Raw genomic sequence first — 144,179 nt, 5'->3', positions numbered from 1 at the left:
CAAATTGTCACGCTTCGTGAACATTTAAGCTTCAGCATTTTTTATAAGAAATTTATGAGTAAAATTTTCACGTTATACCGTTAGTTGTATCTCGATATTTTTTATATTAAAAATAGCAGTTTAATTTTTTTTTAATCGCGCAAATGGGCTAAATAGGAATTGCTTTTTTCTAGTTAATATAAGAGTGTACTATTTTTATTTGTTGATCACGTCCGAAATTTCCTATTCATTTTCATCAAGGCCACCGCCAAAAAAGTCCTAATCAATATTTATTTACGTTATATGTCCGTTTTTAAAGATATCAACTAATCAAAAATGTTACAAAAATAATCAAAATAACAACAACGGTTATTTTAAAAAACTAATGGAACGTTTTTTATCATTAAGTAAAAAAAATGATTCCTTGGTTTCTATTCAATTTGATTGCTACATTGCTACAAAACATATTTTTAATATATAATATTAAAAATATGTTTTGTTTGGAATAATCTATGTCCGAAATAATCAGTGTCCGTAAATATCTGTCCAGAAAATTCGTGTCCGGAAAAATTCGAGCACCATAATTTTTTACAAAAATAGTAGAAAAATATTGATTTTATTATAATTTTTAGTATATGAATATGAATAAAATAATTAAAAACTAAATCATAAAAAAATATATATATTAGTATTTACTTTCCGGAAATATGATTTAAAAAAATAAATAAAATTACCACTGAACGACTACTTAATATTAATATTTTATTACTATATCTAAATATAAAATTAACTGAAATAGAAAATATCTTACCACTGCCTACTAAATTTTTATCGTATAAAAATCATTTTTCTTGTTATTTTAATGGCTACTTTAAATATTACCAATTTGATATTATTTCTTCATGTTTTACAAGAAGCATATTAATTATTTTTTTCGGGATTTATTATAAATCATTGTCCTGATTAATAGTTTCTCCGATTTATTCATCATGATAGTCTGTTTTCATACAAGAATTTGAATACATTTTAAGCAATATTTTCCTGATTTTGAAGCTAGATTTATTTGCTGATTTTACAAATATAGCAAATTGGTTAACATACTTGTCTCATCACTTTAAATTTTATGTGTTGAACGTATTACTTAAATTGGTGAACTTCAACTGTAATATAATAAATTAGCTTATATCTGAGGCGATTTCAAAATATGTTGTATTAAAAGAATACCAATAATACCTGACAAACGCTTATGGTTTTATATATCGGGTAAACCAAAAATAAATAAAAAATAAATGATATTCGATTCTCCACAGAAAAGGTTTTCAATTCTTCTCTAAAACTCGATAATGTATCAAAGTGAATTCAGACATGTTCGATTGATGTATTTTTTATTTCAAATTCTTTAATGATTGATTAAGATGATAATCTGAAAGTGCAATATCGGGTGAAAATTGCGGATGTTTTTAAACTTATAATCCTAATTAAATCAAATAAACTTTACGTTGCAAAGGATCCTACATAATTAGAACACAGTAGAAAGCGACAATCGAAAAAAAATTAGACTCAGAGAAACACTTTCTTAGATTTTTTATAGGATACTAGGATCTAGTTAGTATACAACTTTGCATTCAAGCAATCGTCATTTTATACAAATTGTATAAAATGGCAATGGCAATGACCAGCACGATAAACGAGTGGTATAAGTCTCCTTACTATTGACCTAAAAGACCTGGGTTCGAATCCCATACGAATCTTAGTGTTTATAAATTTCTTTCGTGTCTGGGAGATTGAAAGTAGTGATTATTATATAATTATAATTCTGATCGATCGTCACAGATTAGGTTTACCTAGATTTCCTAATCTCACGGATCAATATTGTGGTGATTAATTAAAATCGAGTTAGGTAGTACATTTCTGGTATTGAAACTTCTCTAATAATGAGCTAATTCAGTTCATAGAGAATGGCAGCCGGTCAAAAGAGCGTGCGTCAAATAAGCGCCGTCATATAAGCGCTGCATTATAAGCGCTGCGTCATAAGAGCGTTTACCAAAGTAGCGCTATCACAAAATAGCGTACATCAAATGCGCAGAGAGTCATATGAGCGCTTAAAAAAAGAGAGCACGTCATAAGAGCGCAAAAACAACTTGATATATATCAAGTAACGAATATTTTAGGAATTATGTATACAAAATATAAGTAATTGTGAGAAATTTACTAAGAATTAAAATTCACGAGATATAGGCGGTAAACTTAGTATTTTATGTGCCAGAGCGCAATGACGATTAAAATGATTAGACAATAAAAATATTATTATTTATTAATTTTTACGTACATACGAAAGTATAGCTCCCCATCCCCATACATGCGATATATGCATATCAGTGTCGTGCGATAACTTTGAAACAGGGAATGCGGCTAGGGGGGATAGGAACAAAAACTATATTTTTAAATTTATTACAATATAGGTGAAACTCGTAAAATAGGGGGAATGGGAATAAACACTATATTTTTAAATTTATTACAATTTAAGTGAAGCTCGTAAAAAGTACGAATGCTCTCAACCTCACATATGCGCTACTATACAATTAAAAAAAATTAGTAAAGAAAATCGTATCGATGATTTCTTCAGTGCTCAATTTAAGGCAAATGTTGAATTAAATAATAAGAAAGTTACTGCAAACAGATATATTATTTCCAAATTAATTGACGTGATTTGCTTTTTATCTAAACAAGAACTTTCTTTTCGGGGACACTCTGAAAATAATAATACCGTAAATGAAGGCAACTATGTTGAATTATTGTATTTTCTAAGCGAATCAGACACATTATTAAAAAAGTGAGAATAGATTGTCAGCTCTTGCATTAATATCAATCGAAAAAAAAACACTTAGACAAATTAAAGAAAGACAATATACTGATTATATAATGCGGTTATTGCTGACTTTTGTAAGAAGGAGCGTCGAATAAAATTAATTTTCAATAAAAATAAATACATAATATGTTTTTAAAATAAAGAAAATAAGTTTCAAAATATAGTTTTGTTCAGCCCCCCCTAACCCCCATATTATCAATATGTAATAAAAGTATATATGTTTCACTATTTTCAACGATAGAACGTCATTTGAAAATGTCGTAAATTTGGCACATATAAATTAGATTTAAATAATATAAAACTTGAAATCATCGACATTATACTTTTAGAAGGTCAACAAGTCAACAACAAAGGTGACCTTCGTGTCACTCTCGCATTAAAATAAATCGAACGAGAGATACATATTTAAATATAAACAAACAACTTGCATTAAAATAATTCGAATTAGAGATAAATATTTTAAAACTAGACAAATGCAATCTGAGGTGAATGACATTTGTTATTTTTAATGAAGCATAACCTTGAATTGTCTGGATGCATCTAGAAATATTTAAAAAAAAATACCAGTAGCTATGCGACCACGGTCGTAAACGGCCGAATAAATTATTTTGCTACATTTTTCTCGAATAAGTGTTCTCGTTCATATTTTTTTATAATAATATCCGTTTCGATGTTTTTAATTATAAAGTGATAGTGTAATTTAGTGTATGTGTTAGAATTAAGCAGTGTATAATTCAAATTAGTGTAATTTGTTACTATGCAAGGCAACCGACGCGATGCGACGCGTCCCTTCCCCCGCCGGCCTCGCGGGGGAAGGGACGCCGCGCCGATTGACGCCGAAAGCGCGATATTTACAGTTCTAGGCATCATGCGGTTGACAAGGTAATGTCTTTGGAATTTTCTGTGTCATATAGTTAACCCTTTGTGCTAGTAACTCAACATCGTATTCCAAGCGTCGCACTCAACTTTCAATGCATTTATTGGCTTTGTGCTCGAGCTAATTTAGCCAATTTCAATTTATTAATGGTAAAAAAGCTTCTGGTAGACACAGTTAAGTAATATTGAATTCTAAACTCATGGAAATAAGTCAATAATCTTAAATTTACGAGTGTAAGTTTATTGTAAAATTTTTCATCGGAATATGGCCGAATCGAGCTGTGTTAAGACCGCATAACGCTTACTTGACAATTTTTAAGTTATTAATTATTCCTCTTAAACTGATTTTTTCCTTCAAAGGTATCTATATTTTTATGATATGGGATGAAACGGGATTATATGCTCTAATTGTGCATAATTGTTACTTAATATTGTGTGTCTGTTATGAAATAAAAGGATTAGAAAAAATATATTTCGCTCGCACTATTAAAATGAGTGATTGACAACTATTGATCTGGGTATCGACATTTTTAGTGGCAACTCAAATAATAATATTAGTCTTTTCGAGCTATTAAATTACTAAGTCGCGTAAAACAGAATTAGTAATCTGTGTTTTAATTATTTATAAATACATATATTGATTTATTTTTACAAATTATCCATATAATTACGAATGGCGATATAATAATGAACGTTTAAGAAAGTGACGATGAATTTGATATTAACTGTGTGATTATTACTGTGATAGTAATAGTAGTAGGAATTATATCTAACTACTGAGGGGCCGTATACCTGCGCTATTATACGCATTCATTGAAAGTCAAGTCGATAAATAATAATATTTTATTAATAATTTTAAAAAAATATTTATAATTTATTATTTAATTAATAATATTAATATTTGTCAATTTAATGAAACATTATAAAACAAACGTAATGATAAATTTTAAATCAGCGTTTCATTTTAGTACAAAATATATAAGTATATCGTACGTATGGGAATGGGGAGTCATACTTTCGTATGTACGTAATAATTCATAAATAATAATGTTTTCATTGACAAATCATTTTAATCGTTAATACGCTCTGGCACATAAAATATTAATTTTACCGCCTATGTTTCGTGAATTTTTATTCCTTGTAAATTTTTCACAATTTACCTATATTTTGTATACCTCATTCCTAAAATATATATTATTTAATTTTCTTCAAGTATTTTTGCGCTCTTATGATGTGCTTTCTTTTGTCAAACGCTCATATGACTGTCTGCGCATTTGACGCGCGCTATTTTGTTACAGCGCTACTTTGGTAAGCGCTTTTATGACGCAGCGCTTATAATGGAGCGCTCTTTTGACACACGCTCATTTGTCTGCGCTTATTTGTGACGTTGCCATGGAGAATATATTATTTGTATTAATAATAAAAATAAAATATGACCAATAATGGATATGACCAAACTAAAGGAAAATTATCAATGGAATTGCCAGAGAGAGGCATGAAATCCATTACATATATATTTAATGCAATATTAAGAGTAGCATACTACCCTGATCAATGGATGGTTGCGGAAATTATAATGATTCCAAAAGCAGGAAAAGATATCGTCAAACTAGAGTCCTATAGACTAATTCGTGTTTCGCATAAATATAACTACTAATTAGTTCAATTTAACCCTCTCCCCCTAATTTCTATAGTTCGTGTATTTATATAGCCGCACTTTTCCGACCCCTGGCTTATATGTACATATTTTTATATCACGACCTAAAATATTTTTGTAATAATTGTCGAATTAAACTAAATTAAATTTGGTATATAAAATATTTTTTATTGGCAAGAAGCAACGCACGCACCAAACGAACGCGAAACGTGCTCATGAACCTTTGCGGTGCAAACGTGCACGGAGCGCACAAAATTCGCGGGTCGAGCTTCCGCGCATGGTTAGAAGCCGCATGTTGGAGTGTGTGTTCGCGCGCGCGCACGCGCGTGCATGTGTGTGTGGTGTGTGTACGTTCGTTCAGCGAAGCTATCGCGGCGTTCGTCGTCTGCGACCTCCTCGCTTCCGTGCGTTCCTACTCCCAATAGCCGAGTGCGTCGACTCGCGACGCCGTCGCAGCCGCGCTCGCGGCTGTTCTTGCACTCGTTGGCTTTCTGTACCTCCTGAGAGACATGCGACTCGTGCGACACAAGGAAATTCATTTCGATACTTTGAATGCGAAAATGCAAATTACGTAAATTTTTCGACCGACTTTTACGACCGACACGGCTGCCGCGTGTGCCCTCTGGCGACGACCGATGCAAGCCGACAAAAACACACCATGGCGCATGCGCGAGTGCGATCATTTGTTGTGTGATAGTTGCGCGATATGCTGAATTTTATTAGTGTATGTAGCCTCAGAGACGCCCTTATGATCTTGATCGTACGTTTTTTTTCTAAAATTCTTAAATTATAATTAATTATTTAGTTGCTATGAAGATAATTGCGACACGTGACCTTCAAATTCAAATACACTTACATCAGCTAAAAATTAACTTTATTAATAGAAATGGTCACCATTAGAATCATAAATTAAGAATATTAAGAATATTTTTGTGAAGTATCTATTTACTCTGATTATGTGAAATTCTAGGGATTTGGAGTTGATAAAATTTTGAAATGAACCTTATGCAGCAACTTATCGATGTACTTTAACCCTGTAATTTGTAGATTATTCAATTTAAAGCAAAATTAATTATTAAACCGAATTCGATGTTAACAAAAAAATGCAATATTTTTCCTAGTAACTTAATATTATTCTCACTTGGACATCTCATACATTAGATTCATTAGAGTAGGTTAAAAACTTCGCGACCTGAAACAGAAGTGATTTAATCTTTTTTATATAACTATTAAATATACAGAGTTTCGAAAAGTTCATAGAAGTGACTGTAGATGTCCTTTTTACTTTAAAATCTAATCTATTACATCTATTTGAGTATTAAGTTCGTTCCACTACCGCTTTCGTGAATGGCAAAAGGTTGGTGTCTAAATCCATGTTGTTGATTAACGATAAATTAGTTACAGTAATGAAAAATCTATCTATGTAGTATGTATGTATAATAAGTTTATTCCATCTCTGTATACTTTTCACGAGCAAATGGTGGACATTTTGCAGAGATGCTTTTAGTAATAAAGGATGTATTAAATTTCTATGAAACATTTTTCTTCGAGATTTTTTTGCAATTTTAGAAAATGCGGCATTTTGGACGTATTTTGTCAGATTTTAAGATTAGAGAAGATAGAATTCTAAACATGTGTTGTTAGAGTACCCGCTCATGACCGCGGTGAACACAATGAGCTCTTTTCGAGATTGATGTAGAGGGACCCTCGCAGTATTGACGGTAAAATTGTCATAGAAAGCGGGGCTTTGTTCGCCACTCATTTTTGGTTATTATTACTTAACTTCAATAGCACTGTACAATATTTTTTTCACAAGGATAAACACCATTTATATTGAAAAGTACAGTTGTGTCGTTATTTTTTTCTTGTGAAATTTTTTTTAATTGATTTTTTCAACTTCTTTACATTGACAAAATAAAATCTAGCTCTGGGATCTAATATATAATTATTGACTGTTCAAATAAAACATTTAATATTTCATTTTGAAAGTTTTAATACCCAAAACTCATAAACGCCATTAGTAATGGTTTTGAATAATTTATCAATATTTCATAAAATTAAAAAAAAATTTACTAAATTTAATCAGTGTTTAATTATATATGTATAAATCGATATCTTGTGTTTTAAGCGAACACGTTGGTAAAATCTTAGTTTTATTTCAGAATTTAAGCAAGTACAATATGTATTTCATTAGATATTCACAATAATTACAAATTTCAATTTTGTATATTATTTAAATATGTAAATGTATGTATTATATATACGATATGATATTGCACAGTCGTATACAAATAGATGCTTAGCTATAACTTCGTCATAAAATATTCCAAAATAGTAAAAAAACAAAATTCGTTCGGTCATTTTATGAAGTGGGTGGATTAGTAATTAACGATTTATAAAGATAGTGTTACAAAATTAGCGGAACGATTAACCATGTCGTCTTCCCACATAATGAGGTGTTGTGCAACGTCATTATTTTATGGACAGTCGATTCTGAAATTTCTCATTTCATACACGTCCTATTACAGAGAATTGGTTGTATGACCTTAACAAGGCCATGTTATTTTTTGTTTCACTTTTTTATTCTATCGTATATTACATCTTATATGGGAGAAACGCTAGCATCCAACCGGTCGCAAAATCGACCAGTATTTTTATAGCATAGAGTCGATAGAGAGTCGCAACTGGTAAAAACACAATGCCAGAGGATCACGTGCAGCCTCCATTGTGTACATCGATACGGAAAAACTGTTATTCCAGAACAATCGCTTGGGACACGATGTCGTGATCTATGACGGCATCCGAGCCTAGGTGACTCCTCTTGTGAAGATATCTGATGAAACCGGTGACCAAAATCGAATCAACGGGCTCGCTTTGAAGAAGTAATGAGGTAGAGGCGCTCTCTTTTAACATACAATGTCTATCGACGGTTGCAGCTCGATTTAAAAGTCAATGTGACAAGTCGGCGACTTCTTTCGCATGCCGCTGAAACTGCTAGTCTTTTTTTACGTATTTTCTTTTTGCTTCCAATAGATATAGATCTTCATTTCTATCACGTCTGACGCTATGACAAAATTTGCGTTAAAAGACGGCAACCATTATGGAAAGCTGGTAAACATATGTTCTAGTCTAGATACTTTGCAATCTAATAGAAGCTGAGTAGAAAGAACGATATTCTTCAAAATATACAGCTTCACATTATTAAATTACCCTAATGTTATAACTTAAAATTCGTAAATATTTGAGTAACACATTTGAGTAACATTCAATATTAGTTTGGACAATATGTGATAGGAAAAATTGCGTAGAATTTACTTCATTAAAAAAATAAAGTTTGAGCTTAAATTTTAATTTTAATTTGAGCTTAATTTTAAAATAAAAATTGAGCCATTGTTCCGCCACAGGCTTTAGAACCAAAGCGATACATGAAAATGACATTCCTTTCCGGTACACCTATTACTCTGTCTTACCCATGCCTATTTAGGACTCTAGTGTGTGTGACAATGCAGCAAAGTCGTGCAGATTTGATACATGAGTACATATCTTATAATTTTAATAATTGACCCTTGAGGTCAGGTTCGACAACGCCGTGGGTCGGTTTGTGGGGGAAAAAGGTCGCCCGGAGGTCTCCCAGGGCGGTTTGTTACACTATTGAACTTCTCATAATCGTGAAGATCGTTCACGAGATAGAGCGCAATATGGATAGATGGATGCTGTAATAAAAAACTGTGGAATCGTATCAGATCTCCGGCTTACATAATGGCCGTTTCTTCATTATGTAATTACGACCGGTGTATCCGGAAGGTATGTATAAGATAGAAAATGTGTATTGAAGCGCGCGCCTACTACAGTCCGTACCGAAATTTAGTACGTGTAATAAATTTTATAAAAAACAATAATTACACACCATTTGATAGTGGAATCTAAATGTACCGATTTAGAGATTCGAATGAAGAAATCGAAAAATATTTCTATAATAAAGAGTTTATTATGTTATATTGAACTCATTGAGATAAATTTGCAACATCATTGAGGTATTCTCAACGTTGTCTCGATTTTAATCTTGAGGATATGTTACCTGTATGTCTTGTTTCTTGTTATCAAATTAAAGCAGTTTACATTTTTTATATATCCTGTATATTACCAACAAGTCTGTATGTTTTTAACATATTCTTTTAAGTAGGTATATATTATATAATATTATAATTGATTATGACTTTTTTTCGTACGATTAACGTACATTTTTAATTATAATATCATATGAAGATATTCCTTACTGCATCAATTCAGTGTTTTTTTGTAAGTTATAAATTGATTTTAAATCCTAATTAAAGGATTGGGTAAATTTTTAAAGCTTATGATAATAAATCAATTATATATATATATATATACTATATGTATATGGCGATGGTTTTTTAGATACACAGTTTTGGTTCCCATTAATTGCATTTAATAGATATAATTTTTAAGTGTGTTTTTTAGTGTAAGATAAAAATATAAACACTTTTTGCATTGATTGGTGTCTGGCGATGAAACGTTAGTAGTCTTCGGGAAATTAAAAAAACGTTTCAAAATCAAAATCTACTAAAAAAGGTAATGATTTGTGGTCGTATATTATGAACTTCTGTAATCCGAGTAAACAATTTTAGGGGAACATTTTTGTTAAAAATTCAAAAAAATAACTCCTATCTTGTAGTGATAATATTACATTTTTTTAAATGTCTGGGATTTAATATATCATCCACAATAACCTACAGGCATTACTACCTCAAACTTTCCATTATTCAGATAATTACACAATTTTATAAATCAAAAATAAATAACGAAAATTAACACTTTACTTAAATATATTTTGCATCACAGCATCCAAAATTTTAAAGATAAAAAATATAAACTCGCAGGTCGATGGGGCACTAGCATATCAACTGTTGTAAAATATATAATTACTTTAAAATTAAACAAATCGTCAAATCTTTTGCAGCATTCTAATCTAATTATCTAATTGTTTAAATATTTTTTTATTGTGAATCTTTTAATTCTTTGTATATACTATATATTTACAATGATTTATTTCACTATACAAAATGTATTGTATTTAATTCGCTTTAAAACAATGCTATACTATTAATTCATAACCATTTAAAACTAAGCGGATATTGTGGAAGAGCATTATTTCCGCGAGGGCGAAATCCACGCAAACTACGATTTACACAAATCACTCCAACTATAAGTTATTTATAAGCGTTTCAGTTTTAATTTGACATTTTTCGTACCATACAATACAATACGAGTATATGTTCATGGTTATCGTTTCACAATCACATCTTCGTATACATCCAAAGTGTCAAATGGCTTCGATCATATCTTTGATTTCTCAATAGGTGTCTTTTATCCGTCCTACAAGAAATTCGCAACAATGACACCGAAGCTATATGAGATTGGTATATAACCTCTTTCGTTCTTATGAAATATCGACGATTGTTATCGACCTGTGTGCCTCAAATGGACTCAATAAAACCGACACATGTTTAAGAGCTTCACTATGCGTGGATTTAATCATAAGGTGTGAGTTCTTATTAATTCTGAAACTATTTTATTGCTAATCTCTGCCTCAATAAATGTATAATGTCTTTTCTTATCTGAATAAAATCAAATCATGCATTGTCGTTATGATAATAGCCTTTCAAGTATTGTGAACAGAATAGACATTTTCCAATATGATTTCCTCGCAGATTCTATAACAACGACGACAACGTAGGTTGGTCAACCGACGATTTGGCCGACAATAAATCTCGTTCAGAATTCATTCTGGTTTGTCACAATGCAAGGATCATAAGGAACGGCCATGTGATTTATATGCCATTGACAGGGCTAGAGAGCACCGATAGGCCGCATTGGAAATCGCATTAGCGATTGTTGCATTGAAATGCAATTTGCATCGTTGACGGCTTGCTGCGCCCATCGACGGTTCAACTCATGATGATGTAGAGATCACCATTGTTGGCTATTTGCATAGTTGAATGGGAAATTTATATGGAAAGAAAACGCTTTATAAAAATGCTTAACCCCATTAATGACCATATTAAATTTACGAGGGATATTTGGAAACTAAAGATACAGCGTCTAGAAAATATTTTTAAATCATTTTCAACAGTTCTGTATACTTTTTCACATTATTTATATATTATAATTAATGATGAATCGGTAAACGTTTTTCACAGCTAATGCAGTTCCCTCCTTTTTTATAATGAAAGTTTTAAATTTACAAACTAATTTTAACATTTGTCTGTTTATAACGCCATTGATTTGAACATTAAGAAATTGTTAATAAATTTAGCAGCAGTTTTTCAACATCAAAAATGGTTCACTGAACGAACTTTCCTCAAGGTAGAATTAGGTATTGTCTACCTAGGCCTGGTAAACTCCGCCACGTCACGCGGACTCTATCGAAAAACTTTTTTAATTGATTAAAAAATCGTTTCCATTTTCACTAGCCTTGTATCTTTACTTTACGAATATACGCTGACTTTCTGTGAGGTCTCAAATTTTAAATTAAATTAAAATGTGATCCGCAAAAGTTACGATTCTTCAGATTAAAAATTGTGGTTTGACTAAGGTGGTTCACACTGGTGAGATTGTCTCGTCACGGTATCACTACGCCATTCTAGTAAATTAATTTACTTACCTTCTAAAATATTGTCCCATTGAATGACTATATTCTTGTCTCTGTCAGTGCGGGAATGTTCATGCCAAAATCCTAGTGCGTGCAAAAGTTCATGTTGTACAGTCCCACGTCTGGCCAAACAGTTTCTTCCTCCGAGAGAAACGTCAACACGGCCTCGTTTTGGTTTCCATCCCACTGGTGCTGAACACCTGTAATAAAATAATTGTGCATTTAAAACAAAAGTTATTTATGATAATCATAGGTAATTTTTTTATATTTAGAGTCGATGAAGTGATTTTCTTTTATGAATTGAATAAAAAACATTCCCTTCTTTATTTGTATTAGCATTGAAATATATCGCAGATTAAGCTGCAATGTTTTATAACTTGCTTTAAGGCATGTCTTTTCGTTTTTGATGAGTGTGAATGAGTGGTTATTGGTTTTAAGATAATATATTCTCTTTAGAAACCATAATTTTCGTATAAGCTTTCTTTAGAAAAATTCTGAAATTTAATTGATTGTGTAGTCAAAATATTTGGAATGTTTTAATAATAAACTGCCATATCATTCAAAACAGTTTTAAGATTTAATTTTATTATTTTAAATATTTTATTCATGGACTGTCATTTTCTAAAAGAAAACCGGTTAAAATGAATTAAGCGGTGCAACCAGCACGATAAATCAGTGGTATAGTCTGAAAGACTTTCTGAAAGGTTCGAATCCTATTGTTTTACTAGTTAATTTCTATTATATCTATGAGATCAGAATTAGTAAGTATTAAATAATTATTATTTGGATCGATCATAACAAATTAGATTTTATAATTTAAATGACAAATATCGTGATAAATTATTATATAAAATATAATAAATTAGTTCGTGCATAGTGCTATACATTGATTGAAATCTTTGATAATGTTTTATATTTAATAATACATATGTCACTGATTTACGGAGTTCGATTTCAATGTCTAAATTCAAATTGCATTGTACTAAACTCCATTCATTTTACAGCCGAAGAATAAACAAAGTATGTAGATTAATTTGATTAATATAAAACAATCTTAGTGATGCATAAATTGTATTTCTATTCATTAAATTAATCTGTGAAATTATTTGTCTTAATTATTTCGCATTTTGAGTAACCCTTAATTATTTTGCAATTAATCCATGCTGTCATACTATTCTTAATATGTACCTTTATTGCCACATCTCAAGTATATCTGACTCGCTGAATCTACATCACCTTTATTTATCAAATCCCGATTTGATCGATGAAGCCCATTTAGTCAAATCTATCGCCTGTTATAAATCACATTCGCTCATTACGACTTCAATTCATCACACACCATAGACATTCATCTTTCAAACCGCACAATGTGCGTGTATCAAATATGCACGATTGTAATTTTTCAATTTGATTGTGCGCGCTATAAATATAATATACCAAATCAAATATTTGATCGTCGTAAATTATCGCCTCCCTAAAAACTAAACAACTTCTCACACCTTTCCGACTGTTTGCCGAAGATAAACATCCTTTGGAGTGTTTGGTGTTTAAATTGCGTTATTGTTTAAACAAACAGCAACGCGAAAGTTAAAAGTGCAGTTCCTGTTGGCGTGGTAAATACGAACAAACCACTCTACTCACTCGGTAAAAATTGTTAAAAACAGAAAATAGAGACTCATATATTCAATTTAATAAAATGTTAGTGCACATTTTTAACTGATTTACATTTAACACCACTGCACGCCTCGTTTTCGTTTTTTAATGCACAAACCATAAAAGCGCAGTACGTCTGTTAAAATTACAGCACCAAATCGTGTTTAGGGAATTTTAATAATGTATTGAATTAAACGCATTAAACTTATTGGGTTAAACACTATATCTGATGGGGCATTCTTTGTTGAAAAGATCGTGACTGATTATTTTCGAATTTGTTTATGGTTGATCATTACATCTTTTTTTATGGACGAAGAACAACGACGCAAAGCTCAAATGATATCCAAGTAAAAAAATACGAATTAATACTAAAGAACTATTCTTTGTTCTCCTGCCTAAGCTCATAATGTATATTTACTAAATTTTCTTAGTCACTTAATCAATACCTAGTTAAGAGTGCAGTGCTATCTGCGCGGGCAGATTAATATTGAATATCGGCCTAGACATTTTTGTCAAAATTGGCTCAGTTACAAACCTTTTAGACTCGATAGTGAAAAATATTACATAGTATCATATATAATATATACATAAATATGGAAAAATCACAAAATATTTAAATAAAGTTCTCGTAGCTAATATTACATATGTATGTATATCAATGTGCAATGCCGGAATTCCTTGACAATAGTTGGATTATCAACAGCTCTCCTAAGTAGTTTTAAGAAATACTTAGCGAAATATAACTTTCTGCGAGAATTCAGCGAATAATATCCAACGCTCCTAATAAAAGGCGCTGGGACCCAAAAAGGATAATAACCGAATAGACCCATATAAAGGAATCTTAAGAACCATTTTTGAATTTTTTGATTAAGAGAAAGTATTTGGTACTCAGTGATTTAAAAAATTATAGATCCTGATTTATAAACACTTTCAACTTAAGTCTCACCGGATACAATTACTGACGGATCGTCAAAGTGAAACGCGTTTCTCATAACAAAGTTGAGCAGCTGGAAAGATTTTTCTCAGACGTCGTTTACGCATAGAGAAAACCTCAACGTGCTCTCAAAAGTTATTCCGAGATCTTTCGTGAAAGTTTCTCTAGCCAAAACGTAAGCACCGAAAACATAGGAATATTTTTATCGTGAATGAGATCGAGTAAATGACATAATATGGTATTTGCCGACACTAAAAAGCAGACGGTTGAAAATATAATTAATACCATTAACTACTATGTATTCCAACAAATATTCTGATATAACTAGTTGCATTGTGCAAAAAAAATTAAATACATGCTACTTAAATTGTAATCTTTTCGAGAAAGTGGATGGCGTTTCATAATTTTTATCATTATTCTCAAGATAAAAGTTTTTTGTTATAAATTAGAATAATACAGGTAAACTTGCAAATTTAATTTCAGTTAAGATATTTTAGTATTGTGGTCCCCACATATTATGCTATTTTTAACAGTATAATTTATTATTATTGCAAATCCAATACATAAGCAATATTTATTACATATTTATATAATGCTTGGACAAAAAGTGTAAGGTAGTTTTCAATGTATTTTAATACTATTCCTAAAATACTGCAATTTTCCACTAAAATGTACAAAGAGGAACATAAATATGATTCGATAGTTGTACGATTTTATTCGATTTGCGTTACGGTTCGCATTGTATAGCAACCAATAATCGCATTACCGATAACAGTTAGCCCATTGACAAATGTAGCGTCACGGATAACCCTGCACGCCATAATCGGTCAAAAGGTTCAACACAACTGGCGACCGTAAATGTTATGTAGCATATTCACTTTGACTGTTCTTACGCCCACTATTGCCAAGAACCACACGGATGCCTGGTTTGAGACCATAGCCTTTATTATCGACAAGAAAAATGCTCCCCTCTGTCGGCGACAGTGATAAAGCCAATGTGGGTGGAAGATCAGCCCCGAGAAGAAACGTGGGTTAAGTAAGAAGAAGAAATCTGGTGCAGTCATTATCGGCGATTTTAATGCGCCGATGATGCTGCACGACCGAGAAATCGTTAGCCTGTTATCTTTCATCGACTATGGATTTTGAGTGTATATGTCGAGGAATATTAATTATCTGTTACACCACTTCAGATACCCAAGGGCCTGGTCGTTTTTATCTCGAAATAATATCTGTCGGACAATTAGTCAAGTCGACGTCAAAAACACTCGATCTTTGAACATGGCTTTTAAAATAATCAAATAAGATGCTTTAACTACAGTGGCAGGACATCAAAATTGACTCTCTGAAATCAGACATCAAGATAAATACAATTGTAAATAGTATTGTTAAAAATAAAGATTTTTCCAATTTTCATTGATAATAAATCAGTACCATTTGTAATACACTATAATTAATATACTATTCAAGATTTATTCAAAGTTTTACAGCATCTTAATTAGATTACTAATAAATATTTTCTTTTTTCTTAAGAAAATGCAATCGATTAATGAGTCGCAAATTTTTACGAATTGGTATTGTCTTAAGTGAGTTCAAGGTATTTTTTAAATTTTAATTATAAATGAAGAATTAATGTATTGTTCGGTAAAGGTTTTAATGGATTACCCTAATTATTATTGCGATTATATATTTATAAAAGTTTGCTAATAGAATATGTGAAAATTACATTTATTTTTATTAAGCTAATGTTTGTGTAGTTGTTGAAATTCATACGGTAGTTGTCTTTACTGGTGTTAAAACAGTAATCAAATATAAACCGTAGTTCCATAATTTTACATAAACGCTATCTCAACTTTCTTCAATATACATTATATTATTTTAACATCCTTTAAATAATTTAAAACTTCTTATAAAGCTTCTAATGAAGTTATAATTTTTTTATTTATATTGTAAGATTTATGTCATATGTATTTCTGATATTTCTTTAATAAAAAACATTTATATTTAAAAAAAAAACAGAATAATTTAATGCTAATTGGATTGTTGCGTGTTGTTTTAAAGCTTTTCAGTAATATTTTGTGGGGTTAACCATCAAAAGGTACAATTTTTTTTATTGATATTCATGTATTGACTATGAGAAAAACATTGTCGCATACTATGCGTTAAAATCGCAATATACAAAAATTGCATTAGTCCTTACAACCTGCTGAGGCTTTTGTTATCCCAAAAAGTTTATACTGTACGTAACAATAATATATTTCTTGTATGTATTTAAAATTAAAAATACACGTTTCAAATAATTACAGTATAAAGTAGATATAACTCACTTAATTTTACTTAAAGAAATAAATATATAAATCGAGACTGCGTTTGCGCCTTGTATTTCCGCCAATGCTTAACTTTTAGCACAATGAACTACTCGACGCGAGCCACAAACACAAAAAATCTGCAGCACATTTCAAAAACCACCTTTCGGAATTGACTTTTTTACGATCTGACCATTACGATTTTTATGGTATATATTCGGTTGTAAAAGATTAAATTCTACAATTGCTAATATATGAATGTTACTGCAACCCATAAAACACAATAACTTTAATGGCAATAAAAAAGTGTCGGTATGTGATTCGATTTGTGAACATTTTTATTTAAAATAACTTACGATTTCTTCTTGTTTCTGAAGTATAAGTAAGTCGACTGGTCCACCCTTGGTAAGAACTTGACGCAGCTCACGTTGTGAAAGTCCTCGATAGCATCCATGACTACTTGCCTTTGAGAGTCGCTAAATTCTGAGCTGAAATTGTAATGAATCACCTTGTTTGGCCATGTGAGACTGTCCTTTAGCACTAGGTTTCTAAACTCCTCGTTTTCTTCACTGTAATTCTAAAAAATATGATAAAAAGGAGGTGCATAATTAAAAAAGCTATTTCGCAAGAACACGTTACCATATCATGTGTTGATAGACTGACCTATTGAAAACTCGTTCACGATAATAACTTAATAGGATTCGTTGTCATTATTACGAATACTAATTATGCTATACAAACATACATAATGTACCGTTACTTTAAACCTGACATTTTAAAATGCATTTTCTCACTACCAATACATATTCTTATATAAAATTCAAAACGTATATTTTAATTAGGGAAATATTATATTTTTTTCGTTTTTATAAATAATATGTGTTTTTTGTATTTTTTTTATAAATAATACGTGTATATTTAATATACATTCCTTACTATTATGATATTAATTTTTAAAAACTAAAATGTAAGACGTATATCTAAAATAATTGTTCTTAATTTTATGGAACTATATGTTAAATTGCATCAAAAACTATATGTTAAATTGCAACAACAATGATACTATTGTAGGCGTTTGTTAATATTATTAATTTTCTAAATAACACTACAAAAAAATTGCACTTATTACTTTTATTTTCATAAAGATATAATTGATTTTGCCTTTTATTATTTTTTAACACATTTGTTTACACCCGATAACAATTTTTGCTACAAAGATTTAATAATCTGATTTATATGTAAAATGATGTGCTGATTTACCACTCCTGCATTGGTAGCTATGTATCAAAAATGGATAATATTATTTACCAGCCGTATAAAATTGCCTACTGTATAGAAAACTATGCATTAAAAAAATATTTCTTTATAAATCAGAGTTTTAATTTCAGCAATGTAATGGATATAGATACACCTATAATTATAACAACTCTATATTTAATAATAATAATTTTAATTTTATTAAAACTATACTATACCAAAAAATTTCCCTTTTAAAAATAATGAATTCTATAGCTCAATTCAGCTTTATTTGTATTTATTCAATATGTAAAACATATCATAGTAATCATAAATATATTAGTATTTTCTCTGAGAAAATAAATGACGGTATCTTAATATTAAAACCCTAATATAAAAATTTATTATTATTTAACTGTGTAATACTTGTGTAAAATTGTCGTAAAAATATCATCCCAAACCCGATATTTTGTTAAAATTCTTCAATTTAATTAAAAATGTAAATAACTTAAGCATAATGCTTTATTATATGAATGCAACATATGTATATGATTGTGTATATAAAAGTAAATCTTGAAAAATATGGTAAGGGTTCTTCTATATACGTTTAATGATTATTAATTTGGTTTTTGTATCGACTACAAATACTTCAAGATAACCAGAGTATTCGAACACCTCTCCGTCCTCTCGTGTAGACAAAGGTGTCGAAGATTAATGAACGTAAATTCGTCTCACCGTCGGGCTGAGTGCGTATTCATCTCCAAGAACGATATCTCCTTCAAAGAACTCCCCCTCTTCGCCGAAGTCTTCATCCTCTAGCACGTCGTCTGCGGCGTCTTTATTAACCTCATCAATCATCGGTTTATCCTCGTCGCACTTATCACAATATTTCACAAAATTTGAGCCATTGTCCACTGGCATCGAAGGGCACTTCACGAACAGCACCGAAAAGCACAATAACAGGTACACACCCCTGACCTTACTCGGTGTCATGGCGGCGGGTTCCTCGCTCGTTACCCTCAGAGGAAGCGGTTCATCTTTTGTCCCCTCAATTGAAGGAATTTAAATGAGTTCGGTTCTGTCGCCGAGCTGCCGATGCAGGACCGCAGATAACACTGGGCAGATCCTCGTCGCTTGCTTCTAAGTGGTTGGTGCAAGCAAATAAACTGGCGGCTCCGTTGCTGGCAGTGATGTCTTTAAACGCTTATCTCACTTCTTTCCGACTGGCAGGAGGAGAAACATGCCCACACGACCTAATGGGGTCAATATCTGTGTAACCGAACACGTATGAAATCCTGTTTTTCATAAACATTTCGGTGTACGTTTAATAATACAAAAAAACCAGTCCGACAGGTTTGAAAAGAAATGCCCTCTTCAGTGTAATTGCTCGTTATTGTGGTTTTTGTCCTAGCTGTATTCTTGCAGTCGATATGTAGATCGCAAGTCTTGAAATTAATTTTTTGAATGAGCCAACAAAGAGTGGCCTGAGCGACACACATTCGGAGAGGTCAACCAACACTGACTCAATGAATTAGTGTCGTTTTCGCCATTTGTACTAGTTCGATTCCCGCTACGTACAATTTCCACTAATTGTTAAGTCAATAGGCAGACTCATTTTTGATGCGTACATACTCTACGTGTCAACCATTAACAACTATTTGTTTGGACGCGCCATTGTATTTCAAAAGCGATATTCATAAAGGTATAAGCTTCGATAATTTTAAAATTTCTATTTTTTATCCGTCATTGTTTGTTATAATTGTAATACTTTCGTTGATGTTCCATTTTGACCAAAGACTAATAATAAATCGTACAATAGCATTCTCTCAAAACAACAATATGATTTCAACTTTTTTATTTTTTCTATAAAATTGCTTTATTTTTAATTTTCACAATTAAGTTTGATATATTATTAAAAAAACGAATAACCTTTTTATTAATTTATCATTTAGAAAACATATTTTTTGCAATTAAAATTACTAAAAATTTCAGAATTTTGCAAAATTAATAAAATCTATACCGTGCACTAATATGTATTGTTATTTTTTCCACTATTGTGACGCATTGGGGTAACCCGTTAGGTAACGATGGTCTTAATTTAATTTAAATAAATAAAAAAATCTGCATGCGTTGTGTGATACGTTTTGCCACAAACTACGATAATATTTTTGCTGAAATGATAAAAGTTATCTGTATCGTTCATTTTATTTTTCAGTGGGATCTCGTTTTTTGATACTTTTACTTTAATAAAATCTCTTTAATTACATTTTAATAACAAAATAAATATCGAAAATTGAGAATTTCAATATCGCATCTATAAATGGGATAACTCATCAATGAAACATCCGATAACTAATCCAAATCTTGGAATTTTTAATTTTTGATAAAAACATGTAATTTTCATATGTATATGGTTAATAATTAAAAAATAAATTATTTCGAAAGTTATTTTAGTCCGTAAGTTTTTCTACCATACACAATATATTATTCATGTATTTTCAAAAGTGAAAACTAGATATCAATAGATAATTGGCTTCAGACTTATAATAACAGTGAAAATATGTGCCGAACCGCCTCTAGATTATCTTACTTACATTCCAGTCGCACCGGTCGATGCTTCGGTCATTAATTAACCTCGATTTTTAATTCGCTATTTCGCGAAAGTCCATTTAGAAAACACCTAGGTTAAGTAGATTCGTGGCGTCAGTGTCCTGAGCGTGATGTTTCAGTTGCTGCCCTAATCTTGATTTAATCGGGAACATCTAGACCGGATGCATCGCGTGGTTTTAGACCCCAGACCAGAATTTACACGACTCAATATCCTACCTGGGCCACTTCCCTTTTCACTGTGATGGTCCGATTAGTGAATTAGATTAAAAATGAAAGTAAAACTTAGCTCTTATCGATTTGGTAACTAATTCTATAGATTAAAAATAATATAATATACGTTATACGTTGGCGAGAGTCACATTTGTGACGAGTGATTTGCGTTTCAATTTATTGCTTAGATTTTAAATTGGAAAATTGATATCCCATAAAGAAGTGAACTCACGTACATAATGTTGGCTCTACATGGATCGCAATGCGCTATGGTATGTGCAAATAATTTAAAATCGATATTATGAAAATAAAATTTAATAAGCTATTTAAAAACCAATTAAACTCTATTACACGCATCGTGGATTAATTACAAGAACATATTTTTTAAGGAAATAACGAAAACCGAACGGTGTAATCTGTTTTCATACAAAGTCAAGCAGCTTTCGTGTCGAATGGAAAATTTAATTACGGAAATCTGCCCTATAAATCGTATCTTGTATACAACAGCTGTCCAAAAAGTAGGTTGACGCATTGTTTATAATAATTATAGAGGTAAGTGCTTATTAAAAAAAATAGTATTAATAAAAATATCATATTGAAAATTATTATTTTCTTTTCATTGTGCTCATATTTGAACGTCCTGGTACTCGTATCTTTGATCGCTCATGTTGAATGCAATATACGAAGAAGATCCTGTCATTTTCTTGATCTTTTAGAGAACCACCCTCTTGTTATTTTAGCCTTAACACGACCGGCAACAAGTAGTTTCTCAAAACTTTATTTTTTTCCTCTTGCTAGATATCCAAAATATACAAATATTATTTTACGACATAAAATTAAAAACCTTTTATTTATAGCTAATTATTAAAGAATTGAGTTGTTAGTCACAGTCTATAGAATTCATAAGATTCGATTACTTTTTGAATGGTCGAAGCGTCGTTTCTATTTATTGTTATTAATATATATGGGGTAGGTAATTCAGAGGTCACTCGCTCGATACAGATTTTTTGGGTTGCGATCAATGGTTATTTTAAGATGAAATTACGTCAAATTGTTTCAAGACATTCTAATTAGTATAACATTATAGAAAGGGTACTCTCCTTTGTTCTGTGACCATAATCATATAATATTTCGTACTGAATGATCAGTAAGATAGATCTGTAATAATATAGATCTTCAACCGAGTCGCAGTAATGATAACAAATTATTTTATATTGTGCCTATAAAGTTTATCAATAAACCTGACAGTTGGAGTTATCGAGAGTTTAATTAGAATACCAAGAAATTTTGATCCACCTAATCTAAACTGACAAAACCTGGTTGGTTGTGTAGACATTGATTAGTGCAGTGGTCGCAAACTATTTTACTCGCGTACCCCTTAAAGGACAAAAATATAGTGCGTACCCCTAAATATAAACATACCTTTGTAAATAATCGGATTTAGCTTAAAAATTTGCATCGCAGTTGTCAATTTCTCGTTTATTTGCTATTTACGATAATGTTATTGTACTCATACCCAACTGTGGAGACCGCTAGATTAGGGCAACGACTCTGATTGGCAGATTTATTCCCGCAAATATTATTATTTTCAATTAATTCTTAATATGATATCTTTTCACTTAAATACGCTTCAGTTCCCAATGAGAAGAGTATTTAAAACATAATCCTAGAAGTAGAAGAAAATAATTCAGCAAAAAACAACATTGTCATTTTGAACGGCATGATATAACTATGAATAAGAGTATTAAAATGCATGATTTTTTTTGTATCTCATATACACAAGCTAACCATCACTGCCGCGCTTTATGTGTGGTGTAACTGCATTTTCCAGATGCACGTGGTTTTTTTCTAAATCGGTATTCTATCGTAAACTCTTATAAGAAATGGTATGCATCAGCGCGCTTAAGTTGATGAGCCATAAATATTTTCACAGACCATAAACACCGACCGTTGTCCATTGGTGGGGTATCATTTCAGATGTAATCAGCTCTCGGGGGTCACCCAGAAGGTCACAGCGTTGAGAAGATCTCCAAGAGTGGATTGTATTGTATCGGTTTTACTCGGCGACTTATCTTAATTAATCAAATGATGACCAGTCCCATGCCGGGCTTTTTATAGGACGACCATGGGAATCAAACGCGACCCGTTATGGCTCTCTCCGTTTGTTTAATCTAATCAATTACAACGATTTGGTCGTAAACGTTTAGAGATTAAACTTTTTTATTATTTGCGTCGGATCGTGTATTGTACAGTTATGTTAGTTTTGAACATTTTTACAAAAAATCAACCTCATGATAATTAATCAATATACTACTAATAAATCACCAGAAACATTATATGAGGCGTTGAGAATATTAAGGACCAACTACATTTATTTCTTTAATTTCGATACATCAAGTTCAGACTATTGAGTGGCTAAAATATGAGAAATCAAAGATAGCATTATAAGGTTGCAATTTTTCTTTTTAATTTTATAAACGTATTAAAAGATTTTTGCGGAGGTACATTTTAGAATTGGCTTTTTATTGAATTATCCTTCAGAGTTCAAGTATTATCATTACGAAATTATAGCTACAAATCATAATTTATATTAAAATATTGCGGAGTTAGCCCTTAATATTTTGGATGCCTTATATTACGGGACGTAATTGTGTGAACTTTTTTTTGGTATAACCTGTATTTATATAGGAGCATATATTGTGCCAAATATATTATATGCGTATACTTTTACCGCGTGCAAAAAGTAAAGGTAATCGTGTAAACATTCAATATCATTATTTAAACTATTGTTATTACACTTTTTAGTGTATTTTCTACTTAGTCTACAATAAAACAACAAAAAGCTCACACTAAGATAGCTTTTTTGTATATTATTTTTTCAGTTTAAAGATTAATAGTTCGATCTCAAATATATGTTGCGAGCTTTTATAAAGAAAATTATTATAGTAATTTAAATATAAATATATTTTATAGTTTATTTAGTAAATACGGACGTTAATAGCTTTTATTACTAAAGTTGTTTTATAATATTTATTTATTATGTCATAATTATAGTACAGCATTTTCCTCCTAATTATTTATTTATGTATGTATTTATATAAATGATTTTTTTTAAATAATATATTATTTTAATTTTGTAGCGCACAAGTTCTGCGAAGTGGGAGTCGGAAAATTAAAATGCTATGTAGTAGTAGATTTAGATAACACCAATTCAATTAGCGTGAACCAGTGTTAAATAATTCAAGTTCATTGGTCCAATTTCATATGGGCTTACAATGTTTAATTTCTATTGTCTGGTAGATCAGATTATACTAATTATTTATCGATCTCTTGTCGATTGTGAGTTAATGAGTATAGCTCATTAAAAATAATAATATATACAGTCAACTTCCTATCCATATCTTCGTACCTAAAAACTTAAATACACAGTATGTATTTTAGTTTATAAAAATATTAATATTTTTTTAGAAATAAAAGTTTTATGAACGTTTTCCACTTGAAATTTAATCATTGATGATATTAGTCTGCACATAAACGTTGCTTTTAAACCGTAACACATGAATGAAAAAGCGTAAAAAAAAACTCAAATACATTTATGTATGACATTTATTTGTATAAAATCTTTCGAGCGGTCGCATCGTGAATTCGCAGAATTTCAACATACAACACCGTCGAGATATATGACGAGGGTCGGTCGAAAAGAGCCAATAAAAAAGAGACATCGTACACGAAGATCGGTGACGCTACCGTTCGATACCTGATTGTATGGTAATTCGAATGCAGAAACCGTCGAGATGCAGCATCTCTGAGTCACGGCCGTGGAAGGTGACGGACAAAGGTTCGCGTCTCGATGTAATGGATTTACACCTGAAATGAAGTGTACAGTAGTACTCATATGGATACTGGTGCTGTTTGTAAGGGGGCACGTGATGATTGCGCTTTGGGGCCGTGCGAACTGGTCACTATCTCGCTCTTGGAGAGTTTCCTCCGAGGCTCTCTCTCGCCGAGCTAGGAGGTTCAACATGGCCGGTTAATTGAATGTGATTGGGGTTGTTCAGCTGTCCAGATTACAATCGCGCCTGGATGGAAAGGCATCACGTACGTTTCAAAGTGCTGAGAATGGGCGGTGGGTGTGTAACCGTCCATTACGCGATGTAAATAAACCCTGGAGAGAATTGAAAAATATGCATTTTTACAATGTTGGTTTAAGATAGGATTTTTTATAATACAAAAATAATCAATAAGAAAATAATGAACATTACATAAAATGTTTATAATGCCTGCAATGTGTGGATCGCGATGACAAGATGGTCGGAGTTTCAAACCATAATATTGAATTGCCTATTTTTTTAAATCTGATTATTTGTTAAGTCTTATGCATTATACACAGTATAGTTTCATGTCTTATGTATGATACACAGTGTAATGTAAAGACTACTAAAGACCAACGAAACATTAAGTTTCTCATTTCAATTCACATACAGTTTGTATATGCTAGTTATACGTGAATTTCTGTCCGTGTCTACGTCTAAAGCATCCAGTCATCTTTGAACTCTGGATTCCGGTCGTCGAGCTGAACCGAGGGGATGTAAAGAGAAAAGCAGTTGTTTCTTTGATCCTCGATGGTCTAAAGTTGAGTCGGCATCGTGGTTGAAGTTCGTACGAACTTAGTAAGTCCAAGTTTGTAGATGTCTCAAATGTAAGTGATGAGTGTAAGTCCTAAGTCCTAAGTCGCCAAATAATATTTGGTGTTGTAGATGAATTGAGCGTGAATTCCAGTTAAATAGTAATTAGATTATGAGCTTCCAAAAATTACAAATAGAGTACGATAATTAAATTGAGTGCTTGCTCCAAAATTTTAAAAAACATATTTGACATTTTGTTGTCAGAGTATTTTCAAACCCCCTTAAGGCCCTAAACTATGTATCTATACAAGTAATGCACCTACTTAGTTTAGGCGCCGTGTATATGGATATCATAATTATTAAGTTAATAAAATAGAATACATATCGACTCTCAGATTACTTAAATCTGCATTCAGAGAAGCGAGTAAGGTTTTAAACGCATGATCGGCACGATTTTAATTTAAACCGGAATTCTATTAATGATAACGCGTGATGAAACGATTTCTTGGTGGAATAAAATAGCAAACGTTGAAGTTTCTTCGAAGCGAATGCGTGGTCTTTACAATGTTTAGAGCATGTATAGAAAATCTCCGGGTTCAATTAACATACCGCCAAAGCACAATCATACAATTCGCACTGCGTGCCTTTGTCGAAGGGCCTGCTAGTTCATCTGTGAAATTGCATTATTTGTCCATGGTTAATCGAACAGAAAGGTATGTATTAAAAATACTATAAAAAATAGCTCGAAAAATATATAATGTGCTCGAAATTATATCAAGAATGCATTACATTCGTTTCGAGCAATAAAATTAACTATGCAGCATTAATACGGCAGTTAATTAACCGTATTTTTAATTATTAAATTACCGGTCGTGTTAGTTGCTTATAAATATACGTAGATAAAGATGCCACGTTTATAATATGGTAGTTATTAATTTTATTGGGGTACATATTCAGAAAATCTAGTTAATTATCTTAAACACATTTGACGATAAAACATCAATGTTGATGTGTTCCTTTACCATCTGCTGAAATGAAGTGTCTCTTTCATCCAGTTTAAGCCAATATTGACCGTAGTGATATGTCCTTACATGGATATTAAGTTAACAAAATGGAGCTATAAAGCTCCCCAAGCAGTTTCCAGCATAGGCTAGATAATTAAACGAACCTGATCTTGGTGCGCGAGTTATAAATGTAAATAACCATGACTATTGAGTGATACACATATGTTACGTTAAATATAATACAAATAGTAAATTTATACATTTTTATATTTTGATGTCTTATGAGGCATAAATGTCACACGATACAAATAAAATATTTATTTATATTTTTTGAGATGTATAAAAAAAGACAAATTGTATATAGGCATACCCTAGATTGGATCTATATATTCATCGGGAGACACCTGTTGATCATGATTGATTTTATCTTTATCCGCATACGTTTCATAGATCATTGATCAACTCAATTTGAAAGGCGTAAAAGACATATTTATAACCATCTTCTCATTGGAATGTCGTTATTTAGATTTCTTTATTAAGCCCTTTCTAAGATGCGTATCGCTCTCGAAACGAAAAAATACAAATATCGACAAAATCGTTAGTAATATAAAATTAATTCCGGTTAATTACACGAATCAATTTAAATCTTATACTTGGCTGAAAATTGTGATTTTATCGAAAGATAATCGGCGTTTAAAGAAAAAACCTTATTTTATATATGAACATGTGTAAGTAATTAAGTTCTTTGTATACATATTTTTTTTGTTAGTCCTGTCGCGCTCGTCAGATTGATGGGTGATAGTGTTGAATAGGAAAAATCAGACGGATAGACATGGCATGTAAATCGATTTGTATCGATAAGTAATTGTTGCTATCTTGACGTTTATTTATATAATAATTGAGTACCAAATAAGATTCCAGACGAGTGTAACTCACAATGATATTTATTAACGATCAAAGGATTCCATTCAATAAATTCCGTAAGGAATACATTCTTGTCGGACGCTGCGTGTGATTATGTTTGTTGTGACTGGATTTTACAGTGGCTCTCAACGTATTATTCACAAAAATATTCTAGCTATTTGCCGCTAAAGCGTCGTGGATTGTAAGTACCAATATATGTAATGATTACCCACTCCTCTTTAATTAGATATTTTATTTATGAAATAAGTTTGCTAATATCTACAATTGCCATAACCTGATAATACTTATAAACGATCAAAAAGGAAATTTGGAATCTTTTGATATACATTATAACTTATTTAACTAAAAACTGATTCGTACTAGCAAAAAAATATGTTCATGTGTAGAATTCTTAAAAAATATGTATTGTTAAATGGATTGAATATTGAAACAAGGTCTGCAATTTATACTTTGTAAGTTGGTGATTTAAGCAAAAATTTTAGTGTTAGTCTTAAACATCACTGATCAACTTAAAAATCTATTTTAATTACATTATATTCTGCTAAAATATAAGTTAACTTTATTAGAACATATAGTTTGCTACTTTAAATTTATTTAAAAAAAATAGTATTTAATTTGTTGTTTTTTAAATTACTGTACAAAAAAGTGTTATTAATATATATTTTTTAAATACAATTTTTGAATGTAACTTGAAAAAAGCAACACACAAGTTTGTTATTATAACATCCATAATAAATAATCCAGTAGTCATATGTTATACCAACTGACTAAAATAATATGTAATAACTTAGAATGTAACATTCTCAAGTACCTTAATGTATGAAAAACATTTTTTTTAAATAAAATCAGTTACAACTGCATGCATCAATATTGGTAAATGAGAAAGGCCTTTCATTGGTATATCCCATCGTCGAAAAAAAATATAAATATTTTATATTGCTTACAAAATAAAACGTTGCAGACCCCTGCAGCATTCACACATCGACACAAAATAAGATACGTCGTATGATTGATGATGGGTAAATTTCATTTGGATATAAAAGAATACCGCGGGCGATAGAGGTCGATAGTACTAATTGATGCAAAGTCGTCGAGCAGCCCGTTTTTTGTTGTAACCGCTTCGGTTATGCGTTACATTTTGTTCATATGAATTCCTGTTACTTTAGCTTCTTTGCATTCGCTCGGTGCTTCGAGTGCGAATTCGCATTCCCCCTTATCTGCTTTGTGTTGTGCGCTCCCAATGCGAATAGGCGATATAACTCGAAATTGACCGAACTGATCCGACGGGCGACGGGCGAATTCGGCCGAATTGTCTCGAATTTGACCGACGCGCCCGTCTTCAAGCAGTAACGCAGATATTTTGCGGGTCACGCTCACTAGCTCAAACGTGGGTTCCTGGTATTGTTGCGACGAGTGCGCTCACCCAACGACCACAGCAACCGCGCATCGAAGAAACGGAAGTGTGCGCATTTAGCAAACTGAACAGTTTTGAATTAATATTTTAATACATTTTTTTAGTATGTATTTAATTAGATATAAACATGGCATCCAATTATTATAAAAAATATTGTTCTTATAATTAATAAATTGCCAGAAATAATTAAAAAATATATAGAGATAAGGTATTTTTTTATCTGTTTACGCAAAAATCAGTAAAAAAAATGTTTTAAAGAAAAAACTTTTTTTGTGAATAATCATAAAATTTCATTTTAAATGAATAAAAATTAAATAATTAGAACATTTAAACATAGTACCAAGGTAAAATTTGCAGTTTTTAAAAAAAATATATTTATTTTTGATTAACGCGTCCATAAAGTTTAAATTAAATAAGACGATCGTAAAGTAATGCTACTTTATATAATATATATTATTGTCTACACGGTTAAAATATTCTACGTATGTACATAGATATACAATTCTATTGGTATTTTTAAAAATATTATATTAAACAGATATTCAACCTGGAGAGTGATTCCATAACTGATATCATATATATATTTAAAACTTCTTACTGTTTTCTTTATAACATATATTTTTTTATTTATTACAACGAATATATTCGAATAATTAACGTTTACTATACGATATTCGAATAGTTAAAAATAACGAATATCTGGAAACATTAACCGTAATTCTTATAAATAATACACGCTTATATCTCTTTTTAAATTCGATTTATATAATATGATATTATATCTGCATCGATTTTTCATATTGCAAAATCAAGAGCTTTCTAATCAGACATTAATTGTTTTATTTTATTTATCTTTATTTAATATATGTAGTTATAAGATATTATTTTATAATATTATAAGATATTATTTTATAATTTATGTAGGACGCATTGTACTATTAGCAGTTACACAGTAACCTTAAGAAGTAGTGTTATTACAATGTAATGATTTCTCAACTTCATTCTACGAATATTAGAATAGATTTTTTTTAAATAGTGTTTTTATCGGATCTTTGCAATTACTATATTATATGCCATCTAGCGACGATGAGATGAATTTTTTTAAATATATTGTATTTTTTTAAACAAATTTAATATAAACTGACCCCATTCTGAAGACAATGATCGAAATTGTAATTATAATAATCACTAATTCTCGATAATCATGGCTAATATATAGGAAACGTACGGTCCGCCTACCAAAACTTTCAGGACCGTAGTACGCAATCGATATATTATATCATTAAATATATAATCAGTTTCACAAATAATGCTAAGCAACAGTTAATATGTAAAATATACAAAAAATTGTCACCGCATGGCTAAAAAGTCTGATATGGTTTGCGGAATACTTTAAAAATTATACCTAGTTTATATATCACAGCAACTAAATGAACCCCGACGATATTTCAAAAGAGAATTTTGGATTTTCAGAAAAGTGTCGGAATATCACTTTTATGAGGAACATTAATAAAAGTTTCGAGATCTGTGGAAAATTTATGTTTTAGTCAAATGAGGCAGTCAAATATGGCCCGCAGGCTGAAAAGTTTGCTCATCCTTGAATAATATGTTAAGGAAATTTGCTGATAACCGTTTTTAATTTTCATTATTAATATTTTTTTACTACTTGAAAGTTTTTACAAACGTAAACAAAATAGCGGTCAAATGCATCCCCTAAGACAGAGGTCGGCAAAGTGCGGCTCCGGAGCCGCATGCGGCTCTTTGGCCCCTTAAGTGTGGCTCTGGCACAAATATCCACGGGCATTCGCACCAGATTAAGGAAAAACATGGAGCGCTAAATTCGAACGTCTTAGTGTTGATTTGGAAAATTATAATAAAGGTTTGCTAAATTAATAAATAGATTTGGCTCTCAATTTTCTTTAATCTTTGTAATGTACATATTTGGCTCTTTGGCTAATAAGTTTGCCGACCACTGCCCTAAGATAACAAAATATTTGTGATAAGTTAACTACTTGCAACTGTTCTTTAAGCCCTTTGATTGTAATCAAGAGGCCTAAAAAACAGTGGCGATTGATGCATGGGCAAACTTATTGTCTCCGACGCGTGTCGTGGCCTTTTCTAAGGATTTAAAATTTTATAGCTGCGAAATAATGGCTTTTGAAAGTTTGTGGTAATTGTGCAATATTAGTTGTACAGCATGATTTGTTACGCTAACCAATGTTACGCTAACCTTTTTCTGTATGGAAAGTTCTTTCGTTGTTAAAACTATCTTATTATCAACTATTGAAGCCCTCCACATGTATCAACATATATGTAAACTAATAAAATAATGTATTTTTCTATTGCTAGTAAATCTTTTCGGAGCACTTTCAGAAAGTTTGTTTTATTTAAAGCTGACGACAAATCAGTGTTTGCTGGTGGATTCTGTTTATTTTTAAATAACTATTCTCATGTGTTATCTAGGCATTTTTTTATATTTTAGAGCAGTTTCCATGGATAAAATCATAATTTTTGGTTAATTTATACTACTTGTGTGTACCTTTATTTGTTTTAATTGTAGAAGCGTTAGGAATTTAGTATTTTTTTTTTATAAAATCACATTAATAAAAATATATAATATTTATCTTTCCCGTGCATTTTTAATCACATTCTACAATAAAAAAGCATCAGAAATCTTTCACCGCGTTAACCGATCTATGAATTATGATCACAACACCTTTGGTAACTTATGTAAAGCAGTCATCCATATATCACGCGCCTAACGTGTTATTTTAACATATTCCGGTCAATTTCTCGTTGTTCACAAGAAAGGATTGCTTTTTTTCGACTTTAGGCACCGACCGTTAAAAATCTCTGCTATGCATTTAATTTGGTCGATATGGTAGGGTTACGTAGGCAGGGGGCATTGTTATCGTAAGTAACGCAGCAGGGATCGTAGGCGATGAGCACTTGGAAACCCGAGGGCTACGAACATCATTGTGTGACTTGGTGCAATAATTCCTCAACCAACACCAGAAAAAAAATGTATCACACAAATTATAACAGCGCGATAGATATTATATTTTTGCATTAATTACTATTTTTAATACATTTTGTATATAATATATTATATACAATGTACTCTCGATTTTCCAGATGCGGATTATCCGCGCTTGAAATAAACTCAATTTTAAATAGCAAATATTTTTTTAAAGATAATTTCAATTTTCTTAAATTAATTTGACATTTTAAAATAATCTAAAGAGCGTATTTATTTTACAATCACGTGTTGCGAAAATGCATCTGGAACTAAAATTAAACTTTTGGTAATTGGATAAGCAAAAAACCTAGATCAGAGTATACTGTAGTTGCTTAGCATAACTGACAATATATGCAAAAAGAGATTAAACCTGCCCGAGAAAAATATTGAAAAACTTTTATTTATATTCTGAAGACGTAGTTATATTCTGAAGTTCTATTTAATTAGTATGTTTAAAAATAATCAAAATATTGTCAATAGGAATTCTTGCCAACTCTTTCTCCGCCTACACACCGATAGTATGCAAGCAAAACATATAAATAAGTGTACTTTTACGAAATAAATAATATAGCTTTCACTAGAGCTGATGAATTAAGGGACATAGTCTATTCTAGAAAAATGTTTAAGCTCTACGTAAAAATAATGTAGCAATACTTACAAGAACAAAAATACACATTTTCTAGTTTAAAAAACAATTATAATGTAAGACGCAAAACTCAATTCAAAGAATATAATTTAAAATTACTTCCGAGTACTTTGTCAAACCGGCAAACAAGACCTAATAAGTTAAAAATTAACGATACAGTTTTAAATCAAAGTATAAATTTACATATAAATCTAATTATCTAAACATGAGATTATTCTAGATATTTTGAGCGATGTTTCAATTGATACTCACAAAAAAATTGTGACCCAACTCCGTGTGGTCTATAACAAAAAGGTAGCAAAAATTCGCAATTCTCATTGCAATAACAAGACAAAAAAATCAATTTCCATACTTAAAAAAAATTATAAAATGACAAAATGATTTTTTGATGTTTTGTTAATGGATTCAACAAACATCGACGATGCCAAGCAGACTTTATGGTGAAAAATGAATGATACATTTCAAATCAGCGTGTAATTTTACCTTTGAGGCAATTTTATAAATCAGTGGGCAATTCTTGAGAAAAAAAATTACACTATTATTTCTCAAAATTCTCAATCATATATGTATGTAATATATTGTAAAAATAATAAAAATTAAAATTAAAAAAATATATACTGCATAATAAAATGCATATATATTTTTGATGTAAATTTCCACTTAGTTGTAAATGTCTTGATAATTACCAGTCCGTTACGAATCACTTCAAATATACATACATATGTTGAAAAAAATATACTTTAGGTGTGGTTCCATTATTACACATATGTATATATTTTGTGCTGTTATAACGTATTATCCATGATATAACGTTTTATGAACCAAATTTTTTTTAAATATGTGAATGAGCGAGAAATTCTAATTCCAATAACCGGTCTCGACGCCACCGACAAAACGTACTAGTTAGAGTCTGCAGCACGCTCGCTTGTATTAGGATAACATGAGTTCTGTCCACAGCCGCACCACGCCGCACGGTAGTTGAAAACTTACATTTAAATAAATTAAATTTATACTGTAACATAGTTCTTTTGAAGCAAGAAGTGCAAAAAAACTTTATAAATCATCAGCTGATATTTTTTTATATCTACAATGTACGCTCGATTATCCGGGAGCGGATTATCCGTATTTGAAATAAAATATTTATTTTAAGTTAATTTACTTTAAAATAATTCAATTTTTTGTAATCATTTTTATTTTTTTAAATTAATTTAAAATTTTTAATTTAGTATCCAAAGAGCATATTACAGTCCTGTGTTTGCAGAAATGCACCTGGAACTCTTGGTGATTGGAAAAGCAAAAAAATCTAAATCATTTAAGGGGACTAAAAAAAATTCTTTCTGTTGTTAATAATAACCAAAAAGAAGCATGGATGAATAGAAAGTTCTTCGAAAATTGGTTCAAATATGCGTTCCTGAAATGAGAGATTTTTTAAAAAGTAATTGGTTGCCACGGAAAGTAGTTTTGTTAATAAGTATCCTTCTCATCCGAATGAAAGTATATTGAAAACGAACGACAGCTTATTTCAAATTTTTACTTACCTTATTCCTACAGATATCTTTTTAAAATATTTAGACTTATTCGTTTAAACAAATTATTTAATTATTAAAGTGACATTTCCTTTGGTGAATTCACGGTCTCTAAAAATACAGATTTTTTATAAATAGAAGATATATTGTATGTACGTATTGCTGTATCACATTGAAAAATCATATTTTTATTAATCGCTTTTATTTCTTACTATCAAAATCGGCCACTTCATATTATGAAACATAATATTTTACGGCCCACTCTGGCATTCAATCTTTCAAAGTTCAATATCAAACCGACTGCAAACGAAGCGTAAATATTGCCTTTGACCTCGACATTACTAACGGTCTGTAGCCAAAAACGAGCAAGAAATCTCATTGTACCATTCAATGAATCGAGTAGATTTCGTGTACACGACGGTGACTTTTTAACCCTGGTCATCCGCAGATTGGCATTGCACAAGCAACATTAGTCTCGCTTATGTCCGTTGTAAATCATTGAACTTTTTCGCGTCTCGCCTCAGACAGATTTAATAAATAGTGCAACGTTTAAAGATATGTAATGCATAATGCGCACGAAAGCCAAGACATTGCTTTGCATACTAATAAATAATGTAAGTATTGTTCTCTCTCTGTAGGATTACGACCCCGCCACAATTAGTAAACATTCGCTTTCGAACAATCGTCGGGTTGTAGCGGCAAGTTTTTAAAATTGCATCACACGTGAACTCGTCTGACCTTCAGAGTGCCTTTGAGTGTCTGAAATTATTGTGAAATGTTTTGACTCTAAATTGAGTTCATTGGCGGCACTCAAGAGGTTCTATTAAAAATATTTTAAGAAGCAGTTGAGAGCACTCAATCGCGCTGGTTTAAATTTTGATCGCTGAATGATTGATGCAATTTGGAAAGTGTTAAATATTGACGTAGGAGTAATCGAACGATTGACTTGTTATTTAAAATTCAATTATAAGATTGATAAAACCCTTCAGGTAGTTGAGTATCATGGAATGATTTATTATATATGAATTGATAGTTTTAATATTTTAAACGTACAAAGTATTACATAGTAGATACTTTTTATAGAGAGTAAATGTATCTACCTTAAAATATTTCTGTTTGTATTATATTATATGTTTCACTACAAAACGAATAAAATATGGAATATTTACCGATAGTATTTCTAATCGCAAAAACGTGAATTGAAGAACAGGAATAATTGCTTACTGATTTTTATTGAAAATAAGTTATAATATCCAAAATACTACGTTGTGTGTGCTTGTTTAGATTGACACAATCATATGTTGTTTTGCACTTATTATAAATCAAAATTGCTGAAAAAGGCATTAAACAAATAATATCTAATAGAAGTATCGATCATGGTTCACACATTTTAAAGCGAGAGTGTGTTTCTTTTCGCTGCAATTTTTCAAATTACCATATTAATAAATAAGTCACAAAGACAGGAATTGACTTATGGCGTAATTTTACGAGTGACATAATACAGGAAAATAAGTAAATAACTAAACATTAAAGTACAGTATACAATATAACAATAAGTGGGCGAAAATGGGTGCGAAAACTAGATAAAAAGGTATTAAAATATAAAAGCTTTCAGATTTTATTATGTGTATAATAAAAGAGCATCAATGTATTCCTGCAGTTAAAACAACTCTTCTCTCTTTGGTTAGTTAGTTGAACTAATTTATAGCACTACCGTCCAGTTACTATTTACACATTCAAGCTTCCTCGATCCCATCCGACGACTTCCAACATCTATGGGAAACAACAAAAGAGCAACTTCCAAACCTTTTGACCCCAAACTAAATGGGATACGTATACCACCATCTCTGAACGCAAACACTAATGAACTCCCTAAGAGGTCGCAGTCGGTATCTTTATCATCGCAAATGTGGCTCTTCAGACTATTAAATAAATAATAGCAGGTAGAACAATTCACCCACGCGCCGCAATTTAACTCATCGACAGCAGCTGGCCGAAACAAAATTCCCATGGGATTCAATTAGGCAGATGTGAAGATTTCACACAGTTTTGACGTTTCACATCATCGGTCCTATCAATCATAGCATCGCCGATAATAATTCATCCCGTTGTTCCAAAGACAAGATAAGCAAATGGACTCGTGTTGTGTCTTCGCGTCCAGCCGGCGATGCTTTCGAGGAATCGTGAGAGGCTCGATCTCATCACGTGCGATGTTAACAATAAATTACATCAATTACAATGGCACAGGCGTACCGGTGTAAAGGTCCCCGTGTAATTATTTATGTAATTATTTTGAAACGGAGCCTGCCTGTGCCATGGATGTGCAGCGCGAGGTAATTTAATTCGAGCGAGCATCGATCTTGCACCTATTGCCATAATGAGCGAGTTGCCTTTAGATAGGACCTTATAATTATGAAGATAGTGTAATTTAATTTATAAATAAGAAAAATAATTAATTACTTCAATGGAAAATTCATGGACAGTTTTAGTGCAGCAAAACAGGGCTAATGCTGCATTATTTTTTTTAAATTAGAAAATTCGCTGCACACCCCTATATAGCTTAAATGGACATATTTGAAAGTATTTTTATATAAAATATATTTGGAGAGTATAGATACAAATTCTAGAAAATAATTCATTCTCTAGCATTTTATTTTATAATTGACTCATTCTATGTTACCTTTAAAAGAACACGCCTTTTTTTAAAGATAGTCCGCATATCTCCAATTTTTCGCACCCAACATGAGCAAATATTCCAAAATTTTCGGGAACTGTTTTATATATAACAGTACAGAATATTGTTAATCGATCGTTGAACGCTTAATGAAATATTTTGAATGTATTCATCGGTTAATATGGAGACTTTTCACTATTTTATTTATTATTATGCTTTACATTTACTATATGTATTTGTTTAAAACGTCATTGGCAATAAGTTAGCGATGAATTTCAGCAGCGGTCTCTTGGCCCAAATATTACTATATGAATACATTTTAGGTATTGGAATATTAGGAATTAACACAGCCATTTTAAATACACAATGTTGCAACTGAAGCCTAATAAGCTCTCCAGACACTAGCAGAAATAGCAGCGATTACAACCACTTGGTTTGTATCTTTATTTTTCTAATATTATTCATATTATAGATCCAACCCTGCTCTTACGTGTGATATTCATTGTGTTATACTCGCTACACGATACAATAAAATATCAGAATTAACAATCGCTCCAAGCCGCTGAATCAAATATATGTATATAAAATAAACGCTTGCTATGTTTACAACTTCATATGCTAACAAGTGTACGAGCGCGCAATTAACCCCCCAATGGGTTCGGCTTACGATGGACAAAAAATGAAGATGAGTACTCGTTTTTTTTTCTTCCTATCTACATATCTCGCGTCGATTTGATTTCTCAGAAAGATTTAAAGATTTCCTCTCTAGGCGGTGCCATGCACACAATAGACAAATTGTTCTGTTTAAGGTAAGTAATAATTGGTCTGTCAACAGTGTGATGTTTGCATGGCTCTGTAGCCACAATAAATTCTTTGGAACCTTCGCCTCACCTAAGCATGTATCCAGTACTGCTTGCTGAAGTCAGAACCTAGGATGCCATTAACGGCCCGCGGCCACGGTCAGCGACGTGAAAACTATGATTTAAAACATTTACACGGTATTGTTTTATTTGCTCTTTGTAACTCGAAAGCCGTAAACCGATCGTAAAATTGTTATGGTCCATCTTTCACAAAAAAAAATAATCTTGCTGCACCTATTATTATTTGCTTAAAATTATTTACAGCACCTACAAAATATTAAAATTGTTAGATTATACTAGTATTGAATGCAATAATAATTAATACATTTTATATTTTTTTCTGTTTAATGTATAATTAATTTTCGATTACAATGAATTCAATGTACAATTTATATGTATAAGTTTTGTGTTTTGTGCTTTAAAGAGCTGAACAAAAATTTGTTTGTTCAAATAGACGTGATTGTATTTTCTTATACAAGTATGCACTAACTTTAGGTCGCGGCTTCGCCAGCGTTTTGTTTCCAGTTATATCGTATCTTTCAATACTTACGCATATATGATGTTTTCTTATCTGATGATCTGCCAGCAAATATAAATATTTTCAATGATTTACCCGTAACACATGAGAAAAGTATGACGCTGTTTAAAGCGAAAATGAAAATCGCTAGGAATCAATTGGATTTTAAGTTTAATCGCATGTCTTCAGAACAAAGCATACATTACATAGTTTTGATGTATTCAAATTTATCAGCATCACAATGCTACAAATCTGGATAATTTATGTTGTGCTGTGGTAACCTTAGCTAAATAACTAATATTTTATTCGTCGTCAATTTGATAAAATGAACGCACCGCAACTCTATAAATAAAATATTGATCTCATCAATTTTTACTTTGACTGACGCAAGTATTGCTTTTTATGTACATATATATTTGTAGCTTGCACTTAGATAATTATTTAAATAACATTCCGAAATCAAATAATTGCTTAGATATACTAAATTTAAGCTATATTTCTATAATTTAAATAATGATCTAACTATATTATATGTATTATGTATTATTTTTCAAAAACTATTGCCTTGAACTATAAATTCGCACGAGCGTTTCTCAAAAAATCTTATCCTTAGTATTTCAATCGCGAGTTTTTTTGAGTTCTGAGATATAATAATACACTTTGAGAAGTATATTATAGATGTAAATTAATATGTGTGCACTTAAAAAAATATTTTTTTCTATTTCCCTATAAAATATTATTTAATTATGTACTTTTATAACCTTTGATCTTGTTTTTCAAGCCATTCGTTATATTAGGTACTTAATATAGGTATTTAGATTAAGTAAGGAGTTACTAAAAATATATCGTTTTATAAAACATGTATAAAATTGAAATATTATTAGTTATTTTATTTATTATAATTATTTACATTACAGTAATATAGTAATAACATTTAAATAATCTTATATATAATTGTTCTAAGCCGCTTCCGGACGCGCATAACTTAAAATGAAACATTCTCCGTTCAATTCTCTACTCTGAAAATCGTATCGCTTTGTATGAACGGTGTATAATAAGACACAGAAACAAAGGAAATATATTTAATTTTAATAATAAATAATAATAAAAATAAAAATTGAATTTGCATCATTGCTTTTACTATTTTCTTACCTTCATAATATTTATTTTAAAGTTGCGTTGATATAAAAATATTGAGAAAAAGTATATATAAATATTTAAAATATGATACTTGATAGTGTTTATACAATCAACGCTTTAATTCAAGAAATATATTCATATGAATATTATAACAGTACAGAATTTAGATTCTTGAGTCACACTATGTTTGTAGCAATTTTTAAACAGTGTATATTTAAAAGATTATTGAAAAAAATGTCCCCTAACAATTTGTAAAAAATCCATTATAAAAAAAACATTAACATTTAGCAAAAATATGTATTGTTAATACATGCGGTGAATAATTATGGCCGAGAAATATTGTTGACAGTTTTTTTGGGAAAACAATTGCAGGCAAATAAAATTCCGGAAACCTCTAATAAAACTAGTTAAAGTATGTTTTTCATAGATTTCGAATCATGCAATCTTAGTATATCATATATTAGTATATTTTAAATTATGGTGTAAAGCAGGGATGACCAACAAAATGATCTTGCAGGCCACTTTGGAAATGCATCATAACTCCGCGGGTCACATATAAAATTATATATCCCCATATTAGATTTAGATACACTATAGACATTTTTTGAAGTGAAAAATTGAAACATAATGAGTTATTATTATTGTGTTTACTATTAATCTTACGTGTAAACATAGATAATATAATAATAATGATACAAAACGTACATTGTAAAGAGATATATGTCTGTCATATATTCGCAATAATATTATTTTAAAATCAAAGTTAATTTTTTCTTATAATTGACGTCCGGAATCTAGAGTGAACCCACTTCGGAGACGTCTGCAGCCTATGGACGCACCCACGGACAACACGTCTCAATTGTTGTCTTATTCAAATAAACCACGGACACTAAAACCCAGTCACCAAAAATCACAACGATAGAAAATATTGCTGCAATATTAGTGAATTCGTTCTATTTATTATTTCGAGTTATTAACATGAGCAATATAAATTGTACGAACATTATTATTCGAATAACCACAATTCTAGTATCAATACCATTGATTGCGGTATACGTTTACTACTTTAAGACAACATAGTCTCCAGCTGAGATTTCCGTGATTTTCACTCACCTATAAAACGCGAATTAGCTCAGATCGAATGCCAAGGTGCGAAGGGCTAGCGGCAAAGGTTATACGAGGTCAGTTTCTGAGTCGCCAGTCTACCCGCGCATATCGCAACCGAGCTCATATTTTATTGGAGCATAATATCGTGTTAAGGGCTACGAAACGTCGTAGCGCTATTTTACGCATGATAAAATATATACCATGGGAGCGTAATGCACATTGTTTACGATCGGCCGAAGCAAAAGCTGTCTTTGACGCGTTCTGCCGTTCTTCCATTCGGACTATGTATTGCATTGGCAGAGGTGCATTGTTTCCTGCACGAAAAGGCCGCGAGCGTGTCATGCTTGAAACGCGTTGTTGTCACGTCACGTGAAATCATGGGATATTATGAGGCGTGAAAGTAGTAGGGAAAACACTCATTCTTACAGGAATTGTCTAAAATGGGATTATTAAAAAAACCACTTCACAAAACCATACTTCATGTCAAAAATGTCGACTTCGTATTAATATTCATTAACATGTGCTACGCTCTACAAGAGGCCTGCGTCACTCTAATACTTAAAAAGTATAATGCTTTTGTTACGAAAATAATACATCTCAATAAAAACAAATATTCATTGAAAATGATTTAGGAAAATTTGACAACTCAATTGAAAGGATAGCAACACTGCAAAATGTCTATAAAATGTGGAAGAACTGATGAAATTTTGGCATTTAAAAAGAACCAGATATCTAAATTATTTCTATGAAAATGAATAATAATTATGGGGTTAGCCAATTTACGTTCAAAGATCATCGATATTAAATTAGATTATCTTCGTTAACCCAATTTTTCAAATGATAGATTAGCGTGTAACAAATTTTCAACATTCGTGTCTCGTAACATTTTGTTCCATTTACTTACTGAGCGCGCTTTATTTCGCACGTTCGTACGATATTACGTGTTGTGACGTATTATACGATGTGATATGATGTTCAATCGCGCGCCAGCCGGAAAATAACTGAACACCTCCTCGCTTTCCTGGCGTCCTGGCGCGGGCAACGCGCAGTGCCGACCATAACGTCACATGCGACGGCCGTTCACGATCCGACCCGGCGAGAAAATTGTTGGACATCCGATTCGGAACCATCTCCTCGTCCGATTCGTCCGATTCGGCTATTAGGATATTAGAATTACGAAATCATAGTTTTGCCCCAGTCGGGCGGCGTAGCGCGGCGCGGCTGTTTGCTCGCGATGGGTTTTTATCCGTTCGCGAATGAATCGAATACGACACCGCTTCAGACTTATGCTGTCCGTGCGCTGCAGTTCTTCTTTTCAGCGGTCCATGAATACAAACCGTCGAATTATTTATTTATTTTATTATTAAATTATTATAATAAATATTTTTACTATAAAATGACAAAAATATTTTTTATTTTAATAAGTAAATCTGATTATGTATTAAAAATAATATTATTAATTTTCAATGATTTAATAAATAAATTGCTATGGAACCTTGTTAACATTTTACTTTATACATATGTCATTTTAAACAATTTTAACCCAGCTTTTCGGTGAAACATTTTCATTTTACAAAAACTAAGAAATATATATTTAAACATTTGAGAAACAAACGCGTCTATTGTCCAAATGTGTAATGTACATGAAACACTTTTGAAGTAATGAAAGAGGATATTCTTTAATGAATACAGAAAAATATTTTTCACACATAAAAATATTTAAAAAACATGCGCTACTCGGTGTATAGAAAGACATGACACTTTTTAATTGCAAAATATTGGAGCCTAGGATAGTGTATTTTCTACCAAATCTTCCAGTGAATAATAGTCCAATAAGAAGTGATTTTTTGAATTGTTTTGTTTGATGAATAGTTTATATAACTATGTATGTATAATAGAAACCGAAAAATTTATGTGGTGCGCTTCTATTTTAAGTGTGCGCCATACGTGTTTTTTTATTTTATTTTATTAATATTTGATGCTATAATTTACAATGACGTGTAAATTTTTAATAATATACCTGTTAAAAAGTGTGTATATGAATACATACATATATATGTCCGACTTAATGTATTTTATATGTACATATGTGAAATGTTAAATAAAACTTGTTTGTATAACGGCCATCATGACGCATTGGGGAAACCTTATCTCACACAAACGGTGTATCACTGCAATTTAAAAAAAAGCAGTAAGAAAAACATTGATATTCGATCGAACTTTACATGCTTTTTTCTCCTATTGAGATTTTGTTTCGATGTTATAACCATACACCAATTATTTGCCAGTTCTTACGACACATTAAAGCAATTATTTTTTTATATTTTTAAAGCAGGTCATCAGTGACTCTATTCAACAATTGCGCAGTATTCTATTTTTGGGACAAATTTGACTGCTACTCGTTTCATGCACAAAATGTCAGTCAAAATTGGTTTGCACAAACCGCCCGAGACACCGATTTCTTTAACAATCACCTAAATTGTAATTTGGTGGTTTCTAAGCACGACATCCATAACTTTTTCACTTTTTATCGATGGTTGCTATGCCCTGATGGAAACGTTGCAAGCATTCTTCAAAATTCGTACCACTTCACAGCACATTATTCCGTATTCAAAGCTTAATGAAAATACTTTGTTACGTTTTTTTTTCTTCAAAATATTTAATTATCTATCATGACAAAATGCGTTGTTAATATTTAGCTGTCAAACACAAATTATTACAATATAACATCAGCAATAACAGCACCAAATTTAGTAACATTTTTTCTGACTGCAAAAGTTACATCTCACATCCAAGTTAATTTTACCCCCTTCCCTCGTAATCGTAAATTTTTAGAGGGGGGGGGGGTACTGTGAGGACCATCAAATAAATTATTACACGCAAATTAGCGAAATTAAAATGACCGCTAATATCGGGTGCCGCATTAACTACATATAGACACAAGCGTAATGCTTCCTCCACACTCTCTGGAAGTAGGCCATGGTTGGGCAAGGACGGAAAACATAATGTGTTAATTCGGGGCTACTTCGGTCGAGCTCGGGTCTGCCCGCTCTAATGTCTCGGCGACCTCGACCATATTCGGTAGACCTTTGGTTCGGTAACTTCCAGAGAGTGTAGAAGAAGCATAATAAGCGCGGAAACGTGCAAACATTTTTTGACAAAGAATTGGAATCCAAAACATTAATTTTAAGAATTATAGTCACTAGTAATAAAATTACCATATTGTAAACTCGCTTCAAATATATACCTATTTATAAATTTTACTGTACATAAACTCATTATTTGCCAAATCAAAGATCTTCTGTATTACATTAAAATTTATCTATAGAATTTTAAATAATGCAAATTGCATTGCGTTTATAGGTATTTAATTATTAGGAAACTACATTTTTTCTTTAAGTTTTTTAAAAAGTTATTCTAAAATTCTTAATTAAAAATTATTGCTTATTTTATAACAGCAACGTGTGCGTAACAAACTTCAATTATCATTGGCAGTTTCAAATAAATAGTTTTTTGTTTTTAATTACATATTTCAATGAACTAAAATTTAATTTTGCATTGTTTCATGCAAATGCTACATCTTAAAAGCTCTGCAATCACACAATCGCCCGTAACGGAACATATTATTGAATTAATACCTGGCTGCAATCATTACTGTCTGCCGTAACATGCAATTTGAGTTGATGAATATGTAGCTTTGCAGGAACCGTCATTTTCAAAACGGGCCTCAGAAGTGGCTGGCTATAGATATAATAGAAGTTCTTTCTCGGAACCCGAGGTCCGTTTAGTTTAGAAGGTGTGTGTCAGAACATTCCTCGCTTCTATTGCGTGGCCCTTGACCTTTGTCCGCGTGCATTGTGTGAGCGGATAGAAGAACTACACCACCGCGGTGATGTTGGGAGAGTGCATTATTACTGTAATCCCTCATTCCTGTAAAAGGATGAAGTGCATCGCCTTGCCGGCTAACTGCTGCATTATTAAGTGGAAACGGACCGTCCGAGTTCAAACACGAGGGCTACAAGTACCGACCCCGGTGTGTTGAGGAATGATGTATGGAAATGAAACTGGCGAGACGAACGACCATCTGGACTCAGGAGAAACGCGAACTGCTCCGTATGATTGAGCGTAAATGCCGATTTGAAGCATGCCATTTCCGTAACGTCGGATGAAGACCGTTTAATAGGTGTTTCGCCCAAAAATTACTATTGTACAACATGAATAGGTAAAATATTCATATCCAAAGGTTAGGGATTACATTTTGCAATAAAAATACCCATGTGTTTTTTTTACTTATTTTTACATACAAACTTGTATAGTCTCAGACAGAAATGTAAGATGTATTATTAGAAAAAATCATTCATAGGTATATTAACATAATCATTACTACACACGACCACACAACAATTATTAAATTTTGGGATTCATAGACCTCATATAATATATAATTATTAAGTCTGTTTTAATCTGAACTGCCATTTTCTGTAAACAAAATGTCGAGACACAGATGGACCATAAAGATGAGCGGTTTCAAATAAATTGTTTTAAAAAACTATAAATCTTATAATTTTTTTTTTATTCATATTAAAGGAAACATTCAGGAAAATCATATCTTAAAAGTAACATATTCCAGGGGTGCGCCATCGCGTTGCAAACATTGTTCAAATCTAGATCTCAAATTTGTGAAAACTCGCTGGCACATTGCGCGTGGAATAGCAACCATTTGTTCTCGAATATGATCTTTCAATTGGACTGTCGTAGCTGGTTTGTTGTTGTAAACCCGACTTTTATCCTTATTATTATTAAGTATGCACCAGAGAAAAGAGTCAGAAGGCCGTAGAATATCATCTCAACGCGAAATGATTTTTCCTGCAAACAGAAGTAGCACAGAAGCTCCAACTTCCTTAACCTGTTCCTCGATTATTTTTGATATAAATTTTAATTTAATTTAATTTTAATATAAATTTAATTTGTAATATTTTTGCTGCAATTGATCTAATCGCTAGCCTAATTTACTTATCTGAATAGTCTGATAATAAAAGATTCTTGGAAGAATCTTTAAACATAACAATTCATTGTTTCAAAGAAAAGCTTATTCCAAATGTGCGCTTCAATATAATATTGTTTTCATTAATTATCTTTAAATACTTATAGATAGAATATAAACACCTAATCTAAAGTTATCGATCGTAAGCAGAACTGTAATTATAATAATCACTAATTCCGATCTCAGAAAAAAATACATAAAAAAATATTAGAAAATTAGAAAATTTTGCTTTCATCATATTTAAAATCTCTAGGAATACAATATTTAAATATTTTTGACGTAGCATGAGCACCGTTCGCCCAAGGCGAGAAAATCATCACATCGGCTGCGCTCGCATTACATCTACAATATACATGATAGAGTTTCTCAATACTCTGTATATGGATATTGAGAGCGCGTTAAAACCAGGTAATGTCCTCATGATTATGCCTCTCAGCTTAACCTCAGCATGAACCCAGCTGTTAGATGCCCCGGCCGCTCTTATATTGTGATCACATCGGATCATTAAGCTACCAGCCCGATAAATTCGCTTTCGCCATTAGTCGCCGGCGTTATACCTATCAACTTGTACGGCTTGCATCAGTTCTTGGTCCAGTGCATCAGCCTTCTGCTATCTCGTTACCGCTCCGCGGCATGCCATCGGATCGATACAGGAATAGCAATGTTCGACGCTGATTACGGATGCAGTTTTCTTGGGATATTTGACTGCGTTATCTCGAGACCGGCGAGGATCGATCTAAAGTATTTTAGTTAACATATTCGCGGCACAGCGCTGGCCGGCGTTCCATTACAATTTTTCATGCTGTTCCATATTAGGCAATCTCGCACGAAGCTTTACAATTTATGCGATAGGGAAAATTTATTCGCCATATGAGATTGCTTGCCTTTTTATGTGACACGTGCAGGATAAGATATTTTTGCACTTACTGATTTAGAATTTTGTTTGCAAAAGGTTTCTCACTACAGCTTAAATAAGGGAAGATTACTTATGTTTATAAGAATGTAGACTAAAATTACTACCAAGAAATAACAATAATATAAAAATAACAAAGAAACGATTCAAGAAAAAAATAAAAATCTTTTTACATTAGTTAAGAAGGGGAAAAATATGTATTTTTATTTTAATTATCAAGTTCAATATATTTATATAAACATACTTAATTAGGAACCTGCAGCTATTAATATCTAAATTTGTTCCTCTAAAATGAGCTCAGGAATTTTATGTTTACATTTATGTTTTGGTTTTTGTTTTATCTGCTTACCCTCGAGACTCGTAAGGAGATAATAAAATTAGAGCTAATTAAATTATTAGTCTCATGTGTATAATAGCAGATAAATAGCGCCCATTTAGCGCCAATACCACCAATAATTCAACTAAAGCTTAGACTTACAGAGTTTTACGAGCTCGTACTAAGTGTAGCCGCCGATCATCAATAGACAGAGAAAATCGAGAAAGCAGCCGCTTCTCTCTTTAAACCAACTCCAGTTAAAGGTCCGGAATCCCAAGTTCAACCCCCTCCCGAGATGGCTTGGTGGTTTTGATATAGACAAAAGAAGACTTTGCGTATATATTAACATAATTATAAATAAAATTGTTGCACAATATCAATAAAAAAAAAATTCTCGTATTAACAATCAATACCCCTGTCACATTGCCAAGGACAAGTACGTTAATCTTTTTTATGTGCTGGAATTTTGCAGCATATGTAGGCACACTAATTTTATTCTAGTTTCCTAGATTATACATACAACGCTCCTGCACGTAATATAACGCGCTTTAATCAATTCTGTAGCAAATCATGCACGAGTTCTGACAAGCATATTAAAGATTTATAGTACTTTTTAATGTAATAAAATCTACATTTTATACACATTCTTCAAATCATACATGAATATATTTTTGTACCGGTATATTTTATTTTATTTTTAAATATTAAATATTTATAACACAAATAACCCCTTACCGCATAGCCAAATATAGACAAACAAATTCATTTCACGTCTAATTCAGTCCTAATCCCCTTCCCTTAAAACGCTTAAACTTCTCCCTTGTGGAAATTTCTCACTGGTTAACCATCTCTGCCCTTGTTTTCTGGTTCACTGCGTACTATTAGGACACCAAATAATATAGTCCTTTATTTTCCATGTAACTACTGATTCAGGTTTACTTTATAAAAGGTGCAGCATAAATTATAAGCCTATGACTCCAAAATTACACTGTAGTACTGAAAATATGGAGTTTTAATTAAATTTATTCTACTGCTCGAAAGATATATAATACATACGTATATATGTATATGCAGTTATATATATCTGACTAAAACTAACAACCGATATTCTGACATCGTGAATTGATTTTTTTTGCTACCTTTCCATCGCGGTTTTTATATATTATATCTAGTCTATTTGTTGATACTGAATTTACAGTTTAATATATTGAAATTGTTTTGGAATATAGCGATGGGAGAGATATTAGTATACCAAGCAAAAAAAATTCGCTTCCATTTTTACTAGCCTTGTATCTTTACATTCCGAATATCCCACGTATTTTTTACAACGAAAAAAACATTCAGTAAGGGGATAATTTTAGATTAATTTATGACTGTAATATATGTATAATAACTATAATATTATGTTTCATAAAAATACATATAATCGTATAAAATAAACAATATAATATTTCTCTTCGCTGTAGATCCGTTTCATTATTATTTTTATGATAAATGCGAAGTATTAATTTACTCACCGCGCTGACGTCACGAGCATTTATTTAAACGCTAAAATAAATTCAGCTACTCGGCTGGCGATAGCCGGATGGCGAATTACAAATTTGGCGAGCACATTCATGCGCGCCTAATACCTCGAAGTCGATTGTGGGCGAGAATTGTCGATTGGAGTTACGCTATTTTGCAACCGGCCCGCGGCGGGCGAATTGGCGTGCGCTTCGCTCGATTCCCGTAGAAGATATCACAATCATAACAGACGAGCTCACTGTCTGAGTTTGTTGATATAGTGAGTACGGGTGGCATTCAAAAATACATGTCGTCCTAGTACTTTTTCAGTCGACGTGACTTGCGCTAGTAACATACGATCGGCAACATCGTCAACTATTATACCTCTTCGGGTCGCATGTGATCCTAGCGATTCAATGAACGACCGACCCATGTACTGGGCGCTTGGTGAACACCACAAAACAAATAGTGTGTGGCCGTTGTTATTCATTCTTATCGACTTTAGTAGCATCGACGATCAAGAAGTAATACATTATTTTATACACCAGGGGTAGCCAACACATCGACCGCGAAAAATTTGGGTCTGATAATTTTTTAAGAATTCGATACATGATAGTTTTTAATTTAAAAAAAAACATTAGGCTATATACGTTTCTAGAAAGTTATTTTCCGCTCAATTCCTTAGCAATAGAAATAAAACTAGTATTCCATATTCACTCATGTTGTATCTTAAAACTAGAGCATTGAAAATTTTCTGGAAAATTGCATTACTGGTAAACCGATAAATGTTGAAGTTGATGATAATAATTTTGTAGGTATAATAGGATAATTTTTATGAGATTAATGTGTAATACAACTGATTAAAAAATGTAATTTATTTCACAAAAGTTTTTTAATAATTAATTAATTAACTTATAAATATAACATATTTAACGTGTCATCATTTAGGCTGGTGCTAATTATAATGCAGATCACTTCTGTTGAATAGAAAGCTTTCTTTTAATTTACACTAGTTGGCTTTTTTTATACATTATTACTGCCTTTGCTAAATCGTTTATCCTTTAATAATACAGTAACTGGGGATTTTTCTGGACTAATAACTTTTACATCTTCATTTTGACTAAAATCAAATTTCTTCATCTTTATAAGCCAATCGATTTATCAGGTTGGAAATTTGGTTCGTAATTTAAAAACAGTGTTATATCCGGATATAACATTTTTTTACTATTGATGAAATTGCAGTGAGACAAATTTAATATAATTGGACTTTTCATAGCACACAAAAAAATTGATTGAAATATTCAAAGATGAGAATTTTTAAAGTTCTTGTCATAATACCAGTTGTGAATATTGCCTTTGTTTTTAGCAGGGCCATTAGGCATAACTGTGCAAAATATTATTTAGATCAATCAAATACTAAAAATAAACATGTGTAGATGCATTTAAAATTTAAGATGTAACTGTTTTGAATCAACATTTTAATGCATTATTTTACTAAACACTATTTCAGCAATAAATGTGAAATGAAAATGAATACAAAAACTAAATATTATGGCTATTTATAAAATGTGTAACCATAGGACAAGTTACACGCTTTATAAATAGTCATAAATAATTTTGAAATTAATAGTTTATAATGCTGCAAATGATTGAGCAATAGAGATGGCGTCTAAGTGGAAAAATAAGCATAAAAAACAAAAATAATATTCGACGACAAGCAACACTGGAAGATGAATAAATAACTCGTGCTTGTTTTGATTTTACGTACAATCAGCAATAATGTTATAATCAAACCTATACCAAAATATTAAATTGGTGTTGAAGAATCGGGGATGTTAATTATCAGAAAAACATTTTCATGAATTGATGGATAATTATCGATTTAACACCAGTTAAAACTTTCACCGTTTAAATGTCTTAATTAAAAATTGCCAATTTTAAAATAAAGCTTTCACTTTTTATAATTTTACAAATTTAATATTATGAAGTTTTGTAACTATATGTTAATTGAATATTAAAAAAATGTAACTACAATGAGAATCAAAAACAAGAAAATATACTCAGTAGCAATAATTTCTACATAGTCACGACAACATTGTATTTATGTTTACATAATCATTTTAACTAAGAATATTTAAAATAGATGGTACAGAACATAATTTTATTGATGTTACACATTTTACATTGCTATAAAACTTGACGTCGTTTATCGCCTTGTGTATAAATTGTATTGTTTATATAACACTAAATGTAAATTGTATATAAATTATAGCTTCATAAAATTCTGTATAAATTGATTTACTACTTATTACTAAGCTAGTATGGTACCTATTCAGCGTTTCACCCTTTATTTCATATTTAAAAAATATTAATCTTATTAAAAAATGTATGAACCGCTTGAAAATAATATATTACTATTGTATAGTCTCTCTATATCTATAATTAATATATGTAAAATTAAGTTGTATTTAGACATACATATATAGACATTAGTGAAGTTTGCTATACACGGGTTTGTGTGTTTTTATATTATTAATATAATTTAAATTTAAATATCATTTACGTCACTAAACTTGAAGTTATATTTAAGTCATGTCATTCATGAGTAAACGTTTTATTGAAATGCAATAGCACGAATTGCATGTCCTTCACATAGAAGTTTAAGATTGACATTCGCTTACAAAATATAATAAAAAAATATAATATTTATATTTCAAAATAATATTAATCTAACATGTTTTAATAAAAAAACTTATAATCTATATTGATAGATTGATACTAAAACTGCGGTTAACCGCAAAATACCGAACAAATGACCGCATTAATTATTTTCAAACTTGTAATATTATACACCTCTTCCGCGTTATTCCAAAAATGCGTAAATGGAGAGTTACACGCACCAGTTTTCTCATAAGCATAACCAGTTATGTATTGTAAAATAAAACAACAAACCTTATCTTATTTATATCGAAGTTTCACTGCGATTTATAATAAATTACCTAAACCAATATCTTAAAATACTATTATCATAAATATGTGCTATACTGTGTTGACTTTAAGTTTTAGGAAAAATCTGCAAGATTAACGGTATTTACCATGTACTTACACTATCTTCTCGATACAACGCCTCTTGGATTTAGCCAACCGTAACCCTTCCGCGTTGACCATATGGAGGCGTGGTTGTTTTATATAACATGCATACACACGTATATATTTATTATCACATTATCTACTGTCTCTTCTGAAATAATTACAACGTTTCAATACGATATTACTTCGATAAATTTTCTTTTGAAGAATATTAAACGTACACATAAAACCTCGAGAGACACGCGGATTATTTATGACGAATTTTGGTAGTTTATTGCCATATTTAAGAGTCAACAAGTTTCTAACTAAAATATAATATTCGCTAATGTCTTCGCAGGCGTCTTGAGACATAAAATTATATTATTTATTGCTAGATGCAAAATTTCATAAGGATTCTCTAGATCATAAATATGCACGATGGTTTTTATATAGAAGAAAAAAGAAAGCGTTGATTCTTAACACTATTAATATTTCTCTATAAGGGTATATAATAATAATATACGATAGTCTATAAACTTTATACAACATATATGTATTTATAATAATCCATTTCGTAGTATAACGAGTTTTTTTCCTTGCGAGACATGGTATAGTATCTTTGGACAACTATGTTCATTTTTTTCACTTTATTATCGATTATCTTTAAAAGTGCATATAAATATGAACCCTTTAAAATTGTAAGATCAGGAAACATTTTTTTAATAAATTTAATATGCTAAGCAAAATAAATATAGTTTGTAGTGTAAATTTTATTTTAGGGATAAAATACAGACATTCTGAATAACACTGTTGCCACAGTTGCCACAAAGATAAAATAACTTAATCGCTAAGCAATGATTTTCACATAATTTCCGTTTTAGATATTGTTACTTTTTTAAATACTCAAAAATATATTAGGCTACATAATACATAGCAATCATTAAATAAATATATATTTTAAAAAAGCGTTTAATTTTACAACCCATTATTAAAATCGACTACAGCAAAAGTAAACTACACACAAAAAAACAGCAATTGATTACCCATATTACTGGTGATTTTCTAAAACCAATTACAAAAAAATAATATTTTATAATAAAAATGGAATTTATACGTAGTGATTGTTGCACAAAAAAATCAGTTTTTTACTATTTTAAAAATTCATAATTACATTCTATAGATAAAAACTATAATCAATAATAAAAATAAAATTTTAAATAAATTTTGGAGGTACTTTACTGTAAATCAAAAGCGAAGAGAGAGAGTTCCATGGGAAGTTTTTAATTAGGAAAGTAATTATCCGTTAATAAACATAATTTAGTTTGGAAAAATTAATTACATGTTATATTTCAATATATTGAATCTATAATTACTGTAACAATATTTTAATATTTAAACAAAATCAAAATTTAATATAAAAAAAAGCATATTTAATGCCTTGCCACGTTTTGAGTTAGAATGTGTAATATGCATACGCTCAAACAATTTGGAAGGCTTGGAAGGCTCTGGGCTAGCACGTGTTATGTTACAGCCAGCGGTAGATTAACAACAATAATAACAATATCATTATTCGGCAAACCTTGACGTCCAATCCCAGCAGCGCAATCTAGCGATTTTTTAAAAACCTTTATAATTCTCCGACGTGTCGTCGGGTGTCATGTCCTTATCACATCCCCGTATATAAATAGACAAACGTAATCGTGTCACGCGACATCGCGAGCACACATACATTCCTATATACACCGCATTTGTATCCAATTGACGGATAAAGCCGTGGAGTTTATAAGAAGACAATTCTGTGCGAGAAGTCGTTCGATTCGGCCCATTACATGGACTTATCACGCGAGTCTCACCTATAAAAGCGGTTTATCTATTCATTTATCGGCGTGTTTAGTTTCGCGTTCAATAACTCGACCACTTAATCCTTTATATGCGTAATTCGACGCCCGCTTGCAATTTTATCTGGAGGCCATTAAACGATTTCCAGATGCGGATACTATAATATACACACAATATTATCACTAGACACGAGGAAATAGCAAGAGTCGTTCTAGGAAATCGTTGAGAAATTTCGATTACAATAAAACTATCTCCCTAATACGTCGATATTTTAGTTTTGAAATGAATCGTGACAAGAAAATAATTAACGTTTAATTGTGAGTAGTTTTGCAAAAGCGATAGATTCGATAAGATACAATTAACACCGAAAGTTGTTAAGGAAGTAATTTATGTAAAATGAAATCAGTGAATATTGTATAATGTTGGTAAACGACCGATATAAGAATGTGATAAGCAAAATTTCTTGTCTATAATTTAAATTACACTCTATTTTGTAGTATGTAGTAAAAGTGACTTAATTTACAAAGAATGAAATAAATAACTACCGCTTCTTATTGTCAGCACTGTTTATATTCCCCATAGATAATTAGATATACGTATTATCAATAACTTTAATCACTTTCTCGTTGATCAAGTACATGAATTTATACCATTACATTATAATACCACTAATCTTTTGATATTTATAAAAGAGATTATTTAAAATCTCGAAATTAGTACTTAAATAATACAATTAGATTTCAAGAAGGCTATAGAAAATAAAGTGATAATTTTAACTTAATCAGCAAGTAAATTGATTTAGGTTCTGATGATATTCTGGCGAGATTTTTTAATACTTTGATACCCGTCGATAATTTATTGTTCATAATTCGCAACTTTTAAGATAGTTTATGTTCATAACATTTCCTGAAATGCCTCAAGGATTAATATTGGTATATATTATAAATTATATAAACACAGCAATTAGACTTTTTGTTATACGTTGATGATTTATATATTTAAATCCTATAAAAGGATAGCTGATTTTTCTAAGATACTCTCGCATTTATGCTTATAATATTGTATTGTTTTTTATGTGAAGGGCGCATATATTTAAAGAATAAATAAAAATTATAATAAACTATTATAATATATTTTTTTCTAGAGAAGGCTCTAATTTATTACTTTTATTACAAAACATAAAATATGTTACTCGATCTAAGTTTATATGTAAATCGGTTATACTTATGCGTAAATCAAAAATCTAACGCTGTGTAACGACTGAATTAATTGTTTTACCCTTGAAAAATTTCTACATCGAAACAGTCATAATTTTTAAACCGCGATGATGGATTCTGACACGCAAACAAAAATTACTTTAAAAATATACATAATTCAGCCATTTTATATTGTATTTCTACAAGTAAACTTTTCACGTATATTACATCGTACTAGCAAAAAAGCATAGTTCAAGGTTCTAGATACCCATCAATAAAGTTTATATTGGGATAAAATTTTATATGAAAATATATATACATATTAAATATGAAAAGGAATACGTATGTCATATTATTATTGTATGTAGCCAGATGTTTTATTTGTTTTATTGTCGATAATTTTCCTGTCCTTTAGCTACCTTGAATGTACTTACTCGCTCTCATTTGACACGCTATTTTTATTATGGCTGAAAAATTGAAACATTATTGTACACATTAATAATGAATAAAAAGTATGTGTCGCATATTTAGCAGCGAAAGTAAGGACACGCCATCTTAGAAGTATTAAAAAGTGGCAAGTCAACGAACCACGCTGGCTTAATAGACAACATTAAGTACAACTTAAGGTCCTTTATGTTTGAAAACTTTTGCTTTTGGGAGAAATTACGTGGGAAATTGTGGTTTAATAATCGATTTTGTCTGATGACGCGCCCGTTGTGTGAGTTAATAACATGCTGTAAGGCAAATCGTGATGTATGTAGGTAACCCAAACAAATTATGCACACAAAACACAAATCATGCGAAACACGATAATCAATTATGTATGGTCTGAGTTTCGAACAATCATCGGTGCTCCCGGTCAAAAACTATCCAATCACGCAACTCAGAAGGATAGGTCATTTCTAAACAGCTCTAAAAATATTTTTACATGAAACGAATCGTTATTAAGTAATTTAAACTTTAGATTGAGACTCAAAATCGTTGATTTATAATTTAAATCATATTTAGAAACGTTTATTACATAAAATAAATTAAAATTGTGTCACAAGCATTTAGGTTAATTTTTTCTATTATAATTTTCTAAAGGTAATCTTACTTTTTTATTAGGTTTCATTTCCTTTGTTCACGCCCTAAATAGAAGCTTCACGCCATTTTTTATTGTGCCGCAAGCTGAAGCACAAGCAAATTTTTACAAAATTTACATAAAAGCTTGCCTGGCCTACATTCAGAATGTAGCTTCTTGTGTTCCTGTTCTAAATCGCACAGCAAGTTGAGCTTCCGTTTGAGAATGCGTAAGTGTTTTATAAAGTGGTCCATATAATAATTAAACTTTATATATGTAGTTCAAACATATTTTAAAGTGGCGGAGAAAATATAGTTATAAATATTGCTCTACTTTTTAAGTAATAACCATTAAAAGGCAGTTATAAAGTTTATAGTAGAAATTATGATATAAAAGTATAATATTCGAGTTTAAAAAATACAAATTAAAGGCTAAAATCAATATTATATATTATTGTAGTTTAACTACTGTAGTATCATGCCCATATAAAAATAAGCAAAGAGTACATAAGTTGCAAAAATTAACTTCAAGTGTTCATTAACAATAGAAAAGATAATTTATTTATTTCATCGCGCTCACATTAATAGCGTCTCTTTATTTTGGTCACATCATAGGATTCAATACGGATAGTTTAAGTAGCAGAAAATATCTGTTAATTAAACAATGCTTTTTCTGTAAGTACTATTAAATAACGTACGGTGAGCATTGAAGATGAATAATTCAACCAACTAAAGACGTTAGTTGAATCGGAACCATGCACACATGCATAAACCTATTGTTACAACTTCATTAGATTAAATAATTTGATAAAGGAATAAACCTTCATAGTAAAAAAACGTAGTTAAAATTTAGGATCTAATAGTATGATTTATGATTCTAATCTTCTAGATTTATATGTGATTTTTCTCCTTATTTTCACAGGCAAAGTAAGTATTTTCTTATATTGTAGTGTTGCTTTCAATGACAATGGAATTGACACATTTTCTTGATTTTTAAGATATGAGATTTCCATAGCATATGTATCGGAATCATTTTCACCTAAAAGTAAGTCTGCTCATTTTTATTTCTATGAATATTATCGACCAGTGTGCATTCATTCGTTTTTACACATGGGATTCTAACCCACGCCATACGTATTAACATGATCGTCAGGAAAACAAATTGATTTTATGTAATGGCCATCGACATCAATGATATGCATATATTGAACGTATATGGCTTACCTCGGAGCAGCTCTAGGTTCAGAGGGGAGAGACGGGGGTTTCCTCTGACGTCACACAGGTCAAGCTTTCCGTGTGTACCTCCCTGTTGCTTGGCGACTAGACACCACGGTCACAGCCACTCGACACACACACATACCAATACACTAACAATCACATTTGCATGCACAAACCTCGTGTGTATAAACAGAAATTCCATTAAAAGTGATTTCATTTACGTTTAGCTTGAAAACTGTCCTATTATAATACTACTGCATATATGCTCAGCAGACTTATTACTAGTCATTTTAATAATTGTGATAATTCTACAATATCTTTAGCATTTAATTTTTAACATAATGATTGTAAAAAATCGCAAATTGATAAATATATTATCATGTTATCAAATGTTTTAAGTAAACTTTCACATCTAATTCACTTCTTAAGAAAATTAAAATATATGTTTTAGAATTTTAGTTACTCAGAAAATAAGTCAAAATTCAGTTAGTTAATAGCGATAATAGAAATAGAGCCTATTTCATAACATTTTTTTTATACATATATCACTTTTTTATGAGCTGAAATAACTCAATCTTAGATTTTTTTTACAAAATATTTACGAACTAGTTCAATTTGAATAATTATCACGATATCCGTCCATGAGATTAGGAAAATATATGAAAACCTAATATGTGATGATCGATCAGAGTTATAGTTAAATAATAATCACTAATTTCGATCATGCAGACACGATACAAATTAAAAAACACAAATATTCATATGGGATTTGAACCCAAGTGTAATTCATCGACCACTGGTATATCGTGTGGTTAAACATAATTTGTTATTGAAGTTTATCAATATTATTTGTTATTAAATCTGAACATATGTACGTATATAAAAATGTGTTTTAATAGCATATTTCATAAGACAGCGCTGTCATTACCTATTTCAATAAAATTTATTATTAATAAAACTGTTTTAAAAGTACAACACTATACAATCGCATTGACCACCGAGACGTCCCATAAAAAGGGCAATTCGACACCAAAAAAACATACATATTTATGAACGTTCCGGTTAAATTGTGTACGAATACTCGGAATCGAATTTTAATCGTAAATTGGGAAATTCGATAGATACGTGTACGTGTTATTTTATTACAAACACCAGACGCGTTAAAATAAATGTCTTTAAAAAAAGCTAATGTACATTCTAAATTATTTTTATCGATTGGCAATCCAAAGGTCATACTTTGTTAATAAAGAAAACGTGTGTGTACATTTTTATTTGGATTAAAATAGTCGTATGAGGCTTGTTCTTGGTTGTCGCGAGGGAAATTACTTTAAGGCTGTGCAGCATAGGTATAAGCTATCGTGAATAATTGTATGATACCAACACAAAGGAAAACTCGTGGGCAATGTACTTCGCACAGTAAATCAACGCGAGGCCAACTGACCTGTGATTTTAATTTCGGAAACAATTCTTTATTCTGGTATAGTAAATTTGAACGGTTATCGCTTAAGCGTTAGATTTGCATGTGCGTATATTTTTTATGGTAAATAAGTATATCCGTCAACAGTTGAGAAAATGCGGTACAACATGCTCTTACTGATTAAATTGTGTACCGGGCTTTGAATCAAGGATTTGCTATTCTAATGCCAGTTGCAATGTTTTATTTGAAAGCCAGCAAAGTTGCTATGTTTCATATATATGTATACATTCCTTTTTGTTGCATATACATATGTGATATTCTCTATGATCTGAATTAGCTCAATATTACATATGTTTATACCTTATAGTTCGATGATAATTAATCATCACGATAATCTCTTGTTCTTGATATTTTATATTTTCATTTATCTCTTTTTATCTTTTGTTCCATGTATTTTATATTTTTATTTATAAGCTTATTATTAAAAATATTTTGCAATTAGTCGTCGTATTTGTTTTCACTACAAGTCAAAGACTAATTCGTCGCTGGTCCTTACTACATTGCCGACAGAAAAAAATCTTTTCAACCTCAGAAACATCTTTCAAAAGCTACAATAGTGTTTGCATATAATTTTAGGCTTGAAGAAACAACATAAATATTTTTTACCAAAATATGTATTTACCAAATATATATGGTAAATTTATTTTTATGGATTTAATTATTTTATTTGTTAATTAATCAATTTCAGTGTCATTCGTTTTTATTTAATTGTTATTTATAATATTCCTTATACAATTTAAGTTTGCAATTTAAAATACTTTTATTTATTTAGTAGCAAATTAAAATCCTTCACTGAGGGCCAGATTTTCCAAAGAATTTAAGTGGAGGGTGGCACAAGTTTTTAAAAGGTACAAATGTATTATAATATTATAAAAAATATCTGCTGCTCCAGAACTCTGAATGCCCCGTTATTATGGCTTATACAAAAACATGTTTTCAATGTTAAGTTTTACTAAATCTTGCACTTATTATTAATATAAAATTACCTGATGTAGAAAATACTCTCAATGGCTGCTGACATTAGTTTTATAGTTTTTATACCATCGAATAAAGAACCTTTTTTGTTCTTTTATTAGTTGCCTGAAATAGTGAAAATTTAGTCTTTAGAATCTTCGGATAAATAATTATTTCTTTAGGTCCTTTAAGAAATGTATTTATTGTTATTTCGTGAATTCTTTCAGCATATTCTCAATAATAGTTTATTTGTAAAAGTATAAACATATTCATCATTATGAATATGTTTATACAATAATTTCTGTATTTAAATAGCCTATGGATTTTTTAAATATATAAAAATACATAAAAAAATGAATATAGTTAAGTATACAAATTAGTAAAAACAAAATGAATTCATGAATGCAAAAACTCTTTTCATTTATAATTGTATATACATATATTTAATAATTTAATGATGCAATCAAAATACCTATCCAATGGGCAATCTGTTAATAACCACTCTCATATAATATTTAAAGACGCTTCATTATGCGAAGGGTTCATTATACTACATATAACAATTAGCGCCTACCTGTTAGGGGTTCAGTTTATAAATAAAAATATCTAATACACCCGTAGTACATATTGAAAAAATGGCAAACCAAAAAAATCAACCTATATCCAATCGCTTCTTTTTACAATGCATCTTTTATTGTGATCCTCGGCGCATTCCAGTGCGATTTTTTCATCAAACGAAAGGTCACCAAAAAAAACTGGTCCATTTTACATAATAAGATTTCGTATATATTAAGACAAAGATTCGTTAACTTTTTGGTTTAGTCAGACCTTCGTCAAAGTCGATGAAAATCCAGCTCGTTTTTCGTTTTTACGCCACTCATCACTTGAAAATATTAATATGTTTATACATATGTATGAATCGGTACATTTTTTATATGAAAAAATTGCATAATTCAATAATGCATTTTGCGGTATATTTTTATATTGCCGGCGTATAAGTACATTGTAATGCGTATGAATATGTTCAATATACAAAAGGCTGTATTATAGTAACCAAAAGCGAAACCATTATCATGTCATTGCGAACAATAAGCTGTCTAAATATGCATACATATAGGTATACACGCGTGTATTCGAATATCATATGTAAGCGACCGGTTTCACTTTTTAAACTTCTTTATGTACTCCATAATGCGAGCTCGTGTCGCATTTATACATTTAAATGGGGATTAATAATCTTTATGCGTGGAGTATGCAATTGTACAAAATGACCACTCTTGTATGTTATAACATAATTAAATACGGTGTTTTATTAAGTTTTGCATAGTTTATGGAGCGAACTGATCTGATATACCGATATACCGATAATTTCAAAGTAACCAAGGACAGGGCGTAATAATACGCTGTCATTAACCTATATTCAAGCACGCGCGCCAAATTAGTGTAGTGTTTCATGTAAAAATTACTTAATAAAAAACAGCGTTAAAAAATCTTATTAGACAATCTAATGTTCCATCAATATATTTTTTATAATTGCTAAGAATTCGGCTAGATAATTACGCTTTAAATGAGTCAATGTTTTATGAATATATATACATATATCCAGTGTTTTTTTTTTGTAATAAAAATGTGCTTGTTAATCTTTTTTGAGATAGTAACGCTCCGGTAGTGTTTTATAGAACTAAGCCAAATGTAATTTTTGACAGTTGCGAAACGTCACGTTTACTGAAAAGTCCAACTTTTTTCTCCTGCTTATTCCTGCTTGCTTGTTCCTTACCTTCCAAAATAACTGTTAATAAAATTTGCCATTAATATAGTTCTAGAATTTTTTGGTATTTTAAATGAAGATGTACATCAATGTAGTTAATAATTGATTAATTTTAATATAATGAAATAATATTTGTTTTTTTTTAAACCACTGAAGGGCTACTATATATTTTGCTCAATGCACAATAATTTGTGCCCGATTCACACATTGCTTCACTTATGATTTTGCCTAATTCATAAATTAAGCAACGGGCTTGCACTTTTTATGAATTAGGATATTTTTGCCTATTTCATTTAATAAGCAATTTCACGTATTTGGTTTAACGTATATAAATATATATGCACTTAAATACGAAAAAATTATATAATCTCACGAAAATGTCAAGACTCGTTCGAACGCAGATCACAAATTATTATTTTCTTTTAAACTGTGATTTAATTTCACAAGATTTACATTTTATAGATTAATTATACACATAAATAAATTCCACAGGACATTTTATAGAGTAATTTAACTATACAATTATAAAAGCGCTTAGTTAATTTTTTGTTTTACATAAATTTAGTTAGTTTGGCGAATCACTCATAATAAAATAAAACAATTCATAAACTATACAAATATACTTGGGTATTCAATATCTATAAAACAAACTCAACAAATGATTTATATTCTATTCTATAGATAAAATCGAACATAAATCATATTATATGTTTGTTATTTACATACATATGTATGTGTGGAATTCTCATTAACTTATATTATATATTATTTTAATGTTCGCAATAGCGAAAGCCATTACAAGTGCACGTCAAATTTCATACCTAAAGCGTACAATTTTTAAGAGCTTATGCCATTTTTTAGAATTCATTGGTTCGTAAAAACGAACGTAAAATTAACCTATCAATCATTCAAAAAAATAAAACAACCTTTTACATTCAATTATGGCCGCATTGTGCCCTTTATCCCTCGAGAGCTAGCGAAGCAAAAAAGATGTACACGAGAGAGCTAATCAAGATCGTCGAGGAGTTAAAAATTTGAAAGGCCTAAAAGTTCTAACCGAACCCTACGCACGCCCAAAGCGATTTATAACTCAAACACTATCATATATCATGTATTCCTTTTGAACGTTCATCAAAATCATAACATAATTTGTGAAAGGGTTTTAGAGATGATTTCTAACAGACATTGGTTATTAAGCAGTAAAAATATTTTTATAAAAATAGCAATAAGGTATAATTATATCACAATTAATCATTGATACGTTTATTGTTCGCAGTCATACAAATTATATTTTATGGATATAACTTTTAATAAAATAATAATTTTATTATAGAAAAAAGTATATGCTGTATATACGAGTATTATTGTAGGGTAATTATAGATCAACAATTAAATTAAAAATGGATTATTATTATTTAGGTATAATTTATAATATCTAAGAACAAAGCTTAGGGTGCTAGTTTATATAATACTAATATGTATTGTAGTATTCCTAGAATATTCTACAGAAAAAAATAGTTATATAGTTTATATGAATATTATATTTTTCAACCAGTTATTAGATAATATAGATTAATAATTATATATGTTTATAAAGAAATCATTGCACGTCTTATATAATAAATATTTTTACTGTATAAAAAACACGCGAACGAAAGCTCATAAATTAGATAATAATAAGCTCTTATTATGATTTGTTTGAGGTGTCAATATAAACATCCAAAAACGTAATGATACTACAATTTCACAATTATCCCTCGACGAAAAGCGTATGATATATGATTTTTAACGCACTTTGTGTTCCCACAGCATCCTTTATTCGACTTTCGTTTTATTTTGTTAACGCCTTGTCTAATGCGCGTCACTTTTGTTCTTGTTTTGATGCACTCTAGGAACGATACGAATCGTGACTACCTGACGGTAGGGAACACAAAATAAAACACTATTGTTACTATTTTTTCTCACCTGAGAGTCGTGCCCCATAAAACACATATCGGATGCTCTCTGTACGCCTAATCGTATATACAAAAAGTACAAAACACACTCAAGGACTAGCTCGTGATCCCCCGTTCGATAATGACTGTCGTTATTTATCAATGTGGAGATCATGCTAATTTTTCAATCTTCCAATGGCACGCCCTTGGCGGCTAGTTTGGCTCCCACAGAATGCTTCGAAACTTTTTTGGCGAGCCATTATTTTTTCTAGTTAAATATTGGCGTCCTTCAAAGTCCAAGCCAGAGATCTATGCATAATAATAACAGCAACAAGAAACAATCATAGAAATGTAATGTGTTGTATTTGGAGTATTGACTTTGAATTCAATATTATCTTGTTAGTGTACATCTTGGCACGATAATCCCATAAAATCGTAGTTATCGAAATATAAAACTATTATCAAACATTTTCTGAATTGCTTTATATAACTATGTATTTATAAAACTCATTAGTAATTCGCTTGTAATGCAACAAGCTCATACATCTACAGGAAGATTGATGCTTAAAATTTCAATGGAGATTGGCAAAGTTAAAGTGACAGTAGGCGGATCATACAATGAGATGGGACGATGACAGATTGACTTAAAAAATCGACATGAATACCAATATATTGTGTTAGTAATATAGCGTTATGTGTTTATATAATAGACTAAAGACAAATTATAAACTGTTTGTACGTAATATTTTTTCTCGTCGTTTTCTCAATGATGAGGATCGTGCTCTACAATCACCGCTTTGCATGATTTATTTATTATTCTTCTTCAAGTCTTTGGTGATTAATAAAGTGACTTATATTTTGCGGTATATACAAGAAGAAGCAGATAATTATTTTTGTGCATGTTTCATTCAGCAGTTTTAATTGAGACATTGGATATTTTTTTATATCAAGAGAAAGAGCATCTTTCTTTAAAATCACATTAAAAATTCATGTATCCTTAGTATCTCTCTGGACAATATAGTACAAGACAATATGGCAAAAATTATTGATCAAAGAGACACGTTAAAAATGTAACAATGAACTGAAATTATTGAAAAACTATCATAAAAAATCGCAATCATACTCAAGAGTCATTATGATACTGAACCTTAGTTTAACCAACATAGCTGGATTTTTGATTTTGTGGATTGAAATTGATATATAGTTTACGTGTTTCTTGACAGTCATATGGATATGGTTTACATCTAGAGATAAGCACAAGTGTTAGTAAATTCAATTTTTTCAATAACGTACAACAATCATTTCAATAACGTACAACAACTATGTTTTTCGATACATTTAGAGATTAATTAGTAGACTTGGATAATTTAAACAAAATTTATCTTATAAGCTCTATTTAATTGACCTGTTGTATGTTATACATATATTTAATTATCAGATATCTCAGTATATCGTTTGCTATAAATATCATTTAAATGCAATTTTAGAACGAATATTATTTTATGCTATTACAAATATCAATTAATTTTATTTTCTTTGCCGAGATCGAAACCTCACATAAAAAATAAAAATTAAGCAATAATAGATATATTTATAGCTTTTTGAATCACAATTTTCGTATTCTTCTTTTACTAGGCTCGTTTCGCAGAGCACGCTTTTGAAACGCAGGCCACATCGAAGAGCTCCAATAAAGTCTCAAACTTGAACTTAATGATGCTATTTAGCCGATACAAAAACAAATCGCCCCAAGGCACAAACGAGCGCATCGTGATTCAAAAACTGCGAAGAATTAAGATAGCATCTCAGCCGCAGAACGGGCCCAGGTACAATAACATTTTCGTGATTATCTCGATCGCAGATAGATGTGCGAACCGAAATATTTTATATGCCTTTGATTTATAACCACCCCGTGCTCTCTTGGACTCCATAGACGAATTTCGTTCGTTACCCCGACACATCTATTTAACATTCACGATAATTCCCGCTTGAGAGATTTCACATCGAGATACGTACATACATACGTAAGTGTACAACCGTATGATTCGTTGTTATTATTGTGTTTTAGCACCGAACGTGCCAACGCATCCGAAGAATCAGATACGAGGAAAAAAGTTTGATTAGATCATTCGAGTGGAGCTGAATCGGTCTCATCCTGGACACGAACAATTTAATATCATATGTGCGAATGAAGTGATCCGCCTTACATTTATAGTTGGAAAATATCGCTAACTCTGAATTAAACTCGTAATAAAATTATAATTGTTGTAATAACTTTTTATTGAACTGACTTGTTCGTTTAATATAAAGGTGAAATAGCATCGTAACAAACATAATTTAGATATTTAGAACGTAAGTACCGCCTACATAATTTAATTGTTTCTATTATTATATTAAAAGTATGATATTTCAAGGCTTACAAGTGGAAAGTCAGCGGTTGAAATATCAAATAATAAATATTTCAACCGCTGAGATTCTAATATGAAGGTTTTGGTAGTATACCATGATGGTATACTAAGTATACCATGATGGTATACTATTTAAACTTATAAAATACAAATTTCCATCTGAACTGGTCAAAATAATTGAATCTTTTCTTAAAAATAGAACCTTTAAAATTAAATTGGAAAACCATCTATCGAGTCCGAGACCTATTCTAGCAGGCGTTCCGCAGGGATCAATTCTGGGTCCATTATTATTTACAATTTTTACTAGCGACTTTCCCTCCAAGCCATATAAAAAAGTAATTACTGCCCTATTCGCGGATGATACCGCCATTTTATGCTCTTATAAAAACCCCCATCGTGCAATAATTCATCTTCAAAACAAACTCAACACTATTCAAAAGTGGTTCGATAAGTGGCTAATAACAGCAAATCCCAACAAAAGCGTCGCTGTAATGTTTAATCGCAGGAGAAAACACGCTTATGCTAATAATAATCTCTCTAAATTAAAAATGTACGATAAAAGCCTCGAATGGCAAAATTCAGCCAAATACTTAGGATTAACTCTGGACTCCAAATTAACATGGAAATCCCATATAAATAACATAACTTCAAGAGTCAAAACAACTCGTGCTCGTCTATATCCATTATTAAACAGAAAGAGCAAACTAAATGTAAAAAACAAACTGCTCCTGTACAAATCGATCATCCGACCAGTTATTTCATATGCCTCCCCCGTCTGGGGAGGTATACTTAGTCGTAATTATTCGAAATCACTACAAACGCAACAAAATATTGCGCTAAGAATGGCGACAAATGCCCAATGGTTTGTCCGAAACTCAATTATACATAAAGATTTAAAAATAGACACTAATTATTTCGATAAACTTAAAGTAAATTATCATGACAGAAATAAAAATCATTCTAACCCATTAGTTAAAAACCTTAATAAGGTAACATGAATATTTGTAAAAAAAAGTGCTAGCTAACGTAATAAGAAACAAAGTTTTTTTTTTTTTTTTTACTTTTTTTTTTTTTTTTTGCCCCAAAAATAAATAAATAAAAGTGAGAACCAATTAATAGATACCCAGGTAAATGGCTTTGGCCAGGAACTGGAAAAAAATAAATATTAGACACTGTATGAAGGTTTTGGCTAACAATGGTTAAATATTTATAATTTTTTGATTGAGTTATATTATATATTGAAACAAAGTTACGTAATATCAATGTGGCTAACTATACCATCGATAAATTAACAGAAAGCTAACATAATTGACAAAATAGTAATATGTAACAAACATTAACGATATATGTACATATATATGTATGTATAAATGTGGATATGCATGCAAGCACGCAAAATCAGTGTTCTTAAGCCAGCACTTGACATATTTAAACATAAATTTTGCATACGTTATATATTATCTGCATATAAATTATTTTATTATATTATAAATACATTGCTTAATTATCAATTAGATTAGATTAGAATATAAACAGAAATGCCTTCAAATATTAAGAAAATGTGACTTACTCTTTTTTTCCTTTAACATCTTCACTTGTAAATCTATTTGTAAAACTCCATATAATAAATTTTAAAGTTTATTTTTGTAAAAAAAACATGAAAGGAACTCTGCTGCAAATTTAAGAGTTAACGGGAATTTTTTTAATATTTTGTAAGTATGTATTTAGATAATAATATATATTTTTCTGTACACAAACAACGAAAGGTTTTAAATATTGAGTAATACTTGAAGTAATTAATGTTTCGGGGTCTATGGAGTGACAAAGGTGCCAAATGGTCAACCAATTAGGGGCGCAGGCCCTCTGGTGATGCGTCATCGCTTTTGGGTGCTCTACTAGCGTCGATCCACTGAAAGACATATGTGTAGTGTCACCGGTTCTCTCTGATAGTTACAGATAGTTACTTTGTGGGCGCTAGACGTCTCCGTGGCGCAGGTCTCAGTGAGACATATTCTTTAATGGCGCTTTGAGAAATCGACTTTTATCGTAATTATGTTATTATTTTCCGCCTGTGTGCCACAAGACGGATGCCACAAATTTGCAAGTATATTAAATTAAATTCACAATTCAAGTGATAATACCAATTTCAGTACTTTCATTTTCTCAATTCCCAAAATATGTTCAGTTATCTAGTTAAGCTATTAAAACGACCGTGATCAAAACGTTAAAAATCAAAAATATGTTTATTCTTAGGACCTTAATCTAGCGATTTATCGTATTGCTTCAGGCGGCGTGTATTCGTCAACACAATAAATAAGTAAAAAAAGAGTTGCTTTATGTCATGAAAATTGCCTTGGGGGATAAATGTTTCTCTCATAATTAAATTTATGTCGCAATGTCATGAACGGAACATCCAATATACCTATATATAATATACATAGGTGATATGCAAATTAAATCATTTTTTACTTGATCTATGGTTGCCGATGGATCAAACGTAATATAAGCCATTTATATTTTAGTTTTATTAAAGTTAAATTACCCATTATAGATACATGTATAAAACAAATACAAAAAAGCTTTAATCAAACACTGATTAATGAACTAAGACTGACGCCACCGGGGTCCCAAAAATGAGGCGTGGTATTCGGAGGCGCACACCAATAGCAATGCACCATATTAGGCTATTGCTGGCGATATGCACTGGTATAATCGTTCTCGCAGGAACTAAGTGACTTATGACTGATCCTCTGAGGATATCCTCGCTTCATGGATGCAGCTCTGAAAACTGCAGTCTCGGGGAGCTTCGATGCGGCCTCGAAATGAAGAATGCCTTAAAAGAAGGCTCTATTGACTGAAGTCAAAAGCTCAGCGTAAGGCTAAAAGTGAATAGGAGCCTTCAAATGGCATGGGGCGCTGGCCAAAGACGAAATTTTGTGCCAGCCCACTGCTCTGCTGCCAGAGCATTTTAGCATCCCATGCAAAATATAAGTTGCTCCCCACATATTATCAACACATTGCATATAAAACATGAGTTGATACACATTAAAATGTCATAAACCAATACTACTTTACCATAAATTATCTTTCGCGAATCATTTTATAATTTATGTTAATATAAATTAACTAAATAATAGCATTTTAATATTTATATTTAATCAAAATTACTATATAGTGGTTATTTATTGTATTAAAATTATTTCATAAATTAACGCATTTAAGACCTAAAAAATAGCAAATTTACACTTAAAAACAACGGCGAAAACAACTGTATGGTAACCACAGAACAAAGAATATATTGATAACTGAAGTGTGCATAGAAGGGAGATGAGATGTAGAGAGTAAAATACGGATCTTTGTGTTTTTAAAAACTAGCATGATAGACGAGTGGTATAAGTCGCTAACTATTGGCCTGAAAGACCTAGGTTTGAATAACATATGGACCTTTGTGTTTTTCAATTTATATTGTGTCTGGGAGATTGGAATTAGTGATTATTATATAATTATATTTTCGATCGATCATCACAGATGAGGTTTACCTAGATTTTCCTAATCTCACGGATGAATATCGTGATGATTGATTAAAATCGAGCTAGGTCGTACATATTTGGTATTGAAAATTCTCTAATAATGACCTAATATAGCTCATAGAGAATAGCTTATAAGAATATTAAAAATAAAAAATAATGACCTAATACAACTCAGATAATGTCTTATTAAAATATTAAAAATAAAATATTAACATGTTTTAAACATTATTCCAGTGAAATTGCCATGTCAAAAATAATTCATAAGTAAGTTTAACATAAAAAAATAGGTGTGTTTTAGCAATTATAAGCTAAAATAAATAAAGGTTATTTTTAAATATCATCCGCCTGCTCTACGAAGTAATTTTTAGTGTTTTATAAATCTTAGTGGTCTCTGATAGTGTTGTATGTATACTCACCAATTTTTATTTTTTAGATACATTGTTTGAATATTTGTGGAGGTAATGTTACTCTTTTATTTTGATTTTTTTCGTTCCTTTAGAGCTGGCGCCCCAGGCGATCGCCTATGCAGCCAGCCTCGGGTTGCCTCTGTACTGGATTGCAAAGAGGCATTTAATGGGAGCCCGACACCCCAAGAAAAAAGTTTGCTGACCTCTTTGCTGTGGTTAGCAACTTAAACTATATGATAGGGTTGCCGACGGAGCTTTGCCGATGGCGGTGGCAAGGGGTTTCTCTGTATCTCTGAAACCACTGAGATTTCTTTCAAAAAACGCGTTCTATATTATTTAGAAAAACTTTATCACGATTCCTATATTTTTTAAAGTTGTTCCGAGAAACATTGTTTTCTCCTTTGGAGTTTTCTAATTTATGATAGACGTATGTATGTAAAAAACTAAGCGTATGTATGTAGGTATAAATGATTAATTGGTTTGCTTAGTAACTATATACATAATATACAATCGATACATGAGGAAATAAATATACATAATATACAATCGATACATTGGGAAATGTTAAAATATATTTAATACATACGTTTGAATATTTTTTTAAATTTATTACATACAATAAAGTTATTACTATTAATAACAAATTATATGAATATAAAAATTGTTTGTGATATGAAATACTTTTTAATTATTATAGAAAAATAATTCAATTTAAAGATCATTGTAAATAGAAAAAATATATATATACTATAAAAAAATGATAGTGTTTTATATTGCCTTATTTAAACTACTGTGAAATTATATTATATTTGTTCAATGAAGCAGATAAAACAATATTACAACAGATACAGAATCCGGCGATAAGATTAGTATTGAAAAAAATAGATTTACTGTTAAAATATGTTTGAACGATTGGAATATTTGTAAGTTAGAAAAATGTTTAAGAATATCGATATTTAAGTTATCGATATATTTTTTAAAAAAATGAGATGATTTAGGAGTACATGTACGGATATAAGTATAGAATAAAAGAATATGATGTTAATTAATTGTATTTCTATGGCTGCAGTATCTGCAGAAGTAAACTTATAACGGATTTTCTGATTGAAGAAAGATACAATAGGCGTAAGTTTATATTTTTTGTTTGTTTTTCTTACAATTAGTTATTATCAAATATAGATTTATTAATTTATATAATATATACATAACTTAGACAAGTGCGGGGGAATGCAGGTAAAAATGCTAGTAATTATAAAAAACCTAAACATCAATGCTCACAAAATCGTAAAATCTTAAAATCTATAAATCTACTATTTACGATACACCATTAGAATATTTTTTAATTAAAAATCTTTTATTTAATCACAAAGATTTTATTACTAAATACCTATTTTCATAGAAAAATATGAATAACAATCATTGACTTTTTCATATATAAAAAAGAGATAAACATTTTACTGTTTGTTTTATTGCATTTTCCGATTAATCGGTGTCTTGTTACGTTATATTAAATTCGATCAGATTACGCAGTCGAAGGAGGTAGAGGATGAACCGTGGCGTTAAATAAAATCGACGATCGGTGCAAAACGAATGAAATACCAACACACAAAGAGTAGAGAAATGCATCCGAGATAATACGGTAGCCGACACGCGAGGGTATGTATGTGCCTTTTGTGTCCGTTCACCAGTAAGTCCCATGTCCCATGCGGAGGCTATTCGAAGCTATAACCCTAGAGCACTTACGTACTCCTCGAAGCAGCTTTAGTATTGCCTCATGGAAAGGTAAACGAGTTTCCAAGCTCAGTGTGCCGCAGGACGCCGGTTAGGGTAGACGCGTCGGCAACGAGCCGATCACGCACATACATAATTTATTTTTATACATCGAATGTACGATATATTTTGTATATATTCACAAAATACAGAGCAGTATAAAAAAAGATATAAAAGCTCTGTGATAAACAAGTATTTGCTTATTTTTGCACTTATATACTTTATATATAAGGGATGTGTTTGATAGTGATTGATAAAAATATTCAAATATTTGTAGATCCATTATATTATACAGTACATATCGAATGCAGTGATCATTTTTATTTTTGTTAATTACAGTGCATTTCAATAGTATTAATAAAAAGCATTGACAGTTTAATTTGCTTACTCTCTGAGTTTATCGGAGGTTATGCAACAATTCACGCGTTGAATAGTGTGAAACGTTCCGAATCCAGAGACCGTTTTTCGGCGTTTGCCCGCGGGCGTTGTGTTGAAATAGGCGCCAATCAATCAGGCGTCTTGTATGGCAGCTGAATGTTGTACCACAATAGGTGAGACATTTGTTGCTTCTATTTAATAGTGTGTAATGTAATATGATTTTTACACTTTCGTAATAAGTGTGTGTGTGGTGGCAGTATAATTTTACATTGATATTGAAATGCGATCTTGACGTTTTTGGGCATTTGTGATATTGAGTTTGAAATTTGTGGTTATTGCTACATGTATTGGAATCGACGTTCAGAAATATCGCTTGTGCGTTTTCGATAAACATAAATATTTTACTTTATTATTCATATGTATGATGCACTAAATTTGAGTTGAACTAACGATATTTTATTTTTATTTAATAGCTGTAAAATATATATGGTTTAGTTGAGTTACACAACAACTAATATTTATTATATATAATGCATTGAACTGTGTACTTATAAGTACATAGCTTAAGAACTATTGTCATCTTCTATTTAAAACTTGATATTTTGGTCAAAAATTATAATATCTTCTAAAGTAAGATTCATATGCACTCTCAAATTACACTCGAAAATGGCAAATCTAGAATAAATTAAATGAATTGAAATTTTCTAAGGCAGTCAAATATATAATTTACGGAAAGAATATGTTCATGTTTTAATCATAAATTTATTTTGACAAATACCTTTTTATATTTGCGCGTGCTATTATCAGAAATGTTTATAAGTTTTATAAATCTATATATGAATAAAGAACGGATGTACATATTAATAATAAATTTTATTTTATCGCAAAATATGATAATATTATACCCTTAAATATTGTTTAAAAAATCTAGGCAAACATAAAATGAAAATGTATATTAAAAATTAAATACATAAAATAATCCTAACCTTTTAATTCTGTACTTGAGGTATAAAAATACAGATTAATTTGCAATTTATATAATTCGAAACTAGGTTTATTTAAGTTAATAAGTTATATTCTTGTCATCTTAATATATTAACTTTATTTTTTTATTTCTAGTCTCTAATTTGTATGTGTATACAAAATTATATTTTTATATTAAATTATACATTCATATATGCCTTTTTAGCATATTTAATAATGTTACATTTACATAAACTATTATTTTTCAAATATTACCCACAAAAAATAAAGTAAAATACACAAGGACGGCTAAACCTATTAAGGCTGTAAATAAGTCAGATTGACCTTAGGTGGTATACCCTAAGCAAAAGGTATGGCCTTATTTCGGGGTAGAGATTAAAAAATTATCGCTTCACATTGAGTGATTTATTTTATGTAACAGGTTGCATATAAAATACACATAATGGACCCTTTCATATGATGATATTTTATTAAAAAAAAAATAATATAAATATGAGGGATAATATATCCTTATAATTAATTTTTGTCAGCAATTGTCAAAAGAAAATGGTTCTAATTTAATGGTTAAATTTATCTTCTATGTGTCGAAATATTTTCCCATTAAGAACAGTTTTACCTTAGGAATGAAACAACAAGAATTTTGTTCACTATTAAAATAATAATATTTTGCATTTTTTTCTTAAATTATCAAATCGTCTCCATATGTTTTTTTTTAACTTATCCTTATTTAACTTATCCCGCAATTAAACTCCTGAATATTAATTCAAAAGCTTAATTGCGGGCATTTTTACAATTTTACGAATTTTGAGAGAGCAATGGATGCCCAATTCTATTGTCGTTCAAAACATTTTCGTATTCACATTTGAAACGTACTATTTATGGTATTGTTGCCGTCAATATTTGTCTACAATTTTTGTTGCAGTTTTCCCTAATTTACAGTATTCTTTATAATTTACTCATTGTTTTATCCTATGCTGCTTTAGTTTTTGTTCAATTTAATGTGTAGATTTCGTACGGTATGTACTCGCTTTAATAATATATATATTATTTTAATAAAATATTAATACAATATATATATCTCATTTATGATAAATCTTTATCATAAATGAGATATATTTATATATTGTACAATATTAAGAAACATTGCACGTAATTTTATAAAATAATGATATTAAAGAATTTCTTTTTCTCCGTGAATTTATATTGTTATATCCATAAACTAAAAAATATGTTTCGACTCTTTCAATGTCACTCCAAGCCATATGTGTAAAAAAACATACTCAGATATTAATAGTAGTAATCAAAGTTATATCGTTGTTTACATTATGGTAGGACTCTTAATACGTAACTATCGATCGAGTCGTTTTCCCCAAGACTACGCCAATAAATAGAAATGGTGTTGCAAACTTTTTTATTACTTTTACACGTGCATATACCTACGTTCGATCAAATATCTGAAAATGTATAAAATTATAAGTTTTGCATTATAATTTAGTGTTGTTTTTTATTATTCTCCGGTGCAATCTATTGTTGTTGCGCAACGTTTTCATTGGCGAAAATTATGCAAGTTTTGAAAAATCTCATAGAATTACGATATGATTGCCGTTCGTTCGGACGACGGACGGACTATGATGGCAAACCTTTCATTATATGTTGTGATATGATTACTCTGCGAGGCAGCAGACTTTTACTATCGAAAACTGGCATCGTGCAAATATACTTACTCTCCGAGAGCAAAAACAATGGACGGGCCCATCGTTGGTTTAATAATGTCTAGGAATGCGATCCTAGGAAACTGCTCGCAACTTGACCGTCCTATGTTTATCCATCGAGACATTTCCCAAGTTGAGGCATCGATTACCGAGTCCGTATAATCGTTTGGGAATCGTGAGTCAGCCTTAGGCACTTTCATATTTCCTTCGTTTCCTCGGTCACTCCACATGCTCTCTCTCTCGTCTTCTTGTCTTCATCTAAACCGTATTTTATGTGTGTGGTATACCTATATAGTTGTTACAGTTTTGCAATTTACCACCTTGTGGGTCGCTAACACGACCGTTTCCCGGTTTGCACGAAGTTGCTCTTTAAAGACGCTGCAAGAAAAAAATTGAAAGTGCCACAGTCGAAATGTAATTCCGACGATTTGCAACAGTAGCGGTTTAAGATGATTTCGGTATCACGCATCTAGTTGTAGTGGATATAATAGATCAAAAAACATATTTTAATAAAATTTACAATTTATACAATTCTTTGTGGTTTTGAAAATATACTTATAAGATTTATAAACAGTACGAAATAAACTTTAGAAATTCAGATTATTATAAAATATTATCTTTCAGCCTTTTTTATATAAGTTCTGATTTTTAATTTAATTTAATTGTATTTTTTTTGTACATACATAATTCATTGTTATAATATATGTTTTTGTTTCGTGATATAGCTAATTTTATATTTTAACATCTACTTTTAATATATTAATTAGATTAATATGTACATTTATGCATTATTTTTTTTTAGAATGTAATATATTTTTTTAACAACGTTTTAATTAAATGACACTTTTTAAAACCACGTATCAGCCGTTTAAAATCGACTATAAAAAACTATACGTTCTATGATGAAAATATTAAAATATTTCTAGTCAGCGCATATTCTTACATATAAGTCAGTTTATATTTTTTGCTATGAAAATTATAATCAAGTTTAATACCAGCAGAGTAATACATTATAATCAAGTAGTCGTAAAAATTAAATAAAATAATTTAGTAATTTAATCTATAGATTTTTAAAGCAAACATATTTTGAAAAAATACAAATAAAAAAAAAGGAAAAAAAATAATAATATTACGCACAAATTACGCTTTATTTGAGTTCAATGTGTATTTCGAAACCTAAAATATTTTATCTTTTTATAAAAATTTAATTAATATTTTATAAAATTGTTACAAATCACGAGTTTTCCTAAAAAGTTTCATAATTAATATTTTTAAAAAACGAGAAGGATGTTTATTTATAATAGTTTTTATGATCTATTCTTCAAATGCATTTTACGTATTATTTACTTTTATTCTACGTTACAAATAATATTTTTTAATTTATTTAATATAGACTTTTTGAGTGTCGCTGACTTATCTAAATCTACTTTCATAGTACCTGAGATTTCTTATTTTCATTCAATATTTGCAACGCCACGTACCATATAATAGAATCGATTCCGACATGACCAATCCGCAAACCATTCGGAACTGTCAAACTTTTTGTGTCGAATTCGCCTCGCAATAAAAATACAAAACTCGATATACATAACCGTTCGTTACGTTCCACTTTGTCGGTTTGTATGAACACTCTGAAATACCAAAGACAGTAGTAAATTGCTGCGAAACTAAAATATTATACTTCGATACCGATCTGCTGCGATCACAATAACTAAACGCGAAAGTAACTTATGTGTTTCGATACGGTCATTTTATGTGTGCGGCGTCAAAACGTCTTTGGAATCTATGCAAGTTACTCACCTGGTCCCTTATATTATGGGACTGTGGTGTGCCTTGTAAGAGGCGATTTGTTTACGATTTGCTTATTGTGGGTACAAGAATTACATCTTGACACTGACAACAAATTTAAACGCGTGGGCGTAGATTTACAGCACGATCCGGCGCCAACGATACTCGTGGAATAATCCATAGAAATTCATAAAATTACACGCGAAAGATCAATTGTTCAATATTCGATTGAAATAAAGAGCAAGAATTGCATAAATTTTAATAGTGACAGTTGAACCATTATTTTAAATTATGTTATGTAGCGTAATTCTTGAAAGGCAAATGGTTATTATAATCTGAGAGTATAGCTACAAGGCTTGTTAATATGGAAGACACTTTCAATCATTTCTACTAGGGTATCCATAAATTATAAAGAGAGAATTTGTGAGACTTCAACGACATTGGATTGAATAAGCTCTTTCCCAGATTCACTAAATATATTGAGGTCATTGATGTTAAAAATATACTAAAGTGATGTTCTTAAGGTATATAACATCCAAATATGAAGAGTAAAAATCAATATTTATGTAACATAAATTAAAAGTATAATATTATCTCATTGTAAGAGAGATCGCGCCCTTTGATGTGCAGATTTACCACCTTTGAATTTAATCTGTGACCTAAATATTTCGGCACACTTACAATTGAGAAAGATTTATATCTTCGTGTGTATACTGTATATATTTTTATTTTTTGAGGGTGGCAATCTAAATATAATTATGCTACTTTTTCGTTACTAAACGGGCTGTTAACCTACATTGATACGAAGAACTCATTTTAAAAACTTCGTGCATTCAACGTACAATATGAATGCAAATTTCAGTAGGGATTCAATAATGATACGATTACATAAAAAATGAGCATGTTTTTTACTTTAATTAAATTGGTTTGGGTACTAAATAACATTAAAAAAATATTGTAAATTGTTGAAATTAGGTTATTCATTTTATTTTACCAATATTAATTATTCTATTAGAATTTTTTATTTTCATATTTAAGTCTTAACTAAAAATAAATACTAAATGACAGTTCTGCAAGTAAAATACACCTAACTTTCATATTGAACATTAATATATTTTTATTAAAAACTGAAACTTGATAGCAAATATTATACAATAGTTTAATTGTTTTACTTGTCATAATTTATAGTCAATTATTATATGGTTAATTTTTTATATATTATATGACTGACAAATTAAACTAAAAATACAGTGCTTATTATATCAATAAATTCAAATCCAGGTAAATTTCAATCTAAAACACAGCATTGATCAACATAAAATAATACTAATAAATTTAAAATGAAAGCCTATGTATGTATACATTAATAAATTTCTAATCAATTGATTACTCTGTATATAGTTAATACAAGTATTTCTACAGAGCTTCAAAATATCACATGTTTCTGGAAAAATGCTATCGTTTATGAATAAATTTGTCAAGCTGTTTCTATACAATACTTTTCTCTACTAATCTCGACCTTTATAGCTCCTTATTACTTTTATCGTTACTACTATAAAACCCTTTTTCTGAACTTTCATTGTCACTGATATGCGTCCAATAGGAATCTAAAAATAAGGTGAACATTTGCAAAGAAAAGTTATTTATATAACAATTCCAATTATATAATAACAAAACAACAACAATTCTGCCAGTATAATTTTCATTTTCATTTCACAAAATATCTAAATTATACAATATACATTTCAATTAATCACACGCAATATAACAAGCGTAATCATTGCCATGATCGCTGTAGATACATAATACATAAAAAAATAGCACATGCATATTATAAATGATATATTTGAAAAATTTCACATGACCATAATATCGATTCCCACATACGCTAACGACATATTAAACAGAGTAAAAGTAACACATGAAAAGGTGACTTCTACATATAAATACCTATATAAAATACTATATAACGCTAACGAAAGTAAAAACCGGTGATGCAACACGCTGAGATAAATCAGCAGAGTCGAACCTTTCATTGTCTAAAACCGGATCATTCGAAAAACAAACTCGACTATGTGGACCTTTCACTGGTGCACACACTAACCCGCAAGATATATATATATATATATACATATTTTACTTTATTATACAATTTTGTAAATCTCATGCACACACATGAGAGTTGTCTAAACAAATCGTTAACACGTCTTTCGGGCCTAAGAGTCGATCGTAAATTTTCACGTGTCGAAAGACCGCCGAATTTGAATTGTTAATTTATTTTTCACCCACCGTGTTTATTGTTGTTCGGACTTTTATAAATTTTAGTTATTTATGTTGAAGACTAGTAATAAAATTTTATGTTTATTAGTAGATATTAAAGGTGGGGCAATGTAGTTTTGATATTTAAATCTGCTATATTAAAAATAAAGATATGATTATTATATTTTTGCTCAATCATTGCTACATCCATAATTTTATAATAAATGTATACTCAGATTTGTTTATTCATATAAAAATTATAATAACCTAATCACTTTTAAAAGAAGCTATTTTATCACAATATACATATAAACGATTTTCTATGATCATTTAAAAAAAATACATTTTTTTATAATATTTATAATGGTGCATAAGCTTGTGTATATTATCAGTAGATTAAGATATGCAAAATAAACGGTATGAAAAATTAAAGAAAACTTTAACAGATAAAAGTATAAAACAATTATATTAGTAAATACTTTTTTTAAAATGTGTGATCACTTTAGAAACACCCGACATGTAAATATAGTACATCCGTTGAGTAAATGTGTATGTTTAATAAAAAAAAATGGCAAATAGTACCCGTTGAAAAATCATTTTAGAGATAACCAAACCGACAATAAACCATGGGTGTAAAAGTAATAAAAAAGACAACATAGTTAAAAGTAATTTATTGCATATACACACAGTTTGATAAACTGGTGAACACGTCGATTCTGACACGATATGTTTAGATTGTGTCAAGGTCATCGCGCCTAAATGTATTTACTATTTTTAAATCGTAGATATCTACATACATCTACATATATAAAAATATAAACATCTTTTTATAAAGTACAACAATAATATTCTCACGCACCATAATCGATTAGACAGATTTTAAATAATCTGTTTTTATAAAATTCAACAATAAATATTTTGAATTTTATTAATACTTTTTAAATATAATTGTGTATTCTGAATGAATTAGATTTTCAACAGGTACGATACCCGTTTTTTAATAAATAACCATTACCAATCCAAAGGAAATAATACTACATTAAAATTAAAAATGTTTCATACATCAGTACCCGTTTTAAAATCAATAGAAAGCTAAAATATATATTTATATGCAAGATAAACATCTGACCAAACCGATATAATATATTACATTCACATGAGCATAATGACATCTAATGATGATTGTAAGCTGTAATAATTAATATACATGTCATTGATTTACGCACTTTATCAGTTTGGTGTCCTACTACTTGTGGTTGTCGATTGTGCTAACCCCGTTGTAGCGCATTGGGCTAAGGTATGTTATATTGCAACGGAAAATGCACGATAAATAAATACATATATAATTGTTTACTGTATAATTCTGATATAATCATATGTTATAGTATTTTAAGCTATTTTCATTAAATTATATCTGTAGTTTTATTGCTAGTCTTTTATATATTGTTGAAGAAACAATGGTCATTGATATATAAAAAGTTGTATTTCGAACATAAATCGTGCAGAAAACTTTTGCTAATGGTTGATGATCTATGGTTCTCAACACCCAAGGCTTTGTATGGCAATACCGCTTTGTTCGCGCTTTGTCCACGTTTCCCCATGAGCTAATATCGCTTTTGCAATCATCCGCTGGACAGCCTCCTTGAGCTGACATGCCCCGAGTGTATTCCTAATATCATCGCGAACGACTTCCATTTATATCTAGAACGAGCTGGAACCGTAAGTAGGTGGTTGAAGGAAACATCGGAGCAAACATTGAGACAGCGCTCTTGTATAAGATCAACATTTTCTCACTTTTCAATTACTCTCGTGCAGGAATTCTCCTCGCGGCTACGTCGTTGTGCACACACTGTGTGAACTATTAATAATCCTTTCAATATTTATTTTTAGCCAAAGTCACGTTTGCTCATGTTAAAGAGATAACCAACGCAAATGCTCCAAGCCCTTATTCGATATCCTGTCGAAAAGTCGCACATTTCTCATACAGTTACGTAACATAACTCCGAAGAGGCATGAGAAAATGGTAATTTTCTAAATGTAATGACATGAGCCGCAGCTAGTATCATTTATCATTCAATGACACGTCTCTCGTTAAGCTCGATGTTAAAAATTCGTGATTGTGTGTGTGTGTTGAGGTGTTACATAAACCGCAATAAACATCCGAAGCGAGTTTGATTATAACAACAATCATAACAACGGGAAAGTCTTCAGGTCAATCCGGAAGATTTATGATGGCAGTCTTTGTGTTGCGGTGGACGACGATACATTTCTTTCGGATCGTGACCAATCCTTTATTACGATTCTTCTGCACTAAAATTCACGACTATTATCATAAATTGAACCGTTTGCCATAATAATGTAAGGCGATTGCCATTTTTGTGCAATACGTCATGAGTTACAACTGAGAGTCGGTCTTATCGCATTAACTTTCAAAGCTTGTATTTAATGCGACTGTATTTATTTATATTATTAAACTAGTATCGTTCCCGTTAATATATCAGTGGAGAGAACATAAAAGTAGTGTAAGTTAATTGAAAGCTTTCTATATTTATTTATAATATAACACAATATAATTTATTCATATGAATATATATTTTTTAATATAATCCCTTATATGTTTTTAATGAGCTGCTCAAATATTGTTGCATTTTATAAAAAACACACTAATTAAAATCTCAGCCAGCACGATAAATTAATGGTGTAAAAATCCAAGTTCTGAATTAAATATTATTATAATTATAGATGAACATCGAAGTGATTAAATTAAATATACTAGATCTTTCAAATATGTTAATAGTATTATAAATGCTATCGAACTTATACGTTATTATGTAGATCCACCACCTACTATTTTATCAAAACGTCTATGAACAATTTTTAAAGATAATTTAGATAAATTAAAAATATTTATTAGTTTACTCGTTACAAACTTTGCGCGCTACATATTATCCTGGGTATTTATTATTAGTATTGTTCATATGGCAATATATTATTCATACTATCCATATATCATATAATGTACGTACATGTTTAAAAATATACATTGATAGATAAGAGGCCTTAATCTTTTTGTTAAAACGAAAAATAGCAATTCTGAGCAAAGCTCGAAATTTCAATGGGCAATTAAAGAGAAATTATATAATTGAAGAAACCAAACGTTGATGTCAATAACTAAATATTTTCAAAATCCAGAATCTTTTAGCAGTCAAAAAAATAATTACTTCAAAGTTTAGACTTCATTTTAAAAGCAGAAATATGTAAAATGGGGGAAAAAAATATTCGCAGAGTATTTAATGGCTCGACGAATTCTAATCACATTCGAAACTCCATTAAATCATTAGAATACATTGAAGAAATTGAAAATTTATCATTGGGGCAACAATTAGAGAAATACATTTCTTTCAGGTTTACAGAGAGTAGTGTAAGAAAACCAACATTTTACGAATTAATGGACCAAGAATTCAAAATATTTTAATCGACGGGCAAGAGAACAAATAATTTACAGTGCCTATTTGACGTCTTGTTGCCGATTAAACCAACAACAACACAAAACGAAATGAATTTTTCCACGGCCAAAATTTTTTTAAGAAAAAAAAGAACGAGGATGTTCGATTCTACTATAGATGGCATGTGAATTTTGAAGGGTGCTTTTCAAGAATAATATGTAATCCGAACAGTTCTCGATTACCCATTGTTTTGGATAAGACTCGCATCTTAATAGTTTTATGGTTTTAAATAAATATTTTATTTGATTTATATTTCCATTCGCTTAAATTTCGGCGCAAATATCATTTATGTATTTATTCTTGTTATGTTTACAGTTTCTCTGAACTTATCTGTGAAGATTTGCATAATATTATTAGTCTTTCTCTGTTATTATACCCGATAAAAATTACTTTTATAAGCGATTTAATACCGTAAATAAATTGTACGTTTTTTCATAAATATAATTTTCTTTATGAAAAAATTTCAATATTCTTTTGTTTTGAAAAAAAAATTTTAGTGTCATGTACGTTGTTCGGATTGACTGAATATAAATATTCGGATTGCAATTTAACTAGGTATGTTATAACTATGAAAATTAAATATATACCTAATGTGTGTAAGGATTATAAGAATACATTGATTAATCTAGATAAACAATCATAAAACAATCTTCGTAATGAAATCTTCAAATTTTGAATTCCCGTCGACGGGCTCTAAGGCCGAAAAGTGAGTTTTTTCTTTTATAATACATAAACATTATCGTTGCTTCCGGTTGAATGTACATATATGTATGTACATTAAATTTGACTGAACCATGTACGTTTTAAACGTGAGCATGTAATATATACTTAGTACGTATGAAGATTGAGGTTAATGTCGATCAAACCGTATAAATGCTAATAAAACGTATTTTTTTTTATCGATATTTGGAGACACTATCTTTCACGACGATCGCGTGACAATGATTGTGATGCAGTCGGTTATTTAACTGAAGAAGTTGGGTATAAATTAAAATCATTATTGCAGCAAAAAAAATCCCCTATTTGTTCCGTTCCGCGTGAAGACTCGCAATATACATATGTGTAGTTTCTTAGATGTTATCTAATACAATGCTTCCCAATTACTTTCGTGTCACGGCCCCCTATTTGTAAAAGAATTAATTCCCGGCCCCTAAATTTTTTTTCTAGTTACAGAGCTTATTTGGCAGTAATTATTATAATACACATATTTATAATACGCAATACTCCTGCGCATGCGCTTATATCATCTTCTCTGTGTATATAAATATGTTTTAATATAATGTGTTATTATTTAACAGAGTTAAATATATACATTCCCTAAATATGCAATGTGGAAAAATATTCATAAATGAATATTTGCACTTTCTACTGAATATTTTCGCGGCCCCCAAGGAGCCGCGACCCCCAATCTGGGAAGCACTGATCATTATTTTAATCGTCATTACGCTCTGGCACATAAAATTCGAATTTTTCCGCTTACATCTCATGAATTTTTATTCTTTGTAAATTTCTCACAATTTACTTATATTTTGTGTACCTAATTTCTAAAATATTCATTACTTGATATTCATTAATATAAGTATTTTTGCGCTCTTATGACGCGCTCTTTTTTGACAAGCGCTCTTATGACTGACTGCGCATTTGACGTACGCTATTTTGTTACAGCGCTACTTTTGGCCAGCGCTCTTTTGACGCACGCTAATTTGACCGCGCTCATTTGTGACGGTGCCCGTTTAAACATATGCCAGAATTTATTTATGCATACAAATCTCGATTAACGAAAATTCGACTTTTCATTAACCACTTTTCTTATTTCATTCAGAAAAATATTTTTACTTAACATATAAAATAATAATAAAAAATAATATGAACTATGCATAATATATTTTATGCAATCGTCATTAGTTTATTTAATTTATTTATTTTAAAATTACATTTCATAACTCAGATTAAATAATCTTATAACATAAACCGTTATTACACTCAGCGTAATAATTCTCATGTACATGTTAATAGTTACATCGCGCTACTTGAACGTTAATGTCGCAATTTTCACTTTTTTGCATAAACTTTTTCGACCGTCTTAGATTAACTGTTAACGATCAAAAAATAAACGGTGTATGGACACATTAGCGGTTAATAAAGAATAAGAACCGCAATAGGAATGAGATTGTGGTACTGCCGGTACACAAATCATACGATATTATTTGTCTTACGTACTATAAATAAGTCGAATTAAACGCATTATTTGCAATAGCGAAACCGGTATTTCCTTTCGGAATACTACTACTGGTTAAGTTTTTCACCGTATTGTCGCTATTGTGAAAGGGAGAGGCCGTAGTAAACAAACAAACGACGAAATTGGCTTTTTTGTCGTTCAACTTTTAAACTTTCCGACCATCTGGTTAATAAAAAGTAAAAGTATCGATCGAGCACTGATGGGAAAATAATTTTTAAATCGGTACTTATCGGTCGTTGATCCTTCGTAGCTAATTAGATTATTGGCATTTCAGCAATTTAAACCATTTATTTTTCGATTAGATTATTAGATGATCGATGAACTCAGAGCAATTACATGCTCGATTTATCATTCTAATTTAGTTTAAAAAAATAGAGTATCAAAATGGTTACTTAACATCTTTAATTAACTTTACAACATTGTTCAACACTAATATAATGAAGCATGCTTGCGAATCGTGACGTTGCCGAATAGTCGAGTTAGAAGAACTAATGAAGACGTCAGTTGCGTTCAATAAGTTACGCCTTACATTTCAAACAAGATCTTTGTTAATTGTAGATACTTTATTATACAAATAGGAAATGTAATGTATGTGTATCATCAATCTTAAATTTATAAAAACGTGAAATTATTTAATTAAAATATATACAAAAATATGAGAGACATTATAAAGTTTTGCTCTGCAATTTGACTTAATTTATATTAATTTTTAATTATTTTATTTCTTTTTTTAAATACATACATACATATAAGTATTTTCCTAGTCCATACCAAATCATCATACAAGCGGTTAATCTCTCATAATTTCCAATGTTATATATAAGATGATGATTCGATACACTATCGACGCACGCAATTCGCTATCTTCTCGCACGAATCCAATTTGAGCAGAACAAAGGGGTTCCGATGTGATGTTACATGCTCTTTGGAGAGATCTCGGACTCATCGTGTTAAATAACCACATCATGACGGTGTAATTACGATTTTTTCTCTCGTTTTTTGACAAAACGTGATCAGAGTTCGAACCGAGTTCGGCTATCGTGACGTATGTAATTATCAATATAAACAAGTGGTGTTTTTGTCTAAAGCGAAAAGCAAACGTACTTTTCCTTTGATCTTAGATAACCGATTTCAAGCATTGATAAAAAAAATATGGAAGACACGAAACGAAACCAAGCGTGATTTTTTGTTTGATTGAGTGTTCTTTAAAATATTCTTTATGATAATATCTTTCGTAGCAGATTTCGCCCGCGTTTTGTTTTCAATAACAACACTTGATCGCAGACGATATCTTTTGTCAAATTGCTGTTTTGAATGCTTTGGTTGTGATAATGCAACACACAAGTGGATATGAGAAAAGCATTCATCCTATAAAGCAATGACATTGGGCAACTGATTTCGATTTAAGGCCGCCTCAATCTCATACAGATGCCAGAAGTCTTGATATCCATCCGCGATTCATTGAAATTTTGGTAGATCCAGCTTTCTTAGTGGCATAATAGAAAAAATATTAGTAATGGTTAATTTTTGTTATTTCACTTAGATGACTACTAACTTTTACATTATCCAATAAACTCAGACTTTTACATTCATTTGCGCAAGCTTTGCTTGTTTTTGAAGCTTTCGTTTTATGTACTAAATAAAATAGTTTACCAAGCTAGCCCTTTGAGTACATATTATGTAAAAAAACAACGTCAGAAAATATACATAAAAACAACCCCAAGATCACTTTGCCGTCGTTTCGCTAATTTCATTCCCCCCGTTATTATTAGCCCAGACCGTTCGATAATGTTCTTACCCTCACACTATTGCCATGGCATGAACTGGGTGTTTATTTTTTTGTTTGGGGGGGTGACGCCCTAACACTTTTCTTTCGAGCCCTTCTTTCAATATAAAGTACCGAAGAGATGAAACTTCAAGATAAAAAAACAAATTATTTTATGGTACTGTTTTAACGTTTCAAGATCGATAAAACCAAAATCGGCACTTAATTTTGCGTTGTGTGTCTAAAGACGCTTTGCGTGCCGAGAAGGCCGTGGTGCTAAAATTAAATGCTATGTAATGACCACAGAAATATTTCAATGAAAATTATTCGGCTTTCACCGTCACTTTCCTACAACCTTGACAAACTATTACTTAGCCGAATAAAATCGCTCAAGATCAATCCGTATATTGAATCACAACAATACGTATCGACTATCATTATTTTTAGAATTACTTCTCTGAACTGATCGTTATCACTTTGTAGTGTAACGTGACTCACCTTAGATTCCACTAAAGCAGGGGCGAAAACGTCTAAGAAGTGAAACACGCATCTAGCTCGTTTTTCTTTATGCATAGTACTTACATTGGTATACTTTGGACACAAGTCATCATGATAATAAAGCAAACACTCGCACGTAAATATAAAAAAAAATACAACACCGTTTAAATACACTTAACATCAACTCTGACGGTAGTTTAAAATTCAGTTTTAAAAATTTCACAATGCACAAAAAAGTAGCTTAAAGACTCCAAAAAAATGCGATGTTCATATCGGTGCTCTTGTGAAACGCACGACGCAACGCAGAATGCGAACGATTATATTATATAAATAAAGAGATATAATACGCAATTTTCTTTAATAGACTATCCTTTTAGTTGTTAAACGTTTATAATGATCTGATTCAATTTTTTAAATTACCCCACACTTATGCAATAAATTTACTTTCTTAATCGGTCGACCGGTTTTTGGCCCATGGAACTATTTAATCGTGAGCCAACAATAAATATTGATAAAGAAATGTATTTGCGTTAAACGCTCGATCCGGATGTAGATTGTAATGTAAATAAATAAAAAATGTTATTTTAAGTACTCAAGTTTTATTAATTGCGTTGGAAATACATCTTTTGATTAAATCATACGGCTAGCAATCACACACTCTTCAATAATGCGAAATTAATTACGTACTAATTCTTACATTAAGGTTGAAAGTTTACCAGTGTAACTTAATCGTTTACTTGGAAGATTTAATTTGAATGCAGAGTAGATAGTAAATGCTTATGTAAACACATTTAAGACATTTTATTTCTAATTACGCTGTACAATAAATGCCACAAATATAAGATTAAATGTATAATCTTCGATTTCAATATTGTCATTAGTTTATATGTCGAAAAAAATCAAATCATACTTATTGTACATGATACATAATAAATCAATTTAAATCTAAATTTAATTCTGCCTAGATTATTTTATTACAGTTATAGATTTTTTTTAAACATAAAATTAAATATTTTTTGTTAAAAAAATCGCTACAATTTTTTTTTATCTTTTTTATTTTTTTTTTGTATATTTCATAATTTATACGTACGTTTTGTGTAATACGTACGCATGGATGCAGCTCTAAAAGTCGCAGTTTATAGACTCGGCGCTAGTCTTCAGGACAGGGGCGGCAGGCCAAGGACAAAAGCTTGGTAAATGTCGGCCCGCTAATGTACTGGCCTGATAAAGAGGCATTGCGTGGAAGCCCAACAAGCTAAGGGTTAAAAGACATGTGCATGCTGTCTGTTCTGTCAAAGGCCCAAGATCCACTGTCCTGGGGCGTGATTCAAAACAATTTATATCCCTGGCGTCTGGCAGAAGGACTTTATTAAAACCTCACTGACTCACTGAATATAAGCCACCACTTTTAATATTTCTTAAAAAATCGTAATCACGCTTTATATCGTTCTCGAAAAGCAGTTTTTAAGTGGTTTCTATAAGCGACATTATCTTCTTTATGGTATCAAAATGTCACATTTTTAACAATTTCAGCGATTCAGTTTTCTATATGTAAATAATATAATTATTTCCTTTAAAAAGCGCATTTAATGTGTTTTTCTACTACATTATTAAATAATTTTCTTTCAACTAGAGTAGAAATTCGACAAAAACGTCGGTTAAGACGTTCTTCTTATTTTTGATAAATAAATAATATCACTGCGGGAAACGAACTCGTTACTCTCGTGTGTTAAAAAGTGGCATTATGTCTCTAAATAAGCAATAACTTACCGTTTTAACATCTTCGTACGTCAATTACACAATCACGATCAAATTTCGCGTATTTTCGTTACATTCCCGTAAGAGTAAATTACTAGTCCGTTTAGAACGAATAAACTACCACCGGTCATCAACGCTTCGTGTACTGGGAGCATGCGAGTTAAATTACGTACGGTACTATTCTAGTATATCCCCTTAGATTAGACACACATTGGTAGCGAAGTACAAGAAGAAACGAGACGCGGAAATTGTTCATTTCGACGGGGATTATCCGTGTTTGGATAATAGCAGTAATCACACAGTGTGGGATAGTTATTACGAGATCAATTCGCATTTATTGATCCGTCATCATCATCATCATCACGATGATGATAATCAACTTGATGAGAGCAATATAATTATCATCACCAATAGTGAGATTTAAATTAATCCGCCCAAAGGGAGTACCAGTGAAATTATCACAGTTTATAATCAAATCAATAATAGCATGTATCAAAAATGGTGTAATCTGATCTTGAATTTTTATGTTGGCGTTCGATCGCAACAAATAAACGATCGATCATTAAGCGAAATTATAGCGATCCGTGTGGTGTTGTATTTTTTCTTCAGATAATTCGTTTTACTTTATTTTTATAAGCAAACGGGTTGTTTGGCGATTAACGTCTTGAGAAAATTGCTCTGTGGGTGCAGATGCTTTTTTTACTTTATATGTTGTATTATACTTTACCGTATTCAAGGAAGATCGTGTAGTTTGATAAAAATGGACTTGATTACCTTTTATAACCAGATGACTATATCAATTATTAAAATATATAACTTAAAATTCATCTGGCGTATCGCCACAACATGACCATTATGTCCGTTCCTAATATCGCAATATGGCATCTGTGAGATATATTTGCTCTTTAAAAACTGGTCGAATTGCGTAATGGCGGCTGTGCCGGATTCAATCTACATAGATAGACAGAACGACCGGTCAAAGGTGTGTTAATATTGGTGGTCCATTAAGCATTGGACATTGACGAAAAAGAAACAACAACAACACGGCACCCGTGCAGATAACGTGATGCTATGAGCAATTGCAAAACCGGTCTTGCCACAATAAGCCACCAGAATGGGAGGAACGCTCTGGATCTACAGTGAAAACAAGATGCTGAAGATTTAAAACATGACTTGCTTTGAATTAAACACGACTAGCGTGAAGAATCCCGTCTTTGGCTTTAGTTTAAATAACCACTATACATAAACTGCCAGCGATATTTATTGTTATTAAATTTATCTAGACTGGTAGCATTTGCAACTTGGACGTTTATGATAATGCTAAGAATCTCTTGCTATTTTTAGAAAGTTATGATTGATGATAAATCTGAAATTAATTGTAAAAAGTATTGCCTTTTGTGAATGAAAAGAATGATAAAAGTTTAATGATTATTATTTATTGTTGTAGTGCTCGCTTAACCTTTGAGAGTAATTGCTTTATTTTTGTTATACAATGCGAATAGGTTAATGATCTTAATGACATAATTGTTGTTTTTTAAGAGCGTGGGATGAATCAACCGAGTTCTAAATAACATAATGTTTTCTAAAGAATGAATAGTCTATATTCGGCTAGTACACCTCCACATGTATTGAGAATGTAAGCAAAATACTTGGAGTCATTTAACGTAACAAGGATTGCCGTATTATTATTGTATTAGTGTCGTACCAGCTAAAAAATTAAGGAAGAAAGAAATTGTTGTATTTTATAAAAATAGGCAACACAAACTCTAATCAATTTATTATTTTAATAAAACTATAAAAAGAATTAGTATTTATTGTAATAATCTAAAATAGCAAATTATCAGTCAATTATATAATAAAAAATATTATGGCTTTCCACAGAGTTACGCCATAAAATTTCCTGGCATCGAACGAAATCTCGTTTTTTCAATAATCCAAAGAGGTTTTTATCTTTATAAAAAAATTTAAATTTTTCATAGTTTCAGTTCATCAATAATATAAAGATATCTACAACAATATACTGTCTTATTTTAATCACATTTTATATATTACATAATATTTATAATTTATTAAAATTTCTTGAGAATTCTCGAGAAAATCGAGAAGTAAAAATGAGAATTCTCATATCTCGAGAAAATAAAAACATGGAGAAACTCATTTGCTTGTAAAATTGTTTATATGAATATTTTATATTGCGGTATATTAATAATAAATATTGTTACATTATTGAAAAGTTTTCCGATCCACATATTGTGTGATTTAACTCTTAACTGACGAAAGGAATAAAAATACACTGTCCGAACATGAGGGGCGGCTGAACCTCAATGTCTTATTTATAATTACCATCCTTTTTAATAGAAGTTTGGTAACAAACCCATGTAAAAGTTTTACATTTTTTTTGTATTCTATGGCATTTTTTATTATTTTATAAATAAATCTATTTAAATCTAAAATATAAATAAAATAATTATGAATTTAAGAATTGCCCCATAATATCTTAAATTAAAAATCAGCAAATAATTAATAAAATATGAATAGTTATAAAACATATAGATATATTCGTGTAGCTTTTACACTCGCACTGAGTCATAATTAACTTATGGTTAAGTAAACTGTTATTGTACTTACTTTTATATACATTTGAGTTGAGTTAGGTGAGGTCACTTTTCAACGAATATATATGATTAATAAATTATTTATATATAAACTTATTTTACGGCATTTTTCTTAATCCAAACACTTTTACATTTAATAGTAGAAATAATAAATAATGTAATTTAAAAATCCATACAAAATTAGAAACTATTGAAAATTTAAAGAAAATGTGACTTTCTTGATGAAAAAATGGTTCAAATGCCATTCGTTGTTATTGATGAATTCATTTTAAATTTTGAAGAAAACTTCGTATTGTTAGGCTTTTAACAATCGATATATCAATAATATAAACAATACTAACACAGTGTAAAAAAAACAGTCGCGAGATTTATATTAGGTTGGAATTAAAAAACTCATTTCTAGTGACTTGAAAAATAAATTAATGGGTGCTCAACGTGTATTATACATTAAGTCAATCTAAAAGTCAAATATCGTCTAAGCTTATATCCCTCATTTATTAGAAAGCTTTTCATTAGGTAATTCGGTTAACAAGTAATATTACTATACATACTTTTTGCTTTCATTATATTTATAAAAAATAGCATACACTTCACCTTTCATCTCCATTTATCAATCGTGCGTTAATAACACTTGAACGTTACAAAACGACGTTTAATTATTGCCATTGTTGAATTATCCACCAGTGAAAGTTGCCAGCTCACTCATTATTTATATTTGCGTATATTGTTCTCAGATCGCGATAACAACATAATATTTTTTTGTTACATGTTATTCGTGTACATAGGCCGTTTCGGGTGTGATGCCGTTGCGCAAAGTTACAAAAAATGAAAGCACCACATACACGCTTAAACGTTTTGATCTCGATTGAAGCCGAACGGCCTTGCGCATTTTTTCAAAACGTCATTATGCACGTTCCACTTATTCGTATTATATGTGTGTATGTATTTTTTTTATACCGGACACGTTGACCTTGCCATCCAAATTCTGCTCTTTATACTGAATCTCGACTTCCGGTCATCTAATACAACGTAATTCATAAAACGCGCGCATTTTTCAATAACGAGCCAAGATTGATAACGACAAAAGTTGCTCGGTCGGAACTGAAGCAACAAAGGGATTGCATAACAGCTTTTATACAAATGTAGCAATTATTTACGACGACCTACTACTGCTGCTACGGCTTGCTACTATTCGTAGTAATGCACGATTATTTCACACAGAGTGACTCCGCAAGGTTAGAACCACGATTGCGAAACGGCGCTGAAACAATGTAAACAATGATTTTTAAATGTTCAATTTAGATTAGCATCTGTAGCGCTAAATGCTTTCTCTGAGGGGCACAATTTCGATACTTGACGTGACCCAATAAATTGCTTTTGTTCTAATTGTTGTTAACTTTGAATTAAAAATAGAACACAAATTCCTATGTTGATTTTATAACATTTATAACAAACGTTGATTTGCATTTTATATATATGGAAGAAAATTTAAATTTTCTCAGTATATAATTTCAAGGAAAACTTGTACATTATCTAAAAATATTTTCAAGTCGTAAAACATACACAAAATATTCAAGATACGTGTGATTTAATTGCAAAACATAATAACGATGAATCAATATTAAAACAAGAATTTATTTATCGAATAGTTAGACCAATATAAAGGCATAATCGCGTACGTCAAGTTTTTTTATAAATCGTGGGAAAACCATTCAAAAAATCTAGATCATCATAAATATATTTTGCAATGTTTCTGTATTGGTATTATTATATTTATTTACAAACAACTACTATGTACGATCGGAAGATAAAATACCATTAAACGATTTTTATCTGAAAATTTAAACCTATAATTTTCTTATTTCAAAAAGTATACCTAATCATCATTTTATGTTTTTTATTACATATTTCATTAAAATTTCGATTTGAAAGAATATATATAGTATTTAAATTGAATAGTATACATGTATGTAAAATTAAAAGTATGCAAGTATGTTTGTACACGATTATTTCAAAAACAGATTGTTTTATGAAATTTAACATAATAATTGGAAAAGGTTATGTAGGTATAGACATACACTATGTAGATATGTAAAGCAATTATATATCACTTCCAAATTTTCCAGAATATATTTCAAACTTTAATTTTCAATTTGTAAGAATTATTCAAATCAGATTTAATAAATTCGATTTAAATTATCATTTTTGCTTTAAACTTGAATCGGCTAAATTTCCGGACTTTTCACAAGATTGTTTTATTCTGAACCTTATTACGATAAATCAGTAATTGCTTAACGGTTGAAATCAGTTGCAGTCAGAATGTTTTGTATATTTTACATAATTATTATTGTTATACTTTTTCGCGCAGTACAAAATTTTGGAAAATTGCAGTCATATACTATAATATTTTAAATTATTTATGTCGGGATTGTGATGGCTGGTGGATCACTCATAAAAACGCCGCCGGGGACAAGGTTTACGAAGCACATTTTCTGGGGGCACAGACCCTTGATGACGCGCCATCGCCGCGAGAAAATAGCGCGGATAAACACTCTTCGCGCTGCGCTTTTAATAAATTTTCGTTTATCAGAAAGTAGCAGATTATGAGTAGAATACCTAAAAATTTCGTGCTATACAGCAAAATATAACATTGTAGGTCCTCGTTTCGTTCTTTAATTACATTTTAAATACATTATTTTTTTGCATATTGTTTACTGAAATAAAACTAAGTTGAAAATTATTATCCTTAGTTTCAGTTTTGCTAGTTTCCAAACTATTTTGATCGCGTACTCCTAAGACAGAAAAAATATGGTGCCTACACTGACATTTGTAAAAAAAAATTCCTGAGTATCCGAAAGCATCTCAGCTGTTTTTTTCGTTTATTTTATGTTTACGATCGTGTAATTGTCAATAGGTAGACAGTGTCTCTAAAGTGGGTACGTATACTCCCCTTTAGAGACGACTGCTTTAAAATTTGGCTAGCCCTGATAATGATTTGTTTTATTTAGAGACATCTCTTGTACCTAATTGTAATTATTTAAATACATTTTTATAATAATTTAACTATATTATATGACTAGCTTTTTATATGTACAAAATCAAAAATTAATAAAATATTTAAAAATATAAATCATAAAACCTGAAAAACTACAAGTACAAATCAAATAATACAATATTCATCGTTCAGAAAGTTGAACAATATATTTCAATGGTAATGTTCCGTTTATAATAAATTTAAAAGTCTAGTATATTCAAGTTTACTTTCTAGTTTCTACTAAAGAAAAATGTAATATATTTAATAGTCTGCAAGTTCTTAATTCAAAACTTAACATTGTTAAAGCTAATTAAACTTGTCTCTTTGGATGTGTATCATGTGAAATTAATTTTAATGATATAATCATATAATTATAATATTTAAAAAAATATGTTTTATCATTAAATTACATTTGATCTATTCTTTCATGACACGTTAAAAAACACAAAAAGGTTCACGTCGTTTGTCATCAGGGTTTACATCACCACTCGCTCACGCTTATTGTCCGTTTCGCAGAATGTAAAGGAGCCTCCTTCGATGGCGTGCTCCCCTGCTTCTAACGATCTCTGAGTGGTCACATGCGAAAAAGGGACGTACATTCTCAAACTCATCAACTCCAAGGAATGAAGAAGGATAAGAAGACTCACGTCACCGTCCACTGAGAACAATGTTTAGCAGGAGCTTAAAGAACATCGAGAGGTGAGTCCGATTCGACCATAGCAAATTCAACAACCTTCTAACGCGGCCCGAAACTACCAGGAGCGCATGACATTAGCTCTAGCTCCGTGTCACACAAAGACACGTTTGAAAACTCACGTAACGATTTCGCGAGAAAGTACTCGGAGAGTATGTACGTACATATACCGTACTCTTGCGGTCTCTCCGTCCATTTGTGGCTGTTCACACGTCTTTAATGAACCAACGCCAAAAATGGATGCATAAACCGAATGTAATCCGTTCGCACGGGGTACCCGCTAATGAAAGCGTTGCGCAGATGTTTTGCAGAACAAATGTTGCAACCGACGACAATATTATGACTCACAATCACGTATCTTGTAAAATGCACGGTTGAGCATGACTGGTTGTACGTATTTTTTTCAAATATGAATTATGAGCTAATTGAGATACAAAATCATTGACGTGATGGAATGCAGACAGTTGCACAGAAAGTACGGATACGAGATAGTCATATCTGTAAATTTGAATCCATTTTAAATTTTTTTTAATGTTCTTTGTGGTGCTTAGATTATAGGATAATTTATGATTTACGGCTTAAATTAACTGAGCAATATTAAGGTTACTAGATCATACCAACTAGCATTATAATTCCAATATAGACCCTAATGTTTTTTAAATTTCTATCGTGTCTGGGAAATCGGAATTAGTAATTTGGCGGTCGGAAGATGACTACTAGCATATATACATAGATCCCGCTGCAGTAATTGTTTATAGGAAATTTAAAAAAATATCAGTGGAAAATGTCCCACCGTCACCGTGGTCACCAAAGAATAAATGTTGCCCTCGCCACCGTCACGCCAGCTTAGCTAGAATGACGCCTAGCTTGTTGCCAAATAAATTGACCCCCCACAGTAATTATTACATAATTATGATTCCGACCGATCTTAACAGATATGGATGAATAATTAAAATAAAATCGAGGTGTGAGTTCATAGTGACAAATAATATTAATAAAATAGATGGCACTGATTTACAGACTTTGATTTCAGCCTAGTGTCTCAACACTTACTTAATAATTATGAAACGCACTAGGCTAACGTCTATTATGTTGTAACGGAAAATAAAAATAAATATAGATTAAAGATCCTCCAATTAAAAATTGTAGTTTGGAAACGTAAACTTAAAATCCGGAGTCTTAAACTTACCTTATGATACACTGTAATACATTTTTATAGTTTTTTGCCACAAATAGAGCAATTTATAATTACAATTACTTTATTTTACAATTTATTATGTTTTGAATATTAGATGCTATGATTAAAATGATTTTTAAATTTTATCAACATAATTTTAATGATCGATTATGATTCAATATATAACTATACATTACACATATTGAATTAACTGGTAGCTATAGTTTAGGCTCTTGTTCATAAATACGATTTTTTAAAAAAGAAAATTGGGAAAAACATACTATAAATATAAATGGTTAAAACAAGATTAAACTTCATATCAATTATTTAACAAAAATTTGATTATATAATCCTATTACGTTCTTTTAACACGGTATAGTTTTTTATTGCAGCAACGATTTTATTAAATGTCACTCGTCAGTTGCTTAAATCAACTTTAAAAAAATGTATACATTATTCGAAAAAAACGTATAATATTTATACGTTATCAAAGAATAAAAACAAGGAATGCACATGTCTATAGATTTTCCCTTGTCTACCATCATTTGAATGGTTGATTATTCTCGAATGTGGTAATTTTCCTAGTTTTTTACTGAAATGAAATGATAGTATTTTTCACCCATGATTCTTGTGTGTAGTTTTTAAGTATACAAACAAGTTTTTAAGCATACTCGATGACAAAAAACAGATGCTTGAAAGCAATATGGATACTTGTTTATGAATTTTGTGTTCATGTGTTTGTAATTATATAGATACGTTGCAGAAAAATGCTCGAGGGTATAAATTTTGATTGTAACGCTTATTATAACCGGACAAATTTTCCAAAGGCGAAGCACGTCGACACGTTAATGCTTTCGTCTGCAAAAGGCTCACGATGCTCATTATTCGTGAAAGCGCCCAAGCGGACATCGCAGCAGCGCCATATGGTCGGGATAATTCTTATTATTTATTACGAATCCCGAGTGTCGGCTCTTGACTTTGTCATTATCATGTCCGCTGCAACCATATTACATTCTCGAAATTGCATTCGTTGCTCAATCCTTTGCAAGCATTATCTGCGCACAAGACAGCTGAGTTGCATTCGTCATATACGTCGATTTTGTGAGATAAGATCTCGGACACGAGCGTTAATGAAACTTTACAATATATCCTCTCATACGTGCAGATGTGATGAATCCGATATAGAGTGATACATTTGGTGAAATTGTAAATGCATTAATCGACATTATTGTTTTTTTTACTAATTTACTGCACACCAAAAACATTTCAGATCTCATTAAAGTTACTTGTATTGTACATTTGCTGCCAAACAATTTATATTATCTAAATATTTCATTACATTTAGTAGTAATAAAACGCCAATCTATTATTATATATAATAGAAGGAATAGATTCAAACTCATTATTTATTAATTTTATTCATCCTATTATTACAAATTTATTTCAATACTTGGCTATATGCAATATTTTTAGTCTCTTGTCTTCACGTATTGCAGTAGCACGTAAACGGTCGTCAGCACGTAGTAGTTCAGCTCCACTTAAAAGTTGAAAGTTGAAAATAGCACGTCGTTACTGTTCACCGTTTGGGAAGAATTCTTGTGACAGGCAGACAGGCAGTCAAATGTATTTTCTGTTTTATAATATAGATTATGATTATTGCTAGATTTGTCGCAATTACAACACATATCCTGTTGCATATCTTCTTAATTCGAGTTTAAATTCACCTCTATAATATTATTGCAGCTATAGTAAATCCAGTGAATGACACACCATAGTACGTAAAGATAGAAATATCATTCTAGATTTAGATTGATAAGAGCAGAATTGTGTATCATTTCCGCAAACATATGTTGATAAATGTGCCAAATGTTGACAAATGCCATTAATGAATGATTCAATGGACTCCAAAATGCAAAAATTAACGAACGAGCGATCGTTACGAGCATCTCTATACTAGATTGCTACAATCGCGCTGTTGTCTTTTACTTATATTATTTATTTATTCAAATTAAATTAAGACCATCGTGACTTAACAGGTTACCCCCACCGCGTCACGATGGTCATAAAACAATACATAGTATTATTACAATAACAAAAAAATTAAATTCATGTGTATAGTAAATAAAAAGATAATGTATTACTAATATTTATTTACAAATTACATTTTTAATAATATTATATATGTATGTGGTATGTATATTCGAACACTTTAAAAATAATCGAAGTATATTTATCATTTATTTATTATATCGACTGTGCAATATTGATTATAATAATCGCAAAACAATTTATCTAGCCACAATACGCAGCAAACAATTCGCGTTCATTTGAATCGTCTCTCATTGCTACTCTCCTAATAGAAATAACAGCTGTTTGATTCGAAAAGTCGAACCAACAAAGCGCGTGCAAAAAATTTAATAATTAAAATATTGTAAAAAAATGAAAATAATGAGTAAATAAATTATTTCGAATGAATGATTGTAATGTATTTTATCATTTTCGAAGAAATAAATAATTCTTTTTTCTTCATCTCTTTTTTATTAATAAATAATTATATGGTCGTTCGTTTCATTTTACGCCCGCTTCTCTTAGGATGAAAATGAGTTTTGAGTTATTAAGAGAGCATAATATTCAGGATGTTTTTGCAATGGAAAACTGTATTCGAATCGTAATAATATTCGCGAGCCAGCGCCAAATGTGCCATACAATTGTCATAGTTTCCTAATAACAATTTCTGAAACGCCACATGACACCGGACCTGGGGCAACATTGCTTTTGAACATTTGTTAGAAAATAATTAATAAATATTTTTTTTATAATAAATTCGTTATATGTTTTTATTTAATAAAAATATTATGATACTTATTATTTCTATAGAATAATTCTATATAATGTGAAAAAAAAACAAATTATATTGTAAATGTTTATATGTTACTGTTGATTTAAGTGTATATATAAATATGTAACACGGTCTCTCAATATTGATAAGTCTTATCAGTCAGTGTATGTGTGTGTATTGTATGAAGCATACGTAAATTCTCCACCGGAATATCTTCAATGCGCCTATGTTTTCCTGGCAACTTAAAATTAATAATAATACAGCCACCTCTGGCCTGGATTTTTACTTTTTAATTTATAATTTCAATTCTGCTTACTTTATTTATTGCCCATTTAAAAGTCATAAGAGTTATTTTTTCTTCTAATTTATTTATTTTTATTTCTGTTTCTCTGTCAAATTGATGTTTCAAATTTCACCGCTGGCGAGTTTTACTCTTCTGAATATTCTTATTTATTAGGAGAGTACGCGGAGCGAGGCGGTCGGCATTCTGTAACGTACGGCCGAAGTATTTTCGTTCGAGTAAAAATGCGATTCCACAGCCTACTCAACGTGCACTCCTAATACGCGAACGCCACCGCGGCTTCCATAACGCGGGTTATTTATTTTATTATTTTATTTAGTTATTTTTGCTCGATTATTTCAACGTTGACTTATTTATTGAACAGTCAATAAATAAAAAGAACCTGATGCTAAATCCTAGTCTATCGTTTAGTCAATTTCCGTATTGTCTTTGTTGACTGTTAAAACTTCAGGAAGAAAATAGGATCCTATGATTTATAATAAGGCAATGTTGCCTTGTAAGGCTTCTACTGGTGTCAATGTGGGTGTGAAACGTGATGTATGCTCTCAGAGATTTGTTTGTTAAAACGGTAAATAGAATATACAATGTATATTTAAAATTTTATAAAAATAAAAATAGAACGTAAGTACATATTTTTTTAACAATCGAGTAGTGATGTGGAGTACTTTATTTTTATTTTCACACTCGGTTAAACTCGTCCTCTATCGGTCAATTCGACAATAATCTCGGCTACTTATTACCCAGAATTCAGAAAACGATGATTTGGGGGTATTTTTAAATCTAAATTTCTTTGTCAATATTATATTGGATAAACAAAGTTTATATTTATCTGTAAACGTATTGTTACTATTATGAAACATGTTTAAATATGTCTCAATTCCAAATTCATGTCGATCAGTATGATTATGGTAATTAAAAATATGAAGAAACAAGGAGACGTCATTTCGTGTGTAAATAACTATACAGCAGTTTGGTATTTTAGTATAAAATACAATTAAAAAAGTTATAAAGTATAAAGTACAATTAAAATACATAAATAATTATAATATTTTATTTATTATGTTAATATATTTATCTTCAATCTCATCTTATATATTTACGCATTTCTTCAAAGGCACGTAAAACATCCTTAATTACACGTTTATAATTAGTTACGGCGCCTGTTTAACAACCTCCTCTCTTGAAGTTTATTAATGCGAGTTCGCGCAAACATTGAAGCTTCGTGATTGACTTTTGAAGTGAGCACACGCCCTGTGTGCAAATGCAAATTGAAAATTCTAAATCATTTCGATGCGCGGAAAGCACAGTATGAGTTATCTAAAGCTGAAAACGTGTATGAGAAATGCATGCACGAACAACATTCAGATGGACTCGGAGTACTAAGTGTAAGGTGATTTGTAGGTTGTATAATGTTTAGCAGTCGGGTATTATAGCCAGATAAGGGAATTATTTATGGAATGTTACCGACCTCACATTAGTGTGCCTATGGAGAACATTGCAAACTCTCGAGCCGGCGCTGAAGGAATCATTCCGCAATGTTTTAGTTTTCCATTCTTCTTGCCGGTAGATTGCATGCGAAAACTGATAAAAAGTTTGGGTTTGTAGAACGGCGCGCTTGCGTTAACGATGTCGTTAATTCAGCTGGAAAAAATAATTAGTGTGATAGCGACTTTATGGTATGCGGTGAAAAGTAGTTAGAGTTTTTCATGAAACGTTATTTTTATTAGATTTCACTATTTACATAAAATCTAGAATATTTTAATATGTATGTATATACGAACTATATTTGGAACGATACAAGTCCAAAAAAACTACTAAGACATTTTAGTTTGGGTTTGACTTTTAATACGTTCATAGCACCTTTTTATTTATTTAGTGAGCCTTGGGACAAATTTCTTAAATTAAGCGCCATAGACGTCTCACACTATGATTTAAAACTTTTCAGTAACTCTTTCATAAAAATACCTTTTTGGTTAAGTTCGTTGATTGTTACTGTCTTTCACTTTTTGAATAAGTTCATCAGCGATAATGTATGATTTTCCATTGCTTTGTTCATCATAAACATCAATTCCTCCTGCTTTACTTAAATCACGACACTATTATTAACATTTTTATTATTCAACTTTTATTAAATTTAGTCACCGTTTTTTTATTTTATACAGAAATTAACTAATCACTGATCAAACCTCACAATTTTTAAGCTTTTGATAAAATTAAAACAGAATTTATGCACAAATTTGTAGCAAATGTATTGATAACAGAGTTAAAAATCGCTTTCATTTGTATATATATCTTTATATCCTTACTTTTCGAATATCCATCGTATAATTTAATGCATATCTATTCACGTTTTCTATTTATACGTTATTATATCTTATGATTTCGATATGCGTAATTACTCTTTAGAATCGTGCTCTTTGACATCCATTCCATTTTTTCTCAATTGCACATAAAATATTGTACCAATTTACATGAGACTATTTAAGCAAGCAATATATAAAATAATTGTTCCATAAAACGAATTGTTTGTGCGTTACTGTTTGACACATAAGGTGCGAGCGAGCATTGGTCAGAACAATAAACACCTTATATTATGAATGGCTCTGCAATGAATCATTTTTCGAAGATTTACTTTACATAATACGCACAAACAATTATTTTATGGAACAAAGTATTTCTTTTAATGCACATTTTTTTCAAAATAATTCTCTGCTAATTCAAAAGTAGTTAATTCAATTCAAACAAAAATATTTTTGTTACTTTTTGACGGATCCATTTGACGCTTTATGGTTGCGTATAATTATATTTTTATTTCTTCTGAAGAACTGCCTTCCGATCTATGTATGTATAAAATATGATACAACAATAATGGCTCAATAAACGAGGAAGTGGTTATAACAATACCATTGTTATTGCTACAGTTTCGTAGTTTATTATTTTTTTAAATGATTATATTTTATGCTAATGTAGTTAAATAAGAATACATATTATCGTTGTAACATAACATACGCTAACCCAATGAATCACTACGTGTCATAATCTTCACCTACGAGTAGATATCTTACTAAAACTGAAGCCTATTTTATTAATTTTATACTATTTTATAATAGAGTTTTTACTAGATGCCATCTTACAGTTTTGGCATATTTTAATTTATATATATAGATTTGCTTCTCTTCCCACAGCTCCGAATTATCAATCTTTTAGAATACGCTATTCCATTCACGTTCAATACGGATATCAGAAAATATGTTTGTATTATAAATAACAACAGATCTCCAAAAATGAAATCTAATATTACATTAAATGTTTTTCATGGCGAGAAACGACTAAATTTAATCCATTTCCTGGTACAATTACTCTAGAGTAGGTCGATCGCTAATAGTGCATAAATAATAATAAAAAGATTTTCTATACTTTTCAATCTTACCTAACTCATAAAGATGAAAGTCACAAGAATAAAACAAAATTAGGCCATTACTTTTAGTAGATAAAAAATTAAACCGTTCAGTCTGATTTTTTATTAAAGCTTCGAGATTCTTTGCTTAGAACCGCCACTAGAATTCCATCATTGGAATCCACACGAAAGCATGAATGAAAACTAACTTTGTGCATTCGAGACAATAGGTTAAAAAATTAATTACGGGCGCGGCTCTGACAATACAATGTAGCAGTCGATTTGCATTCGTGACTCAACGACATGTTACATACAATAATTTAATTCTTGTTTGCATCCAATATACATATTTTGTAACGTTTTGTTTAAATCGCCTCGTATTTTCATTGAGATTGTGCGTGGGTCTGCCTAGCTTTTCAAATGTATGACGAATTGGGAGAAAGGTCTTGGGCGATGACGAACGTTTTGAGATTGTGCGATTATTGGTAAAATGCAATATATTACACTATAGTACAATATTATCAACATAAAGTCAAAACGGGACTACAATTGTATTACTAAGGGTTCGAAATGGATGAAAGCAAACTAGGACCGTCGGCTTAAATAATTGATTAAAAAATCTTTTTAGAAACTTTCAGGAAATAACTTTATAAAGCGTTTAAATTAACCTTTAACTATTCTGCATTTTTTAATAATCGACTTAATATCTTACTAAACGAAAATATTACCATATCCACATAACCCAAGTAATCATTGTCTTGGACTACAGGGTGAATTTTCGACACATTATTCAAGTCCCGTTAAATTCGTTAATTCAGCAAGTTTCTCTGACATATAAAATTAATGGACTTGTGATAAATACTCTTATAAGATAAGACCTAAACTGTTAAATACCGTCGTTTGTAGAATTTATCATTTTGATCCTGGTTTAACCTTTTGCACTTGCCAGTATTTTATATAAATAAATAAATCAAATCAGAAGCTGCTCTTGATGGATTAATACACCGCTTAAGTTGTCACATTAAAAATCAATTTTGATTGAAGACTATTTAAAATTTAAATGAATCGCGTTTACATAAGCGGCGCCACTAATTAAATGCTACCCAAGCAAAGAATGTTGTTCTTTGCAGACGAACTGAGTGTTCTTGTCTGACTGTTTATGTTCGAGGCTGAGCTTCGCCTCGGGCTAAAATTGTTATTCAATTAATGTAATTGCCCATTTTTCACAGTATAAATATATTTTTTCTGCACTATAATAATAAATAAAGATATTAGTTATATAAAAATATTTGTTCGTAATTGAATTGTGTCATTATTGATTACTAAAAAATGTGTTCCAAAGCCATAAATATCGTCTGCCACTGTCCGACCTTCAACTTAATAAGCGACACAATGCTGTTGTTTTTTCTTCTCATACATAATCATATTCAATCACTTTAGAAGTGCTTAGCCTTGATATTATTATATATTCAGTTCATCCATACCAAATACCTACTAGAATCGAGTTATTTAATTTTTTTATTGAGGCTTAACCTAAGGACTTGATTTATAAAAAAATACATTAAATTTAATCCACTGGAAATGGCAAAGAAAACTAACATCGAGTCCAAGGTCATACCTCAAATAAATTAAAGTAATTGGTTATTAATGTAAGATACACACAGATCCACATACAACACATGAAGTTAGTCGCATGTGAAATAATAAATATTTAACTACTAGTTTACTTTGCTAAATTAATTTAATATTTTTTTATATATGTATTTACATATATCTACATACAATAATGCATACATTAAATTATTTTTTTATTATAGAAAAAATATAAATATTTTTATAAGATACAATAATAGTTACGAGTAGTTTATGTGTGTATGAATTATATTAATAATTGAATTATGTATTATGAATAAATTAAATATTTCATGGATAATAAATATAGAAAACTTTTGGTAAATGTTATGGTTACGATACTAGTTCTATTAAAATAAATCAAACTACAAAGTTAGTGGATTTATTAATCGGGCAATACAGTTAGTTTAAAGCTAGTTTAGTTACTTCATTAAAAGTTATAAAATTGATGTTGCACTTTTTTCAGATATATTGTAAAGCAAAATATTATTTTACCCCATCAGACTTGCAACACGATCTTATTTTGATCTATTGTATGTAGTATTATAATATGAGAACATAGTCTAAGCTCAGGTATAAGGTAAATCTATTGTGAATTCCGTTTAACATGACGCTACAAGAGCCATTATTCATATTGGATAACAATCGGACTCAAATTCAGATGGTGTGGACTAGTTATAATATATACACAGCCATATATTATAGACGATTATATTCTGACAAATCTATGATTTAGTACTGAACTACTTATAGTGACAGTGAAAAGGTGAATGGTGCAAGTTTTTGTTTAAAAATAATATTTCCTGAATGAATGTTAAAAAAATGCGCAAAGAAATTAGTTCTACTAAAACTTTTCCATTCTTTAAAAATACTGTTATATTTATTGTGTTGAAAGTTATTAGGAAGTATTCGATTCATATTATATTATTGAAAAATAAAAGACTGTTTACTTAATATGGGTTACTCTTACTCTTACATAATGATTTGATGTTTACGATAATGTCAAACTAAACATTTTTTATTATATATATATATATATATATATATATATATATATATATATATATATATATATATATATATATATATATATACTTACGAACACGTTCTTTGGAAATCTCTTACGGTGATCTACGTTTATCTACTTATTTTTTTCTAAACCAGTTCTATGTGATATGTATATAAAATGCCACAAACCGTGTATCAGTAGCGTGACGTACATACGTAATGCGAAAAAACCCTAATCGGCGTTAATGGCAACATACAAGCGGTACAGTTTGCATTTTTGTACGTACCACACTAATATATCAGCGGCACGAAGGACGTTAAAGGCCGTTCTCATATTCTTACATCTACCAAACTCCTCGGGGCAAAGACGTGCTCCGAAGGTATCGACTTCGTGAGAGCTGTGGCAAAACGAACACTCGGACACGTTTATCAAAATGCATACAAATTGCAATACACCTCGTTCAAAAATAAACCCCATTACGGTTAATTGCTAATAATTGCATGTGGTGTCGTTGCGCAAACTTTCTGCTTTACTTTCACACAACTACTAAATATCTAGTAGCACCACGTGTTCGCCACAAAGCAATTTTCGCATTCACAAGTGACTTGCGGTTGCACTTTGCATTGCAAACAAAATGTTGTATGTATCAAATATGGCATTAAAAGTATATAAATGAATCATAGAGTACTAGTAGATGAAATGGAACTATTTTTCGCAAAGATAAAATAAGCACTGACGCAAGATCACACAAATATTCACAAATATTATTTGATTTTAATGAAATAAGTAAAAACATATATCGAGGTTATTCAAATGCATATACCGTTATAAATTGTTTCACCTATGCTACCATTTAATTTTGTTATTTTATGTGTCGTTCATCCTGCTATTGTGAAGAATTTAGAGTGAATCCGAAGTTTTCAATAAAACTCAGTGACTCTCAGTGAGGAAGGTTTCATGGAGTTTTGCATTCTTCTAATTAAAACTCTTAGTTTATTTATTCCAGGAGTACTGATAAAGTGTATAGACACGACATGCAACAGTTTGTTATATCTACGAGCTAGATGCGAGTTGAGCGAAGATCGATAGTATCAGTGTCCTCTTGGAATTAAGGATTTCTCTCTTTTTATAACGTTATGTAAATTAAGATTTATTGTAATCAAGGAGACGTCATTTTCTCTTCCCTAAAACTAACTAAAAAGCGTCTGTTGCTGACCATAACTATGAGCGGGCGACCTTCGACTAAGCCAATTTTATATTTTCATTAGCGTTTCAGTAAAGTCATATCCGAACACATTTTCACCGGTAGATATACATATATATTTAATTTAATTAAGGTCGGAACTACGTAGTCCGTACTGATAACACGGAGGCCGCAAGTTCGAGCCACGGCAGCAGAGTGCGTTAAAAATGCGTTATTATTTAAAAACAAACGGTCCGAGCTGCAAAGTGACATCTATTAGTTATAAATTATAATATGTCACCGATTCCCAGACTTTCAGTCTGGTGGTTAGCTCACTCATAAATATTCATTATGTCTGATTGCTTACCTAGTTAATGCTGATTTACTCCGTTGAAACGCATGTTACAACGGTAGAATAAGAAGAAATATATAAAAATGTCAATTCTACTAGCGAAAATATATTTTAACTGATAGGCGCTAGTAAAAATTATATGCTGCTCTAAAATGTCTATGAAACTTAATTTGACAGGTGCAAAACATCCATTTGTTCTTCAAACCCAAACATATATAAAATAATTTAACCAATTCCACTTGACCTTTAAACATTAATTAGGTTAATTTATTTAGCTTATATTTGTGGTTTTTTTAATATATTTTAAATATTGTAGTTAGTATTTTATCGAATTATGTGACGTCACAATTCTGTGAATCTCTGATTATGTGGAAATACGCGTACCAGAGCATACGTTTTTACTGATTCTGAGCAATGAAATTGTTCAACATTTTAACTGGCCTATTTAGTGAAATTATATTCATTCTAGTGAAAATATAACTTTACTGAAAAATTCACATTCACTGTAATACATGTATAAAGCAAAACGTCAGGTTAATAATCTTCACGGTATCAGAATCCAAAGCAGTGTTGAATGTTGTCTTTCCGAGAGTTTTGAAATAATATTTGAGGCTAGATAAGAAAGCGCATTGTCGATTTACCATGATTAAATTTGGTGCTTGAGGCGATAATCCGCAAACTCAATATATAATCCAAAAGTGTCTAAATGCGAATGATATAGTCATATAATGCAGTTCTGAACACATAATGATTTGATTAAGCCAATAGCAAATATGTGGTAAATGGGTGGCAGATAATGTGCAAATATGACAACACCTATACGAAGTCCTAAACTCAGAAATAAGATAAAAGGGGATACTCAGTTGAATAATACCTATCGACTGTGAAGCATAGGTTCTGTACCTGGTGATATAAAACAGGCTAGACTAAAGAAAGTCCCAAGATAAATATTTGGACCTAAAAAACTGGAAATTGTTATATGTTAGACAAAATAAATATGTATTTTGAATGAAAGAAATTAATTAACGGGTATACCATAATCAGATTATATATATTATATCCCAATAACTGTAATCGGTACTACACCTCCAACTAATGGATAAAGATCGTCATCAGAAGCGAATGTTCAAAGAGGTGTAGAACTATAGACCATATGAATTAGTTTAGTATTTATATATTATAAATGATGTTTTGCTTCAGAAATAATAATTAAAACGAAAGGGAACTATTTTACTCAGGGATATAGAAATGTTATAAATGACGAAATAGTATTGTATGACTATATTGTACTATTCTAAATACACAATGTGTATGCAAATACAATATAATGTAACAGTGTAACAAAACCTATCTGAATCGCACTAAATGTCACGGGCGGAGCTTTGACTTTGACTTATGGAGTTCACAGAGTGGCATTTGTATTGCTGAAACGTCACTTAAAAAGATTAAACATCTTTTTGAGCGCGTGTGTTAATGGCGAAAATTAACATAATCCTCGTATTTGTACGGCGGCATTGTTCTACTTTTGTAGAATAGCATATAACACAATTTCAGTACCATTTCGTTAATTTGCCGCAAAAAAATGTGAAAAATCGATTGCGCTCAAAATTCTAAGAATCGGGTCAATCGATTGGACCACTTGCCGTGTGTACTTGAGATTGATTTATATATTAATACACATTATACATTGAGCATGTCTGAAAAAATAGGCTACGACACGTTGACACATTTTTTTACATATAATATTATATTGTATAATATTTATTATGTACATTAATTTGTGTTTAATAACATGTTATGATTATTAAAGTGTATATGGTAATGTGATATATTTTATATGACTCGTTTCCGTCATGATATTAATGAACATCGTTCGTTCTCGGACATTCTCTATATTAAAACTATAGCAATTTCGATTTACATTCGCTGTTGCCGATAAATTATCAACAGTTTCACTTTATACATTAGATCGCAAATGGTACAGTTGCTAATAAATCAACAAATTTAGAACAGGAACTTATTAAAATCGATTATAGATGCTAAATATTCGATCGCATAATTCATCCTTGACAAAAAGAATAGCTATCCGTTTATGTGCGATGCCCCCGGGGCGTAAAAAATATTTACACATACATTATGAATAAAAAACCATACAGCACTGATTTATTTAACCCTATGGCTTTTTAACTTTTTTATCGTTGTTTTTATTTATAAGGACTCGTAAATATCCGGCGCTAAGAATTTCGGATTGCTCTAATTTGATAGGAATTTTTCCCATGCATCAAAAACGTAATATTATAAACATTATATCGCTAAACTACGGCTATAAATAATCCGCATACGGCATCTCTTAATAAAGGAAACCGCAGAATGAGCCCACAAATCAATAACTAAAAAAAAGAAACGATTGCCGCTAATAAATCAGACCTCAACATAATTGTTTCCCTGCGTTTATTGTCGGCGAAATAGCGAGAGCCTTGAGGGTTGTTTCGCTTTAATTAGTTTTAATTGCACATTTATAGTGCTTTATACGAGTGAAAGATCGTAAATAATGGAATATGCAATAAATTATAACAAAGTGCGCATACGCAGAGTGTATTTATGGACAACTGATAAAATACACACTTGCAAACGTGCATGTTAAAGTTAAATATAAATTTTACCATAGACATTTCATATCTTACTCTGGTTTGTTAAAAGATAAGTCGAGGGTATTAATTTAATTACTATATTTGATCAAACATTTAATGAGCAATAATGCAAAATACCTATACTTATTCATCTCTTAAGAAAATCCCTATAACATTTAGTGCTGTTAATCTAAGGTGCTTTAAATGGGAATGTAAAGATCTCTTGAATTCAAAAGAATTCTAAATTCTCATTAAAACCTTTAAATGTCGTTTACTCAATCACTTACCCGTTTATTGTTTTTAAATCTAACCGCAGTCTACTAAAAAAAGGTTAAATCCAAATGTCTTAGTAACATAATAGGAATATGAATCTTAAGGCTTAATTTGTGCTGTAATAATCCATTCGAATAAAAAAATTGACTTTAAAACATTTAGCATTTTCTTCGCCCATTATCTTATGAATTGAATAAAATAAACATACTGCAACTGGCATCATATTTTGGTTCAAAAAAATGCTTGTTGACACCACCCACTAATAATAAATTGTATCCCAACGCTTCTAACAAAAAGGCGCTTAGATAAAAAAGAATATAAATATAATCCGTACTTTATCTTGTACAATAAAGTCATGACGACCATTAACGCATATATATTTTTTTACATTTTATTGAATAAGTGTATCATTGAAAACGGATGGAACGTCACTTATTTAGGCAATTCATAATATTATTTTGTCCGTTTATAACGTCATTGATGTTAATATATACGATTTTGCGACAAATTACAGCAACAATTTTCAGTTCAAAAGAAAGATCACAGAAATAACCTCATACTTATTTTATTATTTAATTTCAAATATATTTGGGTATTTGAGCAGTTATCGATGTGGGTCTCTTTTTTCTATTTTATATAAAATAAATAATTCATTATAAGGTGTCAAAGCAGATCATCAAGTATAATATGTATATGCCTAAGTTTTATATAATAACTCTAGATGACATTCATGTTCACGATAGTGTTATCATTAATCCATGTTCACATTGTTCGTGTGTGCAACATACATTACATTCATGCTAATCAAAAAAATGTGCAAAACACGATCATACAGTCATGAAAACAATATCGATGTCACAGGGGTTAAAATCGAACAAGTTATAGGGTCCGTAACGAGGTCAGCTGTACCCTTCGACTACGTGAATTATATATACTACCTTCCTGTAATAACTACGTGAAACGCATATAAACCACTCAACCGGTGACCGACCATCCTAGGCCAACAATTCACACGCGAGTGAACACACCAGTATAATACTTATAAAGGCCATGTGGGTCAGTCAGAGCGTGGTATTTTTTCACGGCAGTTTACGTTAAAAAATAACGTAGCGACGCACCTTTTAGCTCGCATGCGTTCCTGATAGTTTCAAGAGACTAACATAAAAAAATAATACTGCTACGGTAATTTTTTTATTTTAGAAATGTGATAAAATATATTTTTTTTAATTTTGCTATATAAATTTAATACATCGATGGTATTACGTGTAAATATGCCGAAAATCTCACATCTCAATTCTAGAAAGTAATCATAAAAAACCTTCATTGTCACTGATTATAACACTGAAAATTTGAGAGTAAAGAAAGGGTAGGCAGATAATAAAATATTTTTTCCTGTAAAAAGAACATGAAACAAAAAACAACCGGATAAATACTTTATTTCAATTATATAAAGTAAACCACTCAGTTTTTGGTCATTTCGGTAAAACCGACAATTGTGTGCTTTAGAAGAGCCCATTTACACTACAGGGCATCGATATTATTTATTATCAATTATGTATTTCGTTAGAGAAAATATGTACATATGTAAATTTTCACAGAATCAATTGCGATTAACTATGTACAATCGATCGAGTTCAGCGACCGGAAAATAGTGTTCTTAAATATTTCATTACTTTTGAAAGGCGATTTGACGGCAATTTACATGTGTAAAAAATAGACACATCGGCAAACTTTTCGACGAATTTTATGAAGCGATCAAACATAGGAAAACTTAAATTTATTGATTAATTGTTCGAATGACAGTTTCAAATGAATTAGGTGATTACTTTATTTAAATTAAGCAATGTAGTAGTACGTTCTCTTTCTGGAATCATCCGAAAAAAACATCTATACTTCGTCAATCAATATAAAAGTAAATAAATTTCTCGATTCAAGAAGTGATGTCAGTTGCACCCCGTTTATATAATGGATAATAAGCAACAATGCATATAAAAAGCTAACGCCTAACGTTAGTAGCAATAAAATTCTGCTGAAGAATTTGGATAATTGAGGCAGTGATCGTTACTGGCAAACCTGATCCTGCCTTCCCAAAACCAAATTGAATTATAAGCCTTCACCATGACATTAAATAAGTCACAAAGTCTCAATATGAAGAATTGACGTTTATCTCATAAGTAAATTGTTTTCAAGAAAGAATACTACATAAAATGTTTTCAAAAAGATTAAAAAACATGTTATATATTGTAGCTCATTCAGAAAATATTTTACCTGTTTCATGAGATAGCAACATTGCTTTAATATTTACTTTAAATCTTCTTAGCATGGGCCAGAATAGCGTAATCCGTAAGGCCCTAAACTGATTTGAGTCCCTGCAGCAGACTCGAATTTGTATTTATAAAAATGCACTGTTATTAAAAACCTGCCTCAGCTGCAAAGTTGCATCTATTGCTTGTATATTATATTATAATTTATAATTAATTAAATGTACATATGTCATCGATTCACCAATAATACTTACTTTCAGGTATTGTTTGTATCTGATCCAGCTAGTTCTGATTTAACCTATTGTAACGCATTGGACTTACGCCTTTTTACAACAATTTAAAAAAAGAACTGTGTACATATAAATCTCTTGATGCGGAAATACAAGTATACATCGTATATATTGTATTTAAAAAGTCTTCGATGAAGATTTTCATGGGATACTATAAAATTTAAAAAAATGTCAGTGCTTGGTTGCTCAGATCTCAACTCGAAAATTCCGGAGTTATTTAAGCGATCGTAAACAGATCGTAACATATATCTGGCGATTATCGAAAGAATATTTTACACTTTCGGAAGTTTTTTAAGGGTCCAGCCTGAGCCCTTTGCTGTTCTCTTTATTCATTAATGTCATAAATACGGCAATTACAAATTACAGTTTTGTTTTAAATGCTGATGATATAAAATTATTTAAATGCATTCGATCTGATATTGATTTAGATTCTAGATGAAGATGGGCTTCCGTCAACCGTCTGCACTTTAGTGTCAGAAAATGCGATAACCATTAACCTTCAGAATACCCCTACGATTTCAGTGGAAACGTTCTGTCTTGAGATATTTCTATTAAATATATCGAAATCACTTTTAAGAGCAAGTGGAGGTTATTTCTACCAGTAAACGACATCTACGAAAAAACTTTAAAGATGCTCAATTTTATTATGAATTATTAAGATTACTTTGCAATGGAATGCAGTTTTGTTTCGCTTGTCAACCGTCTGCCTTTAGTGTCGGAGAATGCCATATCATGTCATTTTCCTGATCTCATTTCCCATCAGAACATTCCTACGATCTCAATGAAAAGGTTTTGGCTAAAGAAATCCTCTCATGATTACGTTAGATAGAGCCAGGACCTCCACACTAGCTGACTTACCATCCAACTCTTTAGCTCACTGGCATTACACATTGATCTCGTCAACTACAAACAGCTGGTCTGGTTCGTATAATTTAATTTTGATATTTCATGATTTTTTCCCCTTTTTGTTATTTTAATTAATGTGTATTATTTTTTACTATCGTGACGCTGGTCTTTATATAATTTAAATAAATAAATATCTGAATTGTTAAAATATTTCATTATTTTTTTAATGAAAAATTTTGAGAACCACTTATTTTATATACTAATTTTAAAAAGTTAATCAATGTTTTATAAATAAATTTGATAATATTCAGTTTAATATTTATTTTCTTTTATAATATTTTTTTATAAAGTATATAAACTTAATTAAAATAAATATTGTGTGAATAAATTGAGAACTTTGAATGAATTTGCACTCCACGCCGACCAAATCCAGGGTCTCTTATTCGGTGTATTGTATTAGGACAACATGATATTCAAGGCGTCTAAACGCCGATCGCCCCTTTGAAATAAAATGGCCGGTGAAGTTAAGTCGATGCCTGCACTGGGTATTGTATTAGGACAGTATGACTTCGCCGTTCCGACGGTATATTTAGAATCCCAATCTGCTCTCACTAGCATCATGTTCGTTTACATATAATTTATTATTTTTATTGATGTTAATTATATATAAATTAGGACAATTATATAAGATAAGATTGATAATTAAATATGTATGAAAAACAATGTAAACAAATGTTTGCGCCTCATCATCTCGAACGCCTCTTGCGCTCGAAGCGCCGCCCAGCAACGCTATGAGACCCAAACACGCTCGTACATATCAGGATAGCATATACATAGAGGGTGTAATTCTAACGAGCGCGTCTGACGCGAGTCACAAGAGAGTGAATACAATATTGACATAATGGAAGATGGAAGTATTGGATAAACATGTTTTAGTTTATATAAAGTCGATTAGTTGTAAAAAAGACATATATGTATTATACATATTTATATTCATAATTAACTTTCAGTGCCTTTTTTCGACAAATTAATGTTTTAAAATAAAAAATAAAGATTTTCATCTAAAAGGGCAATACTGAACACTAGGCGTTTCAACACTCAAATACCCAGATAAATATTATAAAATAAATTCGATATATTATTTAAAAATAATGATACAAATGATTCCTGCATTCTGATAAAATTACACTATACAACAAATGGTTTGCCACAAAGATAAAATAATTCTTTTTACATGTAAAATTTCATACTGATCTTAGTTGTATAGAAATTATTTTACAAAAGCAGTTTTTTTTTGCTTTCATAAAATTCTGAAATGCATTTTATCTCACTTACTTATTTATTTATTCGCGTCATGATTGTTTTTATACAAAATAATTAGAATATACACGCTACACATCGGCTCATATTAAATCATGCACTCATATACAATATGTATACTATATACATATTGTATATACAATATATACCTATACTTCAACACATATATTCGAATTTTGAAAGTAGAATAAATAATCGCTACAAAATACTCGTGATATTAATTTTTTACAATGTGAATTAAATAAAAAATACATATTTACAAACATTAATGTGCTGCTCCGTGTGACTTTCCGTGTGGTTTATTATTTTTAATATTAAGACTTAAGAGTAATGCAACCCCTTTAAACGATTTATTTGAAAGTGCTGGGTTATACCTATCCTTCGCTCACTAATGGCCGTTGGTTGAACTTTAATTTTAGCACTAGAATCACGTTTAATTATATTTTTATTGTTATGGTCAGTAGCTACTTTTTTATAAGCGTCCTGAAGTTTTTTCATCAAATCAGAATCAAATATCAATATTCTTTAAGACCTTACCAAATATCGTCTAATTGTTCATTTATGTCTACTTTTAAGTTATTATCGATTGAAATTAATTCTTTATTTTCATTTAATTTTAAATCCACATTAGCAATTGATATGTCACATGGAGTAATATTAATAAATTTGACTGGTATTAAAGTCACAAACCAAAAGTTTTCACCAAAAGCTAAAAATGCAATTTCGTACTTTGCCTGAGCATTCCTTTTCAGATGAAGGCAAAATAGATAATGTCTCGTGGTCTCAGATAAATTGTATTCTCGTTTCATATCCGTCCTATAGACAATAGTTATAAACTATTAACATGTATTATATATAGATATAATATTTAAGTTATAAAATCGTTTTGAGTGGACGTATAAATATAATTGTGGACTAAGTTGTAAATTTCTTTTTATTTTACCAGTCGTTACGAATACGTCAAACTCATATGTTGCAAAAAAATACTTTACATTGGTTACGATTCCATTATTATACATCTGTATTTTGTGCTCATAAAAGGTATAGAACGTTTTATGAGCAACAAAAAACAAAAAATATATGAGAAGGTACCCAAAGGGTGCCGTGTTGGCGCATTTGCCGCCGCCGCCGCCGCCGAACGCTCGCTTGTATTAGGTTAACATAAGTTCTGACCATCTGACGCCGCACCACGTCACGGCAGTTAACAACTTCCATTTAAATTAATTAAATATATATATATATATATATATATATATTAATCTAGCGGACCCGGCAATGTTCGCCATTGCTAAATTTGAATATATATACGTATATGAATTATATAAATTCGATTAAAATAACATGATTTAAATTGTGGAATATTTTTTTTTCTGTTTCATTGCTGTTTTGTTTTTTCTTCTTTTTCAGTTTTAGCGCAATCTAGATACATATTTCACGAAAACAATATCAATATCAATTCAATATTAATTTTATTTGAATTAAATAAATTAAAATTAATGAATTATTTACCTTCAAGATCATTGCAATGTTCTTAGATATAGGACGTTTTTGTTGATTCCATTTCGCGCATATACAAACAAATCGCTTGCTTTTCCTACAAGGGAGGATGCAACGTATAATCTACTATGAGAAAAACACGGATTCTCAAATTCAATCCCCATACTTGTTATGATTGACCTTTCATACACACACGAACATTGCCTTTTATTTATATAGATAGATATCATAGTTCTCTCGAGACAAAGCGTGTACAAAAAACATAAAAAAACGGGAAATCATAAGCCGACTTTTTTTATAAATACAGTGTACTACCGATTATTCGGGTACGGATTATCCGTGCTTAAAATAAAATATTTTTAAAATTAATTTCAATGTTTAAAATAATTTCATTTTTTTTATGTTCTTTTATTTTTTTAAATTAATTTCAAATTTATACATTATTATTTAATGAGCGTATGTGTTGCAGAAATGCACCTGGAACTCATATAATGAAATTTTTAATCATTTAAGGGGACTGAAAAAACCTTTTTGTCGATTATTATAACAAAAAATGAGCAAATAATTAATATCAGTAAGAATTCTTACTGATATTAATTATTGAGAATTTCTCAAAACCATCAAGAATCACAGATTTTCTCAATACTTGGAAAGATGATAATCTGTATAGCAAATACATATTTTAAAACCAAATAAAAATATATAGTTCGGATTATCCGTATTTTTAAATTATCCGATGTGCCCTTCCTCTCCAGCATTATCCCGAATAATTGTGAGTATATTGTATAAGCATAAGAATGAAGTAAAACCATTTTTATGCCGACTTCTTTTATAAAATAATATTTTATTATTGCTCACTCTTGCTCTTTAACGCTCCCTACTCTTCTTGGTGGCATATTTCTCTCTAAATCGATCCCTGCCATATGCGGAAGCTTTCGTCCCAAAACCGAAAAAGTTATAGCGTTGGGATTAACCCTTTCCGCTCGTATGGTGCGTGAGACGCACCAGTACTTGGGTCTATATTACTCGTCAGGCGCGTCAGACGCACCATTTCAATTAATGAAATATAACGTCGATTTTTGGGTATTTCCTGTGCATGTTTTGAATGGCGTTTTTGCAGTGTTGTAGACAAGAGTTTCAAAAGTCATACCTTATCAAAAAAATATCATTTTTACCTGAATCAAGCCGGGGAGAGCTTATTTATCGGGATAAGTCGGGGTTTTTTTGATGACTAAATTTAACGGCAGATTTGCCGTAGCTTCTCCCAAAGGCAACAGTTGGCGATCACCTTTCGGTTGACACGCGTCGGTGACGTTTTTATTACCTATTCTGTTTTCGACAGCGGCTCGGTTGTCCGTAATTTGTGTCTAAGTGAAACTATATATAGTGACTGATAATTTTGTTTAATTACTTATTTTGTAATTTTATTGTGAAGTTATTGTAAAGTTAATTTTTAAATATTATTGTGAAAAAATAGTGCTATGGCTAAATATAGTGATTGTGAAGATATGTTTTGTAATGATAGTGTATAATCGTATATTGGGCGACAGTCAAATGGGCGATTCAAAATGGGCGACAGACAAACGGGCGATGGTCTTTTGGGCGATACAATAATAATGCATTACAAATAAATGTGATGCAAATCATGATCTTATAATTAATTAAATAATTAACGTAATTAAATACATACGAAAATATAAGTAATATTTTTTAGAAAAGAATTAAAAGATGAAAACATTATTCGGTCTAAACAAAATATAATATACCTACATAAGATATATGTATATTTACTTATCATTTGTGCATATTTAATCATAAAATTAATCACTTAAACAGTTTGATTTTTTTATTCAAGAATTTAAGAAAGTTACTCGATATCATAAAACACTTAGGCTAAAGTCGGTAATTTTATTATAAATACTTACTAAAAAAATGTTTATAGTGGGACCTTACGCGAATTTTTTTTATGTTTTGAGCCTTGGAAACTACTGTGAGAACAAACTTTTGGAATTCCCAAAAATCGCATATTTTACAGTTATCTATTTTAAATTAGATAGGATTGTTATATATAAATATAATAACACAGAACTAGCGCTGATAAGTGCTTATCGCAGATTTTACCCTTTACGCGATTTTTTTATATTTTGAGAATTATAAATTACTGTGAGAACAAACTTTTGGAATTTCCAATATAATTTTTCGTTTTAACCCTTTATAGGACACATATTTTTGTTTTATTTACATTTTTTAAAATTTAATTAATATCTTATTTGTCGTTTTAGGCTGCAATATTCTAAATTAAGTCAACTTTATATTGAATGGTAAACTGACCTACCAATGTACGTTATCACGGGTGCTCTTGTAACATTAGGTTCATTATTAAAAAAAAAACATAGGAAAAATAAACCTTAGTTTTGGTGGTATATACATGTACCACTTTGTTCAAGGTGTCCTATAAATAGTTAATGTATATTTTATTAATATTTACAATAAAGCAAGGCGTGCAAGTTTTTTTTAATTTCTGTCGCCCAATAAACCATCGCCCAATTGACCGTCGTCGTCGTATAAAATTACAAACAAATACATATTTACCATACAGCTATTCATTAATAAAAGTTTTGTCTATTTTTAATTAAGAAATATATAAAATAATATGACCTAACTGCAACGTTCCATTTGCCCTTCGATGGGGCGATGAGACTAATATTAGTTTATATAAATATAGATATCTTGTGGGTTTCTTTAATTATGGAAAAAACGTACAATTTGTAATTCTGCGAGCGATGTAAGCTAGCTTCGTTCGCAGGTAGATATATCTAAACCTAAAACCGAGCGGCATATTGTTATTTGTGTATATTTATGGTTTAAACATTTTTCGGTCCCATAAATATTTTAAAAAGGGTCGTCACCCTATTGTGTTAATTTATTGTTATGGATTGCCAACCAATGGTACTTGAGAGAACCAAAAAAAAATTAAAATGTAATTTAGAGAAATGCAAGTATTTGTTCTGATTTCTTCGTTTTTGATATTAGTTTATTCATAGTTATGCTCTACATATATAATTTTAATTTTTAAAAAGAATTTTCATTTTTCATTTTTCCCGAGCTGGCGACATACCTAGTACGAAAACGATTACGAGTGCAAAGGGTTAATAAATTTATTGCCTAGAAAAATAAGTCATTTTTTTTATTATTAAAAAACTAATTAAATCAATGTTACGTGTAAATCTAGCTATTTTATTTTTATGGCAAATGTGCAAGATAATTTTTATATTAAAGGGCAATCGGGCGGGGCGGATGGGCGTCGCATTCGCCGGCGCCACGCCACACGCTCGATTGTATTAGGATAACATAAGTTCTGACGACCTGACGCCTCGCACACACTACGCTTAGTCGAATCGTCGACGAGTGGCCGATATCATTGCGTTTGTATTACATGAGCTTCACATCCGATACTAATCAATGACCTACCGAGACTTGAATTTACTTATGCGAATCGCCATAATTGCAAGTACCTAATTAAATTATTAAAATGATTTAAACACGCTTAAAACCAAAAGGATTTGGGTGCCATCGATATTGTTTTGTTATTGTTTATTGATTTTTTTTCTTAAATTGATATTTCAAATTTATATATGCGATATAGTGATAAAAAAATTTACATACTCATATATTTGGTTGATATGAAAGGTATTGTAGATAGTGTATATGCTAGTATATTTGTTTGGTATCTCACCTGACTCCATGTCAGCTATGTTTCGTCTTCGGTCGTGTGACTATCTCAAATTAAATATGATCAATGGCTAAAAATAAAATTAATTTATGACAAACAAATAATGTAATGAAATGTATACAAACAATTATAATATTTTAAATAATACTGTGAAATAAAAAATATTTTTAGCTGCCTGCGTGCCTTGCACGCGTTACAAGCCGGCTATGCGCGACCCTGATGTAGATTAAATATGCATTAACTAATCAAACGTATAAGATATGTCAAAAAAAACTAGGATGATATCTCTTAATTAAATACTTTTATGGCAAAAAGTACACTCAATATCGGGCGAACGAGTGACGTGTCGTCGGTTCATCGACGCCACCACCGCCGCCGCCGCGACAGAGAGCAAAACACGCTCGTTTGTATTAGGATAACATAAGTTCTTACGAACTGCACACAAACGGCGCTTGGGCGAAACATACGAAAGTCTGCGAGTAACAACGCTGGTTCTTAGTTTCTGTTTTGGTGAATATTAAAATGATTTGTTTCTAAACCATTTTTTAAATTTAAAAATAAAAAAATCGGATTACGTTCTACCTTTACCTGATTCAGAATGGGGAGGGCTATATCGTTCGTCATTAAGGCCGAAATAACATTATTTACACAGTCAGTTCGAGAGCTATCTATTTCATCATTATTCATAATTGAGAAAGAGATGGCAAGTTTTTGTGTTTACGACCCTACTATGTATTAGCTCTAAAGCACGCGATGTGGATGTACGTTCGATATACTTATCATTACTCTTGTTTATATTTTGAACAAATTTATAGAAATTAAAATCATTACTATATTTTTTTATATTTATTAATCAATCGAAGTAATGATAAGTATATCGAACGTATATCCGTATCATGTGCTTTAGAGCTAATAGTAGGGACGTAAACTTAAACTTGCCATCTCTTTCTTAATTATGAATAGTGATGAAATGGATAGCTCTCGAACTGACTGTATTAACATAAATAGAGTATAGTCCGTAAGGCGTTGGATTGATAATTTTTATTTATTAAAAGCGCTATTATTAAATCCTGCCCCAGCAGCAAGGATCTATTGATTGTAAATTATAATACATAGTATTTTGTTAATTAATTAATTATATAGATGTCACTGATTCTTAAACTATCAGTCTAGTATTTTAATGTTTACATGTAATTGCAACGTTATAACACATTGGAATCACTACTATGTTACAATGGATGATTGAAAAAATATATTCATAAATTAGAAGGAGATAGCATTACACGGGCTACTCCCCTATACCCCGCAAGTATATACAAGTTCATACAATCGATAAGATCTTCATCACTCCTTTTTATATATTTTTTATTTTATTTTTTATTACAAAGCTTGACAGGTGTCCCCAATACGTCATGAATGCCATTATACAAACAATAACTATACCATTAAATAAATAAAAAACTTATTGTGCACACCTAAAATATCTCGTAAAATGGCTCGTGCAAAAGGAACGTTCTCAAGCGCTGAAGTCCTAGACGCGACGGTCAAGAATAAGGGACGCGATCACAATTCTCTATGGCACTCAAAAGTTCGCCGAGAAATGACGGATTGTCGACACCGCCCCTTAGCAACTTTAAAAGAAATAATTAATTGGTTTGATTAATATATTATTATAGTAAAAAAATAGTTGTCAGAATATTTTAAGCCAAATCGTTTAAGCGTGTTTGCATCTTAACTATATACTGTTTACATAAAAATGGAACAGTAGCAATAAAAACATAATTAGAAACACTAATATGATTGGACAAAAACAATGATATTTACAAAAGTCAGCTTGCATTGGGTTTTTTGCATCAATAGAAATAATTTATATTGAATTATAAAATTTTAATTTTTGTATTTCTGTAATAACTCAAGAAAAAGTCCTTCTAATATCCAATTACATATACATAAATAATATGATCGGTAAAAAAATAGAATATTCACAAAAGTCAGCTTGTATTATTTATTTTTTTGCATCGATAGAACTATAAACTTGTAAGTATCTACTTTCTATAATAATTTAAAAAAAATGCTTTTAATATCATACCAAAATAATATGATTGATAAAAAAATACAATATTTACAAAAATCATCTTGCATTTTTTTGTCTCGATAGAAATAATTTTTATTAAATTATAAATTTGTTATTATAGTTTCTGCTTCTTATATCTAATGACATATACCAAAGCAATATGATTGTTCAAAAAAATAGATATTTACAGAAATTAGCTTGCAATGTTTTTTTTTGCATCGAAAGAAATTATTTACAGTTAATCATAAATTTGTAATTATAGTGTCTATAATAACTTTTAAAACATATTGCATTGAAACCATTTTAAGAGAAGGTATCGGCAAAACAGTGAAATAGTTAAATAGTGTATGGCGGGCTTTTCATAAATTAAATGTTGCCTCGTGATTTTTATGAATCAGTTTCGTTTCGTCGTGTAACAATTTCAAATCAAAACTGACCAATATAAGTCATAAAATTAATTTACGAATTTAATTAAAAAATAGAGCAATTACAGCGACTTTAAAAACCATATATCACGGATGGAAGCAAATAAAAAATAAACTCTATTTGAAAGATTGAATATTGGTTGATCAATCAAACGTTATAAGACATCTCCACAAACTAGGGATGGTAGCAAAATTCATGTCTTACGCCTTTTTCGCGTGGGCATTTTATTACTGAATCAATTTTAATATAAATTTCATTGGGCGTGGTAAGTGACGCGACATGGGTTCAACGACGCCGCCGCGGCAGAGGAGCAAAACACGCTCGCTTGTATTAGGATAACATAAGTTCTGACAATCTAACGCCGCACACTCGCGGTGCTTGGGTCACGCGAAACATCGAAGTATGTTCTTAACCATAATCATGCATAATGTGCATGTTTTTTTAATTATTTTTTTAATATTTTATAAAAGTAAAGATTTAAAAATATAGATTTATTTTAAAATAATAAAACGAGTTTCTAATTGTTTTTAGTTTATTATTAAAAGAATTTTTAATATAAGTCGCGCGACGTTGGGTTCGACGGCGCTGCCGCCGCCGCCGAGAAGCAAACACGCTCGCTTATACTAGGATAACATAAGTTTTAACGATCGCACTCCGCTCCCATGCGGCACGGACGAACAGCGCTCGCGTCGGAGACGCGCTGAATTATATTGGAACAACAGAAGTAGAAGATATGAACCAAATTTTAATTAAATAATTAAAGTGAAACATGTTCAAATAAACTTTTTTTTTTAATTAATTAACTAAAATATACTCCATAAAATAATATTATCTTTTGTTAAGAAATGTTGAGAACAGCCATTTATTTATTTTGCCGGAAGGTTATCTCAACGTCCGCACGTCGCGACTGCCTTCCCAAACACGCTCCGTTAGATCAAGGCGTCAGAGTTATTAGGTGGTCTTTTGCCACTCCGCTTCTACGAATTGTTTATTTTTATTATTAAAATTGTAAAGTTTTATATTTAGCAATTTTAATTAATACGTCGATATTTTTGTAAAATTAATTTAATAAAATCAGTATCTTTATTTAATTTATATAAATAAATAAATAAAATAAATGAAAAAGCATTTCGCCCTCGTTCTAGAACCACGCGGAATGTCCAATCGCGCTCCTATATAACGGGGCTTCAGATTTGTCGGGAGGTGGAACATTTACGAGAATGTTTTGCACAAAATGAGAAACGTTCTTTATTAAATTATTTACATTATTAATTTTTATATAACTATTTATTACATATATTGTAAAATGTTCTATTGAAAAAGTAGGTGTGACAAAACATCAACTGGGAATGATACTTGATATTTTAAATATTTTTAACAAAATCATATGATGTTAAAAATACAACGAATCCAATACATGAGAGATAAAAATAAATTCAATCTTTACATATACGTAAAATGGTAAAATTAACATAAATTGCAAGATGTTTGAAATGGCGCTTTCAGAATATTATTTATTATAGACTTAGTTTTTAATTTATAACAATAATCTTCAATCCTTAAAAAATAACATAGTAGTATTTGTGTCCTTGGAAAAAAAAGGTAAGGGATTTGGATTCCCTGACTTATCTCACCAATTGGCTATTACTATTGTATTAACACCTCTTTACATAAGCCTTTTGGTCATCGCCTTTTTTTGTCCTATTAAATATTTCATAAACTAGATTTGTTACAATTCTAATTTATAAATAAACACATACTCAAACTTATGTAATATAATATTCCACCCGCCTTACAATATTATATTTATTACATTTTAAAATCGCTCTATTCTGCAACCTATTTAAATACGAATTCTGCATCATTTTTTTTTTAAATATACCATGTGAGAACACACAATTGAATTATGAATAAATATTACATGTTTTTTATTTTTACTTATTATCTATTTATACTTCTATATCAGCGCTGTCTTAGTCCGCTGGCCATTTTTTTTCTTTTGGTGGCCAAAGAAACATTTTAAGGGGCTAAAAAAATCATTTTGGATGTGAAAAAAGGTCACCTGTGACATTTTTGTTTGTACATATGTATATCCCTACGTCTGGGTAAACGAACAAACATGTCTAAGGTGACCTTTTCTTAGCTCATTTTTTAAATTTAATTTAAAAAAATTGAATTGGTTCGCTGGCCGCAAAAATAAGTTTGCAGCTGGACAGCTCTGATCTAAATATATATTCGTTGTAATCATATAATATGTTGTGTATAATATTCTTGCGCATCATATTTCATATTCACATATTTTTTCTTTCCAGCGTATCATGGCGCGTGGTACTCGCGCTGGTGTGGCTGTCCGGGCTTTCGGAATGTGGAGAACCGACCTTCGATCCTGCTACCCTGATGCGGCTCGTGCTCGTACCGGCAGATGCGGCGGTCGGGTCCGTCATTTATCGAATTCGTGCGCACGACAAGGACTTCGATTATCCGCTGCAGTTCGATATGATAGGTACAACAACAACAACAGTATGCTCTTGATTCAAACTTGATGATGACGATGATGACTTTTCATATTATTTTATATTTTGTTTATTTATTGACTTTTCGAGTTTGTTTAATCTAATCTCGGTTTTATTGTTACGTCCGTTCACGGCTCACGAGCCTCGCCTACGTAAAATTCAAACTTCGTGATTCCTCGGTCGAAATCGTAAAAATGACCAGTCATCGAAATGAAATAACGACGAATTCTTAGTCATTGTCCGTGATAGGGTTTTTATAGAGCGACAAGAGGATTGTGTTTTGTGAATGAAACTCTGTCTTCTGTAATTTATTATGAGTGATGACGGTTCGTTTTGTTTTTTTGTATAATTCTGTAAAAACTACATATTATGCGTTAAACTGAATTTGTTGCTATGTTTTCTCTCAAAAAAGTTAATTAGATTCAAAAGATCAATGAATAAAAAAATGTTTAGATTAAATATAAAATCATACCAGCGAACGTTCAATATAGTTCAATATATTACATACAGTCAAATTATGTTGTAATATGTACACATATATATAATTTAATGTATATATGCTGAATAATCTTTACAATAATTCTACATGCACCACCTAAATCAAGCGATCACTGAATTGCCTGGTACAGAGATCGTTATGGGCCGAATTGCAATCGGCACAATTGAAATGGCGGCAGTTTAGGCGGTCTTAAAAACTCACATTTTCATGATTTGCTATGGGGCAGTTATATCCTACATATTATAACTTCATTAAACTAGGCCTAGGGGTATTTAATTATTTATCTATTGTTTCAGCTAACGCTGTTAAAAAAACTGTCGCTTGCGAATCTCAATGTTGATATTATATCTAATTAAAATACAATATCTCGTAATTTTTCGCTGCGCGAACATACATTATCATTCTTTAAAAATGGTGGTTTATTAGTAAAATTTCGAACTGTGCCAATTGCGCCTTAATATTTTTTAAATGTAAAAATCACATAAAAATCACAAATTTTGCATTACGCATTCGATTGAATCTCTGCGCTTTCTTTAGTTAAAAATGGCACCGAATGAGTAAATAATCAACTTAATTTATTAATATATGACAATTAAAGAAATATTTAGCTCCTAAGTCGCATTGAAGTGTGAACCAATAATTTATTGCGAATTTATTTTTTAAATTTAAAGCTAAAATATTTTATCCTAATTCATGCATTCGGCAAACATTTTGTCTAATCCTGGTAATAGTGTGAAATATGTGTGTATGCACAATGTAGAATTTGTGATAAAATTTAACGTCAACTCGACAGCATATTGCATATTTGAGTGCAAATTGTAGATAGCACACAATCATACTGACTAAAGTTTCATCGAAATTTCTAATGCCATTAAATATACTTTCGTTCTTTAAAATGAATGAACAACTCTAGTGTAAAACATTCATATATATCATTTTTTTATTTATTACAGGAGACACAGGACGATCGGATGTTTCAGTGGAAACACTTCCATGCACTCGATACAATTCAGTGTGCCAAGCTAACGTTATCCTCCAGAGACGCCTAGATCCAGGGCGGTACATCGACTTCAGAGTATCAGTGCGAAACACCAAAGGGAGAGAGAATAGGATATCTTGCTCAATCACTGCCACCAACGCGACCACCCCCAGAGACACAATATTTCCGCACATACCAGCTCTAATTATGGTGCCAGAGGTAAAATGCGAACATAATACCACGTGCTTCTTTGAAACTCGAAATCGACTCCATTGCAATCTTCGCGTTATATAATTTATTTTGCCTCGCAAAGTCGTTACATCGGAGTGAGTCCAATTTTCAACGATTGCTCACAATCTACCATTCCGAGATTGTTGCCCATCATCTTGTTTGGGAATGCTAGATAACTGCTAGCTTCTGTTTAATACGCGCTCAGGGGGAATATTCGATGTATACGATTTAAATTGCAAATATGCGCTTTTTTCTGCAAATTTAAAACACGAGTCTTGTTGCACGATATATCGGACATTTATATTCATTTCTCGGAGGCAAGATGGTTAAATCGTGAGTTGAGGCCAGAGGTATGGCACATTCCAGACCTCTTTTTTGTTATTTTGTTTTCGATTGCACAATACCACCTTTTCATGCTTTGATTGATTTTCAACTAGCGCTTGGGCGTCGGAATTAAATTGAAATCAAACATAGTTTTCATTAGATCACACTTTAACGCTTACGCTAGGATGCATAGCTATTCCATTATATACGGGATATACAAAACATTCTCATGTGTCTACTTATCTTGAATTTATCTCTAATCTTGAAATATGTACAAACATTTTTTTTTGAGCGTCCCTGTTTTTTGTATTACATGAATTGTGTCACGTCACAAAATTCAATTCCATTTCATGCGATTGTTACAGGACGCCAGAAGAGGCACTGATTTGGACTACATTGTTGCCAGAAAAAATCCATTACAATCGAAAGCGGTCTACCTGGAACTATGGGTATGTGATGGAAAAAAATCCATTGATTATTGAAGTAGTGATTTGTCTAAAATCCGTTTAGAGTTTTTATACGCCGACACTCGGATAAAGATACCTGTTTGTACGGCGACATCAAACGAACCATCCGAGCTTATCAATCGAAATCAATTCCAATCTTGAGGTGTAATTATTCCGTTTCAGGGATCTCCGCTCTTTGCGATCAGACAGAAAATAGTGTCTCCCGAAAACACAGAAGGTACAATTTTTTTGATCGGACCCTTGGATTTCGAAACGCAGTCGATGTACCATTTGACCGTTTTGGCGACTGTAAGTGTTGTATAATGATATTTCTGTATTTTATGTATGTTATAAAAGAGTCATAAATAAGAGTTGTATTGACAGGACGCATATGCGGAGCCAAACAAGGATACGAGAAACATCGCGGGATTGGAAGTCGTTGTCGTCGTTCAAGATGTGCAAGATATGCCTCCCGTTTTCACGTCTGCTCCTCCTGTCACCCATTTATCTTCCAATTTGGTACCAGGCGATATTGTCGTTAGAGTACACGCTGAAGATGGAGACAAAGGCGCTCCGAGGCAGATCCGATACGGACTCGTTTCTGAAGGAAACCCGTTCACGACATATTTCAACATCAACGAGACTTCGGGTAAGAGGAACAAATATCAAAATCAAATTATTTATTAGTTAATAAGTTTAGAATTTAAAAAGGTTAATGATTCGAAACTCTCATTAACACAGAGAACACAGAAGATTAGATTAGTTATTAAATTTTACAGCCCGCGCCTCTAATAATTGGCTGAATTTTTAGAGCGAATCTGGACTAAAAATATGCACACATTAAGTTTTGTTGAAAAACAAGCTATAACTTAAAATATAAATTTTAGAATTTCAGTGCACGAACAAAAAAGGAATTGAAAAAATTCACTAATACTCTAAAATTATATTTTATTTATATAATTATAGTGCATCGTAAATGTGTATGAAACCCAAAAGTACGTATTTTGATAAAAAAAAAAAACTAGAGCTTACCAGAAAATAATTCCTTATTTAATGTACATAGTAGTGATGGGATTCACAAAGACTAAACGTTAGCTACATTGAGCTTTATCATTACTTTCATTAAATTAAAGTACAAATGGCAGAGGCATTTCCTTAAGTTCATCGGCCAAGATATCCCAAATTATTTGGTATCAGAAATTTGTTTCCTCTGTAGATGCCTAAAGGAAACCTTCAGGAACACAAGACTTGATCCATGTTTTGCCGATTGTGTAAGGCTCTTTGCTACTTGCGATTATATATAAAACTTTATAGAAGACCGAAGAAATGACAATTTGATAGTTTCATAGCTCAACTTAGCGACCTAATCTTCAGAATTTTTTAACTGCATTTTTGCGCAATGTGCTTATAATCAGTGACGTAGCTATGGGGGGGGGGGCGGAGGGGGCGGGCCGCCCCGGGCGGCACTTGCTTGGGGGTGGCATATTCGCGATGGGTGTGGTTCTTAACCCTGAATGCACTAAAACATATATTAATCTACGAACAACAAGAGCTTAATATTAACCAATTTATTATTTTAAGAAATACTGAGTTTTTTCCCTAAAAAAAATGTATTAGGGGGGCGGCAATTTTAAGGATCGCCCTGGGCGGCACATACCTTAACTACGCCACTGCTTGTAATTTAGTATATTTAATTTTATAATTACAGAGAACTTTTATACATAAAAATACCAAGTTTTTATATTCCATCTTTGTTGAAAAATACGTGAATCCGAATTTAAAGCAATCCTTTTCATTGATATTTAGTTGCCTTACATCTAAGAGGCAATTTATATTTTCCCTGGATACCGAAAAGATAAGATCAATTATCTGAGCAAAATATATTTCACAGCGTGCTTTATATATTTTTGGGTTCAAAATTAATGATGTCAGTATTCGAGTATAATTGCCCATTTGTCGGCGAGTGTTCAGTCCCTCGGACGCTCTGTTGTGTTTCAACGACCTTCTCTTCGATGTCAGTGAAATAAATTATTCTTTACTGACCTGTTTGAATAATCAAAGCACGACCTGGCATATACGGCTTGAAGGTGGAATAAACTCTTGGGATGGAGAGCACGCCGCCGAGGGTGTTCTGTTCGATGATAAAATGATAAAAGCTTGTCGATGGATCTCTATAGAGTTTTTTTCGGCTTCCAAAGGTCACTAAAGTAACCTGTCTTGTAAGCCCGAATACTGGAACCATTTAAAACGCATTTTTACTTTCAACCAAACTGGTTTCGGTACACCCGTGGATCGCACCCATAACGTCCCATTGAAGCAGGGATAAGTGTAAAACGACGACGAATATTTTATGGCTCTGGTAGGATCGGCGTTTTATAGCCTCGAGTAACCATCACCTTGTTTGATAGACGCAGCTTCTTCGTAAAGTACCATTTAATCATGGCTCGTGTAATTGCGTCCGCTGTTTGAACGACTGTCGCTCCAGGCATGAGCCTGAGATAACCAGTAGAGCATATGCACATATGGGGAAAATGTTGAAACTAACTGCGTGACCTTCTATTAAAAAAACTTTAGCAAAACAAAAACACGGTTAGCTTAAAGTCATTTGAACACTCATGGTTAGTGTCTTTTTAATCAGCCATTGTTGCGTTCCAGAAACCGTGCTTATCACAACTCTTTTGCATACTCATAAACTGATGTCGAAAAGTTTCTAAGGAAATTCCCTTGTGTCACGCTATCGTAGCGACGCTTTCGTGAAATTATTTTTGGCGAACAAAGGAAAATGCCTACGACATGTTTTAACACTATTGGGCACACACAATGAGTTTATATTATATTTTTATTATAATATGTATATACATAATAATTCTTGAACAATAATAAATAATATTTGTAAAAAAATCTGAATGAACAGTATTTTAATCGGTTAAATTTGATTCTGGCGTGATAATCGAACATAGTTTTTTGAAATGTATATCAGATACTACCCAACTCAATTACGATCACCTGCGATAAGATTACAATTTAATATATTCATTTAATTATTTTTTAGTACAATACTAGAGAATACATAAAATAGTTAACTTAACGTTTTAAATGTGTATTATCCATAAAGAATTTAATTTATTCATAATCAATTAAAAAAATTTAAATATGTGGGTGGTGGAAATTGTCACAAAATATTGTTAAATTTTATAATATCAGACCGTATGCTATTATATTTTTATTGATATAATACTGTATTATCAATATAAAATTAAATAATTCTTGCATTCATATTTTTATTCTACCTAAAGTGGTTAATAAAAAGATTAAAAAATAATAAATAAATTTAGCCAAGTTTAAAACCATTAATAAAATATTTCACTCGCTATTAACATCATGCGCTACAGACGAATCGCTTCATAAAATTCCCATGTCGTCTGGATAAAGTACCGTTACACGAAATAGCATGCTTAATCTCTTTCTTCGTTGCATGGGACACCCCTCCCACTTCTCTCTCTCTCTCTCTCTCTCTTGGGAATCGGCGTCAGTCCTGTTTATTCTATTTTATTTATAATTGATATAATTTATACCCAGATCCTAAAAAGCGCTCTGAAGTTTGTCGCAAGTGAAACAATATATATGTTTCTGCTGACCTAGCGGTTGCGCGATTATTTTTATAGAAAGTACAAAATTTTCGAAATTATAAATTGTTTTTAATTTTGTAAACATATGTAATGGTGTTCTCGTAGCCTTGCTGTCTCCAAAGATTGGATTGAACTCTAGATTTCAGACTTCGTAGCTTGATAAGGGTTGACGTGAAGATAAAAGTGGCTGCTTTCTCTGTTTTCTTAGTGCTGGTCGATGTTCGGCGTAGCTCCGCTTGGTGCGAGTATGAATTCTCATGTGTGCCAAGTCAAAAGTGTTTAGTGGAAAATTCTGATAGAAGTATCTGATATACCCTATGTTCGTTTTTATATATGCTTTTATTGATAGTGGAGAAGCTTTTACTTTTTCTACTCTCGACGATTTGGGGGTGGAAACAGATTGTTATTGTCGTAAACACGTTCGTAATAACGGTCGTAATTTAAACAGCTGATGATCCGGCAACGCCGCCAGTTATAATTCCGGTAATGAATTTCATCGATCCATTGCCATTTGGCAAACCATACATTATTCCTTTGTATTTATATTGTTACCGACGGGCCTTTGTGATGTTCCACTTAAAAGATGCATTCATTTATTGCGACAAAATCTCTTATTGTCACGTACGTCATTGTGACGAATACACTTGTTCGGCAAGGCAGAAATACTAATAACAATTTTATTTATTAAGCTTTTAATTGGTCGTTCTCAATATCGATTTTAATGTTGACTAAATTCATTAATAATTTATTTAAATATCTATGTATGTATAGAAATAATAATGTAAATTAATTGTATATTTAGAAATATAAAGATATATAAACTGCCAATTTTTATAAAATACAACAATGTTTTCGATTACATTACATTGAATTGTGTTTTATGAATAAATTATATTTTGCATTGATTCTAAATATAAAATATTCCCAGTTAATTCAAAATATGTTGATTTTTCAATGGGTATGATAGTAATTTATGTTTATCTTTTCATTCAACTATTAATATGAAGATAGTATTAGTATAAATAATTAAATATATGATAAATTGTAGGTGATGTAACTCTAGAGAGGCCCTTAGACGATATAGCAGCAATATCTCACGTCGGTACTCCGATCCTTTTAACTGTTATCGCTGAAGAAGTTAAACTTAACCGCGATGAGCCTGAGGCTATGTCAGCTACCGTTGAACTTGCTTTCATTATGCCAGAAAGAGGGAATTCTCCTCCATATTTCGAGAATGATATGTAAGTATTGATCATGCAATTCATAATGTTTATTTAATTTTTTTATATAAAAATATATATATTTTTAGTTACATCGCTCGTGTAGATGAGAATAGTCCTCAAGGTACGGCTTTGATTTTTACTGAACCGTATTCAACACAAGTAAGTGATGACGATGCTGGCAAAAATGGTGTATTTTCATTGACATTACTCGGAAATAATGGAACGTTTGAGATTTCACCGAGCGTCGGAGAAAGACGTGTTAATTTTTTGATCAAAGTTCGAGATAGTAATCTTTTAGATTATGAAGCCAGGCATTCAGTTAATTTTCAGGTAAGTGATGAATAAATTATGTTATTATAGTTACACCTTTGAATGTTTAATTTTTTAATAGATACTTGCACAAGAGCTTGGTCCTGCTACAAACTTATCAGCGACTGCAAACGTTACGGTGTACTTGAACGACGTCAACGATAATCCGCCGTTCTTCTTAGAAAATTTATATGAAGTCGATTTACCAGAGAACGCCACTGCTGGTACAAGGGTCGTTCAAATAAGAGCTGAGGACGTTGACACAGGGATATTTGGAAAAATTCAATATACGGCCATACTGGGATATTTGAATACATCTTTGCATTTAGATCCAAGATCAGGCATTATAACAGTCGCTAAAAACAATCATGGATTTGATAGAGAAGCAATGCCTGATGTGAGATTTTTGATTGAAGCGAGAGACAATGAAGGAATCGGTAACAGAGCTACAGTGCCATTAGTAATTAAGCTTTTAGATGTAAACGACGAAGCTCCTGTATTTGAGAGACCGGTTTATGAATTTATACTTGCTTCCAATTTGAGAAACTTCACTTCACCGGCTTTCATTAAAGCCATAGATAAAGATGCTGAACCTCCAAATAATATTGTACGATATGAGTTGATTTTAGGAAATTTTGAGAATAAATTCTCTCTAAATGAAGTTACAGGTATTATTTTGAATAATATTTAATTAGTATGTATTAAATGTGAAATATTTAATGTATTTTTCATTTTAGGTGAATTATATTTACTAGAACCTCTAAAAAGATCAAATTCCCAACAAAAGAAACGGCAAAAGCGACAATTTGAAACAGAGCAAGATTTAGAATTTTATGTCTTGACTGCAAGAGCTTACGATTTAGGAGTACCGCTTAAATTTTCCATGACTACCATCAAAGTGTATCCTCCAGAGAGTAAAACTCGTACAATGCTGTTTGTCGTACCAGGTCTCAATCCGGATAGGCAGAAGACGGAAGAGATTCTTAGTACTATAACTGGTGGCAAAGTTACAATTTTAGAAATAAGACCTTATAAAGGCACAGAAGTTGGCGTTACTGACGTTACATCTGGTAGTAGTGGTAAAGAACGGTGAGCATAATATTTATTTTTATCTATTACAAGCTTTCGTACCCGGCTTCACGCCATATATTTCTTGTTATGTTGTATTTCTCCATACGTGATAAAAGACAATGTTTTTTTGTTGCAATATTAAAATCTGTTGGCACATAAAGGGTTTTAGATGCACCAATTGAGACATAAAATTGATCATTAGAAAAGCATTCATAATTAAGCAAATTCTTTTCATATTGAGTGACTGTCCTTGTGACTTATTTATTGTCATGGCGAAAAGAATGCGAATTGGTAATTTGATTCACTTAAAATGAAAGGCAAATTGATAGGAATCGATTGATTTATAATATAAAACACATTCTTGCATTTGAATAAATCAGTAAGGATAGTTATCTCAATCATGTGTCCAATGCCTCAAGCAACCACGTTCCATTACTTTGGTGCTATGGATTAATTTTCTTCAGCAGCATAATAAGGCTACCAACCATGAAAGTTAGTTTGTACTGTGATAATCAGTTTATTCTTTGTTCATTATCTTGTTATTTGAGTAAAATAAACGTGCTGCAACTGACATCATCTCTTGAATCGGGAAATTTACTTCACTGTATTTTACGTTGATTGTTGAAGTATTGTTCGTTTTTGAAGTCATTCGTTCTAGAATAACTGAAAATATGTACATATTCAGTAATCAAACTAATTATTTTTATATATACATACATATAAATAATATATATGGTAAACAGCAACTAACAAGCTTGAGGGCAATGTGTCCCTTGTATAATTGCTAAATCCTTTATCATGCACATCTAGTCTTGTTAGCATCTCATTCATATTTCCCATGGAACTGTACTCCTGCACACTTGCAATGTATGATCCATTTATCCTCGTTGTGCCACCTAATTATTATCAGATATATTTTTATTTTATTATGTTATAATAATTATTATATATCAAATTATTATGTATTTGTAGGAGTGTTGTTGTTGCAACAGTTTTATCAGCTGGAAATTCTTTAGTTGATGTTAGTCATATTCAACAGCAACTAAACAATAATAAGACTGTTGGATCTTCTTCAGCAGCTGTTAGTACAGATAGTGCTTCTGTGGTGAGTGTTAATCTGCATATTTAACATTTCTATTAAAATATTTCAATTGGTGTTAATTGAATACATGTTTATAGACCATCTACAAAGCGGAAAATAAAGTGCTGTTTTGGCTGCTCATTTTTCTTGCAATATGTATTACGATGGCGTTAATATGCTTAATTTTATGCTGTATCTGCGAAGGGTGCCCTTTATATATGCCTCCAAGGTGAGTCCCAGATTAATTTAACAGTAGTTTGGTCGGATCAAATATTCCGTAAAATATAACAATATTTTAGGAAAAGAGTGATACGTGTCAACTCCACAGACGACGACGTGCATTTAGTTGTTCGAGAAAAGGGGAGAGGCCAGGAAAATAAGTCAGTGCAAGCAGCCGAGTGGTACGGCAGGAAGGAGGCTTGGAGCGCCGGCCAGTCGGATTCGAGGACGAAGGCTACTCAGTGGAAATTTAACAAAAGAAACAACCGTTCAAAGGACATTGCTGATCTTACCATAAATGCTGAACAAATCAAAGGAATGGGCGAAATCTACACACCGACGGCAGCAAACGACATAAAAGTTGACGATAGGCATTCAATGAAATTCAGGTACGTTCAAAAAATTATGCTTTTAAAATACCTTAATTAATATAATAAACACCCAACTCTGGGTAGAATGCTCTAAAGTTCATTGTGACTAAAATAATACATATTTTAATGATAGTTTTAGAATTCGCTAAATTTATATATTTATTAAAAAATATTGTTAATGTACCCTACATGTATGTGAAATTAAAAAACTAGTATTCTAATATTTATATTTACTTTTTCAGAGATGGACCGAATGTTATCTACACAAAAGATATGCAAGACGGTAAAGAGCGTTACATAGAAAGAAATATATATGTAGATGACATAGATCAAGAATATACCCGCATTACAAACCATCGTAATCATCTGCAAACGCAAGAAGATATGGATGCCGATTCGATAATGAGACACGAAATGGAGAGAGGTTCTGAAGCTGATTATTTGAAAATAGAATCAGATAGAATGTCTGTCGGTAGAAGTAATCACAATTTACAAGTTGAAAATGGAAATAGACTTCCATCGTCCGTCAATCAAGATAGAGACCAAATGTTCATCAAAGAAGGGAATACAGAAATTTTACGGCTAGTCACCAGAGACGGAATCGAAGAAGAGAGATATGTCAATTTGCCTGCAAGTCATAAAAATCGTCCCGTTACAATGATACAACAGCCTCAACAGCAGTATGTAGTTTTAGAAAATGGTAAAGACATCTTAATGAAACGTTTTATCGCCGATCAAGGTGATGAAGCTAAAAACATTAGAATGAAAATGGAACGTAGTAGAAATCAACAAAATAAAACTAGAGAACAATTTCAAAGAAATATAACGTCCACTCAATATAGAAATAATGAAAATAGATTTGATGGTGTTTACAATCAGAGAGATTATCAAAATATTGAATTACCTGTACCTGGCAGCATACAGCCCACACATCAAGATACGGATATGATCACAAACAATAACGTCAACATGCACGGTACCAATCAATACATGTATTCTAGTCAAAGACAAGATTTGATCGAAACGTCATTACGACAGCAAAATGAGTTATTAAGGCAAATTTTGTTGGAGAAAAGTAAGATTGCTCAACATCAAGATGCGTCTTCTCAATTTGAAGCAAAGCTGGAAACTCAAAGCTTACCGGGACATGCTGGCCATTGTGTCATTGCTACTCAAACAGATTGTCATATTAGTACGCAGACTGAGCCATATCACTTGAGACCAGCTCGCAGAAAAGCGAGAAGCGATATAGATGAATCGTACAGTGAAGAAGAATACGAAATGTTGATCGGACATAGTCCTAAGCAAATAAGATGGGTAAAGAGAAAAAGGCCCAAAAAGAGAAAGGGAAAATATAAAGAAGAATACAGACGTAGAAATATTCAAGTCGATGAAGTGAAAAGAAAAATACGCACGCCTATTTTAGAAGAAACTGAAGTAGCATTAGCTTTGGAGAATGACAAACATTCCAAGCAAGTAATTAAAGAATTTAATAAACAAAATAAAGCACAAAATGATAGACCTGTAAGATCAGCTTTAAAGAAAGATGTACTATTAGAAATATCCAATTCATTAGATAATGAAAGTGGAAATAATAATGAAAAGCGACCAAAGCTCACTAGACAATCAGCAAGTACAAAATATAATGATACTGATGATTCGTTATCAGATGAAGATAACGAAAAGTATAATTCTAGAAGAAACTCAAATGAATTTACCGATGATAGTTTAGAAGGTGATTCACAACAAAATAAAAATAGTAGCAGAACATCATCAGCAAATAAAGATAAACGCAATTTAGTATTCTCTCGTCAAGGTTCATCGACGGACGCAAAAGACGGGCCTTATTTAAGTCATGATAATACAATTGCATCTGATAAACAAAATTCTATAGTCAATAGTAAATCATCGTCTCTAGATAAAGTTGATGAACATGAAGTTTCTAAAAATATATTAAGAACTAGTGAAAATTCTATTGAAGAAATTGCATCGGATGTGTTGGAATCACAGGATGATCATAAAACGAATTCTAAAACTGATAAGAAGGTAACAGCGGACGTAGCCAAAAGTGTTCCTAGGTATATGCAATGGTATAATAATAAGACCGGTAATACTTCTTCTGTAAAAATAGAAAATCAATCAGAGAAAAAAGTCGCTCCTAGTAAGCCGAAAAGAAATATAGGCAAAACTAAAAACACAAATGAAGTTCATGATGTAAAAGGAGCAAATAATGAGGAAAATAAAAAAAATCATAAATCAAATAACGCAGAGAAGTCAAAGGCAAACGAAACTAAAAAATCAAATAAAGGTGATCCTAAAGAAAAGGAGGTAAAATCACACCCTAGATTGATGAAAGAAGAAAAGGTTAAACCTGTACCAGAAGGCCCCTTACCAGACACCCATCCACTTCTGCAACATTCTGAGCATAGATATGAACGCGAATATCAAAATCAAAATCCAATGTGTTTTGTACAACCGACGCATTTGCCGCAGTATCTAGGGATGCAGCCTCAAATTTTAACAACGCAGGCGATAACTACTCAACCTCTATATATCAACCAAATTCCGATCAATACCATTCCGGTACATTGTGTTTCTTCACAAGGTGGTCTTCCAACAACAGTTTATTTAAATCACACAGCTAACAATGAAAATATCAACATACCAGATAGTAATACGAATGAAGCTCAAAATACAAATATAGATTTAAACAAAAACGTAGATAGCAAACGATCAACTTCCAATACTGATGTGTCCATTGTCGAATCAAATGTTTTGGTGAGACACACCAGAGTGATAGAAGACGACGATTCTGGCATAGCCATGACGTCTCTCTTGAGCAGCCATAATAACAACCAAAATTTAAAAAGATTGCCGATAACGGAAAAACAGAGTGTTTTCACTATAGCCTATAACGACGTACAAACTAAACAACTAAGACCTGACAGTAGCACTCCTTCCTTTTAACCACTCGATAAATGTACAATAAGGGTTAAGCATAATAATGGTATAAGCTTTATTTTATATTTTTATATTCTGTACCTTTAAATTGTAAATAATGTAAATATTGTACTACATGTATATATAAATATTATCAATGTTAAAATGTATATATTTTATTCGTTGTAAATAAGATTGTTAAAAAATGTGATCATAGATAAGATTTAATCTATTTTCTAAAAATAAAATATTCTTATTGTCATTATATACTAACATGAATTTATAAATGACATGAAAAAATAAAGTATGACATTCATATATATATATTTTTTTTATTTTATTAATGCTTGAAATAATAAGATAAAAGGTGAATAAGCATGACTCAAATTATATTCAATGATTATCATAGATAAAAATTTTAATTTTCTTGCGGGAACAAACTAGCGCTTCGGAATTTATCAGTTCGTGGTCTTATTAGCCCTTTTTATAAATCTTTGTTCAAAATAATTTCGATTAGTATAATCCAAAGATTGAAATATTTTTATGTGAAAAAATATGTATTTGGAAAGTTTGATATTTCTAGATACGTTAAAAATAAACTAGAATTTACAAGAGGGAAAAAATAGAGACCATGCAACACCATTGGCAGCCAGAAACTGCTGCATCCTAGTCATGTAGTAACTGCATCCATTATGCAAAGATTAACAGCCAGCGACAAGTACAGACCTGCAATGACGAATGATCTCCGCATTGGATGTGAACTTGAGACAATGTGCTTTACGGGAGTTGTTTCGAAAAAGACCAAAGTATATTATTTACCAAATGAGAAAAATATCATTGCCTTTTGTCATTTTCACAAGAACTATTATTTACGCTTAGAAAAAATATTACAACCTAAGTTGGGTATATAGAGACATCTATGAAGAAATATTAAAAACTATGATAATTTGAATAGCGAGATTTAGAACAACGAAAACATTTTTTGTTTCTTGAGCGGCGCCTGGCTGTAACTAAGTTCATACAAAATATGTCGTTTGCAAATAAAATATAAATTAGGTATCATGATTATTATCAAAACTATTACGACCTTGAGCTTTTTTGGAATGTGAAGATGGTAAACACGTGTTTTACGAAAGTTTATATCCTTATTTTTTAAATTTAAAAATTCGCGGCATTGCGGTGTTGATATGTTTTACTCATTGCGGCATAAAAAGGAATACATTTATATATAGTTGTTTTTACTAGGTATCTGACAAACAAATTTCGAAATACGATTCGCGTATAAAAAATCGTTTAATAGACAGCTTTAGCGAGCTCTGTTGAATTTATTAAAAAATAATACCGAAAAAATAAGATCTATTAATTTTTGGGTTCAACCATAGATGTCACTAGCACAACATTTTTTTACATATTGAAAAAATTTTCGATGTAAAAACATCGCGACTTGCCGGCGGGTCGTTAACGTATTGAGTGAGTGAACGTGTGACTCGCCGGCGAGTTGTTGGCGTCTATAGTGCTATATATGTACATGTTATATAAAAATAAATAAATTTTGTATCAATTTACAAAAATATTATTTACATTTAAGACCGTTGTGGTTGCCAACAGCGTATTCCGTCCTAAACTTTGTGGCCACCCAAATTAATCCAAAGCCTACAACGATGTTGACAGTATGCGAAACAGTTTACATTAGTGTTGCAACGTTTATATCTAAAAATGTTTTTTTATGGGTTTTTTAATCTTTAAATTTTCCTATTTTTCTCACGCCGTTTATTCCCATCCAAAAAACCCGTTTTTTCCACAGGGACATCTCTAGTTATAATGCTTAATGTAGGGAGAATATGATATCCTGATGTTGCGAGCGATAGATGGAGGTGCCTTTGCGCGTACACGTGTAGGGGGTTATATGAACACACGCGTTTGGTACGTCGCAGTATAGCTCGCACGTGTCAGTGTGTACGTGAGCTAGGCACACGAGGGAGGCCACGCCCTCCGACTTTGACGTGTGTTCATATGTGGCGCTATCCTCTCGGTTTGCATGCAGCCCTAATACAAAGCTCACATGTCCCGGTTCACTACCGAGAAAATACATGGGAGAGTCGACGGGAGAAAGAGGAAAATATCTAAAAACACGTGAAGGCTTAGAAATTATATATGTAACATTTTTTGCAATTGTGTATTATCTGTTTTCTTAGCATTTATAACTAGTGTACACTAATAATAATAATAATAATACGATAAGTTTTAAAAAGCAAATTCACATTTTTTAATATTTGTGAGAACAAAATACATAAATAAATGTTGTTATTATTATTATTATTTTATTAATCGATTTAAAACTTGTGCCGCATATTTGAAATAGATAACGCTATTTTTATTTTACGTACATATATTTATTGTTTATATATTTTTATACTAAATTCAAAATAAGATTTAAAAAAAAATCTAAATGGAAAATCATCGCCCCACCGGGTCTGTGACAAGAAATGTTAGGAGCTCAGAACGTTGTAGGAGGTTAGAGGCTAGCGTTTGGTCAGGATTTGTGGGTTACGACGCTCGTACTGGCGCTATTTCTGCCCCGCGAGAGTATTAGGAGAACACGCCCCAGAGTAGCTAAAGTATTCGGTGGAATGTGAAATTCTAGAATAATATTTCGTGCGATGGTTCGAGTATTTGCTAAAATTATAATTTCGAAACTCGCATAAAGGTGACGTTAACATTTTAGTATAATTAATTTTATTTGAACGGGTACTCACTAAAAATAAAATAAACAAAGATTGATAAAATAATTTAGACGAATCAAAATTAATTTTTATTAAAACTTATTTATAAATAAATGTTAAGAAATATTTTTTTATATTAAGTAATATTCATGCATGAATCAATTTGTAACAATTTTATACGCAGTTGTACATGAGCACATCTATTACAGTTATGATATCCTAGTACAAAGCCCATTTTGCGTCCGCCATATATTCAATTTATATTTTTATTTATTATTTTTATTTTTATAGAAAATAATAAATAAATTGTACATAATCTTGTTGTTAGATCGTAGTGGAGTTCGATAATTAAATTTCGCAAAAAAAGTAAAACGATATTCGCATAAATAAACCTCAGCATATTAGCAGCATGATAATAAAAATATCTCATATCCTTCTTTATTTTAAGCAATCGGTTTAAAAATAATGTTTGTAAAGTTAAAAAGCTTGTGTTATTTAAAATAAAAAATAAAAATTATGTATGAGCTCAAAGTCAGACTGATAATTTAATTCTTAGATAGTATTATATATATTTACTATTTATTTTAGATTTTGCCTCGAGCTCGACGATTTACCGTTACATCCTCATTAGAATCCACTACTATTTGCCTTTCAGCCATACATTGTGGGGGCGCTTCTTTGCCCTTCTACATAATTTTATAAGAAAAATAATTTGCGAAAAAGTAAGGGTGCAGTGGCAACGCATTAAACGTTTGATGTATTTTTACGAAAGAAGTTAGTTTTATATAACGGTATTTATACACATTACAACAATTAAGTAACAAGATAATATGTCTTTTATACGTTTATTATGTAGCCTAAATAATATTACTGTCGATCGCAGTATCAACGCAGTACAATATATCTCGAAAATTACATATTGTCTTGGGACTAATTTTACTACGGTGCTATTTTTCCAGTGAGCATATAAAATTTGTATTTATAATATTATACACGCACTGTATTTTTTATACCACTAACATAAAAAAAATTCAACACTTTATTCAGCAAAACTCTATTTTAACTGACTTGAATTTATTCGAAATAATAATATTATATTTTGTGCTTTTATATTTCACAAAAAAATCAATTTTACTTGTGTGTATATCGTACTAAATATAAACTTAGAAAACAATCACATAAAAATAAATGTTAAAGCTTTGATCTTCTATTCTTTTCAATAGTCAGAATAAATAAATACTTTTGTAGACCACATTATCTATATATCTTAAGGGTTAATGTTCCTATGTATAAAGTTCCCTTTAACCTCTAATGTAAATATATTAATATTTACTATTTAACTTTTATATAAAATTCTGCTCCTATCTCATTATACATGAACCATTTTATTGCTTTTTTAAACAATAATTAGTAGGATCACATTTAATAGTTTCTAATTGTATTTTTTGCTAACCATTTTCAGATACATATATATTTAAATATATAATTATTAAAATATTTTTTTTACTGAAATTATGGAGTATGTGCACGTCTTAAGGATAGTGATAGGGTAAAAATATTTATTAATAAAATAAAATATTTTTTAATTTGATAATATTATAACAATATTCGCATGAATGAAATTAATCTGAACAATTCCATTAAATTATTCGTGCATACTGGCTTTACTATCTCTATCTCGCTCTGTTGTTGAACAGCTTGTCTCTTTCGACGTCATATGCAGGGGTATCTAACACCTAACTAATTTTATTTATTAAATTAAATTAATATATGTACATATACAACGTATAATTTCAATATCATATGTATCTAGTGTTTAAAAATATTTTGCAAAGGCTAATTAAAAGCAGATCTTTTACCCATAAATATCCCACTGATCATTATAGATAAAAAAACAGTTTCTAGTCTCTGATTTATATTAATATGTATCTAGTTATACGGTCCTTGAAACATTTTTCAAATTTAGATCCGAAGGTACCCTAAACGTTATTTTTTCCTACAAATGCCTTTACAATTGCTGGTTTTATTATCATCTCTCCCATAAAATACATGTAAATAAAATAATACGAGTAAATATTTGGCTTGAACATATCTGCAATGGTTGGTATTAAGTAGCCCGAACACATAACAACTTACCCGCACCGCTCGCAAAAGTCAGATATTATGATATCCTAATACAAGCTCAGGTTGCGAGAACGATACTCGTCTGCCATATATATAACGGTTAAAATGAAACAATCCGATTCGAAAGGTTCAATTGGTTTCATGGAATAAATGACTGTTTTGGAATAAAAGTACCATTGCTTAACCAATTACTTAATTAAAAATTACATTTATTGCAGCGGCAGTATCATGTTTTATATTGTGGAGTTCCAACAAAAGCCCTTAGGAAAGCTAGAATAACAATATAATTGGCTGAACAAAACATGAGAAATCGTTATAAAGGAACTATCAATTAGCATAAATTAGCACAATACTTCTTTAAACCCTTTTTTCATAAGCTTTGAATCATGCTTCAAAACAATACTCTTGTCCATGTTTTGTCATTACCGAATAGTGGCCACCTGAAAATAGTTACTAATGGCCACCTGAAAATTACGGTTTCATCAAAGGATGTACCGGAGCTAAACAATAACATTATTGGTCATAAATTGGCCTTCTCTCCCATAATCCAAGGACTTGACTGACGCACGGACGAGCATCACACATTCAACTTCCTCACGGATTGACAGACTATTCACGGATTATTAAGACACACCAACTCGACTTAGCTGACCACGGGAAACCAGAAACCAGAGAAACTTATTTTCACAACTTTGAGACTCTATGAGTCTTCATTTGCCACCGCTCCCTGCACGGTACTGACACCTGCATGTTAATTGTGTATCTTACATTTGTACAATGAACTATATGTACATACTATATCAAACAGCTCTTCCGACCTCGAACTTGCTAAAGTCACATCACTCAGCCACATATGCTGAAAATACCTTCATTAATTTTACTATATATAATGTTGGTTTTGAGATTTTGGAATCAGAAGTCAATTTGTTTTGATGAAAACCTTGTAGCTTGAAGTCTACTCTGTGTACATCTTTAGATTTCCACACCAGCTTGTAATTAAAGCGAATATATGTCAAAAAAGCATTTTCCTTTGATATTTTGTATTCTCCACCCGAGGCTTAATTTTTGTTAAAAATAACAATGCAAGATTTGTGGAAGGAAAGTAGCAGGATACTCAAAAACATTAAATTAAAATTAAAATAAATAAATATAAAAATTTGCATTAAAAAGTAGATTTTTCATTTTTTTTAAATAATTGAATTACTTAAAATATAAAATCTGAATCTTTCAATTGACCAAAACAAAACAGTTTATAATAGGCATTGTTTATCTTCTTCAATATTTATTGTGGTCATTGAGAAGCGACCACAATGGTTTCGTATTTATAGTATCACCCAGTAGATACACTCATGCTACAATAGAGAAAAGAAAGAAATGCTATGTATGTCGATATTTCCTAATTATCAAATATCATGTGATGATGATATCAAATACCAAAGAGAGGCAAAGACACTCATTTAACATACACTCGAAGCATCAACAAAGACTTTTAAATACACTTCTTAAACATCACTACTAAAAGGACTCCTTTTTCTACACTACTACTATGCCACTACAAGGATTACTCTAAAAAAATCGAACCTGGATTCTTCCGCATTTGACACCGCAACCCAAAACTGAATTATATCAATATATGGTCAAATCACTTGACACCAAGTCCGAGCAATAATAACATTTTTTAATTTTTGATATATTTAAAGTCTACCCACATACTCCTATTAATTTATTCCTATTTTTTTTATCCAACAGATTATTATCGTCTATTTTTATTTATTACACTACATTGTGAAATGTAGTATAACTCGAACAGTAAATTAAAATATTATTTTATGTAAATTAAAAAAATGTACGAACACGAATAAAACTGTGTATGCAAAGAGTCAGACTTGAATTATATCTATAAAATTTATGATTTCCTAATACAAGTCTCGGTTTGCGAATACGGTACTCGTACAATTAATTATTTTTTTATTTTTATTATTATATTTATATTTAAAATATTAATGTTTTGGATAATTACGTTATAGAGATCGAACAGTAAATTAAAATATTATTTTGAGTATTTTATATTGTTTAAAGTAAATAAAAAAATATTTGCATTTACAAAACTATGTGTTTACTACAGTTATACCTGAATTCTATCTAAAATTTATGTTTTCCTAA

The 144,179-nt window shown here is 30.9% G+C and overlaps 2 protein-coding genes across 5 annotated transcripts in view; one reads left to right on the top strand and one right to left on the bottom strand.

Annotated features, from left to right (window-relative positions):
* Window positions 1-19,709, bottom strand: part of LOC148227432 (hatching enzyme 1.2-like) — a 22,132-nt gene extending 2,423 nt beyond the window's left edge. Inside the window, exons 1-3 of the mRNA XM_088203078.1 lie at window positions 18,916-19,709; window positions 17,301-17,521; window positions 12,067-12,254 (exon numbers count right to left, since the gene is read on the bottom strand). Coding sequence (XP_088059204.1) covers window positions 12,067-12,254; window positions 17,301-17,521; window positions 18,916-19,173 — 667 coding nt within the window. The 5' untranslated portion in view covers window positions 19,174-19,709. The remainder of the gene's footprint in view (window positions 1-12,066; window positions 12,255-17,300; window positions 17,522-18,915) is intronic.
* A 51,184-nt stretch (window positions 19,710-70,893) lies between these two features.
* Cad86C (Cadherin 86C) lies at window positions 70,894-137,489 on the top strand. 4 transcript variants are annotated; one of them, XR_015812150.1, is made up of 16 exons: window positions 70,894-70,978; window positions 71,201-71,412; window positions 93,914-94,096; window positions 123,647-123,837; window positions 125,300-125,544; window positions 126,246-126,329; window positions 126,510-126,635; window positions 126,711-126,975; window positions 131,004-131,196; window positions 131,265-131,508; window positions 131,570-132,155; window positions 132,225-132,576; window positions 133,531-133,663; window positions 133,738-133,868; window positions 133,968-134,247; window positions 134,472-135,569. XR_015812150.1 is itself a non-coding variant. In XM_088203075.1 (16 exons), exons 3-16 carry the CDS (start codon window positions 94,065-94,067, stop codon window positions 137,194-137,196), a joined length of 5,616 nt encoding a protein of 1,871 aa, XP_088059201.1. In that variant the 5' UTR covers window positions 70,894-70,978; window positions 71,201-71,412; window positions 93,914-94,064; the 3' UTR covers window positions 137,197-137,489. The 4 variants fall into 4 exon arrangements, 2 of the variants coding, with proteins under 2 accessions (XP_088059201.1, XP_088059202.1); XM_088203075.1 differs by having other exon boundaries at window positions 133,939-134,247; window positions 134,472-137,489; XR_015812151.1 differs by lacking the exon at window positions 93,914-94,096.
* The last annotated feature ends 6,690 nt before the right edge of the window (window positions 137,490-144,179 follow it).

Source organism: Plectrocnemia conspersa, unplaced genomic scaffold (genome assembly GCF_051122295.1).
Source record: "Plectrocnemia conspersa isolate PC_06_02 unplaced genomic scaffold, ASM5112229v1 ptg000013l, whole genome shotgun sequence".
Classification (NCBI taxonomy): Eukaryota; Metazoa; Arthropoda; class Insecta; order Trichoptera; family Polycentropodidae; genus Plectrocnemia; species Plectrocnemia conspersa.
This window is presented reverse-complemented; position numbering and strand designations above follow the sequence as displayed.

Excerpts from the sequence above, each read along its gene's own strand:
- Cad86C (XM_088203075.1), top strand. The coding sequence starts at position 94,065 with ATGTTTAGCAGGAGCTTAAAGAACATCGAGAG. Across the intron at positions 125,545-126,245 it reads CTCTAATTATGGTGCCAGAG|GACGCCAGAAGAGGCACTGA; the intron begins GTAAAATGCGAA and ends CGATTGTTACAG. Across the intron at positions 131,509-131,569 it reads GGCATTCAGTTAATTTTCAG|ATACTTGCACAAGAGCTTGG; the intron begins GTAAGTGATGAA and ends ATTTTTTAATAG.